Source organism: Leptodactylus fuscus, chromosome 2 (assembly GCF_031893055.1).
Source record: "Leptodactylus fuscus isolate aLepFus1 chromosome 2, aLepFus1.hap2, whole genome shotgun sequence".
Classification (NCBI taxonomy): Eukaryota; Metazoa; Chordata; class Amphibia; order Anura; family Leptodactylidae; genus Leptodactylus; species Leptodactylus fuscus.
This window is the reverse complement of record NC_134266.1, coordinates 120,686,400-120,830,578: the sequence shown is the minus strand read 5'-3', so window position 1 is coordinate 120,830,578 and position 144,179 is coordinate 120,686,400. Positions and strand designations below refer to the sequence as shown.

The following is a 144,179-nucleotide window of genomic DNA, read 5'->3' as shown; positions in this document are numbered from 1 at the left end:
AAACAGAAACCTGTATAAATGGAGACTGGGCACAGATGTGAATGAGCCCTTACAGTTCCATAGAGATTGAATAGAGTGGCAGTATACATATGTGACCACTGGTACATTTCAACAAGGGATACAGGAACTATGTTTATTGTGATCCAGTGGTTAGTACCAGATTTTTATGTTTTTTTGTGGGCTAATCCCTTTAACCACTGCACCAGCCTAACCTCAACTTTGTAATATGTCTTATTACAGAAATGTTTTCTTCTCCACGTTTTAGGCAGTTACTTTCTCCATATTAGTCTATGATGAAGGAAGGGGGATTAGAAAAGACATTCAAATAATTGCTGTTGTTACATTCTGCTATTCCTTGTTTTGTTTTTTTAATACTGCTAGGTATAAAATGAGGCAATAAATCAATTAACCACTTGGCAGGAGAATCTCAGTCCCTCCTCATTAATAAGATACTGTATATTCAAAGTTTCTTCTTTTCATCTGTACTATTCACTTCTGAAAAGTTGTTTATAACTGGAGGTATGGTTATTCTAAGTATATAACTAGTATAAATTATACTAATAACTATGATAAATAGTTCTAATAATAACTATTATAAATGTATGAAAATGTTACATCCTTTCCCCAAATGGCACTGTTTATACTACCATTGGGGTAAGTTCTGTTGTCATATTTTTTTTTCCTTTTCATGGTCTAAGTAGTTTAGTTTGCGGTACTATTCATCTTGCAACCAGAAACATTGCAAGTCAATGGTATGTGTCAAAATCTGTTACAAAACTGAAGGTTCAGTTAAAATGTCATTTGTTACACCTAAGCCTTTAAAGGGAATGTGTCACCAGAAAGAGTCCTAAGTCTTAAACCAGGTTTTCAAATTAAACTCACTCTTTAATTATAACCACCCCTTTAAGAGTTGAAGCTCAGGCAAGCTGTCAGCCCATGATCATGTACCGAAAACAATACATTTATCTACAACCAGAAAATAAAAACAGGTTAAAAAAGTGTTATGTTTCAATATCTGGTTTTAATAAATAAATAAAAATTGGCAACACATTACCTTTAAAGTGTAAGTATACTTTTATTTATGTTTTCCTAAATCAATAGGGAAGGTGAAGGCAACAAGCTTTTCAATATATTTCAATAAAGAAAAATTCCTTTGTGCTATTGTATGGATTTGACCAGTGACAAAAAGAGGTAAAAAGTGAAGAAGCAGACATTCTTTAGTAAACTATATCACAAAGTTTGCTATCTTCATTTGGACTATGGGTTTATGAAAAATGGATGTGAATAAAAGTACACACACTTTAACATTTCTAAATGAAGAAGAAATACCATGCAAAGTATAATCTCGTTTGTTTGAAAGGTTTATTGCCACATCAAGCTCAGCAATTTATCTTCTATGACCAACACAAAAAGAAATTCCTGAAAAAAATTTAGGCCAGCTCTAGCTGACGACTTTTCAGAGGGGAGAGATGGCGGTTGGTGGTGCGGTTGAAAGTGTCCACTGTTGCAGTGTACTGCCCAGCAGGAAGCGTCAGCTTTCGGCGACTGTCTACACACTTCTTGTCCAGAGTTAGAGAATTTTCCTTACACTTAATGTCAGCTTCTATACGAGCCAGATGTTTGTAAAGCGCATCCAAGGCGTCCCTAAAGGGATACAACAGGAATGTTTAATATTTTAGAAAACATAAATGAAGTGCTCAAATTTGCCTGCAAACTTACAGATATCATTTGTGGGTATATCGTCACTCAGAAAATGTGCTCATTTGCCTATTAGTAAATGTCTTTTTTTTTTTTTTTGTGTGTGTGCAATTGCTTCCAAATAAGCAATATTCATGGTATTGTCATACTGGGGTTTCTTGGTTCCACCTACCATTGTTTATCAGTGTCATAAATTTTGTTAATATTGTGCATATAGTAAATTTCTTCTATAAGTAATATAACATTACATCTAAATGAAACCAATAGACTTTAGTCAGCTCCAGATAGGGTTATCTTTAGGGCCCATTACTGTGTCAGAGGCTGAGTAGACTCACAATGTGGCAGTATTAATTTATACGCGAACATTTTTTTTTATCATTTTTTTTAATGTAGATTGTGAGCCCCATATAGGGATCACAATGTACATTTTTTTTCCTATCTGTATGTCTTTGTAGAGTGGGAGGAAATCCACACAAACACGGGGAGAACATACAAACTACTTGCAGATGCTGTTCCTGGCGGGATTCGAACCCAGGACTCCAGCGCCTCAAGGCTGCAGTACTAACCACTGAGCCACCATATTGCCCCTATACTCAAACATTTTGTTAGTGTACACACGGCAAATATTACGTTCACCCATTTACCATTGTACCTAAACAATAATTGTTATGAGAAAATGGTTCTTTATCTAGTTACAATATGGCATTGGTCAATGTCGCGCTGTAATTATGACCAATGGAAGCAAAGTTTTGCCAAGGGCTAGTCTAAACCACAACACTTCTAGAACAGATTGCTTAAAGATATACTGCTTCCTGGGTTTTAGACCATCTCTAAAAAAAAGTATGAAAGCTCCTTTTTCTATAAATAATTCACACACACCAACAAGCTTTCAGGTGACAGTGTATGTTATATGTTGAAGGGTTATTCTCATCTCAATTTTTCATGACTGAGATGGGAATGGTCCTGTCTCCACCTCCCTGATGTATTTGGGTATTATGGAGCCAAATGCAGCTTTTCTGTGTAAATCCGTAACTCTCATAAAGGTAAATAGGAGTCATGAAGATAGTATAGCACAGCAAATTATGCCATTTATGTAACTCCCAAGGTGATGAGCCCTATATCCCTGTATACATCTTGGTCCTGTTTGGCTGAAAAGGGAATAACCTTTAATATGCAAATACTCTACACATAATTATGTTTGCTTTGGTTTGAGTATGGAGTTTTTGATGTTCAGTGACTCACTGACACAACTGTTGGTGTGATGATTTGGAGAACCATCAATTATTATAGTTGGTCACCCTTAGAAGTGATACAAGGCATACTAACAGCTTAACGATATGTGCAGAACATCTTGCAATCACACATGTTGCGTCTCACGGCAAGGATCCCATTTGGCATTTTCAGCTACATATTGCTCGCCCACACACAGCAACGCTCAATTACAACACTTTATAGGCCTGCCTGGTCATATCGCCAACCTTATGAGAAAAGCTGAGACACAATCTAGGCAAACCTACTAGAGGTATAGCTGCAACATCTACAGGTCCAGCTGAAACATCTGCTCGGCACGAGCAGAGCTAGCCGTACACGCCGGCACTTCCCATTCACTTCAATGGGACTGCTCGTAGTGAAAAAAGCAGCCCATTCATTTCTATGGGGAGCGCTCATATGCCGGCTCCCATAGAAACTAATGGGAACTGCTTTATACGCCGCTGATTCTGAACGTGTTTTACGTTCAGAATAAGCTGGCGTATACTCAGTGTGAACTCACCCTTATGGGGCTTGGAAGGTGGGGAGTCAAAAATGAAAAACTCTTCCAGCAGGAAGAGGTTAATTTTTCACATACTGCTTCTTCATTTTGGCCTAGTTTTTGTTAAATAAATATCGACAAAATGTAATTTGTTTCACTTTTCATCTGTTTGTTATCATGTCCTGATACAGTACTGTAGAATTCAAAGATGGTGTTGTTTTTCTCACAATTGTATATAGGTTAATGTTTTGCTTTCATACCATGCAAAATGAAATATCATAATTTCAATTAAGTGTTGGGTTAAAAAAAAACAAAAAAAAAAACAACTTACTGTGACTGAGCTAGTTTTTGCTTTAGAGCAGCAATAGTGCCCTCTAGCTGGTGGACTTCATCTGTCAACCCATACTGCACCTACAGAATAAATAAAACATGTTACGGTATAGCACCACATATACCACTATATACGTCTTATGAGTTTAGTCTTCCAATATATTCAGGGTTCCTCAAAGTTACCATAGTGTCATATCTTACCGCATCCCTACAGAGATCTATGTTTGGTCTATAAGTGCGGGTCTCAAGTCGTGTTTGAGCAAGTTTTAAAGGCCCTCTCTTATCTCTCAGATCCTCTTCTAAACGTTTTATATCTTCCTCCAGTTCCTCGATCTCTTCTTTGGTCTATATGAAAAAATTGCATGTAGACATCATCATTTTTGACAACATTTCTGTCACAATAAATTGTTTGGTAAAAATGACTACATTATGCAAAAATCTGTGCTAGACAGAGGCATAGTTAACGGGGGAAGGGAGGGGCTGACTTTGTGGGACCCACTCTGGGGTCACTGCAAACACAAAAATGTTAACTTTGCAGTTAAAATACATGGTAGAGAGGGAAGCTGTTGGCTTATTGCTCTACCACTTGATAATCTGTAGGGCACAGGCCTGTCTGTAGTAGCCTGCGGTCTGCAGGAGCCTTGAGAACAACTAAAACGTCAGTGTCCCAGTGTCGGCAGACATGATGATGTCACTCCTTAGCCAGGACGCAGGTATCTTATGGTGATGGCACTTTGTTGGCTGCAGGCCTGATGAAGCTTGCAGCCTACAAGATACAGCAGAAGAGGCAGTGATGACAAATCCATGCATCATTGATTGAAAGCAGGTGAGTATTATTCTTATTTTTAATTCTTTTTTTTTTTTGGGGGGGGGGGAGTAGTGAGGGCCTTATTAATATTTGGGGGCAATAACAATATAACAATGATATCACTGATGCAGCAGCTCTGTATACCAATAGGTGAAGGTGATCGTTGGTCCAGTGCAGGGACAGAGATGAGTATCTAGGTAAGTGCATTTTTATTTATAATCCTGCCCTGCTGTCTGCATTAATATTGCTATCCCGAACAATCCCTTTAAGGGGGCATACAGGAGGTATGAATTAAGGAGGCATCATATGGGGGTATCATTCATTTCCAGGGGATTTTTATATCATGTATGTTATAATTGGCGTAGTAACAGGATGGGGACTTTGTATAGGCAAGGAAAATGTGGATCAGGTGTCTAGAAAAGTGAGCAGCCAAAGATGTCAAACTTTAGAGAGACAAGTGACAGCTGGAAGAAGTGGTGATGGCTGTCTAGATGGAAGAGAAGAGAAATGTGAAAGATTACATTAACTAACAGCCACAACATTTTTTCTGTACCGTATTTAGCTAAACAGTCTGCAGAGCCCTGAGCAGATCTGGTCTCTACCACTACATGGTCACTGTAAAGTGACAATATCAGTATACCTGGGTATAAGTGCATAAGTGTTACATATGTTTGCCCCCCCCCGTGCCGAACTACTATCACGCCTCTGCAGGAAGACTTACATTCTTCTCTTGCCACTTCAGTTCATTGTGAGCTTTTTCGAACTCATGGATCCTTTTCCTGAAGGCAAACTCAACAGCCATTCTCTGGGCTTCCAGCTCATTATTTGTCTGTAGTGGAGAAAAGATTTGGAGCTTTTCAGTGTGATGCTTTACAGCTTTCCACTGTAGAGGTAGATTAGCAATGTTCAATGGTCACTAACTTTTCAGACAACTTAGTTTCATTTCATAGAGCAAGTGACTTTGGACCAATATGCAATGTACTTTAGTTAAAGGGGTTGTCCGGGATAAATGTATATTTTAAACATCCCTCCCATGCTACATCCCCTCCCCCTCCAACTTTCTGAATTACATTTATTAGCAATTTTTCTTAGTTTTACTGTAATATATGTAGGTCATTTCACCTACATATATTACATGTTTTGCCATTCTCCTGATGTAGCGGGGCCTCAGTCTAATTGACCCATCCCCTAGCCCCATTATACTTAACTGTTCCTCCTGGCAACTCTGGACCTAGGACGTCATCGCCAACTGGCACCTCCTCTTTGTGTGTGTCAACCATCCATGAATGCACAATACAATGGGCGGCCGGCACATGTCACAAAGAGGAGGTGCCGGTCGGCGATGACAACTTGGGGCTGGAGATGCCAGGAAGAAAAGGTAAGTGTAATGGGGCTAAGGAGCAGGTCAGGAGCAGGTGCTATCCGGCACCTCTGTAGAATGGGCATCAGAGAATTTTGCTAGCATGCTGCTCCTAATAATATGGGCTGCACAAGTGCAATCCATATTATTCTGTGCAGGGGCCATTGTGGAGCATATTATACTCTGCAGGGGCCACTGTGGAGCATATTATTCTGTGCAGGAGTGACTACAGAGCATATTATATTGTGCGGGGACACTGCGGTTTTGGAAACTGCAGCATATCAAGCATACATACAGAAACGCTGGCAGTTTCCCTTTAGGTATAATTGAAGTAGAAACACCAATTATTATACTGCTAGCAGTATCATACAGTGTCACTTGCTAGATCCAGTCAGTACTGGATAGGAAACACCATAACATTGAACTCAAAAGATTTGGTCTTAGTGTTGCAGTCCCGTTTTTTCCCAATAAATGTAACTCAACATTTCTGTGTTGTGCTGGGGACAGGAGTCACAGCCATTTTCTATGTTCACATTTGTTTGATTTTTTCACAAAAAAGGCCAGCTGTTAAACTTCTATCTCCTAGTTCCAAGACTGCTTCACCAGTTCGGATGAAGTTTGTTGAGGAAGTCATATTTTAAAATTGCATGCTCTAGGTGCAACATGGTGGCTCAGTGGTTAGCACTGCAGCTTTGCAGTGCTGGAGTCCTGGGTTCGAATCCTGCCAGGAACAACAAGGAGTTTATATGTTCTCCCTGTGTTTGCGTGGATTTCCTCTCATTCTACAAAGACATACTGATAGGAAAAATGTACATTGTGAGCCCTATATGGGGCTCACAATCTACAAAAAAATCCTGCAACCTCTAAAAAAAAAAAAATTGCATGATCTGGATTTTACCTGTGCAATTGTCAAAGCAATGGCTTCTCTCAGCTGCGCAGAGGCTCGGAGCTCAGCTTCTGCTCTCTCTTTGTTGTAACGGCTGAATTGTTCCCATTCCTGCGGAGTAGTTGACCTGAGAAGAGACTAAGGTTCGTGACCATCTCCCCCAAACATAGAAAATGTGGGTTGGGGTTTGAGTGTCCTTAGAGTCTCGTCATTCTTGTTTGGGGCGTGCATACATATGTTACTTGTAGCACTCCTTCATCCATGCATTGCCTCCTGATTGATTTTCCCAATACTTGTAGAGTGGGTTTTACTGTTGTTTTATGTAACTTTCTTATTTAATTCAAAATCATAAATGGAATTGTATACAGATTTCAGAGCTCTTACCCATGAGGTACACGGGTTGGATCCACCTTCAGTGATATATTTGGAGAATTTTTGGTAAGTGAGAGACACGTACGGTCTATATCCAACGTTTCCATTTTGCCTCTATGATCCCAGTTTAGCTGCTGACGTGATTCCTGTAATAGACTAACAGAAGATCTAGTGAATAATGCAACACTGAAGAAGAATGTAGACTGTATACTGAAGAATTTAGGCATTGGCTGCCTATTCAATATAGAATACAAATTAAACTTAGCACGTCATCCACAAAGCTCTCCATGGTGCTGCACTTGCCTATATTTCTTCCCTCATCTGTGTCTATCACCCAACTCATGCTCTCTGTTTGGCCAATGACCAAAGACTAACCTCCTCTATTATGAGAACCTCCCACTCTGATATCCAAGATTTCTCCCGAGCTGCACCATTTCTGTGGCATGCGCTACACCTGGACAATCTGATTAACTCACAACTTCTGGAGCTTCAAAAGCATCCTAAAGACACATCTCTTCGGGTAGGCTTGTCACAATTCCTTTTTCAGTATTATTGTTCACACATATGCCATGGCTTCCATCTATAATGGATGTCACAACAACCTATACAAACAGGTTGACTGAATAGGCAAACAGACAATGTTCAAAATCCTGACAATGACAGGATACATTAAATTGTTCTCTACAATGTCCAACAATGGATCCCTATCTGACATTAACACTGGTGTGATCCTGTCGCGGCAGCCATGACAGAATGTGTTCACATGGAGCCCTGTGTGAACTAGCCCTAAGGGTTTGGTATCACAGCCGCTGTGTTCACAGTGATTGGTACTTGTAACTCTGTCCTGTTATTTGGATATATGTATTTTACACTAATGAAATTGACATATATATATATATATATATATATATATATATATATATATATATTCAATTTTTTTGTTCTATATATTCACTTTTTTTGTGCTTCTTTAACTGGTCATAAGAGTTTTCGGGGAATTATTTGAACAACGTTCTAAACTACCACAGATATAATATTTTCAAGCAATTTTATAAATTTACCAGAGTTGTTCAAAAGCCTCACTGATCTTCTGCTGCAGAGTCTTTCGAACACTTTCTATGACCTGCACCTCTTTGTGCAGCTCGTCCTCTACTGGGTCTTTTACCACGTCGATGTCTCTACGACTCTCACGAAGAGTCAGACACTCTACAGCTACATCTGATGGAACATTCTTAGCCTGCAAGGCACGTTCTGCTTCATCTTTCATCTGCAAACACAAAGATTTTATGGATCACTTTATCCCCTCTCATGAGCAAACCCCTGGTATCCAGGATTATACCCGACCAAAGTTGCAGGACAAGAGGTTCTACTTGTGATGCCAGTCTAATTACTATAGTGGGTAATAAGTATGTAATTTTCCTTTGTCATGACAAAGTTTGATAGGTCAAGCATGGACATTTCACACAAAAAAGAGGACTCATATAAAACTCACCAGAGTCAAGGCATCTATTTCAGCATCCACTTCATAAAGACACTTATCTAACACCAGTTTCCAGTTTTCCACTTCATCAATACGATCAGAAAGTCGGGTGCGGTTGTCTTCCTCATCCCATTTAGTCTAATCGGGTATAACATTGTGGTTATTCCTTATGTTCATGCAAATTTATCTGCTCTCCAGCAAAATACTTTTATGAAGTTATAAAACGTGATAATAAAGCAACAATAAATTTGTGGGGAAAACATTTGGCTTGACACACTGGTGTCAATGAGTCATCTGTGGTTTTAACTAACTTATCCATTCTATTGAATTGGCCTAGCGCCAAATGCGGACAGGTATAGTACACATAAAGGACCTGGCCAGTATTTGCGGCTCTTTAATGGGGCCCAGACGCACAGCTGCAACAACTATGCTTTGTGTCTGGGCCTATCGAAATGTTTGAGCCCATACTTTTATCCACAATGGCCTTACTGATACATTTTGTGTTACTATGTATGTAAAAATGTCTGATAAAGCTGTACAGGATATGGTTCTGTTCACACTGCCTTTTCTTCCCCTAAAAAACACACATGGGCTATAATTTGTCTTGAACCTCTGCATTAAAAATAAAATATACTCAGCTTTTCAATATTTTCCAATATACACAAGCCAAATATATATATATAAATATATATATATATATATATATATATATATATATCTTCTTCGTACATGGCATGAACTTCCAGAAACATGAGTTGTGAGGATCAGACTTTCATAGATTCTTGTTTTTTAAATGAACAGGTCGCCAACTCCCACCTGATTGTCATCCCATGGACGGAAACTGACTCGAATTTCACCTTCAAATTATCTGCTAACGCTAAAGGTTCACATGATTTTGCAACTCACAGATATGTGATTATCTATAAATAAATGAACTGCCCTAATATTTTTGATTCGTTAGATTAATTTGGTTCTCTTTATTACCGTAAGTTTTATGACTTAGGTAGGTGTGAAAAATGCATTTTCTCATAAATTTACATACAATTTATTCAAAAAAGTCTGAAAGTTTTCTCAAACTTTCAAATACCACTGTATCTGTACAAACTTAATGTAAACATATAAATTGCTCTATTTTAAGATGTACACTTTTTCAATGTTTTATGCCATGCCATAATACAACATGTTTCATAAATATTATACTTCTGAACAATATGTTTAACTCAGTGGCATAACGATCACAGTTGCAGGGGGTGCAATGGCCAGCTGGAAATGGCCACCATGATACTAGTCGAGGAAAGCCTGGTTCCGTGACCGCTATACATATTGCTAATTGAAAGGGGTTTGGCTATTTGTTGGCCCCCTTTCCAATTGATTTCAGCCCAGCGGAGGTGACAAAAAATAAAAAAAATACCTATATTAACCTCTCCTGGGCTCAGTAACCTCTCTGGGGCTCATTCAGCCGATGACGTAATTACGTCATCGTGCCCCATATGACCGCTGAGGCCCAATCACAGTCATCAGGCAGAAGAAGACTAAGGAAAATGCTGCAGGAAGCTGGACAGAGCGAGGATGCCCAGGAGATGTGAGGCAAGGTGAGTATAAGTGTTTGTTATTGTTAATCACTTCCCCAGGGCCTCTACTTATTATACTCCAAGGACTGAGGAAATCCCAGAATATAATAATAGCATGGGCTCTAGGGGCCACTGTGGAGCATATAATACTGTGTGGGGCCACTGTGGATCAAATAATACTTTGTGGGGACTACTGTGGATCATGTGTGGGGGACCAATGTGGAGCATATAATACTGTATAAGGACTACTGTGGAGCATATAATGCTGTGGGAGGGCCAATGTGGAGCATATAATACTGTGTGGGGGGCCACTATGGAGCATATAATACTGTGTGGGGGCCACCGCGGAGCATATTATACTGTCCCAGTATTGTTTACATTCCGGACACTGCTCACTCACCATATTATTGATAACTGAAGTTTTGGGTACTAAAGCTGTATCCCTTCCAAGTACCCATAACCGTCACTATCAAGAATTCGCTCAGAGGTAGTAGAAGGCCCTGGACAAAAGTTTGCATCGGGGTCCACAAGTTAGTTACACCATTGGTTTAACACTCAAGTATTTGAGCCTCTGCATATTTGTACAAATGAGCGAGTTATTGGTATATTAGTCCAGGACTGAGAAGTGACTTCCCAGTTTCACACTTAAATTGGCCATGTCTATTTGAAATGATTATTGTCATGTTAGAGATTACATAAACATGGTATACATAGCTACAGTAATCTGTTCTATTACCTATACTGGCAAAAAGATTATGGTGGACTGTTCGACTGACTGATAATCCCTTTTTAGTAAATATAAGTCAATGGGGGACATTTATTATCCCCCCAAAAAAACTGTGTAAAATACCCTTGGTTTGCAACTTTTTAAATGTCATTGCCATGTTTGACCCTAAAACAATCAAGCTGATAGATATAGCTTCCCTGCTTATAGGAAAAATAGCCATTTGTGTTACACACAAAGCTGATCTGGGGTTGAAGAGACCCAGCAGTTTTAACGCCTGGTAATCGCAGACTCTTGATGAGCAGCAATCTGTATAGCACTCACTGTAAAACTACACCTCTGTCTTTTTTCCTGGGAGTCAAGATGTCTTGGACAGCTGGAGACCCACAATTACAATGGTGCTGGCTTGAAGCCCGGGACCACATGCTGTACATTTACGAAGCATAATTTTTAAAGGCAATTAACAAATGCATGAGGATGCTTCCATTAAAATTGTAAAATAAGGAATGTTTGATCAATTTTCCGAATAAATAACAGAAACATCTGTGTTTTGTTTTTTTTAAGCTGGAGGAGCTTATGCTAGATACTGTAATTGTAATTATTTCCCTGTTCGTGTGTAAACCAAAGACTTATCCTGCTTCTAATCTGCATTCATTTGTGGTTCTCTATTTTCATAATGACAAGTTGTCTAGAAAACAAAGGTGTTTGGTAATTTGTTGTATACTTACTTTACAGACAGTGCGTGTTATTGTTACAGTGCCTATGGTGAGCTGCTATCAATGAATGCCTGTAGCCACCACTAGGGGGAGCTCACTGCATACAAATTCACATAGATCCCATTATTAACAGCTGGTTAAGCAGTGAGCACCCTATTCTGGGGGGATGAATGACATTAACCCCTTAGCGACCCTTGACGTAACTATAAATTGACTGTAAATAAATTGTCCAGGAATAGGACAAACCACAGGGGAGGAAGATGTGATATTAAAAAATAATCATACTCACCAGTCCCTGACACTACACTGTCTGTTGTTGCTGTTCGATCTTGCACTGTACTAGTGGACAGCAGTAACAGCAGACAGAAGAGCTCCAGGGAAAGGTCCATTTTTTTTGTTTAATGTTACACCTTCCCCAGCCTTCTCTGTGGTTTGTCTAATTCCTGAACTAGCCCCTTTAAAGAGGACCTTTCACCTCCTCTACCAATTCAAGTTAATTGCATCTGTTAATACACTCCGCTCCGCTGATGCAGTTAGTTTTGGTGCCTGATGTGCTATTTAAGCTCTGTAATGTCAGAAGGGCAGTGTGAGGCAGGAGGAGTGATTAAGATCTCCAATCAGAGGCAGTCATTGTCAGGGCTCAGAATCACATCCCTTGCCTTCTCCTGTCTGACACCACCCTTCTGACAGTACAGAGCCTAAATGGTATATCAGGCACCAAAACTAAATAAACTGATTGCTCAGAAATGATAGGGGCTAGAGAAAAAAATTCCAACTGTGCCAGAATCAATGGAGCAGCACCTATCAATCGATGTAAGGACCTGAACTTATTAGAGATGTTGAAAGGTCCTCATCAAATAAAGTGCAGTAAATATGGGGCATCTGTCTGTGGAGTGTAAGACTCATTGTGAATATTGCTTTGGTTCCTTCATTTATATTTATGTTCTGGTTGCCAAGCATAGCTGTAGAGTTGTGTAGAGTGTTGAAGAGCAAATGCTCCTTTTTTGCCTACGAACTTTTATGTCAGAATTTTGTGATAAGGCTGTTAAAATTCATTAGTGTTAACCCAGATTTTCCTGATTTTTACTGACCAGTCTCACGTAGCAACACAGCCTACACATATTTACTGCTGTAGTAACTGAAATGTACCTGGTTGTTGGTCTCATTTCGGAGAGCTCTGGTGTCCTGGCGAATCTGATGAGAAGCTGACTGCTGCCTCTGAGCATTAGTAGAAATGAGCAAGTTATTGGTATGCCAGTCTGGGACTGAGAAGCGGCTTCCTGGTTTCACACTTAAAGTGGCCATGTCTATTAGAAATAAGTATAGTCAGGTTAGAAATTACATAAATATGGTATACATAGCTACAGTAAACAGTTTTATTACCTGTAGTGTGACTGGCAAAAGGAGTATGGTGGTCTTAGACTGAATCCCTTTATAGTAAATATGTAAATATAAGTCAATGGGGACTTATACTTTATATGCGCGTATCACATTGAAAGCAATAGGTAAAAAAGCCTCCCATTGAGTTCAATGGGTAGCATGCATAAGACCGAACCCATTGAAGTCAATAGGATTCAGTTTTACTGCGCTCACTGACACGTGTTTACGTGTCAGAATGGACGGCGCTTTACTCCGTGAGAATGGAACCTAAGGCTATATGGGGCCTTAGCCTTAAAGGGATTCTACCATTAAAGCAACTTTTTTTTCTAATTACCACGTCGGAATAGTCTTAAGAAAGGCTATTCGTCTCCTACCTTTAGATGTGGTCTCCGTCGCGCCGTTCCTTAGAAATACCGGTACTTACCGGTATGCTAATGAGGTCTCGGCAGCAATGGGAGCGTCCTTCTTCTTCATCTGCCTCCTCCCCTATGTCTGTCGTCTTCTTTCTTCGTCATGTCTGACGCCTGCACAGTCGGCTCTGAGACCCTGTTAGAGCCGACTGCGCATGCTCAGTAAGGTCCGTACAGCGGAGGGCTGTACGGACCTTACTGAGCATGCGCAGTCAGCTCTAACAGGGCTCGCTGTCAGAGCCGACTGCACAGGCGTCAGACATATCGAAGATGAAGACGAAGATGAAGAAGAAGGACACCCCCATTGCTGCCGAGGCCTCATTAGCATACCGGTAAGTACCGGTATTTCTAAGGAACGGCGCGACGGAGACCACATCTAAAGGTAAGAGACATAGCCTTTCTTAAGGCTATTCCGACGTGGTAATTAGAAAAAAAGTTGCTTTAATGGTAGAATCCCTTTAAGCCATTGTTTTATAAGGTGGGAACATGCCAATAAATATAATATACAGCACATACATTATATAATAATATAGACTTGTTCCATAAGTTGGTATGAATGTTGGAGTTTGCTTTAGTTGATCTATAGTTCCAATAATAAAATGCAAAGCAGCGAAAACCCTTAAATCATACCTCCCAACCGTCCCGATTTACGCGGGACATTCACAATTTTAAGCTCCTGTCCCGCACGGCTTCCCCTATGTCCCGCTCTGCCCTGAGGTTTTTTACTTATTCACATGCTTTCCCCGATCACCCCCCGCCTCTTATAACAGATACAAGGTTGTAACTGGGATAAGAGCCAGGGGTTATCGGGAGAAAGCTGAAGGACTTTGTGTGACATCAGACGTTACGTGACTAGGAGGGCGTGTCTTAGTATCCCGTGCAGTGCTGGAAGAGAAGGACAGATGTGTCGTCTAAGGTACTGAGAGGGGATAGGCATGTGAGATGCAGGGTGGAGAGTGTGTCTTTGTATGTTAATACAACTCTAGATATGATTAGTATAAGATAAATTAACGCTGCTCTGCATGTGATGAGTGTAATATATCTGACTGCAGCTCTAAATGTGACTAGTGTAAGATATGTAAATGCTGCTCTGGATGTGACTAGTGTGAGATATGTAAATGCTGCTCTGGATTTGACTAATGTATGACATGTGAATCCAGCTCTAGATGAGACTAGGATAAGACATGTCAAGGGAATGCCACTATGGATATGACTAGTGCAAGGCCTGTGAATACAGCTCTGGATATGACTAGTGTAAGAAATGTATATGCTGCTTTGGATGTGACTAGTGTATGACATGTGAATCCAGCTGTGGATGTGACTAGTGTAAGACATGTATATGTTGATTTGGATGTGACTAGCAGTATAAGGTGTGTGTGTGTCAACAGTAACCTAGGGGCAGAGATGGAAGGGGAACGTTATACTGGGGTCAGAGATGAGGGGGACATGAAACTGGGGGCAGATGGAGGGGGGGCATGAAACGGGGGGGCAGATAAAGGTGGATATGAAACTGGAGGAGAGATGGAGGGGTAGAGGAAACTGGGGACAGATGGAGGAGGATATGATACTGGGGAGAAATGGAGGAGGGACATGAAACTGGGGGTAAATGAAGGGGGGCACTTAAACTGGGGACAACTGGAGGGGGCATTAAACTGTGGAGGTAGCTGGAGGGGACCTGTCTGCCTCTAGTTGCCCCCAGTTTAACGTCACCGTCCAGCTACCCCTACGGTTTAATGTCTGCTTCTAGCTGTCCGAGTTTAATCTCCCCTTCTAGTTGCCCCCAGTTAAATGTCCCACTTAAGCTGCCATTAATTTATTGCCCCCTCCAACTACCCCCACTGCTAATGTCCCCCTCCAGCTGCTCCAGTTTCATGTCCCCTCTAGTTTCCCCCAGGTTAAACTGGGGCACCAGGAGAGGGAGTTAATACTATGGGGCAGTTGGAAGGGACATTATAATGTGGGAACATATAATGTACGGGTGACTGTAGGAGGATTATACTGTGTGGGGGCACATAGAAAATGAATGAGAATGGGCGGAGTCAACATAAAAGTGGGTGGAGCTAAATTTGCCGCAGTAAAGTGCAGCAGCTACAAAGCCACCATGTGTGAATTGTAGGGAGTTATGATACCTCACTTACTGCCAGTATTATACAATGCATCCACAAGAAAATGATTGTGCCAATCCAGTGCTACACATAGGCACTGTACAATGGCATACATGTAATATGCACCTATAGATACTCTGTGTGCTGCTGCACTGTGTCATACAATGGGTCAGCAGATCTATTTTATACAAGACCCCATATAGTGATCATATTAGAGGGTGAGGGTCTGTGTCTCTCCAACCTGGATAGCACCGAGCAATAGACTGGTTGTGGAATATCCCTCCAGTCAGAAGCATAGCACATAGACTGCCCAGGAAGAACAGTGTAATAATACGGCCCTGCAGCCCTCCCTCGCCTGGCTACAGTATAAACCTACTTTTGCCGGCTTCACCGTCTTGGACCGGTTCCGTCACAGTCTCCAAGAAAAGAGAGCGCCCTTCTCCGCCAAGTCTCCAGGAGCCGTTTCCAGGGGGACGAATAGCAAGCAGTCAGCGCGCAGTATGTTAGTGTACAGGTCGCTGCCTGGTAACGGCACGTGACTCCGTCCTGCGCCGCTGGGTCCTGTAGTGACTACAGTGCAGTGACGGAGCCGGTGCGGAGGGTGAGTGTGTGAGTGAGTGAATGAGTGAATGAGTGAGTGAGTGAGTGAGTGAGTGAGTGAGTGAGTGAGAGTGTGTGTGTGTGTGTGTATATATATATATATATATATATATATATATATATATATATATGCAACCTCCATACTGTAACCTGCCACCATATATATATATATAAAAGTGAGAGGAATGTGTTCAGGTTTTCTTACATCTCCCGAATAGACACTGGCTGTTATCCTTGTTGCCAGTAGCTGTATTACCTAATGAAGATGTATATGGAGTATGTCTGTTATCACAAATAGCCTAAATATGTGGTAGCCAGGACAGATGTTCTCATTTAGATTGTGTCGCACATTTCACACTGTGCATTGTAGTGAAGCTCTACATCTAAGGCCCAATTCACATCTGCGTTTGGTATTCCGTTCAGGAGTCCACTTGGGTACATCCACCACGCCGAACAGAAATCTATATGAATTAAAAAGCGGTTACCTAAAGAAATCCGTGGAACTTATAGACTATAATGGGGTCCGTGTGGTTTCCGCACAGTTTCCTCATGATACTTGGGGAGAGAAAAGTGCTGCTTGCAGGACTTTATTCTCCACATGTTTCGTTCAGAAACCGAGTGGAAACCACATGAAACCCATTATAGTCCCCAAGTGGACTCTCCAAATGGAAACTTGAACGCAGATGTTGAGCAAGCCAATCTTCTTTCCTCCAGGCTTCTTCCTGCAGGACGGCTTTTCCCCCTATTCTGACTGACGACACGTACTATTGACCCAGCACTGCTCAGTGCAGCCAGCGCCGCAACTCTAATGAGGCGACTGCCTCAGGCGGCGCTATGACGGGGCCCCGGGGGGGGGGGGGGGGGGGGCGGCATTTTTACTGACCTAAGCCAGTCCAGGACAAGCTGTCCTGGACTGGCTTAGCGTCACCGTCACGGCAGCCCGACAAGGGAAGCGAGCGGTTGTTTGGGGCGGCCCTGTGGACGCAGCGCTGCTTTAACTCTCACCTATTAGCAGCGCTGCTCCAGCGGCCGCCCATCATGCTTAACAGACAGCAGGTCCTCTCCCTGCCTGCTCTCTGCATGCTAACGCCGCCCCCTCCTCCCCACACGCCAGGTGACGTGGCCACGTAATCAGGCCCGCACCCAACGTGCGCTCCTAAGCGGTCTCCAGTCACAAGATCGCTGCGCAGGCTGAAGAGCAGAAGCAGGTAAGCTTCTGCTGAAAAAAATACAGTGATTTTTCAAGTATTTATCTCCTAGGGGATAAATACTAGATTTATGATGATGGGGGGGTTGGGGTGCTGGGGAAGGGTTGGAGTGCTGGGGGGGGCTTTTGAATGTTTGTCTGGCCCTTCTTTGGGCTTGAGGACTGGTTTTTTCCCCACCCACTCGTAATTCTTGCACTTGGGGGTTAAAAGGAGCACCCAAGTGCAAGAATTGCAAGTGGGTGGAAAAAAAAACAGCCCTCAAGTTCCCAGCACTCCAACACAATAATGGTATCTGCTGTTTTAGCATTAACCCACAGCTTTGACTGAGGCGCCATTTTACTGGCGATCGCAGGCACCCGGAGCAAGCTTCGGGGCCTGCGTCCGTTGTTATGACAGCTGGGAGCATTGTGAAGGCTCTCCAGCCTGTCATTCTATACTTTCTATTGTAGGCTACTCTATGTAGCCTGCAATAGAAATGCCAGATTTTTGCAATGCATTGTATTAGTGATCAGACCCCTAGGGGGTCTAATAAGTACAAAAATAAAATTAAAAATATTAAAAAAATAAAAAGTATTAAAAATTCAAATCACCACCCCTGTCCCTAGAACACATATAAAAGTATGTAAATACTGTGAAACACCTACACGTTAGGTATCCCTGTGTCCTAAATCGCCCGTTCTACAAATCTATAACAATATTTTTCCACATACGGTAAACGCCGTAGCAGGAAAAAAAAAGTCAAAAGTGATCAAAGCAATAAACAGTCCCCAAAACTGTAGAACTGAAAAGTATACCCGGCCTCGCAAAAAAAAAAAAAAAAAAAAAGACGCCCTATGCATCGTACACGGAAGTATAAAAAAGTAACAGGTGTAAGAATATGGCGCTTTTCAATAGGGACTATTAGGGGCATTATTAATACTAGGGGGTATTATTAATAAGGGGCACTATTTAAAAAAGACCTTTCATCAGATGGGCACATGCGCTTTTATATACCGCTGGAAAGATGACAGTGCGCTGAATTCAAAAGATCAAGAATATATTCAAAATTATTTTGAGTCAAAAAATATCGCCATCTGGTTATATAAGGGAAAGCGCTGATAAGACAGTCTAAACAACAAATGTTTTAAAGGGAGTCTATCATTGGGTAAACTCAATTTGACCTAAACACATGTCTCAATAGCCATTAAAAAGGCTATTCTACTACTACCTTTACATTTCCAATGTAGATCTCTGCAGTTCATCCAGAGTGATGATGGGCCTCTTGGCTGCATCTCTGATCAGTCTTCTCCTTGTTTGAGATGAAAGTTTAGAGGGACGGCGAGGTCTTGGTAGATTTGCAGTGGTCTGATACTCCTTCCATTTCAATATGATTGCTTGCACAGTGCTCCTTGGGATGTTTAAAGCTTGGGAAATCTTTTTGTATCCAAATCCGGCTTTAAACGTCTCCACAACAGTATCTTGGACCTGCCTGGTGTGTTCCTTGGTCTTTATGATGCTCTCTGCACTGAAGGCTGCTTTCACATGGAGTAATGCTCCGCTCATTCTGACGCGTAAACACGTGTCAGAGTGACTGCTGTAAAACAGAATCCCATTGACTTCAATGGGTGCCGTCTTACTCACGCTACACATTGAAATCAATGGGTTAAAAAACTGCACCCCCACAAGGTATTGTCATTTGTTTAACACCATTTTTTATGGTAACATTCACTTTAAGGGAAGTATTACATAGTAGATGAGGATGGACGAGAACAATACATGTCCATCAAATAACCCAATAACCCTACTTGATTCAGAGGAAGGTAATAACGGAGGATAAAACCAATTACCACATGTCCAGGAAAAAAAAATCATTCCTTGAATTTGTACGATGAATCCACTATCACCATTTCCTGTGGCAGTGAATTCCATAGACTCACAATAAAGAATCTCCATCTATGATGCTGGTGAAATGTTCTTTTCTCTAAGTATAGAGAATGTCTCCTTGTCACTGGCATCGGCCTAGATTACTAGAAAGTTCTTTGTACTGTCCCTTCATTTATTTGTACATTATTAGGTCTCCCAATAGTCCTCCTTTCTGTAAACTAAATAACCCCAAATTTATTAATCTGTCTTTGTTCTCCAATCCTCCCATTCCCTTAATTATCTTGACCGCCCTTCTCAGCACGCTCTCTAGTTCAGCAATGATTTTTGTGTGCAGGGCCCAAAACTGCAAACCATGAGTGGCCATACTAGTGATCTGTATAGAGACTAGAGATGAGCGAACAGCGTTCAATCGAGTACATGTTCGACCAGATATCAGGCTGTTCGAGATGTTCGATTCCAGTCGCACACCAGGTGGTAAACTCACAAAAAATTTGATTCCCCTCCCACCTTCCCTGGTGCTTTTTTTACACCAATAACTGCGCAGGGGAGGCGGGACAGAAACTACGACAACGGAGGCATCGAAAAAAAAAATTGGAAAAAGTAATTGGCTGGCTAAAATCAGGTGACCTCCACTTTATACGAATAGTGGATTTAACATTCGGTTAATTTGAAACTGTGTGACTGTGAGACAGGGATAGATGCACAGGCAGGGTTAGCAAGGGATTACCTTTATTTAGGTAGGAATGTCACTCACCCAGCTCTTTGGGGCTCTATCTGGTCGGGATCCCTGTCAGCTTGCGATATGTGGGAGCCAGCGCCGCACCTCCCATGAGGCAACCGCTTCAGGCGGCACTATGCCGGGGGCCCCGGGGGAGGGCGGCATTTTTGCTGTCCTAAGCCAGTCCAGGACAGCTTAGCGTCACCGTCTCGGCATCCCGGCACGGGAAACGAGCGGTGGATTGGGGCGGCCCTGTGGACGCAGCGCTGCTCCATGGCCGCCCCTCACGCTTAGCAGAGAGCAGGACCTCTCCCTGCCTGCTCTCTGCCTGCTAACGACGCTCGCTCCACCCCGCCCCCTCCGTGGGGGGGGGGGGGGTGGCGGCGGCTTTCTGACGTCCGCCTCAGGTGGCACAAACCCTAGGTTCACCACTGGCGGGAGCTGACTTTTTCCCATAGGAATGCATTGACCAGCGTTGATTGGCCGAAAGCGTTGATTGGCCGAATGCCATACAGCGTACAGCATTCGGCCAATCAACGCTTCTACTGCCGGAGGCTCGTCTGTGAGGAGGCGGAGTCTAAGATCAGACGAGAATGGAGACTGCTGTGGACCGCTCTTAGACTCCGCCTCCACTGGCAGAACCAGCGTTGATTGGCCGAATGCTATAGCATTTGGCCAATCAACGCTAGTCAATGCATTCCTATGCCGAGATGTAGCAGTCCTTGCCACATGTGACTGCTACATCTCGGCATAGGCTACTGGATCTTCACCAGCCCCTCACTCGCTTAGGTGTGCGATATAAATAGGACTGTTGCTAAACAGGCAGTGTAAGGGTGCATTCACACTGAGTAAACGCTAGCTTATTCTGAACGTAAAACACGTTCAGAATAAGCGGCGTCTAAAGCAGCTCCATTCATCTCTATGGGAGCCGGCATACGAGCGCTCTCCATAGAAATGAATGGGCTGCTTCTTTCACTCCGAGCAATCCCATTGAAGTGAATGGGGAGTGCCGGCGTGTACGCTCCGGCATGAGCAGAGCTTGCCGTATACGCCGGCACTCCCCATTCACTTCAATGGGACTGCTCGGAGTGAAAGAAGCAGCCCATTCATTTCTATGGGGAGCGCTCGTGTGCCGGCTCCCATAGAGATGAATGGAGCTGCTTTAGACGCCGCTTTTTCTGAACGTGTTTTACGTTCAGAATAAGCTAGCGTTTACTCAGTGTGAATGCACCCTTAGTGTGTGCTTTGTTAGCGATTATTACAAATATGGCCTACCCTAATGGTAAGACAACATTAGTAATAAGCTTCCTGTCTCATGAGAGATGTGCAGACATGTTAGAGTTGGTAGGTTTATATTTCATTCAACTCCGAATAAAGTAAGAATTTTAATAGACAGCAACACAAAAGTTTCGGTTTTCTTTTTATTGCAGGAATTATTGAAAGTTACACTTCAAATTGATGCAAGCGACATTAATAACCCAGGTAACAACCAACAAAAATACAAATAAAACAACATGGAAATGAAAACACACAGATGGTTCCAGTAGGCAGACTGGCTTGTGAAGGGCTAAGAAGCTGTCAGTGGAAACCAGTGACAGTTTTGGCTCAGGACTTACTGTGAAGATGTTAGCGTGAGGTCATGATCCTTTGTATACAGCAGTTAAAAGCAATGAAATCATAAAATGAGAACTAAACTACATTCTCACCTCTAGCCTGGAAGCTGGACAGCTATAGTCAGTACCAATCTCTCAATCCTAGTTCTAAGGATGTCGGAGATAACATGACGCTACCTAGGATTCTTATAAGTAGTCTCCTGGCAGCGGAGATGTTAAAGCAGCAGCATTCTAGGACATTGTCTATACTATAGTCGATTACTTAGAGAACCAAGATGTAAAGTGTAACATGACAGCCTGATATCGAGGAGCAAAATTTACTGGTTTAACCCTTTCACTAGTGGAGGGATTAATATTTATACAAGAGATACTGTCTTATGACATTCTGTAATACTTACATGTTGTAATATGGCACAAACGCTTTTTTTAAAGGATAGAAATTTGGTCATAGCAATAATTTTTACTGTATAACATTTGCATTTCTCCCCAATAAAAATTTCTCTGCCAGTTTTCATTATGAGGGAAGCATATCTGCACAGAAAAGTGGTGATAAATAGGATTTCCATCCAAATAAAAAATATCAGTAAATTAGAAATTAGAGCAGAAGTCGAAGTTTGTTTATTATAAGAGATGGGCGAACCTCTCAGGATTTGGTTCATTGCAGGTGGCTTAGGTCCAAGATTAGTTTCAGGTTGAACAAATTTGGTACAAACTTACAGCTTAAAACATAATGTATAACATGGTTAGGGCTCCTAGGAACCTACCTAGCTTTGTAATGCATATACAACTGAAATTATGTCAAAGTGACATTATTATACTCGAAGAATATAATAGGTGGAGGCCCGGGGGAACCTAACGTTGTGTTACCCCAATAGGCCTTCCTCACAGCATCCAGTGCTCTGTATCTGCCTCCACGGTGACATCTGGCGATCTCCTGTGATGTAATGTGCCTGGGCCCCCAATGAGTCTTGTGACTGTGCAGCAGTGGTGACATGGGCGAGCCAAGCATCATGACATCATGGCCCTTGGCATTCCCATGTCACCGCTGGTGGCCCAATCACGGGCCTCAGTGGTAACCCCAGGCACATTACTAAGCATAACTTCAGTGACCTCAGGTGATTGACGTAACAAGAGACCACCAGACACGATGAGAAGGTCCAAAAGCAATAACGGAAGGTGAGTAGGAATGATTTTTTATATATATATATTTGTGCCCTCCCCTGGGCATCTATCAGTTATAAGGAATCAAAAAAAAAAAAAAAATGACATAGCTCACCCGTAAATACAGTGTTCAAACTTGCCACAGTTCAGAAAGGATTTCCTGGACCAAGAAAAAAGATGCAGTCGATTTCCAAAGGATAAAAACACCAGCATCACAAATATTCATAGAAATAAAATGTAAGCTAGGCATAAGTAAGGAGCCATGTGCTCTGAAACATGTAGGTCGTCGTGTCTGTACAGGATGGTTGTTGTGGATTTTTTTTTTAAACATGTGAATAAAGGTTACATTTTATTTATATGAATATTTGCCGAGAGACGCTGGTGTTTTTACCTTTTGTAAATCGCATCCACCAATTATACTCTGGGATCTGAAGATACAATGCAGTGGCCATATTAGTTCACCCAAGACAAATCTCCACTTGTTTGGATTTGGAAAAACTGAATAATTTGGAATATTCGGGTCAAGCCCGTCTTGGTACGAGTCAGTTCGCTCATCTCTAGTTATTTTTTATCTACAGAAATATGGGAATGTGATTTTTGTTGCTTTGGTCATTTCTGCAAGTGATATAAGGAAGTATAGACACGTTGGTCGCCACTTTTGGGTTGGCTTTTCATTACATTGCTTCTCTGATAGTTAAAGACAGCTTCCTGTTGTCACTTTTATAAATCTGTGACCAAAGCAATGTGAAATAATACAAATAAAATATAAGAAATGTAATTACCAAATTTGGTTTCTGCTCGTTCAATGGCGGATGGAAATACTTTTGCAGGTGATACAATTTTTTACCAATGATAAATCTCTGTCACCATAGACTTACTGGTTATTGGCATGTATACTTTTTATTATCCAAGTTAGTTGTAAATCTACAACATTGAAAATGTAAAAAAAAAAAAAAATCCAGAAATATTTCAGAGTTCTCCAGCTGCTTGTATCTAAGGATACTACTATCAGAGCCGCCTCCTTCCATATTAGAGATGAAATTAAAATGATCACCTTTCATTTTTATATCAGAGAAGTATTTCAGCTAGTATGGATGTTTTGTAGCATAGCCATGGAGAATTTGGCAAGGTGTACTGCGAACCTACAATTATTAAATAATAGCATATATTAAGTATTAAAACACCTTGATACACAGTATATCTCCACAGACAGACACACACACATAGACACCATGAATTCCAGAAATCACAGCGCTTCATTGGTTAACCAGAAAGAATACAAGAGGAGCTAGCAGCATATCTAATCCCGAGTCCTTGAGAACTACCGCCATACAAATCCCAGAAAACCTTTACAGAGAAAGCCAGATCCCGCTGACCCCATTATAGAAACAATAAATCCTGTTCGTGGTGTTTGTTTCCTATAAATATTTCTTTTGCATGAAATATTGTACAATTCGCATTTTTATACTGAAATATTCCACAGCTAAAGCCAAAGAAATGATTTAAAAGACCTGCCCGGCTATTGGCTTGGGTAACAGTCTGAAGAGCTAGACTTTCTAAATGACATATATTAGACCTGGAACTCCAAGCAGACATAAGGCATCGTAGTTGATCCAAGAAATACTGCAGTCTGCACTCTTAAGTCTTCCCCAATATAGAACCATGTTATAAGGCACACCGCAGCAGTGTCACTGGTCGGGATTCCATGAAAGCTACAAAAACAAGACATTGTGGGAGAAACAACTGTAGGCTTTGTGCTTCTTAGCGGTTTACTTTTTTTCCCTCCTACATGTATCATAACAAGTGGACCCACAAAAGTACTCAAATAAAAGCTTGTATGTACGGTGGCTATGTCACCCTTTAGTATTTTCACTGCTAATATTATTTCAAGGCTAATGTATAAGCAGTATAATTCCGATTGCCTCCTTGTAAAGGGTCTGGATATTAGACTGATCACATGGGGTGTAAATGAGGATCCGAGGATGTTTACCTATCAGCAGCCTACCATACCAAGATGGACACATTAACTGGTCTGTCTGCTTTGGAAAGCTCATTTTATACACTCAGGCATTACATAGAAAGCTCACTGATATGACTGGGAACTGTGTAATACTTAGTATGGACTGTGGTGGCGCTGCAGGGTAACTAAACACCACCAGGCCCCCCCCACATGATGAGAGTCCCAGCAGTGGGATACCATGTGGGCAGTTTACTAGCATTGAAAATGGTTCCCGTGTACGCACAGACATTTTCATGTGTTTACAGCCATTTTAATAGAATAGATAATGTGTCAGACGTTTCAAAGGAACATAAAAGTGCTATATGTTGTATATTACTGTACAACGATTTGGAAGTCTGACACTGAATGTGCTATCGTCTGTCATATTCCACTTCATTAATAAAACAGTGGCTTGGTCTCACATTACATCAGTTCTATCCGCCTTACTGATAGCAACACTGTTGTTGCTCAAAATATAGTCGACATATCTTCATGGCCTTCTTCTAACTATCCAGAGCAAATGACTGCTCAGTAAACTGGAATTACAACAGATTAATGAGAGTCTTTTTCAGGCAGCCCTTGCACATAGTGGTACTGCATAAACTGCATGGTGGAAATCTACCAGCACTCTCACTAATGGTGGGTTCACATCTGAGCCTCCGCTGGTCTCCGCTTTGTGGGTTTCTATCTTCTGCCGACAGGAGACGGAAACCTGGAAGTCAGTGTCTGCCCGTGAGCGTCTTCTGGTCTCTGCAGCGAAATGGGTTTGTTTTGTTTTTTTAACTGGACACAAAGTACTGCGTGTCAGACTTTGCATCTGGTTAAAAAAAATCTGGTTTCGTCGTGGAGACCAGAAGACGCTCACGGGCGCATATGGGTGGACACTTTGCAAACCCATTCAAATGACCAGGCGCAGGTGTGAACTCGCCCTAACTTGTTCCTGCACACTACCACCGTGACTATGTTCACATCTGCGCTGGGTGTCTTCCAATTGCAAATCTATCAAAACAGACATAAAAGTTACACAACGCATACTATAGTCTGTCATTTTTGACAGATCCGACAACAGGTGTCTGTCAAAAAAAGTGTCGTGTCTGTGGCATATGTCATCTGTGCATGCGCAGAGAAGAATTAAAAGGGAAAAGTGGATTGTAAAAACAGAAACAAATGGATTACCATATGCTGGCAATCTGTTTGTGTCCACCTTCCATACTTCTCAATGTGTACAAAAAAACCCAAAAAGATATGGATACTTTTGTCTGTCATGTGTCCTCATCTATTGGACAGAGTGCTCCAAAAGAGCAAATACAGTGGGGCAAAAAAGTATTTAGTTAGTCACCAATAGTGCAAGTTCTACCACTTAAAAAGATGAGAGGCCTCTGTAATTTACATCATAGGTAGACCTCAACTATGAGAGACAAAATGAGAAAACAAATCCAGAAAATCACATTGCCTGATTTTGTAAGAATTTATTTGCAAATTATGGTGGAAAAAAAGTATTTGGTCACCTACAAACAATCAAGATTTCTGGCTCTCACAGACCTGTAACTTCTTCTTTAAGAGTCTCCTCTTTCCTCCACTCATTACCTGTAGTAATGGCACCTGTTTAAACTTGTTATCAGTATAAAAAGACACCTGTGCACACCCTCAAACAGTCAGACTCCAAACTCCACTATGGTGAAGACCAAAGAGCTGTCAAAGGACACCAGAAACAGAATTGTAGCCATGCACCAGGCTGGGAAGACTGAATCTGCAATAGGCAACCAGCTTGGATTGAAGAAATCAACTGTGGGAGCAATAATTAGAAAATGGAAGACATACAAGACCACTGATAATCTCCCTCTATCTGGGGCTCCACGCAAAATCTCACCCCGTGGGGTCAAAATGATCACAAGAACGGTGAGCAAAAACCCCAGAACCACGCGGGGGGACCTAGTGAATGAACTGCAGAGAGCTGGGACCAATGTAACAAAGCCTACCATCAGTAACACACTACGCCGCCAGGGACTCAGATCCTGCAGTGCCAGACGTGTTCCACTGCTTAAGCCAGTACATGTCCGGGCCCGTCTGAAGTTTGCTAGAGAGCATTTGGATGATCCAGAATAGTATTGGGAGAATGTCCTATGGTCTGATGAAACCAAACTGGAACTGTTTGGTAGAAACACAACTTTTCGTGTTTGGAGGAAAAAGAATACTGAGTTGCATCCATCAAACACCATACCTACTGTAAAGCATGGGGGTGGAAACATCATGCTTTGGGGCTGTTTCTCTGCAAAGGGACCAGGACGACTGATCCGGGTACATGAAAGAATGAATGGGGCCATGTATCGTGAGATTTTGAGTGCAAACCTCCTTCCATCAGCAAGGGTATTGAAGATGAAACGTGGCTGGGTCTTTCAACATGACAATTATCCAAAGCACACCGCCAGGGCAACGAAGGAGTGGCTTTGTAAGAAGCATTTCAAGGTCCTGGAGTGGCCTAGCCAGTCTCCAGATCTCAACCCTATAGAAAACCTTTGGAGGGAGTTGAAAGTCCATGTTGCCAAGCGACAGCCCCAAAACATCACTGCTCTAGAGGAGATCTGCATGGAGGAATGGGTCAACATACCAACAACAGTGTGTGCCAACCTTGTGAAGACTTACAGAAAACATTTGACCTCTGTCACTGCCAACAAAGGATATATAACAAAGTATTGAGATGAAATTTTGTTACTGACCAAATACTTCTTTTCCACCATAATTTGCAAATAAATTCTTACAAAATCAGACAATGTGATTTTCTGGATTTGTTTTCTCATTTTGTCTCTCATAGTTGAGGTCTACCTATGATGTAAATTACAGACGCCTCATCTTTTTAAGTGGTGGAACTTGCACTATTGGTGATTGACTAAATACTTTTTTGCCCCACTGTACACATGGAAATGCTCCAAACGCACACCATCGGATGGTTTCAAAACACCCATTGAAATCATAGAGATTTGTTTTTGGTTTTTTTGTAGAAAGAAATATTTTAGGCTAAGGCCCCATATAGCATGCCACAGCCAAAAAAACGTTTGCATTTCCACCACAGTCTTTTCTGCAGTGTTTTCACAGAAAGTCCGCAGGGTTTTCATCTGCAGACTTTCCACTCCAATTATACCTATACAGACAACACCAGCGTTTCCACAGGTATAATCGACACAATGCGATTTACAAAAATGCTACGGTTTTTGAAATCAAAGCACTAAGGAAAAAAAATCGCAATGCATTTCCACCACGGTTTTTTCCGGAAGCTCGTGGGGTCCTGTTCACATGGCATTGGGCTATATATGAGTGCCGATCCACAGTTGTTCAAGACTCAGACTAAGAGTTTTGCTGCATATTTTTCTAATTGAAAAAAAACCCCAAACCAATAACATACATTTGTGTACCACATAATATTTTAACAAATGTCTGAAGACATCCTCCACATTGGCTGTTATGTGAACATATATAGTGTAAAAGGCTATATATGCCAAGAAAATTACATATAGGCTTAGGCTCTGTTCACATCAACATTAGTGTCAGGAGCCTTTGTTGCAAATTCTGTCAAAATTGACAGAAAAAGTTATGCTGCGCGCATCACTATTTTTCCTGCTGAAATGACTCTTCATTTGGGGAACCCCATTATAAACAGATGTGAACAGAATCTTACTAGCAAAGTCACATCAGGAACCGTCTCTGAAAACAAAACCGGCGCTGTATTAGAAGCAACAGCAGGACCAGAAGATTATTTGTCAGTAGGCCTTATTCACACGTTGGTTGGTCACGTACATGTAATTTTTTGCGCAAAAATTGTGACTTTTTTATTCCTTGTATGCCAGATGAAGTTCCCCCAATGTGTCTGTGTCCTGTCTGTAAAAAATATGAATAGGACATGTACATGAAAAATGGACACAGCTGGTTCCAGCCAAAAACAAAGTCACCTCTCTCTACAATTGGGGACTACACACAGTTTATGTGGGGGAAGCAACATTTGAAATCTACATATCATGTTATGAGTTATACCAATAGATCAATAACTTCATAAGAATAAAGTGGAGGGGAAATTGTCATGAAGAAATTACACAAAAGAAGTAGCCGAGTGAGCAGACATAGATGAAGTATAAAGTTACATCTACATGGGATGATAAGCTACAGATTTTCTGTTCTGATTTGCAGTAGGAAAATCTGCAGCACATTACAGGACCAGCAAAAACTTCCGCAGCAGCAATTGTACCGCAGGGCATATTTTCAATCTGCAGAATATCAAATGATGCTGCCTTCCTTACTGCAGATTTCAGCCTTTGCAACACATAGGCCAGTAGTATAACTAGAGGCTTAACGGCCCTGGTGCAAAAGTCCAGCTTGGGGCACCACAACAATCTGCTTCCCTATTGTGCTACCACCTCCCTGCCAGAATCCATCTTTGACTATACTCTGACCAGTTGCTCCATTTGGAATGCAAAGGTTATTTTATTCTTTTTTTGACAGTGGAAGGCTAAGAATCCTAAATCTTCTCACTCCAGTTCACCAGAGGACAGGGGTAATAAATTTCCAGTGCTTATGGGCCCCCTAAGGCTCCCGGGCCCGGGTGCGATTGCACCCTCTGCACCCACTTCAAGTTACACCCCTGACATAGGCTGAATATTCAGGCACAACTGTAGTAAAATCTGCAGCACATTAGCAGGTGTGGATTATGCTTTGTTTTCTGCTACAGCTTTACAGCACAATCTGTGCTGGAATATTTCTGGATGTATGCTAAAATGTCACCGATTTACAGACAAATAAGCAGGCCCTTGCTTAGCTGTGAACTAGAGGAATGCTCCTAGTATATTTCATATCACGTAACTAAGTGTCATGATGGCCGCACTCCAGAAAGTAAAAGCAGTAAGCAGACTTAAAAACATTTGTTTATTATTTTATTTAGTAATTTCATGGGGTCTAGTGCCCGATGTGACTCAGGAAGGCAAACAAGGGGAAAGACCATTGGTCACATAAGGGCTGTCAGTTAGCCACATCCACATCAAGGAGTGTTGCCGACCATTAGTAGAACACGACACATTATCCAGTAAAAGAAAGGACATGTAGTAATGTAGCTTCGGATACGAGAAACAGATTTATCTTATACCCGATATATTATTAGAAATGTAGGAAACACTTGTTAACATGAACATAGTGAAATACAAACAACACCATTTACAAAATGTTGCTGTTGTATTAGAACCCATCTAGTATTTAATGTAACCAAGACATATTTATTCATCCCATTAGGACGGTTTACATTCTTGTACATACTGATCATAAGGAACAGATCAATCTCATTCATGACAGAACAATGAGAGTGGAAACAGAGGAGAAAGAGTCCTGTGTATCTTAGCAGGAGGACAGCATTACATGACGTCATTCATTGGCATCAGCCAACGTACAAACAACTGACACATTATAGTCACATATCGGGAGGAAATGCCAATGATATTCTAGCAAAAAGAGGAGCCATCTTCAGAAATCCTGGTAGCAGCATTAACAGAGCTTCAAATATGCATTAACCCTATATAGTAAGGCAGCTTTCTCAAGAATAAGAAATATGAGCACCTTCCTACTGTGAGTGGATGCTCCCGAGGACAGCTGCTAGCACCATGGGTACCGTAAACATGACAAGAGTGCTGTGTTGCAAAGGTGCATGGGAGACGTTCCACTAGCAGCAGCATTTGATCCAATACTTAGTAAACACTCAATATTATTTAAGGTACAACATTCAAAGAATATATATGAAATATATGTAACCTAGACAGTGTGATACACCCATCCCACACACAACCGAGCCTTGGAGCACTGCGAGGAGTAACAACACAGGGATCAGGATCACCCCACATATAAAGCAAGAAGTGTGCACTTGACAACATCAAAAGGTTCACTCAGGTCTGCACCAGTAAGGATCATATGTAAACGCTTCTGTTGTGAGGGTAAAGTACTGGCACCCGCTCACAATCTCAGACTGTATTCTGAAGCAGCAATGAACAGTCTGACAGACTGCCGGCACTATAGTGTTTTATGAAGTATCCCTCTACGTACAGAAAAAACGTGGAGCGGTTGTCATAGCAAGCGATCCCTTCACTGGGTCTATCTGGTTGCTTGCAGTTCTTTTAATACATAGGTTCCTATATGACAGCTGCTGCTCAGGCTAGGTACCCAACCTGGAATATCCTGCTGCTAATATGGCAAATACACTAACACAGTGGTTCTTAACCTTGTTTGAGGTACCGAACCCTTTTTTAGTGATAAATCAAATATGATTTTTTTCCAAATTCAAGACATAGGTATATGTTTTTTTTACTGGTACACAAAATGAACCGTGCATATGGCCCAGGGTTCAATCGAACCCTGGTTAAGAACCACTGCTCTAACGTGTCCCATCCCTCAATTCCAAATTCTTAATCTTCCTTATTCACATTAATATTTTTTAATGTTTATTCCTGGAGAATCAATAACCTTATAAACCTATATTATGGTATTGTGTAAAAAAATAACACAACCCGGAAAAATACCTGCAAAATTGTAAGTACACAAAATATTTCTGTCTATAAATGAGGATGCAAGCACTTGCTCATTCTTCTCTACCTTTAACTTGTTAATATAAAGCACAAAATTCCATATAAACGTTCATTTTACAGTCTTCTTACATTACTACATACCCAGCAGGTCTATAGACTGTAGAGAAGCCACAGTCCTCTGCTTACTGACTCCGCTGAATGTAAATGACAAAGAGGGTTTTATTACTGCAGGCTGAAAACAAATGGCTGTCACCGGCTCCCATCAAAAATTAATAGGAGGTAGATTTCCATGCAGAATTCATCTTGTTTTACAAGGCGGAAACAGCATGAAAAATGCCCACATACACATACCATGAAATTGACAAGAACAGTGAGCAGGGTTTAGTGGGAATGTACATGGTGACGTGGACAGCTAGATGTTCTGTTCTATAACTTACACCAGAGGGGGGCAAAAATGATAGCACAAACCTGTGCCAGCCAATAGATGTTGTACATTTAATTCTAAGGTACATTTCACACCAGCGCACTTCAGATTATGATGGGATAGGTAAATGTAGGGCTTAATAGGTTCTCATCAAAGTAGAATCCTTTACTTCTGCACAAGTTACTAGTACAAGACTGTTGGAAATAATAAAAACTAGTACAATGCCATCTATCATATCCCTCTCCCCTAATAGGAATAAATCACCGACTACTAAATTGGCAGCCATTAATATGATTAGTTATTATTAGTAATAATAGATTACAACACATAGAGTTCTACATCTGTCACACTAAAGAACAAGCAGCATCATGTAAATACCCCCTGACTGGGAACTAACTATATGTGCAGTTCCATTTTACGTCTGCCAAAAGTAAAACCGGTTGAAACGTCCAGTTATTTTACCCCATAAATACATTTCTATAGCAGCCAAACAAATGAATACGAGTCATATAAAATGGTTCTTGCATACAGCTGAAGTTAGAAAAATACTTAGATTTTTAGAAACTAGTACAATAACAATATCACCAGTCCTCCAGTAAAAGCTAGCGCACCAAATCATGTACGGAAAAGAAGGGCACTTGTTAGTAACTTTAGGATTACAGCAAACTACGTTTTAATGCTGCCTAGTGCAACTGACTAAAGATACGCTTCCCTCTCTAGAAAGTGACAAAAAGCAGAGTGGTCATTCATAGCAACCAATCAGATGCCTCCATATAGTGCAGGTGGCTGCTATGGGCAAATGCTCCACTTCCTCCTAGCAATTTTTATAGATGGGGTCATGTGTGACTCCTCTGATCTCAAACATCACTAGTGAAAACATGTAAGAGTCAAGACAGTTTATGGCCATTACTTACAGGGAAATGATGCCAGTCAGCACATTCACTGTCTCCTTGCTTTGATCTTACTCCTTAAGGGCTAGTTCACATGGGGTTTTGCGTGTTTCCGGAGGGTGATATTGCGAGGCGGACGCCTGAAGAAAGGGCAGCTCCCTTCTTTCTTCTGCAAGTGGGAACAAACCGCTTGCGGAAAAAGAAAATGACCGGCTCCCATTGATTTCAATGGGAGGCGGCAGGATTTTGACGGGGATTCCGCGTCAAAATCCTGACCATTTTACCCAGTGTGAACTAGCCCTAAGGATACGTTCACACGGCGGAATTTGCATTCCGTGTGTGAATATTATGCGCGGCATTCCACTCTGGATTAGGCCTAAATGAATGGGCCTAATCGGGAGGGAGCCTTGCGACGCGGCTAAGTCAGTCATGGAATCCGCGGCTAGAAGGGTCATCTCGCCTTTTTTTTCCCGCTACTAGCCAGTGGAAGAAAGAAGCGAGCGGCTTCCATTCAAGTCAATGGGAGCTAGTTTTGGCAGCGGATTTTGAGGCGGATTCCGCGTCAAGATCCGCTGTCAAAAAACTCAGTGTGAACAGACCCTAACTGGGTATTCCCATCTGAACATTTATGGTTATATCCACAAGATAGGCCTAATAGACAGAGAATATCTTGGGAATGAGTGCCACCATACAAGTTAATTGAGACACCCTTGGGTATATGACCATCTCTCCCTTGACAGACTGTAAGAGGAGATCTGGGAACCCTACAAGCGTGGTTCCCAGAAGTATATATCCTGTGGATATAGCCATGAGTGTTCAGGTGGGTCTACCCCTTAAAACGATATTATGTATTGGTTTCTGGCCTATCTAATATCTTGAGTACATTAATAGAAATATAATATATGTAAGAAAGTTATGTAATGTCATGTGAATTCAGTCTGGTTGCTAGGGATTATTTTGCTTGGCTGAACTGGAATGGCGCAGCAAAGAAGGGAAAAATCAGCTTAGCAGTGGTTATGTCAATAACTCTAAAATAAATGGAGGATATTACCCTGTGTAATACTTCTACACCGTGAGAAGTTGTGGTCGTGATATTTGTGCTTGGCGCAATGGTGAATTCAGAAACCTGTGTCTTACTATGAACTTTAGGCATCATACACAGTAAATAAGAAGTTGCAGGTACAGCCTAAAAAAGGGGAAAAAAAAGACTACTGCAGTTATACAGCAGATATAGTACATTAGTTTTCACCAGAGAACCTCTGTAAATGTTGTAGGAAGTTTTATTCATACATAAGAATACACAAGATACTTTTGTATCGATTTTCCCTATTAATTCAACCGCAGGGTACGTCTCTTCTGAGCTTGTAAAATCCTAAGTCACTGGTATACATGAAGCCTAAGGGTACGGTTACAAGTACAATAGTTGTGCTGCACTTGTGCTTGAAGCACTGGCGAGTCCAGCTGTAACCAGACACTTAGAGGTAATTCACATGTGGAATAGGCAGCTGTTATCACACATGTACTAGCACCATAAAGGAGCCATGGTGCCAGATGTAGCGCAGTACACAGCGCCATATACTGTGTAGTGGCCGTGCCAAGCTACTGCAACTCGGCTCCAATACCGCTAAGGGGAAACTAGCTGTGGTAACCTGGCACTTACATAGGAATTAAGCTGCAGTAAACCAGCATGGCCACTACACAGCAGAATGTGAACTGTGAACTTCTAGCTTCATACACTGTTACTCCAGGCACTGTGGCTCCTGCTATCAACTGATCAGTGCGGGCACTGGACCCCCACCAATCTAATATTTATTAATGCAAGGTAAAGTCCCTGAAAACACCTTTAGGCTATCACCCCAGGTTGCTAAAATGCATTTTGGCTATTGTGGAAACACAACGGAAAAAACAGTGTTTTACAGTACCAGCAAAGCTGCAAAATAGCTGCACTTAAAAACACTAGTTTTTTCTACTGCGTATTACTACATGGTGCCTTAGGGTCAGCGCACATGGAGTCTTTTGGCACTGATTTTGACGCTGAATCTGCCTCAAAATCAGTCTCCAAAAAAAGCCTCCCAATAGAACTTTATTGGGAGGCTTTTTTTGGAGGCTGATTTTGAGGCGGATTTAGTGTAAAAATCAACGCCAAAAAACTCAGTGTGCACCGACCCTTAGGGCTAGTTCACACGTGAACTGCCCACGCGGGTTTTGACACCCTCGACACACCCTAGTCCCCTCCGCTGTCGGCTCAAATGAATGAGCCGACATAGGAGGGTGCTGCTGGGGGCGGAAGCCGCGTGGCTTCCGCCTGAAGATAGGGCAGGTCGCTTCTTTTCTCCGCTAGCGGCAGCCCGCCACTAGCAGAAAAAAGAAGCCTGGCGGTCTGCATAGACCACCATTGTAAAGGGGCGGATTTTGAAGCGAAATCCGCTGTCAAAATCCGCCCCTTTGCCCACGTGTGAACTAGCCCTTAAAGTCATTTTATTAGGGCATCTCCAAAAAAATGTACATGAATTTTATATTTTTTTTCCTTTTATTTCAACATTGTTCTTCTTTATACAGGTGCATATCAAATATGATCTAAGAAGTCCACTAGGCAAAGACCCCATGTAGCAAAACGCAGCTAAAAAAACGCTGCGAAAAAAAAAAAAAAAAAAGTGATTCAATTTCCACTATGTTTTTCTCTGCACATTTTCTTCCCTTATTAAACCCATAGGGAAAACATGAGTGTTTCCACAGGTATTAGGACATGATTGATGGGATTATCTAGAATCTCATTAACTTTGTAAGTACTGTAAAACGCTGTATTTTTTCCCCACTGTGTTTCCGCATCGTGTTGCTTTAGCCTTAATCTTAGTCAGCACATGAGAAATCAGGTGGACATGTACCTGCAAAGAGCAGGGGTTATTAGCAATATCTCATTTAGTTGTAAAAATTCTATTTTTTCCCAATATTCTAGGTTTCCAATTGGCATTTATGGCAATTTAAAAATTATCCACATTGCAAAAAATATGTACTAGTATAATAAACAGGCACGCTTTAAGACTCAGCTATCTTGTGATACTTCTATTTACGTGAACCTGCACACAATCAGATTTTCTGTGCAGATTTCAATGGAGAAATTCTGCACCATATTTCATTAGCATCAATGCCAATAAGACATTCTAGTTCTCATCAACATGATACAGATATTTTTTGCACAGAAATTGATGAATGGTATGGATTTTAAAGTCAATTTCTTAAAACAAAAAATGGTTTCAAAATCTGCATGTACTGCAAAAATCCACATTAGTTGGTGCAGATTTTCCACACAGATTTACATTCAGATCTCAGTGCAAATTTTCCTCATGTAAATCCTGATCATGTGCATGTACTGTAAAGAGAACCTGTTACTATGGCAGGCAGTCCAGTCTGCAGGCAGCATGTTATAGAGCAGAGCTGTTTTATGGGAAAAGATTCAGTATTGTCGGGTCCCACGAGGCGATAAAGTAACTGCAATGTGAATGGGATTCTGGTTAATACCATCCACACAATGCAGAAAAATATCCGCATTGGAAATGCTACGGACACGCTGGCATTTTCAGTATAGACCTAATAGAAGTAGAAAGTCCTCAGAGGAAAACTCTGTGAACTTTCAGTGAAAAGCGCTGCGGAGAAAGACCACAATGCGTTTCTGCCGTGTTTTTTCCTGCAGTGGTTTTTGGCTGCGTCCTACTACATGGGGCCTTAGTATATAATTGTGTTTTCTATGCTTTGGAGGAGTAATTGAGTCCATATTGACAGCTATCTCTGTTTGCACAGTCATAGAGCAAAGGCAGTGATTCACTGTTAGGACTGGACGCTACACTCAACTGCTCATTCTAAGCTCATCCTCTCTAGGACTGAGAAATAAATGTCAAGTTATGGCCCGTTCTCACGAAGTAACGCGGCGCTCATTCTGACACGTAAACACGTGTCAGAGTGAGCGCTTCAAAACAGAATCCCATTGACTTCAATGGGTGCCGTCTTACGCGCGCTACACATTGAAATCAATGGGTTAAAAAGCCTTCAATTGATTTCAATGTGTAGCGCGCGTAAGTCGACACCCGTTGAAGATTGTGTTTTGAAGCGCTCACTCCGACACGTGTTTACGTGTCGGAATGAGCGCCGAGTTACTTCGTGAGAACGGGCCCTCATACTGAATCTTTTCCCACAAAGCTATACACAAATTGGCTCAGCTCTACTGCTCTATAACATGAACCCTATAGACTGCACTGATTTTTCATGATGACAGTTTCCCTCTTAAGGGAATAAAACCTCATAAACTGCTCTAATGGCAGGTAAAATATGAATTCCAAATATAACATCTTTATTGCAGTGCTCATTGGCATTTCTTTGCAGTCAGGCTGCCAAGGGTCTGTTCACCGAGTCCTGGGCATGTATTAGTACATAGCACACTCACCCACTGCAGACTGAATGCTGCAAATGTCCTCTGAATACAGAGATAAAAGATAACATATTTGGAAACACCGCTTTTTCACCAATTTAGCAATTTATAGTAGCTTGTGATGTAAAACATACAGAAAGTTCCCCCTTAATCCACAACAATAAATCTATGCAAAATCTATACATTGATGACAATTTCTATACATAGGGACCACTGACCCAGTTCTCTTCTGGAAGGCAGTCCACATGACTCTGAAGGCTATCAGCCAGGTAAAAGACACACACTACAAATATCATAATAATATTTTATTCTGTTGTGATGCAAGCTGTCGTCTCACTTGCATAGGAACAGAACTGCAGCCTTGGAATATACACCTGAACAGTAACCATTATTAACATTATGAGACAAATGCATTTGTTACAACCAAAACATTGGCGAGATTTCTAACAGCAGTACATGGATTCCATAGTTACTAATGCCCATTTAAGTGCCATCTACCTAGATCAGGATACACATATAGCAGCATAGTAAAATACACATTTTTTTTTTTTTTTTTATTATAGCCTAAAAATAATATTGTGCATTACAGGTAAGTGTAAACAGCATGCCATGAGTTACCACAAAAGCCATAATACACTTCTTACAAAAATAAAGCCTCTTCTCTAGATAAGAACAATTAACTGTATCATGACTCCATGAATGGACGCGTGGTTTGTAGATACCAGCTGTACACAAAGTGCTCTACTATAGAAACCTTTCAACGATACATACAAATGTCCGCATCAATGGTGTCTTCTAAATGTATATTGCACATACTTCTTGGTTAAAGGAATAATAAAGCTGAAAGAGGCATGGTACAGATGGGTGTACCAACTCTGGAAATGAATTAGCTGATGTGTCAGAAAGGTTTACAGCCTAAGGGCCCGTGCACACAGAGTTAACGCGAGCGCATTTTAACATAATACACGTGTAAAAATAACACTCCCATTGACTTTAATGAAATTTTTTACACGTGTAAAAAAAAAAAACGCGTCAAAATACGTGTCACGTTTTTTGGCGCGTATTTTGACGCTTTTTTTACACGTGTAAAAAATTTCATTGAAGTCAATGGGAGTGTTATTTTTACACATGTATTCTATACACATATGTATAGTATGTATTATGCTAAAATGCGCTCGAGTTAACTCCGTGTGCACGGGCCCTAAGGCCGGTTGCACATGACCATGTGCTGCTGGCCTGCTGTAAATTAAAGGCAGGGGCGGCACACTGTGGACATGCATTTGTCCCCCATATGCTGTCCGTGCCCTGGTCATGCTTCCGTGGCTCCTTTCATTAAATATATTTTGCGGCCTGGACTGGTGGCCTGCACATAAGATCGTGTAATTCATAATCACGTGTACGGGCCCATAGGAATGAATGGGTCAGTGTGCTATCTGTGAAATACACTGTACATGGCCATAGTTGTCTGCAACCGGCCTAAGGCGGCGTTCACACTACCGTCGGTGTCCGACATGTAGTGTCCGCTCCTAGTGTCCGCTCCAAATCTGTTACGGACATTAGGAGTGGACACTAGCTGTGTCCGTGACACCTGTCATTCATCTCAATGGGCATCGGCTGCGTTCTTTTGCACTCCGTGCCCGTCCTTCCCTGTCCACAAGTGAAGATGTCCGACTTCTCAAGCGGACAGAAAAACCATGTCCGACTTCTCAAGTGGACAGAAAAACCCTGCAACGCACCCGATGCCCATTGAGATGAATGAAAAGTGTCACGGACACAGCTAGTGTCCGCTCCTAGTGTCAGCGACAGATTTTGAGCGGACACTAGGAGCGGACACTACCTGTCGGACACCGACGGTAGTGTGAATGCCCCCTAAGGCTCCACATGACGTCCCACAGCAAAAAAAAAAAAAAAGCACTGTGGGAAAAGCTGCGGCAGCAATGCATCACCGTTCTTCCCGCAGCACTTTACACAGAAAGGTCGCAGAGATTTCCTATGCAGACTTCCTGCTTCAAATAAATCTATAAGGAAACCACGGCGGTTTTGGAAATCGCTACATGTCTACATTTTCCTGCAAAAAAAACACACACTGTTCTTTTATACTGTATAAGCGCAGTGTAAACCCAACCTAAAGCATGGAGCTGGAGTGATAAACCTTATGAGATATGAGAACACAAGGAAGAAAAGAATATTCAAATAAGCAACTTTTGCCAAAAGAATTATCATAATGAGAAGAAAATAACTTTTTTTTTGAAGAAAAACATGGAAACTCTAATTTTACTTACTAAATTGTATTTAAGAATTCAACGAATATGTAACAATGAAATAACTGTAGGCTTTCATTCCTACAGATTTCCAACCACTATGCAATAGCACGTAAAGGGGTATTCCAACAAGCATATTTCATATCAAAGTGCTTTATTAAATATTACTTTAATCCATTGAGAAATAGGGAAGCCAAAGACAAACTGAGCACTCTGGTCCTGAATAAAGATGGACTGCAGGTTGTATCTATTGGAAACAGTCCCCAAACAGCACAGATGTATATCACCAACTGCCGCCACGAGCCTTCGGCCCTTCAGTATGTATTATAGTAGTCATGGTAGGTGACTAGATACTTGGTAGTGCTATGGTTTGTCTTATATCATGAAGCTTGCTGGTGCCTTCTAATTAAGTCTATTTGTTTCATTGCAAATATTAATAAGCTTATTCTATATATGCATTACTTATGTAGTTATGTTCATATATTGCCTAGTGATATTGCTAAACATGACGCTTAATATTGATATGTTGTAGCTACCAGGGTACAACACTTGTCCCAGCTTAGTGCTACCTTTTTGTTCAGAAAAATAACAGAAACCTTGCCTTCGTCTTATTTTTCCAACACTGATGGAAAATCTGTAAGTTTCAGAATAAGCAATGGGCCAGATTTTCACCAAACGACTCCACTACATAAAGAGTTTGTTACTTGGCACTAAGCATTGTGATATCATGATCATGTCTGGTTTTCTAAAAATTGCAAATGGACATCACCATTAAAGTTATCATATGCTATTAAAATTTAAAAACTCAAGTTCAGTTCTGCTGCACCCTCACTTGTTTTTTTACGACTGTACTTGAGATAAGGCAACAATGCAGTATTATGCTACAGTACAAAATAATGGCAAGAGCAGCTAAATTCAGCCCCGATCTTGCCAAATCCACCAAACTTTATATTGTGGCCCATATATAAAAGTAGCGCATACATATAGTCTCTGACTTCCCCCTCTTATCCCTTCTTTTGTTTTCTTCTCTCTATGTTTATGTGTTCTCGGTTCTCTGTCTGGGTTTTTATTACTGTTTTATTGTGTATTATGTTATGCTTTTTGCTTGTATGTATAATATATTTTTGGAAATTTCATAAAGATTACAGTTTAAAAAAAAAATGTAGCCCATACATAATGTCCATAGCCATTACTCTAATCAATCTAACCTGCACAAATTAGTTGTATATATATGAGGCCCCTGTATATATCAATATATCATATTGTAAGTGCATATACATGTATACATATAATACACACACGGCAAAGGCTACAATATGTAGCGGATTACTGTTCTGTAACTTCATTGTCCATTTACAATACCTTAACTTCTTACACATACTCTCAAACAAACATACAGTAAGATCAAACTTATACTCCATAACCATCTCCTTTCCAACAAGTAGACATCTTGCTACACGTAGCATAAAATCAAACCATATTAGACACACAAACCTGACTTGCCAAACCAACAAAGGGACAGATTATCTAAAATATAGGCCATTTTAGTTTGTGTAAAATTAGGCTACAGAGACTTAAACTGCACCAGATTTTCCAAAGTGTCTGATGCTGATTGAAACCATGGTGGACTTTTAGGCCGGGGCCCCGTGTTGTGAACACTGCGTATTACAATGCCTGCAAAGTGGATGGGATTCTGGCTAATGCCATTCACACATTTCAAAAATATTGCGTTTTTGTAAATCCCAGCATGTCAATTATACCTACGGAAAGGCAGTTTCCATATAGGTATAATAGGGACAGAAAGTCCACAGAGGAAAACTCTGCAGAATTACTGTGAAAAAAAGCGCAATGTGTTTCCGCTGCAGTCTTTTCTGCAGCATTTTTAGGCTGCGGCTCACTATGCCTTTGACCCAACTCTAGACTAACTTTACACTACTTATTAGTTGGCTTAGTTTAGCTTATCAAGCTACACCCCTTTTAGAAAACCCCACCCACATGCCACACAAGGCACGCGAACTGTTAGAAAGAGTCTAAAACACATAGAAAAGCATATACACCTGCTTTTTGATGGAAATTACACCAGAATGTATTTATCTGCTCCATTATGGTACATTTCAAAAACAGCCATCACATGACCATTATTCAGTGCTGTGTGAATAAGGACTGTCCATGCACTTGCACAGAGGTTCTTAAGGCCTAACAGTTACACAATATTAGTTTATCTGCCCCCTTGTGCGTATTCTCTGAATGTCCTCACATTCTCCTGAATAACATAACTGAACCATTTTTGAAATAGTTATGATGTGAAAAAAAAAAAAAAAATAATAGGTAAAATTTGAGCAACTGAAATGAGTTGACTGTAGTAGCTTCATCACATATTAGATTCTATTTTTGTGGTCCCTTTGGCTGCTATGGACAAGTATACCACACTTCATTTCCCTTAGACCTAATAGACGCAATACACTGGCCATAGACCTTTTGTTATGCCAAGTGTATAAAGGAAGCCTGAACTATAAAGGAACTCAGCCTTATTAACACTAGCTAACAGACATGGGCCTTCTTGCCCAAAGCAACCCATCCGATTCCAGTTGTTTAAAGAAAAAAAAATGGAAAAAGAAGAAGACTGCACTGGGATTAGTTGCTATGGGCAACAAGGCCCGGACCTCAGTTTTTATCCCAAACAAGCTCAACCCTTAAATGTTAATACAATGGGTATTATATGTCATGCTGGCTGCAATCCAGGCTTACACTAGGTTCATATCTGCATTCGGGTTTCCATTTGTGGGGTCCACTTGGAGACTCCACTAACGGAAACTTAATCCACTTAAAAAAGTAGGTCCGTCAGGTTTCTGCCCAAAAAATGCAGAATTTTTTTTTAAAGTGGAATGGAGAATCCCCAATGGAGATCAGGCGCAGGTGTGAACCTAGCCTTAACCATTCTTGGTGTTCTACTTGACAACTAAAACACCTAAAATACATAATTACTAGAGATGATCGAGTACTATTTGAAATGGCAGTTTCGAATAGAACACACCCATGGAATGAATGGACGCAGCCAGCACACAGGAGGTTAAGCGGCAGGACGCCGGCCCCGTCTGCATGCCGGCCGGCTCCATTCATTCCTATGGGTGCGTGCTGTTCGAAACTGCCATTTCGAATAGTACTGGCTCATCTCTAAAATTACTTAATACGTACATAAAAACAGAATCTCTAACCCCATTAGTGTTATGTAGCTTAAGAGAGTCGCTGCACCATCGCAGTGTTTATTTTTTCGATTGCTGCCCCTGTTGCAAAGATATTGTTGCTATTAGCTTCAGGAACAAATAGTGTACTGTCGAGTGGACAATGACAATGGGCAGCGGCAAACATCCACTTGACACTACACTGAAATTGGTAGCCAAAATAAACAATGCCAAAATTTCTGCTACCGAAAAAAGTTCAAAACACAGCAAAGGGTTCAACAGAGCATCAGCTCTCTAGAGCTAGAGAATTGCTGCAACAGGTCCTCTATGAAATGAGTGTGTCAGCACAAAACTGAGATATAAACTAATCACAGTACCTTGTAAGGCTGGCAGCACAGTTTACAATGATGTATTCCTTATTTAGGACCTCAGCTCCATTTTTGTAAAAATTATTTTATCCGTATGCAAAATGTGCAGAAAAGTTCATTGCTTTCTATCTATGGGCTTCACTATCTGCTGCTGCTAACTGTTGCTCAGCTCCACCCACTAACTGTATTGTGTATGAATGATGATGACACATTGCACCCGGAAGTGAAGGAAGCTGACTTCAGATAGGGGCTGTGTGTTATTATCACACATGCACAGGGTTGGACTGAGCATCAGTTAGCAGCAGCAGATAGTAAAGCCCAGTGAACGAACACCACCCTCCTAAAGCCTTTTTCTGCTCATCTGTATAGGGATAAACGGAGGTTTTTGTTACAAGAATGGAGAAGCGGTCCTAAGTAAGAAATACATCACAGGCACAGGTTATTTGTGCTGTTATATAGAACTACATTAAGATACCGAAGTGCTAACATGACATACCAACAATCCAAGCCAGACAGTTAAGTGAAAGCTTTGGCTCTGCTACACATTCATTTGTAAAAAGAAGACCTGTGCACTACAGCCCATAGCATCAATTAGATCTAGTTTTCTGATATAAAGCCATTAACGTTACGCAATTACAATGGCCTGTTCCTGACCTATTGCTAGAATATAGATTTTTTTTTGTTATCTTACATGGGCTTTTTAGAATTCTGAATAATGCACAATATAATAATGACTGGAAAGATTGAAGTATTTTACTTCACAGATCATTTATTGCAGCAACTGCCTCCAATATATTTTTAAAGAGCAAAGAACCAGTTTAGAATTTGGAGAGTAAGAGAACATTCAGTAGAGAAAAATATAAAGCTTTCTCCAGTTTATTCATTGCTCCAATTGTACATAAATACGACAAAATGTGCTAAAAAGAAGATTTAAGAGATTAAGAACACTGACAATTACAAAACTAATCCACTAGAAGAAGTAAATGACATATGTCATCTACAAAAGAGGCAAAACCGTGTGCTTCAAACCCTTCTACTCACTCAGCTCTGTTACTTTACAGCAGACTAACAGAATGTTGAATGACACAGATTTCTAGGAACCACACGGTGGCTCAGTGGTTAGCACTGCAGCCTTGCAGCGCTGGAGTCCTGGTGTTCAAATCCTGCTAAGGGCAAAAAAACATCTGCAGTGAGTTTGTATGTTCTCCCCGTGTTTGCATGGATTTCCATCCCATATTCCAAAAAAGATGGGGGGGAAAAAATGTACATTGTGAGCTCTATGTGGGGCTCATAATCTACATTAAAAAAAAAAAGACACAGATTTCTATTAAACAGAAAGCGTCCGATTTTCTTTAATAGATTCGTAGCATAAATTTGTCTGGAATGCCAACTTACATATAGATATTCTGGAATATAAAACGTTCGTGCTTTGCTTTATCATCTACACTGACTTTAAGCTACTGGCAGTATTCTTACCAGTCCTACTCAAAATCTACATTAAGAATTCTGCAGCACGTTCGCAGTAACTCCATCTACGTACAGAGCTTGCTCTAGAAATGTGCAATCTCTTCATACATACAGATGTAGCAGCGTTAACCTGCTACAGCGTCATATCACAAAAGACAACTAAACACAATCAAGAGTAACTGAAAATGGAGTTTTTCGTCTTCTGTTTAACCAATTGCAGAAATTTGTGTTTAAACCCAGGACAGCGTGCTAACCGGTGGCTGAGAATGAATGGCACAGGTAGCACACAGATGTCACCCGTGTGCAGCCACTGCACCAGCCGTGCTTCCACGATCCCTTTCATTCAATGAATAGGAGCCACGGAAGCATGATCACAAAAATGGACAGGAATAGGACCTATTTTATATACTACGACCCAGACTGTCGGCCCGCACACGTGACTGTGTAATACACAGTCATGTGTACGGGCTCCAAGAAATGAATGTCAGTGTGCTATCCAGAAAAACACAGATAGCACACGGACCATTCATATGGTCATCCGCAAGGGGCTAACTCTGCTACACCTGTATACGGTGCTGTGAAAAAGGGTTTGCCCCCTTACAGCTTTAATTTGTTTTTGCTTTTTTGTCATACTTACATTTTTCAGATTATCAAACAAATTTCCATTTCGGATAAAGATAACCTGATAGAATACAAAATGTAATTTTGCAAAGGTGCTTTTGTTTACTAAGTGAAAGCAAGCAGCCCAACCTGCCCTATGTGAAAAAGTAATTGCCCGCTACGTCTTATAACTGGCTGTGCGCGAACTGGAATTTTGGCCCATTCTTCTTTGCAGAATTATTTTCATTCAGCCATATTGGAGCGTTTTCGAGCATGACTTGCCTGTTTGAGGTCATGCCACAGCATCTCAATCAGTTTTAAGTCCAAGCTTTGACTTTGTCTTTTTCAGCTATTCAAAGATGGAGTTGCTGGTGTGATTTGGATCATTGTCCTGTTGCTGAGCCCAAGCAAACTTGAACTTAATGTCAAGAACTGATGGGTGGACATTCTCCTTTGGATTTTCTGGTAGCGAGCAAGATTCATGGTTCCATCAACAGCAAGTCATCCGGGTCCTGAAGCAGCCATGTAGCCCAAGACCATCACACTACCACCACCATGTTTGGCTGTTGACTGTTAAATCATGAACACCTTACCTGAGATAAATGAGGCCTGCAGGGCTTTAGGTGTTGTTCTAGGTTTTTTGTGACCTCCTGGATGAGACATTGATGCACTTTTGGAATCATTTTGGTAGGCCAGCTACTCCTGGGAAGGGTCATGAATGTTTCATTATTATGCAGTTACTTTTTCACATAGGGCCAGCTTGGTTTTGATAGCTTTGTCCCTTTATACAGTAAATGAAATTATTTAAAAACGTATTTTTGTCTTTGTCTGATATTCCAATTTTTTGATAATCTGAATTTCAGAGTGACAAATGTGCAAAAAGAAAAGAAATCTGTAAGGGGGGAAATATTTTTTCATAGCACTGTATATTTTTCTTTACACAGTACACTAATCATATATTTTCGAGGACAGTGGCTTACAAAGGTTTATTTACAGAGACTAGACAGTCTTAAACTGTATAATGCTTAATGATAAATCTAGAGTATCTTTAGACTTTCTAGTCTAACTTTACACCATCTATTAGTTGCCTTAGTTTCAGGAAAATAGAAAGCAACATCATTTTGGTGCACAGTGTCACATCTTAAGCCGCACTCTTTTCCCAGCAAGCCTCACCCCATTGTCAGACAAGGTGCAGACAGCATCTTCAACAATGAATGAACGTGAAGTGCCCATACACCACTTAAGAGGGCGTTCGACCACAGACAGCAGAATTGGGAATCTCTCTTTTGGCTACAATACAGGCCATTACTTGGGAGGAGACTATAACAAGTAATACAGAGGTGTTTACAAAGTTACTTTATCTTAAATTTATTAAATCTCTATGTAAACAGTAAATGGTGTTGAATGATGACTCTACATTTTAGGCACTTTTGATCATGTTCTCCCACCGTCCTTTATATCCCAGAGCAGAGCTGCAGGAGAAATGTGCAGACAGTTTCAGCATCTCCTAGCTTGTTTCAAGAGTAGCTGTGGGTAGACTTGTAGAAGCCAGATTATCAGAATTATCCTTCTAGTCTAGTAACATGAGAGAGAAACAGCAACTCACTCATAAAGCTAATTGAACGTTATTCCGTATCACTGAAGCTACACACGCAACGATACGAAAGAAACGTGAAGTGTTCCTACATCATGTCTGCCATGGCACCAACATGTAACCACTTGGTTGCAATGTTATATCTAGACAAAAGACCATCTGGGTATTGGCCACATAGGCTTATCCTTACTTTCTATGAAGTTATATTTTGCATTTTACTCATTGGTGGGCAATGTTCTAGGCAAATGACATGACAATGAAAACAAAATGAGGTTCACATCAAGTGTGAGGAGACAGGCACGAATTTAGCAATACAATAATCTGTAGTAAATAATTACCCGACATCTAAATGTACAGGGGGATAACGCTTTTACCTTTGGAATACTATATTAGTTATAAGAAGCAGGACAATTATATTAAGTATGCCAACAAGAAAATAATAGGAATACAAAAAAGAAAATTAATACAAATGCTAAAACCAACTAACTTTTTGGTGTCCAAAGAGCACATTGAATTTAGAGGAATATGAAAATAAGTATTGCTTGGGTTTAATTTTTCTGTCCATAATTTGCATTATAATCTAAAAAAATACATATATATATATATTAATAATAATTTAAGAAAATGTTATGCTGCACTTGCATACATGGTGCACAATACAGCCAGATGCTTAAGTGAAACTATTAAAGGTGTACACGCCAACTATATTTTTTACGAGCTTATAACTTTTTCAGTATGACGTCACAGATTCAGAGTAACCAGGTTGTCTGAAATATGCATTCACAATGTGTAGTTAGGTTTGCACCTACTGGTAGTAATGTAGCAAAAACCTGCGTCGTGAGGTTGTCTAACAAATTACAATATTGAAAAAAGTCTGAGAATAAAATACTCAAAGAATCAATACTCACCTCACCATCCCCTCACAGCTCCCATTCTGCTGGTCTCTGCTCCCTGGTCCCCTCTTGATATACACATGATAAAACAGCTTAGCTCCACAGTCACTGACTGAGCTAGATTTCCTGTATGTCAAGAAGGGGCCAAATAATTTAAAAAAACAACAAAAAAAAACAACAAAAAAACCACAGCTATCATTGGAAAGCCATGGAGCAGGAGCAGCAGGGCATCATTTGGGCAGTATTTTTTATTATTATTTCACTTTATTCTCAGTCATTTCTCAAAACATTTAGTCAGACAACCAACCTACAGTTTTTATCTACTTAGAAAAATGTGAAGAAAATAGCCCGCCTGTGGTTTAATTCTTTATACTGCAAAGTAACATCTGCCCATGGGAACACTCCTTAAAGGGGTTTTCCTGCCCCAAAAGGATTTTTCATGCTTATGAATTATCCACAGGATAGGTCATCACTATGTCATCTGTGGGATCTGATACCTGGACCTCATATAGATCTCTGGGTGCCAGAAGTTACAGCAGTAGACCGGGAGTGCATGCAGCTGCTCCGATACATGCAAAAGGGATGGCACTGCAGCCATGTCCACTGTATAGCGCTGGTTCTAAGGAATCTCAGCGACAACAATCCTGCTACTTGAATAAGAGCAGCAGCAAACACTACCCATCCACTGCTGTCACTTCCCGTCCCTGTAGGCTTCTTAAACATTTCATCAGATCACATACAGATGACCTTTTCTGTAAATAGGTCAACATAATGAGAAATGCTTTTAAGGCCAGACAACTCCTTCTATTCAATATTACACCGATTCTTAGATTATACTTTTCCTTCGTACAGTGAAGTAACGTGACCTTACAAAATGTAATAAACAGATCATGTTGGTCCATAAATGAAAATAACATTTTTGACTCAGACACGTAAAGCGTAAAAACCAACTCACTATCGGGAACAAATTACGTCCCATAATATTACTGGGTAGACTTCACTATTTGTACAAGATCATTTCATAGTTAAGGCTTTCGTTTGTTTTAATCCCAAAATAGCCACAGCGGCCGGCAGGGTTGTGCAGGCCTCTTTGGCATTGCTGGGCTTAAATTCACTTATGCTTATTGCACTAAAATGAGAGCAAAATAAAACGTACATCTTGTGAGACACAAAAAGATATATATATATAGATAGATTTTTTTTTTGCTAAAGCAAAACAAAAACAAACAAACAATGGTGGCAGAGAATAGGTTCTGAAATATTTAAATTAGTGTCATTACTCTAATAAATACATTGATATATCTATATATAGATATATATAGATAGATCGATAGATAGAGATATATATAGATAGATATATCTCTCTCTCTACACATACATGAGTGGGTATGTTTGTGTGTGTATAATATATATATATATATATATATATATATATTTATATATATATATATATATATATATATATATTTATATATATATATATATATATATATACACACACATATACACACACAACTCACTAAAACACTTACAATACCCACACAACCATGTATTAAGATACATGACTCTAAAGAGAGGGTTTATTCCCACATTCTTTTGAAGAGAGGCGACAGACACCATGTGCAGCATATAGGATATATAGGATATAGTTAAGAAAGATTTTAATGAATGGAAACTAGGATGGGTTTTTCAGGGATGTTTTTTTTTTGCACATGAATAAAATGCATACATAGCAAGAGACAGAGTTTGAGAAATTGGGCCATTGTATCTGAACCTTGTCCCAGAGAGGGCCACGTGGTAAACTTCCCTATCCCAATGACAATACCTGCATTGCTGCTTGGCAGGTAATGAGTGGTAATATTCTTGTTGTAATAGCTGAATTACATATCCAGTCACTTGCATGACCATAGCACTAGGTACATACAATACCCACTTGCATCTTGCTAACTATAATGTTGCAGACAGAATAAAAGGGAAGCACTAAAGAACATGACTTATGCAAATGAGGTTGACATAAAAAGGCAAAACGTGGGACCTGAAAATGAGACAGATGACGTCACAAATATAAATTCTAGTTTTTTTGCACAACATCCTTCTACTTCATATCCATTATCCACACATACGTACACGTATATGTATACACATATATGTAATCAATAATTAGACATATATATCCGTGTGATACACATAAACATACCTGGGCACACAAGAGCTTGTTTCTACATTGAAACCCCTGTGCAGCTGGAGTTTCACTAATAACTCCGATATAACTTGACGGGGTTAAGAGGTCAACAGTAAAGTAGATCAGATTTTTCGACATGTTTTCTAAAAGATATTATTATATTGAATGCATTTAAAAAGGACTACAGCAGGTTGAACAGAACTGCCGAATCACAATTATGCTGTATACCCAAGTACCGGAAAACAAAACCCAAGTGTGTACAGATATGCAAACATACTCCCATACATCCCTATGTTTTGCTTGTCTTTTTTTTTTTTTTTTCCTTTTTTTCTTGCAAAGACAGCTAGTGCTGCAGAGCAATTTGAGGTAAAGGCATAAAAGGGTTAAAATATTGGAAAGTAAAAGAAAGACAAAACGTAAGCAGTGCATCCAAGTGGAGGCTCCATTACAACGATCTAGCAGTTGGCTGGTTTCATATTGCATAATAGTGCTGTGTTCCTCAAAAATCTTCTATTCCCAGGATCAGCCCTCCCCTCAATCACTGCGCCTGGGCTTCAGTGCATGCCAGAAGAAAAGGCCTGGGAGAGACGGGAGGGCAGGAGAATGTGAACCACTCTACCGGGCCCTGAAAACCCACATGAGATCCTTCAGGTTCCTTGTTGGAAGTCAAACCTGTGCATTTTTAAGGACAAAAGTTGTTCTCACGCGAAGTACATGGTACGTAAGGTATCCTGGTGAATTTGCACAGCCTTGGCGAGGGCTTGTGGGTCCCGACCATTGCTTTGACCAGATACGTGGCTTCCTTCAGCACTAGAGAATATAAAATATAAAAATTTATTCAGGACTAAATATGCATCAAACATTGCTAAAATTAGAAGCATTTTAGAAAGAAAGGGGTGAATACAAAAGCTACTTTAAAAGACAGTATTATATAAAATTTTCACTTAAAAAAAAAAAAATTGTCCTAAGATTCATTGAAATCCAGGCAACCCAGATGAGGTAGATATCTACTGTAGCAATACAGAAGTTATTAAAAAGTTTTACCAAAATGATAAAAAACAATGGAGAGATTTTATTAAAACTGAAGTTTCTACACTGGTCTTAATCCATTCCTCTTATCAACCCCTTTGTGACAGTCTAAATATAGCATGTACTATCTTAGTATGCTGCGGCGTTTTACACATCAGGGACCTGGTGGCAGTGAGATCACTCTGATCATGGGCATTTAACCACTCATGTTGTGGTCAAATGTTGCCATGGCATCTGGGTGGTTATGTTCACTTTCTATTTCCTCCGGTGCAACTGCAGGATCCATTATGAAGGCTCCCATTACTAAGCAGCTATTGAAACTTGTCTGTAGCTGGCTATATATATTTAAACTGTATTGCACTGGCAATCAGATATCACAGGCTCAAGTCCCCTATCCAAAAATATTATTATCCCCTACGGTAGTTGTACAAAATATAGCGCAATGCGCAAAATAACATATTTTGGTCACCTAGCTTTCCCCAAAAAATAGCAATAAAAAGTGTAACTTGCTCAGCAAATAAAGAGTGCTTGTATATCTCTGTAAAAAAAAAAAAACAGTAAAAAAAAAAAAAGTTATAAGTGTCAGAACACACTGACCGCAGGAAAATCATTCATGATCAAAAAGTGACGTTATATTTGTACGAGCAGTAAAACAAGACAGAGCAATATAAATATGGTATCGCAGTGATCATAATGACCTACCAGACAAAGATAGCATTTGAATTTTAATGCACAGTGAATGCCGTAAAAATAAAATGCTAAAATTTATGACAGAATTGTGTGGGGTGGGGGGGGTTTCACACTAAACTCCAAAAAAACGTTAATAAAAGTCAATCAAAACATTGTATGTACCCAAAAATGCTTCCATATGAAAGTAAAACTTGCCAAAGAATAAGCCTTCACAAAACTATGTTGACGGAAAAATTAAAAAAAGTTTTGAATTTGGGAAGTCGGGGAAGGAAAATATATAAATAAATTAAAAAAAAGTTGCTGATCATTTACATAAAAAAAAACCTTTTAGCCTTCAAAATTTTGAGTTTTTGTAAAGAAATGAAAACATGAAAAAAACCCCATTAATTTGGTATAACCGTGATCATAAAGACCCACAGAATACAGGGGCCACACGGTGGCTCAGTGGTTAGCACTTGCAGCACTGGAGTCCTGGTGTTCAAATCCTGCCAAGGGCATAAAACCATCTGCGAGGAGTTTGTATGTTCTCCCCGTGTTTGCATGGAATTCCATCCCATATACCAAAGACATACTGATAGGGAAAAATGTACATTGTGAGCTCTATGTGGGGCTCACAATCTACATTAAAAAAAAAAAAAAAAAAAAAAAAAAAGACCCACAGAATACAGCTAACATGTAATTTTCAACACATGGTGAATGCCGTAAAAAATTAAACCTGTAAGAAAATGGCACTATTGTGTTTTTTTGGTTGGTCACTCATTCCTGTCAGCAGATCTGTGAATAATCTAATCTAATATGCTGGATTTAAGCCATTGTCAGATGATTGGAGGAAAAGCTTTACAAGTATTATCAACAAACAACAGATTTTTACCCTATCAATAGAAGCCAAGATGACAGAAATAACCAATGTGTTGCTTGAATTCATGCCAATGTCATCGAAGAAGACAAGCCTCAAGATTAGAGATGAGTGAGTGCTAATCGAAATGGCCGTTTCGAATAGCAAGCACCCATAGGAATGAATGGAAGCGGCCCTCCTGCGTGCCAGCTGCGTCTATTCATTCCTATGGGTGCGTGCTATTCCAAACAGGAGTTTCGAATAGTACTCGCTCATCTCTACTCAAGACCAACCTTGAAAAGCAGATCACTAAAATCTAACATAAAAAACAAGCCCTCACACAGCTCCGTAAATAGAAATATAAAAAGGATGTGAGTGTCAGAATATGGCGACACAAAACAACTTTTTTCAAAGTAAAATTTTTGAAAGTAGTATAACATAAGAAATAGTATAAAAATTTGGCATTGCCATAGCTGCACTGACTCACACAATAAACTTAACATGTCTTTTTACTACACCGTGAGCATCATTGAAATGACACTAAATACGAGGGCAAAACTGCATCTTTTTCCATTCCACCGAACAAATAATTTTTTTATAAAATATATAAAATATTAAGAAGCGCCATTAGTAAATACTGCCTGCTCCAGCAAGCGTTCATATGGCTATGTAAATAGAAAAGGAAAGGAAAAGAAGGAAAAATTGAAAAATCAAGAAGGGGCTAAAAGTATCCATAAGTATTCATTATTCATAGTCAAAAGCATTGATAGGTACATTGTGTATAAGGTCAGGCATCAGTCTGGGGTTTCCATGGTAACCAAACTATCGTTAAGCAAAGTCATCAGTTGACGGCAGCAACTCAGCTGTCATGGATACTATATATGTAGATGAAAGATTCTATGAGACATATGTGATGACTGAAGGTTCTGGTCATTCACCTTATTATAAACACCTTAAGATTGTATACTATCATTTACTACAGTTCCACAGCAAGTGTCAAGTGTCCAAATACAAGTGCAGCTTAGCAGACTATAGAAGCCGTTACTCATTCATCTGTCATTGTCACATTGTGTGACTCCGTGGCAATCAATAGGCCATAACACGACCCCTGCCAAGCTCAAGCATGTGGCAGGAGTCATCTTAGGGCTGGACCTTGTACAATGCAGAATGGTACATTATAAGAAAAGAAAAAACAAAGACTAGAATAGAAAAATCCAGGAGAAAGATGACGGTGCCTGACAATTTTACCTGTCATGCTCCTTGTCCACAAGATGGTACCTAGCTCTGAATGCCACCAAGTGCGCGTAATAGGCAGGTGCGGGGATGGAGACGGATCGCGTGCATCGCACATACGTGTGGCACAGCTGGTAGGTCAGCAGCTGGAGTTCATCAGCAGTGAAACAGTTATCATCCCACAAGACATGATAGTGAGAAGGCCTGCTAGTACCCTAAGAGACACAAGGCAATGGCAATTACATCCAAGATAAGCCACTCCATTTCTAGAGAGCAACAACTATAATGTGATCTGTCCAGTTATTCAAAAGCGAGTATTTCACCAATAGCAAGTGTTTGGCTTATATTTATGAAAGCTATGCTATCTAGGTTACCATTAGGACCTCAGAATGTGCGTACCAAAAAATGGAGACGTGAAGCCGCACATCAAGTTACCAATAGAAAGACCACCACCTACACTACCTACAGGGAGGATGTAGAGATGATGTTACGACAGTATCAAACCCCTACAAATTCTCACCCACTTGTGAGAATGACTTGCAGCACTCCCCCAATTTCCAGTTTCCCCACTATGTTCTTGGTTGTTTTGTTTTTTTTTGTAGTTTTTACTACACTGTTCCATGCCATTGCAATATGTTTCTATTTTGAAGAATTTTATTGTTTTAAACAAATAAAATACAACATGATAGCAATTCATAGTTTGCAAGTCTTATGTTTTCATAAGGTGCAGCCATAAGCAAGACAACCACTAGGTGGCACACCCATGCACTAAGATCTTTTGCATAATTTACAGTGTATATCAGCTATAACCTACTTGCTTATGCAATTATTACAAAAAAAAAAAATCAATGGCAAATATACACATAAGTAAAAGATATGCTACTATATGTACTGTATACAGTCATGGCCGTAAGTGTCGACACCCATGAACTTTTTCCAGAAAATGAACTTTCTCCCAGAAAATTATTGCAATTACGCATGTTTTGTTATTTCTTTTGTGCGGATTGGAACAACACAAAAACAGAGAAAAAAAAAATTATATAATTTCACACTAAACTGGATTGTAAACTTCTCGTTTATGTTAAGCACCCTGGACAAAGGAACATCAAGCTCTATGGAGATGGAATTGTAACCTTGGTTCTCAAGTCCTCAGTCAGTTCTCTTCCCCTCTTTATATTCTCCATGCTTAGTGTAGCACACATAGACACACAATGAAAAGACTGAGTCAACTTCTCTCCTCTTTATGTTTTTTCATGTGTGATTTTGATATTGCCCACACCTGTTAATTGCCACAGGTGAGTTTGCACGACCATCACATGCATAAAGCAAAGATATTTATCTACAATTGTATATGCCAATAATATATCTATCTATCTATCTATCTATCTATCTATCTATATATATATATATATATATATACTGGAGAAGAGAGAAAGCCAGCCAAATATTCTGTTGAATATTAATAAATACGTATAAGGTAAGAAGAGAAAGTCCCCAGGCACAATCAAATAGCTATACCAACAATAAAGACATGAACAAAGCAGAGGATAAGTGTAACAACCGGAAAAAGTCAATATAATTCACATGGATTTACCTGAAGTCATGATACTTGGTCACTGGACCCAAACAAATAGAAAGGACATAAATCCATGTGATTTATATTGACTTTTTCCGGTTAAATAATTATTATTGGCCATTATTTATATTTATTGTGTATATTGGAGTAGAACCCAGACTCTGATCAAGTAATCCCTTTACACTATTGACATGCCTTGCATTTTATATTACTCAGCTGGATATTCACATTCTTGACTGGATCTCCTGACATGATTGCAATAACATCCTAGTTGGTAACAACATTTGAGATATTATTATATTTGTGATATTTTATATATCACTGATGCCCATTTGATTGATCTGTCTCAGTGCCAGTGTCCTGTTTGTTTTTGGCTATTTCCATCTTGCCTTGCTACATTATTATTTTGATTTTATATTTAACTAGCTGGTACCCGCGACTTCGTCTGCGGTGACTGTAGAAGTGGGTATAGACAGGCATGGGTAAGGTTTTCGTACTGTGTATAAGGTATGGGATATGAAATGTAAGTTTGTATCTTGTTTTTGCTGTAATTCAGAGAATACGTGAGACTTTTGTGTTGAAGTTAATTTGTATTTGAGCTGCTATACGGTGTTGTGAGAAACTTTACATAGTGACTTTGGGACAGAAGTATTTGAAGTTAACCCTTTCCCGCCGATGGCATTTTTTGATTTTCGTTTTTGACTCCCCTCCTTCTAAACCCCATAACTTTTTTTATTTCTCCGCTCCCAGAGCCATGTGAGGTCTTAATTTTTCCTGGGACAAATTTTTCTTCATGATGCCACCATTATTTATTCTATATAGTGTACTGGGAAGCAGGGAAAAAATTCAGAATGGGGTGGATTTGAAGAAAAAATGCATTTCTGCGACTTTCTTACGGGCTTTGGTTTTACGGCGTTCACTGTGCAACCAAAATGACATGTCCCCTGTATTCTGTGTTTCGTTACGATTCCAGGGATACCAAATTTATATGGTTTTATTTACATTTTGACCCCTTAAAAAAAATCTAAAACTGTGTTAAAAAATTATTTTTTGAAAAGTCGCCATATTCCGACAGCCGTAACTTTTTTATACGTGCGTGTACGGGGATGTATAGGGTGTCTTTTTTTGCGGGACCGGGTGTACTTTGTAGTTCTACCATTTTCGGGAAATGTTATTGCTTTGATCACTTTTTATTCAAATTTTTATCAGAATCAAAACAGTGAAAAAATGGCGGTTTGGCACTTTTGACCATTTTTCCCGCTACGGCGTTTACCGAACAGGAAAAATATTTGTGTAGCTTTATAGAGCGGGCGATTTCGGACGTGGGGATACCTAACATGTATGTGTTTCACAGTTTTTAACTACTTTTATATGTGTTCTAGGGAAAGGGGGGTGATTTGAATTTTTAATCCTTTTTATTTATTTTTTTATATTTTTTTTACTTTTTTTAAACTTTTTTTTTTGCATTTATTAGACCGCCTAGGGGTATTGACATGGGTGGGCGGTGTCGCGGATTGTCAGAGCGGTGGGGGTCGGCAAACATGGCTGCTCCGGAGCGTTAAAGAGAGCCTCCTGGAGTATCGTTAAGGTGAGGGGCAAAGTGGTAAAGTATATGTATATGTGATTGTGTGGGGTTAGGGGCGAGGCTGCAGAGGGCAATATGAATTTTGTGGCTTGCTATGGTCCAAAGTGTGTGAGATTGCAGAGATGGTGGTGTGAGTTTGGGTTTTGTGGGGGGTCCTGGCACAAATGTATGTGTGCTATTGTGACGAAAAGTAGCCTATTGTTTAATCGGGTATATTAACTATGTTTGTGGAAAATTTCAGCCAAATCGGTGGAGCGGTTTTTCCGTGACTGAGGAACAAACATCCGAAAATGCAAACATCCAAACACACAAACCCACAAACTCACAAACTTTCACATTTATAATATTAATAGGATTAATAAATGTATACTTTTATATTATTTGATGTGTTTGTTACTTTCTTCTGACCATTTCTTTTGCCAAGTGTTCATATGATGAAAGTGTTGGGTCAGTTTGTGTACCTTGGAGAGAATACATGTAGTCAATGCATACAAAAGAAATAAACATTTGTATGACAAAACGTGTGATTGCAATAATTTTCGGGTAAAATTTCAGGTGTGCCAGCACTAACTGGCATGACTAAATATATATAGCACATAGCAAGATATGACCAAACGTAATGCTTTTGTTACAGATATCCTTCCCTACATTAAATCAATGAGAACTGAATCTATGAAGTGATAGTATGAGATGACACCTTTACTCATTCTGGAATAAACCATAAAAATTGGCAGTGTATTACACAGACAGAATTGAACTACCTGTATTCCAGCATGGCTGCAGAGGTAAAAATCAAACTCATAAGGATGTGTTATATCTGTATCCACAGTGGTACCAGCTGGAATATTTCCACTTCTTCCAACCTGATATAAAGAAAAGAGAATATATAGTAAGCACTACAACATGTCATGCTTATATACAGTTCACTGGCTTAAAACACAGACGTTCCACAGCGAACCTACCAGCAGCAAGAACCAGATGAAAACATCTGGATTTTGCAGTACAGCGACTTTCAAACGCCATTCCCAGGTAGCTGACCCCAGGTTTCAATTTTACTATTGCAAAAGTTGAAAAGCACGGACGACACGCAATGTGTTCAAAACCTGCAACGTAAGAAACTTTGCGCTGCGGTTGTTTTTCATGCAGTTTGGGGATAGAATTTCTTTCAATCCCATCCATTACCCTGCTACTGTACTTATATGCAGGTTAGCCACGGGTTATGCACTGCAGCCAACCTACTGTTACTACACAAGTTTGGAGTCAATGGGACCCATAAAAATTTAACACCTGTTTCAAAGCGGACCCATGAACGTGGTGCTAAAGTGATCAACATTATATATATATATATATATATATATATATATAAAAAAAACGGCAGCACCAATAAGAGATTTTCATGGCTCTTTTGAACCCCCTTCAGGACAGAGCTTAAATGTACCCTCATTTTTCAAAACTGACGTGTCACTTTATATGGCAATAACATTGAGACACTTTAACTTACGCAATTCATTTCATGACACGTGGCACTTTATATTAATGCTAAACAATGATTAATATTTTTGTATTTATTTATACAAAAATAAGAAAGGTGATGGAAATTTGGGAGAAAAAAAAAAATTGCAATTTTCAAACTGTAAAATGCTCTGATTTTTAGACAGCTAGTCATATCACCCAAATACATAACTAAAGATTATCTACCATATCTCTGTTTTATATTGGCATTATCTTGTAATCATTCTTCAATTTATTTTGGAAGTTACAAGACTTACAAGTGTAACAGTGATTTTCCAGATTTCTAAAAAAATTTCCCAAGCTAATGTTTATAGGGCCCACTTTATCAAGCGGTATTATCATGTGTTTAGGCCCATAAATCACCTCATTTTCAAATCTGAACCCTGCAAATAATTCAAAATAGCATTTGCATCTCCCAGTTTGTTATACAAATTCTCCTGAGCACAGAAATACCCCACACGTTGGTGTAAACTGAAGTTTGGCCACACTGCAGCACACGAAAGGAAAGGATGTTTGAAGAGCAGATTTTGCTGGAATAGTTTTTGGTTGCCATGTCTCATTTACAGAGCCCCTAAAGTACCAAAACAATGGAAACCCCCCAAAAGTGACCGCAATTTTGTGAGCATTTTGACCGAACAGCCTTTTAACAGATTTTATTAACTATGAGATGTGAAAATGAAAAATTACTAAAATGTCACTTTAACCCCTTGTGCGAATGAAAACTTTGTGGATAAAGGAGATAAAGCACCCCTCAGATTGTTAAACAATTTCTCCTGAACACGCCAATGCCCCATATGTGGTTGCAATCTGCTATATAGGTACATGGCAGGGCTCGGAATGGAAAGAGCGCTATTTGGCTTTAGGAGGGCAGATTTTGATGGAATAGGTTTCAGATGCCATGTCACATTTTCAAAGCCCATAAAGTACTAATACAAGGTTAACTCCCCAAATGTGACCCCATTTTAGAAACTACACTGCTCAAGGTATTTATCAAGGGTTATTATCATTTTGAGCCCCAGAGAGCTTCCCAAAAATTAATGTACAAAAAGAAAATTGAATTTTTTAAAGAAATATGCCATACATTCCATATTGCAGAAACGCAGCATTTTTGTTACATATTTTGCTGAGGTTTTTTTGAGCCAAGAATGGCTACAAAAGGAATGGGAAATATCTAGGAAACTTCTTATACTTCTCCCTTCTGCTTAATCCACTCCTGGCTTTGGCTCAGAAAAACAGTGTAGTGTAGGCGTCACCAGACTTAAAATTAATGCCCGGCAAGGACCACATCTTTGATTTTTCAATTAAAATCGTCACGCTGAACAAAAAAGGTTGCCTACCCCTGATGTAGAAGGCCCTTGTTGCTCATTAGCTTTACTGCACCCTGGACAACCTCATTATTATTGTGTCTATGGTAATGTGAACAGATCCTTACAATAGGGTCGAGTTGTCGTGGTGGTTCCACATGAGGGGAAAATTCCAGGTTTACCTTGTAGAGGTAAAGTGCAGAGCTTTGAAACGGCCTGAACAGATATTACATACCCTTTCAGTTCGGTCTGCACAGAACAATCTTGTATGATGCCTTTTCTGTACCACAATATAGGTGATGCCAGGCTGATAATCCTTCTCCAGACTAATGCAGGCTTCCCGAATTGCTAGCAGCTCATAATATAAGACCTGCTTAAACAGAGAAAACAATAAAATTGCAATGACTTAGACATGACAGAAGTTTTGCATGCATAAACCCCAGCCAATTGCTGAAAGGAAAGGCAGAAGCTGAGCACGGTCCCCCTTTGGCTTTGTTTGGCTCTCATCAGAATACCAAGTACTCAGATAGTCTATGGGGCAGGTTTCAGTTATTTGGCGTACAAGTCATAAATTAGTCAAATTTATTTGTACAAAATTTTTTCATTTTTTTACTGCTTTAGACCAACCATGCTACTTTCACGGAGACCGGGCATAGCATGGGGAAGTGCACTAGATTTATTGTCATTTATGCCGGTTTACTGGCAAAATGATGACTGAAACCTAAGTGAACTACAAGCTGTTGTATGTTTAAGAGTGCAGGCGACCTCTATGACCCAGTGGAGGGTGCACCCGAGTTATGAAGAGGCATCTTCTAATGTAGAGGATATGAAAGACAAACGTTGAATACACCACTATACAATCGCTCTACTCACTTTGTATTCCTATAAATAGCAGGTTTCAGCATCCGCTCATTGTTGATGAAAGTTGCTTGGTTGGAAATAGTCTACTGGCTTCGCTTAGGGCTCGTTCACATCTGCGCCCGGGACTCCGTTCTGCAGGTTTCCATTTCCTGCACAAAACAGGGCAGGAGACGGAAACCTGCAGTCATTTTTCAAACCCATTAATTTGAATGGGTTTGAAAAGTGTTTGGCCGTGTGCGCCAGTGAGTGTTTTATGCTCTTCGCAGCGAAATAGTTTTTTTTAACCGGACACAGAGTCGGACATGCAGTGTGACCGGTTTAAAAAAAAAAAAAAAAAAAAAAAAAAAAAAAAGAAAAAAGGTTTCGCCACGGAGAGCTCAAAACGCTCACCGGTGCTCATGACCGGACTCGGCATGACAGGTTTCCGTCTTCTGCCGGCAGAAGACGGAAACCTAATACGGAGTGCTGAATACTGGTGTGAACTCCAGCGTAAGGAGTAACTCAAGGCAAAATAAAGACCCAAGGCTGTGAATAGCAGTTCCTAGCATTTTCTGTGAAGATTACCAGATGCTTTTTGACAGTACCGTTTTGTGGTGTTTGTATCATGTCATACATCAAGCCAAAACCAAAAAAACACAATTTCCTCTGACCTGTCTGAATTGTCCCTCCGAGACTCCATCGCGATAAAAGATGATCCGTGTGGGTTTGAAGCGTGTAGACTTGTAGAACTGAATAAGAAGTTCTCTCACCATGGAAGCAAGGTCATGGATAATTTCCTGCCGAGGTCTCTGTACCCGTACTGTCGCACAGTATCGACTTGGGTGGGCATCCATACTGCCTACAACCTATTACAAGAGTTTAAAATCAATATCTGGATCGGTCATATGTGAATGGTCTACTGTCCTTATATTGTTTGGAAGTCAGTGGGTACTGCTCATCAGGGGTTGGATTTGTATTATTAAATTATTAAAGTTTATTCTGTCCTCTTGTTTGTATAGATTGTCATGACTCCCTAATGTTCTCTGTACACTAACTGCATTTTTCTGCAATTACGGTACCTCTTTGTATGCTGAGCTGGAATGTTTGGGCCTAAATGCTAAAGGGATATAGCTCTTAACTTAAAAAACGCTCCTCAAATATCTGCTCACAGGAAACCAACTCAATCGGGCAAAAATATCTTGGCCCTTGAAGGGTCACTAGCTTTTCCCACAGCTTATGCTCAATTTATAGAATACCCTATGCAGATCATGGTGGGTTCAGGGCAGTGGCATAACAATTGCATTTGCAGTGGGTGCGTCCACAACCGGGCTTGGAGCTGTACAGGGCAATGGTCAGGACCCCGGACCACTATAATAGTGGTCGGGGAAAGCCTGATATATCTTGCTAATGGAAAGTGGCCCGACATTTCGCCAGCCCTGTTTCTAATAGATACCAACCCAGGGGAGGTGACTAAAAATAACAAATACTTACACTCACCATTCTGATACTGCTGATGAATCCCAGCATACTCTCTGGGGCTCTTCCGGCCTATGACCAAGGTCACCCCGGGTGCACCGGCATAAACACATCATCGAGCCCCAGCAGTGACATCTGGGGCATTTGACTTTAATCATAGGACAGAAGACTCCCGAAGAAGATGCTGAAGAGAGCCGTAAGGAGCGAGGATGCCCAGGACAGGTGAGGTAAGGTGAGTATAAGTGTTTGTTATTTTTAATCTCATCCCTTGGCCTCTATTTATTATACTCTGGGGTCTGAGGAGACCCCAGAGTATAATAGTAGCACCGACTGTATAGCAGGTACTTAAGAACATATTATACTGTGTGGGGGTGACTAAGGAACATATAATACTGTGTGGAAGCCACAGTGGAGCATATTATACTGTGTGGGGGGCCCTGGTGGAGAATATTCTACTGTGTGGGGTTCCTTCATTATTCACATCACATGCCATCTGTTTTACAGCAGCCTGCTCTCTTATTACAAGCTGTAATAACATTGCATGATTATTATAAAACAGATACTGTGCAATCTAAATAGTGAAGGAGTCACAGCAAAGGCCCACAGTGTCTCCAAAGAGTTGATCAGCAGAGGACCTGGGTTGAGGAGCGCACTAATCTCTTACAACTCTTATATTGTTAGGACCCTGCTGTTTCTGAGAATACGCAGCAACCAGTAGCTTTACATTCTGGGCGCTGCACTGCTCACTCACCATATTCTTGATAACTGCAGTTGAGGGTAATATAGTTGTGGCCCTTTCAAGTATTTGAGAAACTGCTGTTGCACCCATAAGCGTCACAATCAAGAATGAGTTGTAGGTCGAGGGCCCCAGATAAAAGTTGGCATCGGAGCCTACAAGACTTTAGTTACGCCACAATTGTGGGTCAGGTAGGGTGGATTGGTGTGAAAGATGGGTGACTGTTTTGCTTGCTTTTGTTGTGTACAATACAGCAAATGGACTTGTTTAGTTATATTTTCTCATACTCTGAACTGATCTTTGTACCTTTGTTCTGTATATTGTGTGCTGATTCCCTAGCTTTTTGCACATATATAATACTGCCAATTTTTACAATTGTTTATTTAAAAAAAATCTTTAAAAAAAAATGTAAAAATCAATTTAAAAAAAATTGTTATAATCAAAGCAAAATCCTTGCAAAACACCTCATGAGTGAACTTACAGCAGCAATTGAAGGTTTTTTGCCATCTCCAGCAGGTGGATGAGTGACATCTGCTCCTAAGAAAATGACTGGTTGTTGGAACACAGACGGCCTAAGTAAAAAATATACACATATATGAAGAAATTTACAATTACTTGTAGGCAACACAACAATTACAATACTGTTAGCCTAGTCAGGAGACCTTTCAAACTGATAAAAGACCCAATTGCTCCATATCACACTATAACTAGACAGATTTAGTGCTGTCATGCATAGAGATGGAAAGCCAATTTACAGCCCTAGTAAGACTAATGGCAGCCGTATTTGTTATCACTCAACCTGGCAAAAATGGATACAAACAAAGAAAGAGTTAAAGTGTAACTAAACTTTTGGCCAACTTTAGATTTCATGACAGTATTTGTGTTGTTAATAAATTTTATAATATACTTTATTAATAGATTTTGAATCCTTTCTGTGAAATCCTACATTATTTCACTATTTCCCCTTAGGGTGCATTCACACGATGTAAAATTGAGCGTGATCTGGCACGTATACGGCATGTCAGAGTTTGAGCACTGAAAAAGATCCCATTGATTTCAATGGGAGTTACGAGAGTATACGCCACGTTATTTTGTGCCCGTGATTTTGCGGCCGCAAAATCACAGGCACAAAATAATGCGGCTATGCGCTCGTAACTCCCATTGAAATCAATGGGATCTTTTTGAGCGCTCAAACTCTGACACGCCGTATACATGCCAGATCACGCTCAATTTTACATTGTGTGAATGCACCCTTATTCTGTATTGAGAGCTGTTTCTGCTCAACAGTCAGTAACTGTGAATGGAGTATGGCTTTGGAGTACACGCTATTTATGATGTAAAGAAAATGATTATGGGGGGGGGGGGGTCAATCCAAACAGTTATATCTTGAAGCATATAAAACTTGCTTTTGATATCATATGTATATATTATTTTCAGCGATATGATTGGTTGAAAACACAGTCGGATTGGGATGTTTCTATTATATACTACTAGCCTCCGCCCACGACTTAGTCTGTGTGTTGTTGGCGTCGATGATCTACCTATATTCAACAAATTGCTGCCGTCGATGGTTTGCCTGCTCCAGCGTTTCGGCAGTTCTCAAGCTGGCCTGCTGCTGAACTTGTTCCTCATGCCGTGCCTATGATTGTGGACGCCATATAATGCACATGTTGTTGGCATCGATGATCCTCTTACTCCGGTGTTTCGGCAGCTCTGAAGCCGGCTTGCCAATGAATTTGTTCCTCACACCGTGCCTGTGATTGCTCCAGCATCTCAGCAGCTCGCTGGGATGCCATATAATGAGTTTGTTGTTGGCATGGATGATCCGCCTGCTCCGGCATTTAGGCTACTTGAAGAGCCACTTGATGCCTAGCTTTCTCAATCCCCCTGAGCTCCGCTTAAGGAGAAGTCTGTGACTTCTGGTTACCTTCATAGCTCTCATGGTTATAGAATTTCCCAGCATGTTTAAAATTGGCAAACTACCAATTTGGATTAAAGGGGCTGCCTGGAGCAGATCAGACAATATGCAAATGCATGTACCGAATGGACTGAGGGTTATCTGTGTGTTTACATACAGAGATAACAGACCAGCCTTATCAGCAATCTCCAATTAGCCGGAAGAGCCCTGCTGGCAACAGCAGTTTAATATAGTATGTGAACATAAATTCAGAACAGTCGTGAAGCTATGACATTTACTGGCATAAAAAGTAGCCTATGTTTTAATCGAGGTTACAAACTATCTATGTGCCAAACTTCATCCAAATCGGTTCAGCTGATTTTGCGTGATTGAGTAACAAACAAACAAACATCCAAACAAAACGTTCACATTTATAATATTAGTATTAGTAGGAAGGATAGGATACAGCTGCATATAAATAGACTAATCACGATTGTGCTTTCAACCAGTGATATCTCAGGAAATTATATAGATAGCACTGCAAGCGACAATGAAAGGAGAGAATCTCCTCTTTGATAAGACACCAAAAGCAAGTTTGTATGTTTTATAATGTCTGAGATATAGCTGTTTGAAGTGACTCGCTTTTCATTTTCTCTACATTTTACACAGTCCCGCACTCCAAGCCTGTACTCCATACACAGTAACATTCAGTAAGAAGCAGGAACAGCTCTCAATACAGAAGCACGGGGGGGAAAAAAAAAGAGATCTAGAAAAGAGACAAAATTTGTTAATAGAGTATATTACAAATTGTATTAAATGGGTTGTCCCATCTCAAGGATCCTATCTATACTGCTAGCTTATGTGGATTTAAGACTTTTCCTAAATTCATTGCTTCAGCAAAACTGCTTATTTTGGCTATTATCTGAGATTATTCACTTCATTGCTTACACTGCATTTCCATAACCCCCGGACACAAAGTCGGACATGCAGGATTTTGTGTCTGGTTAAAAAGGAACGGTTTCGCCGCTGAGAGACACAAAACGCTCACTGGCGATCACTTTGCAAATCCATTCACTTGAATAGGTTTGAAAACTGACTGCCGGGTTTCCGTCTCCTGTCCAGTTTCTTGGGCAGAAGACAGAAACCTGCAAAGCGGAAACCAGGCGCAGGTGTGTACCCGCCCTTATCTGAGATTTCCAAATCATTGCATTCTTGTTTTCTTTACATATAACACAGCATCACAACTTTTGGAGTAATTTAGACATCAATAAAGATGGCAATGACAAATCAAACCTATAATAAAAAAAAGCAAAAATGTGAGAATTACAGACAAATCTAGATCAATGATGCTCTTACCGTTGATGTGGTACCAAGATATTGTTAATCCCTCCCAGTTTGACGTTGATTTTTAGGCACAGATTTGAGAGAGTTTGAGGAGATGTTTTTATTACATTCTTTACTTGGACACATTGTGTAGCCATTCCTAGTAATGTGTCTCCAACTCGCTTTACCTCAGCTACAGGGAGAAATAAAGATGATTACTAAATTTAAAAGAACACTGACCCCAGAAAACAAAAAAATAAATAAAATCTCTCAGCCTATTTTTTTAATCTTCTGCCTTCCCTTGGTTCCATTTGTCTTAGGTTACAGTTACACTCTGTGTCCCAGGAGCTCAGCCATGTCCCTTGACGTCACATGACTGTCTGTAATGTAAGTGGCTGCTACAGGATGTATTTTGGTGTGCCCTGTCTGCACTAGTACAAAAGGCTTTAGAGCTCATTAAGCCCCACCCCATTGCCATTCTGTGGACAAAGATGGAGCAGTCCATCAGGAGATTACATCCTCTGTTCTCTGCAGGATTTCTATAAGACTGTATGTCATGAAGAGTATTCTGCAAATTAACAATAGTGAGGGTTCCTATATTCCTTCTTTGCTTTTGGCTTTCATTTCCTTTATTCTGACCTGTTACAATAAAGGTATATAATGTCACGCAGCACTGGAGAAATATTACAACAATTTTGAGTGAATGGACATGAGTCGAAAAATCTTATGGTGCAGCGATAATATGCCTTGTAATCTAGTTTCACAAATTTTTTTGTGCAAAAATTAATTGTGACTTTCTTTTTTTGTGTTGCCCTTGCCACTTGTCACCCAGGGGAGGATATGCATCATCATGTATGAGGTGCACAATCCTCCAAGTGAAGGAGTTAGGGGTTATAAATCTCCCCCTTATCTTTCTTGTCTCACAGTGGATCTTTATCATTTTTCTGATCGTTGGGGATCGCTGCCTATTCATTCAATGTCTATGGGGTCAAAGGAAGCAGCCAAGCGCTGTACTCGGCACTAGCAGTAAAATAAACTCTGAATTGAGCAGCAGTGCACATGCTTGACAGCTGCTAAAATATTACCCCTAATTGATCTCCCATAAATGATCCCAGTTTCAACAAAAAAGTGAAATATTTAGAAACCATACCGAAAGATGGAACAATGGGTGAACATTTTCAATATAAGTAACTGACCTTTTATATGGTGACTGCCTCTATCTGGATTAATCACTCCTCACACCTATCCAAGGTGGCTAGTACAGAATAAGGCTGGGTTCTCACAAAGCATTTTGTAAATGCACACATTTTTATTTTAAATTAAAAAAACACAAACTAAAGGGGCGTTCACACTTAAGCTTGTATCCTCCCACCAGGTCACAAAGTCGGACATGACATGCAGGACTTTGTGCCCGGCCAAAAAAACCAAACGGTTTCCCCACGGAGAGAATGCATACGGACACTGGCTGTTTGCTTTTAAAACCCATTCAAATGAACAATTAATTATATACATCATGGGGCTCAACAAGTGACCCTACAATGCTGTACCAATATGTTATTGCAAAGCTTGCAGCAGCAAAGCTGTAATCAGTGACAGATGGACTATATACACGATATACAGGGTGTATACAGCTATGGAAGCGGCTATGACGTGGTTTCCTGACCCTAGTGTGAACTACAGGAGATGCAAGGTCCTAGATCATCTCTGCATTACATGTTAAGAGGCTGTATTGCTCCTACAAATGAGTCTAGTGTTTTAAAACAATAAGAATATGAATTTTGCATGTATCTTCTCAACCTGTAGGGTTGCTCCATTGTTGTGTTTGTTTGCTTTCAAATATAAGTGATATATAATAATATTTTTATTTGCACAGAGGACTGCTTTGGTGGTTTAAAACAAAGACACCACAGAATTTTGTTTTACAGCAAGTCTGAAATTAGTTTTTATTTAAATTAATAAGTGAATAAAAAGTCTAAAAGCTGTAAAGAAAGAAAGAAAGAAAGAAATAGTGGTCCTTAAAGATTGCATACCATATACTGGTGTCTTTCCTGGCAGTATAACGATGATAAGTTGGAGCCCAGAATATGTGTTTTTAAGGTGTCTGAACATGGGCTCCACACTGTCGGCACCCTGCGCATATTTACAGAAGCATGGTTGACCCTGGATGGGCATCCCAGCATCCTTTGAGATCTTTCTCAGCTGGTCAGTGAATCCTCTGAAGGGGACAAAACAAAAGGGTCAAGTATTATTAATGAACCCTCACTAGGACTACAACTTTTATGCAATTGTCAGAATTGGTAGAGGCATAACATAGTACTGGAAATGCTTGTGATTAACACTAAACTATTATGTCTACATTGAATAGAAGAGACTCTAAAATTGTTTCATGCGAATCCTGCACCTTAACTTTTGACCAATTGTGATTTCCCTTGCAGGTCCAAGAACCTATCATTTTTCCATTCTAGGTTTCAGATGACCATCTCAAACAAAGAAGCAGCAGCTGCATGGATGACATACACAAGTACTGACCACTGTAGCGGTGAATCCTGCACTATGTTGAGGTACAACACTCACTAGAGGCTGCAGCACTGTCTGCATGTGTCTGTCTGCCTCTGTCTCCCTTCAGCAGTAGCTTCTCCTTCGTCTCCCTCTCTGTAGACTTCTACCAGCAGCATATAAATTGAGATGAAAGTCCGTCTTGTCTCTCAAGACAGATTTAGCAGTAAAATCAGTAAGTAATCACCTCAGGTAGGAAGTATCCCTTTTCAATTTGTTGAAACAGTGCCTATTTAATCATAAACCATGAACTTAGTAATGGTCAGTATTAAAACGTTTTGTTACAAACAATATATTGAAATTAAATAATGAGATGAAAAAATATATAACTTCTAATTTATTTCCATTACTTTACCGTAAACCCTATTAAAATGTACAGTTAATTTCTATCTGTTACCTCTAAGCCTAGCCCATGAAATGCCTTACTTCAAGATTTCTTCTCTGCACTGCCTCTGCGTTGCAAAGCATGCGATGGCCCACATTTTGATCTCCACACCAGTGTGAAACTGTTTTCCCCGCATGTCCCAAACCCCATGGCTTGGAGTGGCTACTGTGCGATTCTTCACAGGAAAGATGGAAAAAGGAAAATGTAAATCAGATGAAAAATGTCACAATTTTTTTTTTTTTTTACATTTACAAAAGTTTAAACAAGTGGCGAGTCATAAATATGTATCTAAAGCTCTTCATAGTTTCATAGAAACCAATTAAAATGACTGTATAGTTACATATAAAGTAATGTGCACTATATAACAACTTAGACAGGTATATCCATCTTGGACACTTATAGCACATCCACACAATATCCTTTATGCTCCACCTGTATGCAGCAGCCAGTGGTGAAGTCACCGTAGGCAAATATCAATTAGGGTCTGGGTATAGGTGTGGGAGAGATTAGACCCACATCTATGACACATTTATTAAATATCCTATGGATATGTCATAAATATCTAAGGTGGGAATACTTCTTTAACTCCCAAAAATTCATTTATTCTAACCATGAAATAGTGACCCATTAATACACAAGATAATGTTTTTTTGACTATGGTAAGTTCCAAATATCATATGGGTGAAGTACGTGAGCTAAAAACACCAATAACCTAAAAAATGGAGGGTCTAATGACTCTATAGTGTGACAAATAACCTTTGGCCACTTTCATACAGTTAGTATTTAGTCATTAATTTGCAGCAGTATTTATTAGCCGAAATAAGAAGTTAGTCCAAATCTTTCCTATACTTTTTGGCACAAAACTACAGATACAAAATAGTGATCATGTGAAAGTGGACTTAGGCTCGGCACTGTAATTTCAGTTACTGAAGGTCTGACACAACACAGAGTAGAAAGCACCAATGATCTGACTGGTCCTTTGTCTGAAGTGTTGTTTCAGACATTCAGTGACTGAAATCTTTGCCAAATGGATTTGGGCGATTTATAGTTTTAGAAATGTGTAATTTCCTGATCCCCTTCTTAGTGGATTTCACATTAAAAGGGTTTTTTCCAATCCTCAGTCCATCCCTAATGTATGGAGAATTACATATCATGTAGATCTTATCTCCAATACTCCCTGACTCCCTTTTCTCTTTATTTCTGTTCAGATCTGTTTCGCATTCTGGACCACAGATTATGTCGTGAGCAATAGAAACGCAGAGCTGTGTTATGTGTGAATAATTATAGTGCTGCCTTATACTTTGCTACAGAGAAGCCTGCAGGTAGCTGTAGAGGAATCATAGAAACTGTAGTTATTTACATGAAAATCCCACCCACTGCAAGCCCTATCAGATACAGCACAGAGATGGGAATGATAAATACCTACTTCTAAGGTATGGTGACATCACCTGGTGTTTACTCCGTTCGCATAGAAGTATTTTTCTGTATTTTGTATCAGTTCAAATGTACTATTATTTGCCTAGCCATTTTTACTACTGAGTTCAGCTGAGAGAACAGCAGGGAGTCTCCATTCAGGTCCCTGGTCTTCCTGACCTTTGGCCCACACAGGAGTGAGTCAGCCAATCAGTGGTTGAATTCTGACCCAAACAGAGGCTCTCCACTGGATCCCAGGCATAGCAGACAGGTAAATATATAGTATAAGTTATTTTAAGTCTAACTGTGTAGTAAAATATGAACTGGAACACTCTTTGAAGTGTGCAATGAGCTGGATGAGGCCAAGTTTACTTTAATTTCAAATCAATTACTCCGATCCATCATAGAATTAGAACAATGGTGGGACAACACGGTGGCTCAATGGTTAGCACTGTAGCCTTGCAGTGCTGGAGTCCTGGGTTTGAATCCCGACAGGTACAACATCTGCAATGAGTTTGTATGTTTTCCCTGTGTTTGCGTGGATTTCCTCCCATTCTACAAAAAAAAAATAAAAATTTTTTTTATATATATATATATATATATATATATATATATATATATATATATATATATATATAATGGCAGGAAAATAAATGTACATTGTGATCCTTATATGTGGCTCACAATCTACAAAAAAAAAAAAAAAAAAAAAAAGAATTAGAACAATGAACTGAAAAACTAATATGATGACAAGTGCAGATGGTATCCGGTTAAAAAAAAAAAAAAAAAACGGTTTCGCCATGGAGGGCACAAAAAGCTCACCGGCGCTCACGGCTGGACACTTTTCAAACCCATTCAAATGAATGGGTTTGAAAAATGCTGGCAGGTTTCCATCTCCTGTCCAGCTTCAGGCAGGAAACGGAAACCTGAAAAACGGAGACCCGGGCGCAGATGTGAACGAGCCCATAGAAACTATGTTACACACATGATTTTATCTTTGTTCCAAAAAGTAAACAAGCAAGCTGGAAGAAAGCTTGTTTTTTACGATGATAATGGAATCATTAATCTGTCTGCATCTCTCATTGTATTAGCTTTTCAGTCCATTGTTCCTTTCCTATGATGGATCAGAGCAATGGATGTCTTTTTAAAGTAATTGCCCAAATGAACCTACACTCACTGGCCACTTTATTAGGTACACCATGCTAGTAACGGGTTGGACCCCCTTTTGCCTTCAGAACTGCCTCAATTCTTCGTGGCATAGATTCAACAAGGTGCTGGAAGCATTCCTCAGAGATTTTGGTCCATATTGACATGATGGCATCACACAGTTGCCGCAGATTTGTCGGCTGCACATCCATGATGCGAATCTCCCGTTCCACCACATCCCAAAGATGCTCTATTGGATTGAGATCTGGTGACTGTGGAGGCCACTGGAGTACAGTGAACTCATTGTCATGTTCAAGAAACCAGTCTGAGATGATTCCAGCTTTATGACATGGCATTGCATTATCCTGCTGAAAGTAGCCATCAGATGTTGGGTACATTGTGGTCATAAAGGGATGGACATGGTCAGCAACAATACTCAGGTAGGCTTTGGCGTTGCAACGATGCTCAATTGGTACCAAGGGGCCTAAAGAGTGCCAAGAAAATATTCCCCACACCATGACACCACCACCACCAGCCTGAACCGTTGATACAAGGCAGGATGGATCCATGCTTTCATGTTGTTGACGCCAAATTCTGACCCTACCATTCGAATGTCGCAGCAGAAATCGAGACTCATCAGACCAGGCAACATTTTTCCAATCTTCAATTGTCCAATTTCGATGAGCTTGTGCAAATTGTAGCCTCAGTTTCCTGTTCTTAGCTGAAAGGAGTGGCACCCGGTGTGGTCTTCTGCTGCTGTAGCCCATCTGCCTCAAAGTTCGACGTACTGTGCGTTCAGAGATGCTCTTCTGGCTACCTTGGTTGTAACGGGTGGCTATTTGAGTCACTGTTGCCTTTCTATCAACTCGAACCAGTCTGGCCATTCTCCTCTGACCTCTGGCATCAACAACGCATTTCCGCCCACAGAACTGCCGCTCACTGGATGTTTTTTCTTTTTCGGACCATTCTCTGTAAACCCTAGAGATGGTTGTGCGTGAAAATCCCAGTAGATCAGCAGTTTCTGAAATACTCAGACCAGCCCTTCTGGCACCAACAACCATGCCACGTTCAAAGGCACTCAAATCACCTTTCTTCCCCATACTGATGCTCGGTTTGAACTGCAGGAGATTGTCTTGACCATGTCTACATGCCTAAATGCACTGAGTTGCCGCCATGTGATTGGCTGATTAGAAATTAAGTGTTAACGAGCAGTTGGACAGGTGTACCTAATAAAGTGGCTGGTGAGTGTATATCGACAGTACTGACATCTTTTCAGAGAACAGTCTCCTTAAGAAAGGCAATATGGGGAAAGTTGTAGTCTGAAACATTTCCAGGACTGTGCAGATGCCTATGACAAGCCAGCACAGTGTTGGTGAATAGAGCAGGTGGGCACAGCTGGTGAACGGTCCATTCTGAAGTCAGCAGCTAGTCATTCAGCACTCCCGATCCTTAGCTCTTATATTTACCAGCTGTGTGATATGATGTAATGTACTGATATACTGAACAGCACAAACATCAGGATAAAGCTTCACAGAACGAGGTCTTGGCTGCCTGATGTAATCATGGGACATAATAGTTGTAGCATGATAACATTACATATCCTGGTAAACGTTTTGAAGCATGGAAGAATTTGTCAAAATTTCCTTAAACGCACAACAAATTAAGGATGCATAGTGAGCAAAAACATTGAGTTGGGAAAAGAAATCTAAAATGAAATCTAAATCTGGATTGCAAAATGCCAAATACATAAAGAAATATATATACAAATATACGGACTAGATAAGGAGTCAGTAACTGATGATCACATACTCGCCCACCATACTGTAACATTGGAGCTGGAAGCACTCTCCCTGTCACATGAGCCATTTCGTCCCTTACTTTAAACTGGAATTCTTGAACAAATGGATCAGCATCATAATTTGCACTTCTAACCTGAGTGATACAGTGAAAAATAATAAAAAGTCACCAGTGTTTACAGTCATATATACACAAAACGGTTTGCCTTTTGTCATCATTTAAAGGGGTTCTCTGGCTCAGAAAGGGTTCTTCTGTCCAGGTAAGTCCTCCAATTATAAGCCAATTGTAAAGCAGTACTAATAACCTATTGTAAAGCAGTGTGTCCAATGGTGTCATTACAGGACAAATGAACAAACAATTAGCCTTGCAAGTACAGAACTGTTAAAAAAGGGATGTCTGCAGAGAATAAGCTATTTGAAATGAATAGTCTGTGACCAGTTTAAAATGGGGCAGCACTGTAGTACCAAAACCCGCCATTACAAACCAAATGGTGTGCAAGAAGTGCGGCCACCAGCATGTGTACACCAGTAGCCACACTGTCCCCGAACAGCAGATTTGCAAAGGTCTTGGCTGTAAGACCTTCACAAATATAATATTGATAAGCTATCTTACGACTAGGCCATCAATATCAGAAACTGGAAACACCTTCAATAATATTTAGTCCTGATCATAGTTTTCCCTTTTAACCATTTCCCTCTTTAAAGAAAATATATTTCCGGCAATGTTCAAACTCTAGAAAAGCTAAATTCACGAAACAATTAAAAATATAAACTCAATAACGCCAAAAAACTGTTGTGATTCACACACTATGGTCTACAATAGGCTTTATGGGGAAAAAAACGAAAAAAAAAAACCCTCAAAACACTGGCATTAGCTAAAGGCAAAGGGCAACAGACACTTCCTTGTACCGTGTGCAGGGAATTTACAAGGAAGCCAGAAGGTGGAAAGTGGAAAAGACTAAATATTTTACATCTTTATTTTCTCTGGCCGAAACAAATAACTCACCAGCCGGCTGATCTCTTCCTGCCTGTCTGGAGCAGACCTGGCTGTTGCTTTGATCATAGTGGAGGTCTGATTGTCCGTTAGCTTCTTGATGCAGCGCTGGCCAGCTACAATATTACATACCTGTCAGTAAAATAATAAATTGTATATATGTTTTATTTTTATTTTTTTTAATCGTCACCTTGCCATGTAAAAAGGGCAAATAAATACATTTAAATGTAATAATGTAAGTGCGAAAAATATAGAGGTCAGGGTTCGTTCACATGTGCGCCCCGTCCTCCGTTCTGCAGGTTTCCGTTTCCTGTCCGAAACTGGGCAGGAGATGGAAACCTGCAGGCATCTTTCAAACCCATTCATTTGAATGAGTTTGAAAAGTGTCCAGCCATGTGCGCCGGTGAGTGTCTTGTGCGCTCCGCGGCAAAACCGTTTTTTTTTTTAAACGGACACAAAGTCGGACATGCAGGACTTTGTGTCCGGTTAAAAAAAAAACGGTTTCGCCACGGAGAGCACAAAACGCTCACCGGCACTCATGGCTGGACGCGGTCTGACAGGCTTCTGTCTTCTGCCTGCAGAAGACGAAAACCTCATAACGGAGACCCGAACGCTGGTGTGAACACAGCGTCAGCTGAAGAAAATGACAGCAAAAACAAAAGATTCCTAACTGTTAATGGGCTTAAAGTTTGCACCAGTGGAAAATACCAAAAAGAGAAAATACTCACTTTGTTTTTTTAATCAGATTTTTTAAACATTTTTATTATAGGGGTATTCTCACAAACATAATCATTTTTTAATTTGTAGATAATTAAACGTTAAACATTTTTGCAAATATAGGTAATTAAACATTTTGCAGTGCTTTAAAGAGTTTCTCTAAATATCTTGTGGTCAGAGTCTGTTTTCTTGATCAGTTGCCAGTGGATACGACCATGAATGCAGGACCTTTCTAAGGTCAGAAAACTAGGAACGATGTCCTTATCATGGCCGGGATATCTCCAGATACATGTAATGTCCCTGTCTGATACATCTACAATAAGAAAATCATGACCGAGTTCCTGACAAGTCCCAGATCACAGAAAGTTCTTGCATTCATGGTCGTATCCATTAGCAACTGATCAAGACAACAGACTGTCACCATTAAGATAGTTAGAGAAAATCTTTAAAACTCTGCAGAATTTTTAACTACTTATATTTGCAAAAATGATTAACTTTTAATTATCTACAAATATAGATAGAATTATATTTATGGGAATACCCCTTTAGGTTAAGGCCGCACGTTGTGGAAACGCAGCTTTTTTTGTAACAGATTTTGCTGTGGTTTTTTTGAGCCAAATTCTGGAGTGGATTGAAAAGGAATGGAAGATCTAAAGGAAGCTCTTAGATGTTTCCCTTCTGTTAAATCCATTCCTGGCTTTGGCTAAAAAAAAAAAAAAAAAGAAAAAAAAAACCCGTAGAAGGGAGTGATGAGGTTTTTTTTTTTTTTTTTTAATAACTTTATACTGTTGCAAGCTTTGGGGAGCAGGCCTCAGGAAGAGGACGCCTGATGTCACGGGCAGGGACATCGCAGGCCGCTTAGGTCAATCAGCAGCTTCAGCGGAGCTCCGCAAGAGATCCATTCAGCAGAAGAATTGGGACATGCTAGGGGGGCAGCAGAGCAGGCGAGTGTGAATTTTTTAAAAAAAATTTCACTGCCCCCGGCTGATTTAAAAGTTAAAAGGGTCGTCCATTTTTTACTGGACAACCCTTTTTTAAAGATGATATCTAGCTTCTTAAAATTATGACCTATCCTAAAGATAGGCCATCAATTTTAGATGAACAGGGGTTCAAATGAAAGGAGCTCCGCAGATCAGGCATTTACCAGAGAGCAGTAAACAACACCAGGAGCTGCATTGTTCTGGGAACCAGTTCATCTGAATGGGTCCTGACTGTTAGAACCCCATTTATCTAAAATTGTTAATCTATAGGCTCTCTCTTTAAAAGATGAATAATCCCTTTAAATATAACTTACTTCTAGAGGCAGGTATGTGTGTTTCTGCTCCTGTCCAACTTGCAGACAGGGCAAATGAGGATACTTCAGCTGGAGATTATACTTTTCCCTAAAGTACTGAGCGACTGTTCTCTCTACGGTCTGCCCATTCTCCAGCTGTAAAGGGAAGCTAGGAGGAAAGAAAATTAATTACTGTAGTTCTACTGAATATGAAGGTAAATAGAAACTTAGACCAGATCATTTTTATAACTTAATGGGTTGTGAGACAAAGAAGCAGGCAAGCAGCTTGTCTATAGAGATGGATAGAAATGATAGCAAACTGTTCTTTGCATAGCTTGTTCCTGCCATTAAAGACTCTCCTTAACCTGCCTATGGTGTGCCACTTGTGTTTCACAGATAGTAGAACTTTTCTCCATCCCAAATGCTTATACACAAGAATAAAGCAACTGATTACTTTGTATCTGTCACATCTACAATGTAACACATCAGCAGCCTTAAAAACATGACTTCAGGTAAAGTGCATGACATACAGGGTATGAAAAACCATAGAAGGGATTAACAGGTTCCATAAAATTGATGGCCTACAATTACGATAGGTCATCATAATTAAATGGTGAGGATCTGTGACTCCCCCTCCGCACTGATCAGCAGACTGAAGAAGATTGAAGAGTGCCCCCCCCCCCTCAATATTTACCAGGTACAGCCACTAATTCACTTAAACAAATTAAAGTAATTTCAATGTTACAGAAAATACTACATATTATATATGTAGTATTTATAAAAAAAAAAATTTAAAAAAAATTCCACTCCAGATTTACCAATCATCCATAAATTCCTAAGACATTAATAACCATGATTTTTTCTCATGAGTGTGTCTATGACTTTCTCCAGAGCTGGAGAAGCTATTACAGGACTTTGTGATTGTAATGAATAGAATTTTACAGTTCACAGTGAATACTGTAAGTGTTAATCCTACTCCAGTTATAGTGGGGAAATGTTGGCTATTTGTCTATGGGATATCCAACCTTTAGGAACACAAATGCCTATCCAATACTTACGTTTGATGGCTGGCAGGCCTCCTTGTCACATTGCAAACACGGTATTTGCGTCTCATTGTTCCACAATGAGTAACTTCAACCTTCAGACCTGAACCAAGGAGGCATTTTGGTAAGTATGGTAAATGGACTTAATAAACATGCTGCAAATGAACAAACCCTATATGATGACTGTAGCCAGAGCACTTGAGATTGTGGGGCAAAACAATATTAAAATTTATTTTTCGTCATCACAATAGATAATTTGTAAATGGGACATATAGCACCATTTACAAATGTAGTGGCACACATATCAGCATTTCATACAATGCATACAGGACGTATACAGGAAGTGTTCCCAATAAAGCTAATTCATGCATGTGACCTTGAACATCAGGTTTATTTACTAGGTATTATAGGTTTATTAGCATATCTACTGTTTATGGAAATTGTAAATTAATGCTTAATATTGAATCTATACTTTATATATAAAAACAAATTAAATGATCTCATTTCTAATTAGATCCACTTACCCTTTATCTCTTTGGTGAATTTTACCCGGTGAGAATCGGTCAGAGGTCGGGGTTGTTCATCAATGTTATGAATATCTAGAACTTCACACATGAACTGAATAACTGGTTGTGCTTTGTAGAAGGCAGTGGCAGAAACTGAAGAAACATAAAAAAAACAAACTCATCAGGCAAAGCACAATGGACCTTTAACTTCAAAAACATTGGAGAAAGTTTAAACTGGAAATTACTGAGGGCTACCAAGTTTTATTTGACCACATACATACAGTTGCATGTCTTCTGGACTGAATGTGGCCATTTACTTTGTTGAGAATTGGTGCAAAAACATCTGCATCACATGTTTACACATTAAAGAGGACCTTTTACTACCTCCACCAATTTTACGATCTTTAACCACTTAACAATGAAGTGTGACACATGTAGGGTCTTGGTGAGGCGCTGTATACTGAAGCGGCTCTAGCTTAAAACACCTACAATCTTGCAGCAGCAGGTCGTCGCAGAAGAAAGAAGTGGTTTATAACTGGTTCCGGCTTCTCCTTTTCGCACTCCACTGTCACTAATGGGGGCAGCTTTCACTTGTAACTGTGGCTCCTATAGTCCCATATATATATCTTTACTAGCCTCTGCCTGCGACTTCGTCTGCATGTTGTTGGCATTGCTCCAGCATTTCGGCAGCTCTTAAGCTGTCCTGCTGCTGAACTCATTCCTTGGGCTGTGCCGGTGATTGTTCTGGCATCTCAGCAGCTCGCTGGGACGCCATATGAGTGTGTTGCTGGCATCAATGATCCCCCTCAGCTCCGCTTGAGGAGAATTCTGTTACTTCTGGCTACCTTCATAGCTCTTGTTGGTTTAGAATTTTGCAACAAATTAGATTTTCTTTTTCCCAACATGTTTAAAAGTAGCAAACTGCAAATTTGGATTAAAGGTGTTTTCCCATCCAGTGTGTCAGCACTGCCTGAAGCAGATCAGATAATATACAAATGCATGTACAGAATGGGCTGAGGGCTAGATGTGTGTTTGCACACAGAGATAAGAGACTTGGCTTTATCAGCAATCTCAGATAAGCTGCTGCACGAACAGTGTAATATGGTATGTGAACATAAATTCACAACAGTCGTGAAGCCATGTTATTTACTGGGATAAAATGTAGCCTATGTGTTAATCAAGATTACAAACTATCTATGTGCCAAATTTCATCCGTTCAGTCATTTTTGTGTCATTGAGTAACAAACAAACTTTCACATTTATAATATTAGTAGGATATAATTTTTTTTTTGTTATGATCATCAGTAAATAGTAACCGCTATGAGCATTGAAACAGCTAGCCATTCCTTGAGTGACGTGACGAGTGACGTAAATAACGTGTACTGGTTGGTTGTCTCAGGTATTTTGGCCCATGCAGTCTGTAGTGCATCCCAAATTTGCTGGAGGATGCTTGGGGAAAAATCCACAGAGCAAACACGACAATCAAAGTTGTCCCTGAAATGCTCAATTGGGTTTAAGTCTGGAGAATCAGAGGGCCAGGGAAGTACTAGGAAGTCTTGGTTGTGCTCTTCCAACCACTGTCAGACATTTCTAGTCATGTGACAGGTCAGATTGTCTTGCTAGAGGATTCCATCTGCCCCAGTGAAGATACAGTAATTATGGATGTACATGATCTGCAAGGATAATTTGTACCCAAATTGGCTGAAAGTGCCTATGACAAGGACAAGTGGGCTGAGAGAATGCCATGAAAAAATTCCCCATACCATAACAGTGCCACCACCTGCTTGTGTTCTTCCAGCAATGGTTGCACTTGTTTTCTGATGTTTCTCACATGACACATCAATGGCGTTCCATTCAATGAAGCACATCGTCCACATCATCCCTCACCTTTGCCAATCAGTGGTGTACCGCTTATGATACTGCTGTGCAAATTTATTTATTTTTTTCGGATATAACTTTGTGGTACAATGACCAACCGTCTCCTTCAGAGTTTCTTACGCAGTAAAGTTCATTGAACTGTTGTTTTAGACATATCTTTGTCTGGTAGCCCCAGGTTCATTTTCACAGTGAGCTGCTCCATCACGTACCTTTCATAACTGACATTTATCTCCTACATCAATGGCACGTGGTGCTCTGCAGCTTCCATGTCAGTTATTTGCAATGGTGTAATTTGTCTACTCACTAAACACTTCTGCCACAGTAGCATGCAAACTGTTCACAAACTACCACCCTTGGCCCAAAAGTCAATAATCATTCTTTTTTGCAACTCTGATAAGTCGCCCCTTTCACAAATGACAATAAGTGATGTGTGGTCAGACAGCCTATTGCACACTTTATATGCCCACCAAGCCAAGACACATGCCTTCCTTCATGAGCTTTGCATGCTTGCAGAACTTCTCTCTCCACATTTTTCAAGCGGATTAGGGGACAGAATCCCTAAACATAGATCGAGCACTAATGTGAATCGTCTAACCTGTACAGTAAACACTGTAAAAATTAAAAAAAAGAAACCCTCCAAAATAGCATTTTTACTCCTACAACCTCAGAAAAATGTAATAAAAAGGAATTAAAACATCATGTGTACCCCTAATCTCCAAATCTCACCTCACCTCCTGCGCGCTGGACCCAATCCAGTCACATCTCTTCTCCAAAATCACTGAAGTCATTACTCCGGCCCTAACCCATCTCTTCCACCTATCCCTAGCTAATGCATCCATCCCCTCTGCCTTCAAACATGCCACTGTCACTCCTATACTTAAGAAACCGTCCCTTGACCCGTCCTCCCCAGCCAACTATCATCCCATCTCACTGCTCCCGTACGCCTCAAAACTGCTTGAGCAACACGTCCACTCAGAACTATCCTCCTATCTCTCATCCAACCTGCTCTTTGACAGACTTCAGTCAGGCTTCAGACCCCGGCGCTCCACCTAAACTGCCCTAAAAAAAGTCACCAATGACCTTCTAACCAAGTGACATTATTCTGTCCTCCTCCTCCTTGACCTCTCTTCTGCCTTTGATACAGTTGACCACTCCCTCTTACTAGAAATTCTCTCATCCCTTGGTATCTCAGACCTGGCCCTTTCTTGGATCTCCTCATACCTCACATTCAGCGTCTCCCATTCAAACATCACCTCCTCACCACGACCTCTCTCCATAGGTGTCCCCCAAGACTCCGTCCTAGGACCCCTCCTGTTCTCCATCTACACCCTTGGCCTGGGCCAACTCATAGAATCTCATGGTTTTCAATATCATTGCTATGCCGATGACACCCAAATATACATCTCTGGACCAGACATTTTCCAGAGTTCCAGAATGTTTAGCGGCCGTAGCCTCCTTCCTCTCCTCCCGCTTTATCAAACTCAATATGGAGAAAACGGAGTTCATCATCTTCGCCCCAACCCTGTCCCAGGGGTCCGATGCCTTGGGATAACCCTGGACTCCAACCTATCCTTCAAGTCACACGTTCAAAACCTCAACACTTCCTGCCACATCCAACTCAAGAACATCCATCGAATCCGCTCCTTCCTCACCCCTGAAACTACTAAGACGCTTGTCCATGCCCTCATAATCTCCCGCCTAGATTACTTGAACACCCTTCTCCATAGACTCCCAGCTAACACCCTCACACCTGTGCGTTCTTTTGCACTCCGTGCCCTTCCTTCACTGTCCGCATGTAAAGATGTCCGACTTTTCAAGCGGACAGAAAAACCGTTTTTTCTGTCTGCTTGAAAAGTCGGACATCTTTACATGCGGACAGTGAAGGAAGGGCACGGAGTGCAAAAGAACGCACCCGATCGCCATTTAAATAAATGGCAGGTGTCACGGACACAGCTAGTGTCCGCTCCTAATGTCCGTGCGAGATTTTGAACGGACACTACCTGTCGGACACAGACGGTAGTGTGAACGCCCCCTAAGATACAAGTACAAGACAATTCTGTGAAATGTTCAGTTCTTTGCACAAAGCAAGCAGTTTGCTAATGTGCTGTGAGGAGAATTAACTCCTAACCTCTCCATTCACAGTGTGAAGATATAACAGAACCTCCCCTCCACTCACTGTTAAGATGTCTTGCTTATGAATAGTATCTAGGGACAGACCTACATTGGCAGCAGAGAGTGAACTGCAAATTAGTCAGCAGGGAAATGCCGAGTTGTAGATACTTGAGAGAGGCTTTTCAGGCAGAAAGTAGCAACATTTTTAATTAAAGTGCATTACATTTTGGTCCAGAATCCTATTATCTATTAAATGAGACTAAGTTATCTGAAAAGTTAGTGACCATTTAAGACAGGTTAAAGGGGTTCTCCCATCTCAGCCTTTCAGCCAGGCTGTATGCAGTGTCTGCTTCTCACTTCCTGTATTTCTCTCCCTCCTGCTGAACAGGACTAACAACACTTCTGCAGGTCAAGTAATCTGAAAATTTTTGTACAGAACTGACTCCATGTTATCTATGTGTTTACATAGAGAGATAACAGACTCAGCTTTATCAGCAAAGTGCAATTATCTGAACGGATTGTCCTGCTGGCACAGTGAGTAAGTCACTTGTCCTAGCTCCCAGGTCCATGGTTATAGGAACATAGTGTAAACAATGGCTGGAATAAATTCACATACCAGGCAAACAAAGCAGAATTTCTAAAGCAATATAATTAGAAAAAGGCTTCAATTTACATAAGCTACCAGTATAGATAGGATCCTTCAGCTGGGACAACCTCTTTATTAAACTTTTGGTAACTTGCAATGATGCTATTAAAAAATACAACTCACCTGATAAAAAATAAAACCAAAAAACAACAAAGTCTTCAATCAGCTATGTTAATAATAATAATAATAATAATAATAATAATAAACAACAACAGCTCAAGAAACATAATAATGAAAAAAAGGCTCTCATATTAAGATGCCAATCCACTGATTATAGCACAGCTGGACTTTCTCTGTAGCCCCCACTGTCCCTGAACAATCAGTACAGATAGTTTTGGTGCCTGATATGATAATTAGGCTCTCCACTGTCAAGTGAGTGGTCTCGGGCAACAGGTAAAGGGGTATTATTCTGAGCTGATACTATCCAATCAGGGCCATACAGTTATACAGCTGTGTATGTCGAAAATAAATGCATGCTGCCCAAAAAAGTAATATATACGTCAATCGACAACTAGTGAGGATCTTAGAGTCGCGAAATATATAGCAAAAAAATTCCGTCACACATGGATTTTTCTGAGGATAGCTGTTTCTTTATTAAAAATCAGCCAAATAACAGTAATCCTCTGTAATAACAAAAAGTCAGAATGCTATATCTTACAGAGAAGCTACTCAATAGTGACAATTCAAATGAGGGCAAAACCAAGCGTCGCAAATATCTCTTTATGGTCTACAAAAGGTTACCCTTTGTTAAAGTCTTGTATGAACCTCTCCTGCTCAAAATTGAGGTCTGTCACTTTTTAAAAATATATTCCACTTCACTACTTTTTACACTACGTGGTCAACAATCATCGGAACATATATCAATATCAGAACACAAATACTCGCTGGTAAAGATTCAGATTTAGAAATTCCCTGCAGTTCTACTGCAAGTCACAATATATTTTGCCATCATAGTCACCTGCCTCCGATGCTCCAGTGTCTCCCACCACAGTCTAGTCCTGCTGCTCTGGTGTCTTGTTTTGGCAGAAGTCCCCACCGCACGTGACTGCTGAGCCCAATCAGTGGCCTAAGTAAAGGAACCGGGATGACACTCGCAAATTTCACCTGTGATGCTCCATGTCCTTTCCTTAGGCTGCTGATTGGCCTCAGCGGTCACTTGTGCAGCAACTTCGACCAAAACAAGACACTGGAGCAGCAGGACCAGACTGCGATGGGAGAAACCAGAGCATCAAGGATAGGAGAGTTTGGGTTTTTAGCTTTTGTTCATTTTGCCCTGAGCTCATATAAAAAAAAAAACAGTTATCTTGGACAACTCCTTTAACTATTAGTAGCCATCAGTAGTCTGTCTTTAGCCTGCAATTGATTATTGAGTCTGCTTGTGTGTGACCCTGCATATTTTATAGTATGTTGGACTCTACAGCAGCCTTAAAGGGGTAGAAAAGCCATTTAGCAGTGTGTCTTATCTGTGTATGTAAATCCAGATATAACAGTGCTGTTTAGTGCAAGTAGAAACTCCAAGCAAGAATGAACAAGAACGAGCTGAAGACCAGGAAGTGGAGGGGAGAGGACGAGTTGAAATCCTGAGATGAGACTACCTTTCTGAATAAAGTCATTGGCGCTTCTTTTTTCCAATCTTTCACTACTATGTCCAAATATCGTTCAGCTGTCTCTGGTGAAGAATGGAAACATTCCTGAGACTCACTTTAGCATTAGATTGTGCAAAGTTCCACTTTTTAAATGTAAGCTTGCCAAAACAAAACATGAAAAATATCTACTACTGAAACATCTAGCAGACATAAGGGGGCGGCTGGGGTGCCCCTACACAAATTAGACTTTTGGCATATCATACCACAAAAGACATTTATCTATCAGGTATGAGCAACTCAACTTTGCAACAGACATCCAAATATAACTTTGGATCTAACTCCAGCAAAAGTTATTACATAAGTCAAAATCAGGACAAGTACAAAAGCATTTGACAGGACTATTCATACAATGGTATCTTACACTTCTTGCACATCTTCCAAAGTGATCCTAACAGCAATTGATTGATAAAATCCATAGATGCAAAGAAAGATCACCAATAAAGCTGTCACTTAATCTAGTCGTCATTATAACCCTGGATATCGGCGTCACAAGCTTTAACTGTACATAAATAGTCAAAACACTTCCATGTACAAAGGCTACTGCTGCCTAGAGCTCGCTGCTAGCAATTGCTAGGCAACTACGAAACTCCCTGCTGGGCTGAGAGCAAACTGTACAAATGTCAGGCTCTGTTCACATTTCCGGCAAGCGTCAGACTGATCATTTTTAACGGATGAAAACGGAAGCTTTCTGTACTAGCAATCTCATGATGATTCAGCAACGCTTCACATGGGCAACTGTAGACTATTCTATATGTACCTGCTGCAGCAGTGCAATTACCCATCTCTCTCTATACTGATCTAAATAACCTAAGACATTATAAGTGTATAGTTAGGAGCTCCCTGTCCATAGCTATGTGACTGAAGCCGTTTGCTCTTCAGTAGTTATTGAGGATTCAGATAAATAACTAAAAGTAATACTAGCTTAATGGGGTTGGCCACTTTCAGACCAATAGTGAGAGACAATTGTTGTTTAGCTATAATTTTCTAATATACTTTCTGTATCAATTTCTCTAGTTTTCTAGATCTCTGCTTGCTGTCATTCATTCTGCTCACATCCAGTGGATAAAAATCATTCCATGGTCATGTGATGGACAGTCCTTGGTCATGTGATGGACACAGGTGCACAGCTCTCTATGGTCACCACACAATAGTCAGACATCTGCCTCGAAACAAGCTGTGCAGCTGTGTTCATCACATGACCATGGGCCATATATCACATGACCATCACTAAGGACTGCTTGCATTCAGCAGAGATCTTGAGAACTGAAGAAGTGCTACAGAATGTATACATACTACCAATGCACGTTCTGCCTTGCTCTTGTCACATAAGGGTCCAAAATGTGAGATAGATTGCTAATCTGTGGGTAAGATACTTCTATATTATTCTAGAAAGAGAATCACAAACATAAATAGATCAGGAAAGGACTAAATTACATCTGTCCCTTTGATTTATGTCAAATCATTTACATCTCTTTCCTGCATTTTACGATCACATAATACACCCTCAATTATATAACTACTGAGTCAGTGCGGGAGGTGCCATTAATATGTGAATTGGATAGTTGACAATGTCTAAGTTATTACTTGGTATCAGATCTACTACAGGTGTTTATTATAGCATTTAGAAATTCTATTAAGTCTATGAATATAAATATCTAAAGCATGCTGCACTGACCCTACAAGTTTACCAAGTTAGTATCAGGAGACAGACTCTCTTTAATGCTTGTGTATTTGATACTTTTCCAATTTTAATGTTTTATGTAAAATGTAGGTGTTGTATAAACACCTGATGACAGAAACTAACTACTTGTGAGGATAATGCAGAGGGATGTCTGCTGTTTACATGCGTTCACTTGGGAGTAGGCAACAAAACTGGATGAACAGAGACCCAGGAATGCAGGGCTGCGTAATTGGAAGTCTTTTATCCAAGAACAGTGTCTGAAAAAAACAAAACAAAAAAACATGGCAGAGAAGTAGTGAGTCATGACCATTAGCGTGACTCGTAGACGGCTTCACAAGGTTTCCAATTACTTCTTTTACAAGATTTGGTTTAGAAACTATTATATTTGAAGAAAAACACATTTGTTACAGCGATAAACCATGATCTAGCTATATCATATTTTAGTTTATATAATCTTTCCTATAGTTATTGCAGGACTAATAATACAATCGAGGTATTCACAAAGATTACACATATAACGCAGCTTATATCAAAAGCAATGTAAAGAATATACTCACTTTGAATTCTTTTTGTTATAAAATGAATATACAAAAAGAAAAAAAAAAATAATCATTATTTGGTAATGGTGTTTATTTTGCTTTCTGCACAGTGTACTCATAAAACTCTGAGCTGTCCCTTACACTACTGGTTAAGTGAGAAACCTTGCAGGAAAAACAGATTCTCCACCTACATCTACTTCCAAATGTTTGGCACAGCAGCACTGCAAGCACATGCTCCCACAGCTGGCAATGTTCGCTGTCTCGTATCTTCTGGTTCACATAGTTGCCCATCTGCCAACATTTTAAAAACTTCTGGTGATATTTGCCATGCAAGGGTAATTTATGACACTGCAGCACAGGAATACACACATTTAGTCTAGTATTGTATTTAGTAATATGTATATTTCATAAAAGATTCTAGAATATCAGATATAAGTGGAAATTCATTTTTTATTTTAAACACTACTTATGGACACAACTTCCCTAAATTCAATTCAGGAGTAAAAAGAACAGGTCATTGCATCACCTAACTTTGATCAGATCATCCAGTATTCTGAACTATGCTGGAAATACGGATATAAAAACCAAATGGTCAGGAAATTGGAGGAATTTCTCATTGGTGGGAAAGGAATACATGTCTTCATCTTAAAAAATACTCTCACCTATGGTCAGGACTGTGGAGTCAGTAGGCCAGACCACCAAATCAGACTCCTATTTTACAACTGCCCAACTCCGAATTCTTCATAAATGACTAACAACCATGGTCAGACACAGTCTAATTCGGGAAAAAAGCCATTGATTAAATTTCTAAAAATATGTAAATATGCCCTAAACTGTGAATCTAAGGGAGAGTTCACACTACCATTACTATTGTCCGTTGCTGTCTTCTGTCACAGGATGACAACAACGGACATTAAACGGTCAAAAATGTTATCTTCCGTCATGTTTGTTTACTTTTGTAACGAAAGATAAATTCATGCATCCATCTTTTGTTACAAAAAATCAACAATCATGACAGAATATAGCTTCTGTCATGTTGTTTGTATTGGGAATGGGAACAGACACAGAATCAGTATGTGACCGTTCTCTGTGACCGTTCTCTGTCCGTTGCTGTCATCCTATGATGGAAGACAGCAGCGGACATTAGTAACGGTAGTGAAAACTCCCTCTAATTGATTATTTAATATCAGTAATCTTGATATATATATATATATATATATATATATATATATATATATATATATATATGTATGTATTTATTTTTTAATTTTAATTTCACTCATGATTCTATTTTAAAGTCTGAAACTCTTTCCTGCCTCCACAGGATATGCTAAAATTGTAATTGTTTTATTAATTGTATATATTATACGTGCACTGTTAGGTATACTTTAATTGGCCACATATAATTAGTCTGATTACCTTTTGTTTTCATAGTAGATAAACCCGCTGCCACACATTTCTGGCAGTGGCTTATTCCCTTCTTTTCTTCCAGAACACTTGTGAGCTTGGCTAAGCTATGAGGGCATATTTAATATATATTTATTTTATTTTTTTTTTTAAAAAAAAGGAGTATAATTCTTATCAGAAGGAACAGTTGTCGGCCAACAGTTACATAAATTATATGGACAGCTTAAAAGGAGTTTGTTAGTAGTATATTGGTACCTTGTAGTAGAGTTTCTACAGTTTCCAGATATGCTTCTCTTAGTCCAAGGCCCCAAGCTGCAGAGAAAAGCACTGCGAGACAAACCACGGGAGAAATGCATCATGGTTTCTGCTGCAGCGCTTTCCACAGAAAGTTCGCAGACTTTCTATTTTCATTATACCTACAGAGAAACCGCCAGACTCTCCATAGGTATAATTGACATGCAGCGATTTTCCAAAACCACAATGGTTTTAAAAATTGCAGACTTTCTGCTGCACATATTTTCCTGTAATATGTGAATGGGAGTCACTGTGGTTTTTTTGTAGGTTTATTTTTTATAGGTTTTTGCTGGAAATGGCTTTAGAGCTAATAAATGAGTTAACACTATTAGAGGGGTAAGGATTATTATTTAATTGGAGCACGAATAAACTGAAATAAGGCTGGTCAATGACAACTGTCTCTGCATATGAGATGTGACATTTGTCTCCACCTACATAATGAACAATGATCAGGCCACTAGGAAAAGATGGATGTATCCATGGATCTGAGATCATTTGGAAAACAACCAAAGAGCTGATGTTTTGTTCCATGGAATGAAAATTGTTTGGATCAAACTGTAACACAAAGAAGAGCTAAACATCTGAGACAGCCAGATCTGTATTATTGTTGCTGAAAATCCAAAAATTCGGACCAGCCTAATATCACAAATATATACTAAAAAGTAATAAAATTCTAGCTGTTCACACATGTTCTTGGCTGATGTCAAACATCAAATGTGCATCTTGAGTTTTGATTCCTAAGGAATTTTGAGAAAGCATATTACCATTTACAACTTCAGAAAAAGGCAATTTTCACCACATTATACAAAGTAACATAAATCTCAATATACAACTAGAGCCTCATTAAAGAAAACTCTCTGACCTAAAATCATTCTCGTTGGCTATAGCAACCAATCACAATACAGCTATCATTCTGAAAAAAAGGAGAACTGTGCTACAATTTGTAACTATGGGCAACAAGACAGGTTCTCCTATTAGGTCAATTTGGCAAATGAGGCCCCTGCCCACAAGCACACATTCTTATTTGTAATAAATGCTTATTACAAGAATACTCCATCCATCTACACGCTCTCTGCCTTTTCTTAGTCTTTTTTATAGCAGGCCTGCCGTTTTGCCTTGACAAAAATAAAACCCATAGAATTCCTAAACTGTACAAGCCGCCCTTTGAGAAAGCATCAACTGCAAGGCAATGCTTCCTCCATATTAGAGACACCCACACAAGCAGATTACTGAATAAATAACCTTTTCCAGTCTCAAGAAAGAGAACTTTAGTGTCTCTACGGAAACCAAATGACGGGAGCAGATATAACAACCGTACAAAAGTAATTATAACAGAGTTCATTCATCGTCTTCAATATTCTGCCCTTTGCCATGGGCATAATGGGTACAAGGAAATACAATTACTGTCATTAGCTAGACACAAGAACCCAAAGTGAGAAGGTCTACTGAACTGCAGAAGGTCAATATGATCGGAGACAAAAAGAAAGCATAAAAAGAACCATGCATTTAGGGCTTACACTACATTTATGCAGTATTTCATATACAATACATTACACACAAATCATATCTATGTGTAGCAGTAATGGGAAACTAAGATAGATCAGATCTACTCTTGTACATAGACTTGTACCTGGATGTGTGCGAGAATCATAGATGGAAATATTTCTTATATGTAGGTTGCATCTTATTGCACAAGAAGGGCATGTTCTTATTATATGGAAGTAAAGTAGCTGGTCCAACCACAGAGGTGGCAGTTATTTTGCCTTGAGTTTGTGTACATATTTGTATTATAGGAACAGTTCTCTATAGACCCAGCACTGCTCTGTGCAGCCAATACTCCAACTCTACTGCGCAGGTGCAGGAGTAGCATCAGAGAGCTGCACAGTAGAGGATCATCGGCTAGAGAGAAGAACTGGATCTACAGCAGTAAGAAAAGTATAATGGGTGTCTCGCCGGAGAAAGACTGGAAGGTGGAGGGGTAAGTATATAATGGGATCAGGAGTTGGGCTGAGTAGGTAGGGAAGGGCTAGTAGTTGTGAATGGGATAGCTAGAGAGACAGGGAGGGGTGTATGGGAGGGAGAGAGGAAGGGGGAGTGAGGTGAGAGGTAGCTAGCTTAAAAGTTACACAGCAGAAAGCCGAACCCTGTAAACAAATGCAGAAGATACCAGGAACTCCCAGGGACACCCAGAAATCACTCAAAAAACTGCTAAAAGGTATAAGGGCTAGTTCACACGGGGTTCTGCGTGAACACATTCCGTTGTGGCTTTCCACTCCTGATTAGGCCCAAATGAATGGGCCTAGTCCGGAGGATGCTGTTGCCTGAAGAAAGGGCAGCTCGCTTCTTTCTGTTCCCGCTAGTGGAAAAAAGAACGCTAGCGGTCTACATAGACCTCTATTGTGAGGGGGCAGATTTTGAGGTGGATTCCACCTCAAAATCCGCCCCCTCTTGCCCTGTGTGAGCTAGCCCTAAGGGTGCAATTATTAACCCACAAATAGAACTAACAGACCATTTAAAAAAAAAATAAATTCTTGACCAAAAAACCCCTTTAACTTGGACCAATACACACAACATTTTTTTTCCCTCCACTTTTGTTAACATTTGTTGAAGAGTAACTATTGTTTTTTTTTTTGGTTTTTTTTTTTTAATGGATAGTTCAAGTGAATATAAGCAAATTTTTAATATATGTTATCAGAAGAAAGTGCTGAAATCACCTGCCTGCAAAACTGCTCAATTCACTATGAGATCTATGAAGATTGGAGGGGGGGGGGGGGGGGGGGATGAATAAGACAAACATAGAAACAGGCACCCTGGAGCAGATGCTCTTTTATAACACCTGTATTCACCTCCATATAGCTTAGGCCCACTATAACCTGTTGAAAACAATTATAGGTTAAGGCCCCACTTAGTGGGTCGCTGGTAAAAAAAAAAAAAAAAAAAACCTGCCAGAAAAACCGCTATGGAAACACAGAGGTTTTTCCTGCAGTACTTTTCACAGAGGTGGTCTAGGGAAAGTGTGTGTGGGGGGGGGGAATTTGATTTTTTTTTTTTTTTTTTTAACCACAGGTGTCTGATCCCAAATACAACGCATTGCAACAGATTGTAAAATAATGGCACTTCTATTACAGGCTGCATAGGGCAAATGCAAATGTATGCCAGACAAATCTGGGAGCCTTCAATAGCTTCCTGGATGTCATGGCAAAGGACTACAGCCTGTGGACAGGGGACCGGTGAACAACCCCAAGGCACCTCCAGGATTGCTCATGATTGAAATCAGTGCAGGCATTATACATCGGAGACCAGCCGACTATGGCTGCCACCATATTTAAAGACCCGACATCCACTGTGCTATTACGGCGGATGTTGGGAAAGAGTTGAATACAATTTCCCAGTATATTTATAAATACTGTATATTAGTAGAGATGAGCAAATATACTCGATCGAATACCTGCGCCGCATAGCTCCCTGCGGCAGGGAACGTGAGAGGGGCAGTAAAAATTCGATGTCCCGGAAGTGTTTTTGCACCGGGAGCTATGCGGCACAGGTATTCAATCGAGTATATTCACTCATCTCTATATATTAGCAAAGTGATGAAAACAGTCTAAAAGAAATATAGTATATATTGCCCATAACGACCAATCACATTTCAGCTTTCATTTTTCAAGGAGAAATTAATTTCCCATGAGCATAACCAGATTTAAATTATTAGACAATTAAAAGTTAAATATTTTAGCAAATATAAATAACAAAATGTTGCTAAATTTTCTGTAGCCATCATAGGAGACAGTTCATGTTGATAGGTTGCCCAAGATCTTTCTATGATCTAGCACTTGTCAGACACCTGGCTATGATTTCCTTATTGTGGCCATGTCATCATTGTTTAATAGTAGAAATAATAGAAATGACCGATCTGGTTCATGAGCCAACTTTTTTACAAATTTTCTAGAAGTTTTGGGCTTGGGCAAACCTGAAATTTTTGGGGTTCTTCACCCTTCAGTCATTAATATAAACTGGGGTCACTTCAGACCCCAGAGTACGATAAGTGGAAGCTCAAGATAGGTGTGGCGAAAAAAAAAAAAGGTCACACTCACTTTCCTTCACCTCTCCTAGACTTTGATGCAAGCTTCAGGATGTTGTATGAACACTGAGGCCTGTATTTCCTAGGTTTCTGATGTCAAACGGAAGCACAGAAGAGAACTGAAGACACCAACAAGAGAACACTTGACACCCTGAATATAATAATCGTACTTCAGATTCGGATGAACACGAAACTAGTGGGTGAACCTTTGCAAATGAGTTTTGAAACCTTTGCCCATTTTTAGTAAATTATTACTAGATACCGTATATACTCGAGTATAAGCCGACCCGAATATAAGCTGAGGCCCCTAATTTTACCACAAAAAAACTGGGAAAACGTCTTGACTCGAGTATAAGCCGATGGGGGAAAATGCAGCAGTTACTGGAAAATTTCAAAAATTAAAATGGTCGGAGTTTTTGGGTGCAGTAGTTGCTGGGTCCTGGGAAATGGGAAGTTTTGGTTGTCTGTCTGCCCCTTCCATGAGCTTGAGGACTGGGATTTTTGAATATAGGGAATCTGCAGTGCTCCTATTAACCCCTTCCCGACGGAAGAGGAGCACTGCAGATACCCAATATTCAGTAACCGGGCACTTTCAGACACAGGGATACCTAATGTGTATGTGTTTCACAGTCACTTTCTACTTTTATATGTATTCTAGGAAAAGGAGTGATTTAGAACTTTTATTTTTTTATTATTATTTTTAAAGTTTCTTTTTTTTCCCACTATTTTGTGGGAGATTCTATACATTACTATTGCCCCCCCCAAAAAAAAAAAAAAAAAAAAAAAAATTATTGATTGACTCGAGTATAAGCCGAGAGGGCTTTTGCAGCACAAAAACTGTGCTGAAGAAGATCGGCTTATACTCGAGTATATACGGTATATGGATTTCCTCAAACCGATGAGGCAACCACCTGAGAAGATCCATCTCCATAGATAAGTGAATCTGGATAAAACTTTCAATCTTTCTCTCTATCTCAAGCTCCATTACTGAGATTCATTTAAGAGGAAGGAGCTAGAAGACAGCGTGAAATAACTTCAACAGAACCCACGTGAGCTATACCAGAGAACCAATTAGGGGAAAACAACAGTCTAAAGGACTTTCTGTCAAAGGCAAGATCAGATTAGCCAACATCCAACCAGTAGTGGTGAAAAAAAGTGCAAGGAGAGGAAAACACTGCTACCTTCCAAGTATGATCAATCGAGAATTCAGACAAATTCAGCCCATGAAGAAGAAAAACAGTACATGTAGAATAAAACAGAGATACAAAAATGGCACAGGAAGTCTGCCACCTTTCCGCAAAGGAGGAGATGTTCACAGTGATTTACAGTAGAATCTGAGACCTTGTTCATCCTCCTTGATTTACATGTGCCACTAATGTGGAGCTGTCCAACAAAATCCTTACATTTTTTTCCTGAATCTGAGGAGAAGCTGATTTTAAAGCTTCCCTATTGACAACAGTTCCTTGACATTGAAAGACAAACCTTTCTCCACCTGTTCCAGAGGCCTTGGAAAAACTGATCCTGGAGATGGACATCCAATCTCCCGGGTGGCCGCCATGTTAAACACCTGGCATCCACCGTACTACTAGTAAGGCGGATGTCGGGAAGGGGTTAAATTATTATTATTAAGTCTGTTTATACATAATACTGGAAATAGGAGATAAAATATACATCAAAAATATTTCTCTACTGAACTAGCGGCTGATTGTGGAGACAGAGAGAGACCCATATAACACATATAGATATATAGCTTGCATCCATTATCACTGTAAAACTTACTAAAGTGATCCATTACTTGCTCCTCTTTCAGCAGACACATTTTACTCCCTTACAATTACAGTTCTCAGAAAGAGTTCTCTGTCCCCTAGGTCACTTAGGAAAAATACTACAAAGATAAACAGTGGTATTAGTCACCTTAAGACATATTACATTTAATTTCTAAAGCCGTACCAGTAAAATGACATTTGGAACAAAACGACTATGAGCCACACCATAGCTGTTCACTGCACTTGAGCTTTATTAAAGGAACCTAATGGACCATTACCAGAGCTGACCTTCAATTAGGAAAAAGTACAGTCTTGTGATGGCCATGGGAATATTAGGATTTTACAGAACTCTGCTTAAGAGCGGTGAGGAAATGTATAGAGTGGCTACCTGTGTGATTTTCTAGGACAAAGAGGCAATGCCTTTATGCCTGTTGTGCCCATAACTTGGCTCAGGAAAAACTGAACAATATAGCAGGCAGAGACCCTACCAAAAGTACTCCAATAAAATGGCTGTACCCTAAAAATGTTTTGCTTTAGTACAAACCATTACTCAAAACAGACATGCCTTCTACAAGTTGCCACATAATTCACATTGCATTCCAAATTATTATGCAAATTACATTTCTCTCGAATTTTCCTAAATGATCGATACAAATGACAATCAGTAAAATGTTCACATCTTCGACCGTTTTCACAAATTTACAAATCAAAATCCATCAACCCATATTACTATGCACAACAGTTCTAAACAATTTATTGGTTGTAAAGAGCTGAAAATGGCCATTTGTTGAATTTGCAACATTAAGTGGTCACATTTACTGAAATCTAAATATTTCAATCAAAAACATCTTAGCAGGCCAAGTTACATGTTAACATAGGGCTCCTGCTTTGATACCAACTTCACAATTCTTGCATCAATTGAACTTGTGAGTTTTTCAATAGTTTCTACTTGAATTTCTTTGCAGTAAGTCAGAATAGCCTCCCAGGGCTGCTGTTTTGATGTGAACTACCTTCCACTCTCATAGATAATTTACTTGCGGATATTCCAAAGGTTCTCAATAGGGTTGAGGTCAGGGAAGGACAGTAGCCACATCATGAGTTTCTCTCCTTTTATCCCCATAACAGCCAATGACTTGGAGGTATTCTTTGCTGCATGACATGGATGCATTGTCATGCATGAAGATGATTTTGCTACAAAAGGCATGGTGGTTCTTTTTGTACCAATTTGTACAAATTTTGGAAAAATTGTTAGGCAAAAACTGTATGGATTTTGTAGAGGTCATTTTAACACCTTCAGGGACCATAGAGGGGCCTTTTGGCTCTCTCCCCATGATTCCATCCAAAAACATGATTCCGCCACCTCCTTGCTATTGTCGCAGCCTTTTTGGAACACGATGAGCATCAAGTAACCATATACTGCTCCATCTATCTAGACCACCAAGGTTTGCACAGCACTTATCAGTAAACAAGACTGTTTCAAAATTAGTCTTCATATATGTCTGGTCCCAGTACAATGTTTAGGGGTGGCCAAATTGGTTTATACATAACTGCAAGCCTCTGAGGGTCCTACATCTTGAGGTTTGTCTGATACCAGAGGCACCTAGAGCTTCAAATATCTGTTTGCTGTTTGTTATTCTATTTTAGCTTGCTTTTATCTGTCTGGCAGAAACCTCCCTCATTGTGCCTTTATCTGCATGAACCCCTCTGTGCTCTGAATCGGCCACAAATCTCTTCACAGTATGATAATCACACTTAAGTTTTCATTTAATATCCAATGTTTCCATACATTGTCTAAGGCATTGATTTATTTAATGCTTTTCAGCAGGAGAGAGATCCATTTACTTTCCCATTTTGCGTAAAACCTATGGCTTGCTTAATAATGTGGAACGTTAGGCTAAGGCCCCATATTGTAGAAAAACTTTTTTGTTACTGATTTTTCTGTGTTTTTTGAGCCAAACCTACTAGTGGCTACAGAAGGAATGGGAAATATCTAGGAGCCTCTTACACTTTTCCTTCTGGTAGGTTTCCTATAATTGGGCTCACCTGACAAACTAATTATCACAGGTGTTTGAGATTGATTTCAGTGGCCCAAAGACTCCCTGAGACCCAATACCAGCCATAACTTTAATTGAAAAACAATTAAATCTTTATGAAACTTAAATCCTATTTGCATAACAATTTGGTATTCTGTATAGTAGGACAGTGCATGATGTCGCGCTTCTTACCATCTATATTAAGCATCATTTTCCACATGGCAGGTCTGACAGACTGATGAAATCCAAACCAGACTTCTCTTCCCCCTCCCAGAGGGTGGTCATAGCCCTCTGGAGCAGAGAAGAAGGAACGTCCTACCGGGGTGTACCTAAAATAAAAAGACATTTTTATCAAACATTAGTAATAAAGATTGGAATATTTGCAAACTAAAATAAGTAAGAATAATTGTATATTATGGAAAACAATTGGTAAACTTTAAAGGGGTGGATAAGATTGAATAAATACGGACTAATAGTAAGAAGCCACATAAAATAATGTTAATACTCACAGGCGCCAATGCTCAGATGCCTCCTGGTCCTGCAATGATGTTATCATGATGGCTGCAGCCAACTAGTGGCCTCAGAGGTGATGTCAACATGTATGTCATGTGACAGAGGCCACTGGTTAGTTTCAGAGATCACTTTAATGATGTATGTAACATCATTGCTGCAGGACAGGTAGGACAATTCAAAAGGTAATGCTTTTCATGACTATGCGGTTTCCAGCTTTTAACCTGTTTTTAAAAAACCCAGACAACCTCTAAAGTGGTTTCCATAACAATATAGCTCAATTTTGGAATAGGAACATCATCCAATACTCGAGACCTCACAATATTAGGCAGAATGGTGAGTTTCTACAAATACGGCAAACTTTAAGAAAGATATAATATTTCTACTCAAAAACAGGCAAGTATCATTTTCTTTATTATAAAAACATTCAGACATTATAAAAATTAAAAGACACAACTTAGTTGAATCCTTCCATAAGAAAATATAACACATTGTTACTCAAAAAAGTTGACAGAGGTGTATTCAGTTCCATTTCCACCTCTCAACCTACTTCATGGATGGCAGATGCCGTAACACTACATCGACAGCATGAACAGGATTGGTGCTTATTGGCTTGTCCAGTTCCAATGGCTCTGGAAGAGACCTTCCAGTAAGTACTTCATGCAGCAGGTGCCAGCTTATCCTAGAGACAAATTTTATGGACACCTTGAAGGGACGATCCTTTCCTCCTTCTCCTGGTAATGTTACATCCAAGTCCACCTAAAAAAAAAAGAAGAAAAGAAAGCAAGAACAAAAAGGGTTGAGAACCAAAATTATCCAAAATAACCAATAACCTAACTGTATTGTATTATTACACAGTAGAAAAAAAAAATCTATTCATCCTGTTTCAAATGTAAAAATAAGTGACCGTATTAATACAGGCCACTGAATCTGCGCCGATCATCCTTTTTCAGACCCCTTTCATGGATCCTCCATTTCTGCATCAGTGTCATGGAGAAATGGGATGACATAGGTAATGAACTGAGGAAGACAGCTAGCTCCCTCTTCAAGTACTTCACCAAAACAAAGAAAGGGAGGAAGCTCTATGCATGTGTATGGATTGGAAAAGGACTTAAAGGGGTTTTCCCAACTCGCCTGTTCACCAACTTGCAAGCTTTATGCTCTGTTCACTTCCTGGTTTTCTCGGTAAATTGGTGGGCGGGGTTTCACTTGCACTGCTAGCTCTCTTCATAGCAGTACATGTTTGCAGTCAGTAATGAGGGATGGTTGTAAATAAATTAGCACAGTATCACTGGAAGATGCACAATATGAAGCTGATGTAGCAGAGCTGGATTTGATAGGTGATGAGAATCCCAAATTTATACGCTACAGGACCAAGAGTCAGCTTGCTCAGTTTTTGGTCTGTGTTTACATACAGAGGTAAGACTCCCTGTCCTAGTCCTTATCAGCCAAAATCAATTAGCCAAGCTGAAAACTGGAAGAGCAGGAGATAAACAGCTCAGAAAGAGCAGCTCACTCCGAGCACTCAGCTCCTTCTCACCTCCTGAGAGCAGGGAGCTATGTCACTTGTCCTGGGCGGAGAGATAAGATCATCCCCAGGTCCCTGGTTATGGAAAGCAGTGTACACAATGAAGTAAATAATCTCAGAAAGTGGCCAAAGCAGTTTTGCTGAAGCAATGTATTTAGGAAAAGTCTTAAATCCACATAAGCTAGCAGTATAGATAGGATCCTTGAGATGGGACAACCCCTTTAAAGTAGCACTTCAGTAATTTTTTTCTCTTTTTGACCCCACGGCTTGAAAATGAACTTGAGTACGGTAATTTTACTGAATAAATTACGGCTAGTTTTTTTATTTTTGTAAAATTACGTACATTCCTTTAGAGCACTGACCTCCTCTCTGCTCCACTGATGCACACAGTGTTTCCTGTATAACCTGCAGGAGGTCAAACTAACAATGCAAATCTATGGGAGTCAGATTGAGGATCGAATAGACTTGCATTGTATCTGACTTCTTTAAGGTCCAGAGTTACTGAACAAACTGTGCAATAAAAAGTAATATTTCTTCATACACGAGGTAATAGTTTATGTGGTTATTAAAAGTATCCAAAATGATTATAATCTAAGTGAACATCGAGCTCTGGAAACTAATAAATATATGATACTATGGGTCAATGACGACACAGGACTTACCCCAGTAGATGCTACAGGCAGTGGATTGGCGGTGTACAGGCTTCTTTTGCCATCGTACACTGGTCGACGGTCACCAAATATGGTGACTTTGAAATGCTGGACCATGGAATCAACAACCTCCCTATTAAAAAAGTAAAGTAAAAATAATATAGTGGGGACTCGCATTTGTATATAAATGTCAAGCTAAATAAGCGTAAAGATATGCAATATAAATGTACTTTAAAGCCAAGAAAACCTTTCCTGTACTCAAGCAGCTGTCATATCACAACATTTTCCTGTGCTGTAAATGAAGGCGCAGACCATAATAAAGCTTCATCTTCTCATGGAAGCACAAAGAATAAAGATAGCCAGCAACAAGTGCAGTAGGAAAGACACCATTGGAGTGGTGACCGTCTCAAACACCCTCACTGGAGTTTATGTGAGGTGCGGGTGTGGATGGGCGATCAACATAAAAACACCCGATTATCTAAATAATTACTATTCCCCCAGTTGTACCACATACTCAATATCAACAATCCAACACCACCACCACTAAAGATATTGAAGAGCTCACACTTTGGAGGAACCCTTCAATTACTCCCTCCATGTAATTTATGTTACATTACTACTATTATGTTCTCCAAATTATTATCTGAATAGGTCGTCTTATGTGCACCAAGCCTAGTATGTGGGCTTTGCTCAATGACACAAGACTGAATTTATCATACAAAACAAAATAGAAACAACTCCCCAGCAAATGTAAGGCATACTATGATTAAGATTGTATACTGAAACGCATTAGCAGTGTTCAGTCTGTTTGGTGGTTGCAGGATTTTTAATAAGAGTGAATAAAGATGGAGTTTATACCCTGGATCAAGTTTTGCTGGAAACTTTTTTCTACTTCATTTTGAAAGAAGTTGTACTCGGACTCTCTTGTGCAATGATCCAGACACATGGAACGCCTAAAAAGGAGTGTCTGCTGACATTTATTTTTCATATTCTTTATCATGCAAAACAGTTTCTTAAAAGGAAATAAACCAGAAACCTAACTGAATCCTAAGCCAATCTGTGAGAATTAGTTACATAGTTACACTAACTATACAACTATGCATTTAGCGCTAACATAGAAAGGCAGGCAGAGACCAGGACAAATCTTTATTTCCAGGGAGCCCCAAAGAAATGACACCTAGTCTTGGATTTTCATACTTTAACAACTTTCTTAGTGCCCATTTCCCTTCCTCTAATGTCGTGGAGAGGTCTGCATCTTTCCATTGTCTCATGCTCTTTACTGATGCAGTTCCCAAACCCAAGGAGACAGGACCAGAAGAATCCCCACAGCAATCCAATTACTTAATGCTGGAGGAGTCGGGCCTGGACTAATATTTTCATCATGAATATGTCATAATCCCCACAGAAACATTATTTTTATACGCTGCAGGTAATGTCTGTAACCATGTGGAGAAGCTCTTGAATCTAAAGTTGAATTATAAAGATAATATTTCTATAGGAAAAAAAAACATATATAAAAAAATATATATATATAACAAGGGAGAATGAAGTGCAATGAAAAATGAAAAATAGTATTTCTAGGTAGGCTAATATTCTGCTCACTTGGATGAGTGCTGTATAATGTTTCATTTACCTAAAGTATTTAGAAGCTGGTATTTTTGTAATATACTCTCTAAGTTAGAGAGTCTGTCACTAGAACCAGCTTATAAACCATATACCCGAAAAATTATACAGTAGACTAAAGTAATAAGAAACTATAGCTAGGGCTTTCCTAATCTCAAGAGGTCTCCACACCATCTCCCTAAGTATTTATCAGAACTAAGTGGTCCTCTGCAGTCTGAATCACTTCACGTAAGTATGACATCATTTGTAGTACTGTGACTAATAAGAACTAGCATTACAAATCTAAATCCACAAAATTTACAGCCCTCCCAACATGTTTCGCCATAGATGTGGGTATCCTTGGGATGCATATGGCTATACTAAAGCTAGAAATAAACCCACAATGCTTCATGAAGACCCCCACAATAGCACTTCCAGCTCAGATCAACACCAGTCTTCTTATAACCTGCACCTCTTTTATGACTAGCACACCTTCTACCAGGCCCTGTATCTGTAGTGACATCTATGCCAGCTCATAGTTGGCATAGATTTACAGCATCACTTAAACCACTTTTCATCTGCCTTCTCAGTCATACATACAGCACTCATTCACTTGTTCTCTGTTAGCTCTTTTAGCTATGAGCAGAGGATTTTTTTTTTTTTTTTTTTTTTTAATCCAATCCCATTCTGAGAATATTACTATGCGTAACATACCTGTTAACTCTGCGGGGACATTTGTCTGGTTTAATGTCCACCTCATAGAGGTAGACGTCAATCTTTGGGATCTCCACTTGAAAGCAGTTGGCCAGCAGTTTGATGGGCTTCCCCATGGTGCCATAGCCAGGCCGTCTGGGTACCACAAAAAAGGGCTGTGCCCCCACGGGTCCTGCAAAATAAAGGCAAAGTGGTCATCGTAAGAGAGAAAAACTAGAAAACAGGTTTGCAAATATGTTGTTAGGGCATTCTGAATTCTAACAGAGTTTATCATTCCCTCACCATTTAGGGTTCATTTAGAAATCAATGGGTTAGTGTGAAAACCCAGACAGTACACTGAACTAATACAGTTGTGTGCATGGCCCTTACTCACACATGATAAAAAAACGGCTCCTTTAGCTACGAAGGGCTCATCATATTTTCTTCCATTTCACTTGTTCCATTTATTAAAGTGGACAAACCCTTTAATAATTAACAATCAATAGACCTGTGTCCATGAAATCATCACTATGCATTAAAGCTTATATTATATTATATAATAAGTTCTCATGAAAACATGTTTTCTTACTAACAGTGGTGTTTTTAGTTTGTCGTCTTTTCAATAACTATTAATAAAAAGAAAATCGTGAAAAATTCCAGCTTTCACATTGACCACTAGTCAGATCAGACTACCATTCCGTAACTTAATTTTTGGTTTTGCTGTATAGCTTGGGACATATTGCCCACATAGAAGGCAGGCAGGTTTTTTTGTACTGCTGTATGAAACACAGTCGGCAATCCCTGATATCTAGAAGAGAGGGTTATACTCCATCACATCCTGGACAATGTGTTAATTTACAACATTTATTTATCAATTTATTTCCATTGATTTTAGCTCATATAAACACACAAACAATACAGTGCTGACAGCATGTATATTCAATATGGTGGACCCATAGAAATTAACAATAAGAATACAATGTAAATAGTAAAAATACCTGACATACATGCTTTACACCACATTTATTCAGTGTATCAGGATAGGTTCACATCTGACACCTCCAGAAATTGGCAGAGAAAATTTCTGTTTTCAGAATAAAAACAGCAGACACCCGTGGGCCCAATTATAGTCTATGGGGTCCACCAGCATCCAAGGGTAACCACAGATGTGACAGTCTGGCTCTCCATCTTTCAGTTCACATATGCCATGTACAGACGTGAACTTAGACTGAGGCACTTTCTCTACCATGCTTGTCAAGGGGGCAGGACTTAAGAAGTGTAAACGTTTTTTGTTTTTTTTTGTAAAAAAATAAGTGGTGCAAACTTTGGTAAATCTAGTGTGTAAGTAATCTGGAGTAGTTTAAGACTGTCTAGTCTAAGTTTGTCTTACTTTTAGACAGCAATAGTAAATCTCACTCATTAATTCTCTTTTACAGATTTACATCTAATCAGTGAAGCTAAAATGAAGTATTAGACATTCCTTGTAAGATTCTGAGGATACAGCTGCAAGCAAAGTCTTCAGCAGACCTAGTCACGACAGACTGATCAAGGTGACGCGATTCTCTTTCTGTTACTAATCTAAAAAACAGATCTGTCAAAGAAGGGAAAATTCTGCAGAGGGTACTGACTCAATTCTACATAGCAGATAATAGCCATTGTACAGAGGTTAGTGCAATTTTGAGAGAACTTCAGTTTAAGTTGATTTACACTTTATAGCTATTTGTCATGTCAGGTCTCCTTCAACATAAGTAATTCACATTACGTAAGGCTCTCCAGACACGACTGCAATAAAATTACTCACATAAAGTAGAATGTAAAAAAGCTTTTTACTAACCCTGTCAAACTGTGTATCTTTTTCTCAGCTTGATGGGATCAGACCTATAACTTGTAAGGGTTTCACAGTTCTTTCTCCATATTTTATAACTATTTGCTTTTTGTAAGTCACTTTTATTTTCTATATCTGTAAGTACTGAACCTTTTTGTATTAAAGCATTCACTTGAACCACTTTCTCCCGCAGGCATTTTCCGAATTTTAGTTTTTAACCCATACTAATGGGATGCTGAAAAAAAAAATAATTCTGAATGGAGAGGAATTGGAGAAAAACTGAATGTCCATGACTTTCTTACGGGCTTTGTTTTTTTATGGTTTTCACAGTGCAGACAAAATAATATGTAAGGCTAGGTTCACATCTGCACTGGAGTCTCCATAGGAAAGAGAGATAGATTCCATCAAAAACTGGTGGAGAGAAAAGTCTTTTCGGTTTCAGTATATTTTGACATACACGTTTATTTCCTTTATATGTATTCGAATACCAAAAAACTTTTGAGAAAGAAGAAAAAAAAAAAAAAAAAAAAAAAGCAAACTGGACATAATTTCATACAAAGATCCGAAAATTAGCAGGACAAAATTGTTGGCAGATTTACAAAGTTGTGGGTAAGTAACTGTTTTAAGCATGTGATGCTCATTCAAAGTCACCTGTGGCAAGTAACAGGTGTGGGCAATATAAAAATCACACCTGAATCCAGATAAAATGGAGAGAAGTTGACTCAATCTTTGCATTGTGTGTCTGTGTATGCCACAATAAGCATGGAAAACAGAAAGAGGAGAAGAGAACGGTCTGAGGACTTGAGAAATTGTGGAAAAATATCAACAGTCTCAAGGTTACAAGTCCAACTCCAGAGATCTTGGTGTACCTTTGTTCACAGTGTGCCACATGTTAAAAATGTTTACACCCCATGGCACTGCAGCTAATCTCCCCGGGCATGGTGAGTGTATGTACAGTATTTATATACATATGTGTGTGTGTATATATATATATATATATATATATATATACACACACACCGTATATATCTTAAGAAATATGTTTAACATTAAAATGTGGTTAAAAAGTAGGTCATTTTTTTTCAAACCATCATCAGTTGGATTTAAATAAATATATATATATATATATATATATATATATATATATATATATATATATATATATTCAAAATCACCCTCCTTTTACTAGATTTTAAATAAAAATAACCAAAAGCAAATACAAATTAAATTATACATTTCCACATCCAGAAACATCTAAAAATTATTTTCCCATACCATAAACGCCATAGCGGGAAAAAGACAAACCGCTGTTTTTTCACCTTTTCTCCTCCCATAGAAATTTGAATAAAAAGAGCTCAAAACATCAGACAAACCAGAAAGCACATCTGACCTTGGAAAAAAAAGTCGCTTTATGCAAAAAGTTAGTTTTGTCAGAAAACAGCGACACCAAGAATTTTTATTTTTTGCTAATTTTTGGATTTATTTAAAATGGGTTAACTTAAAACGTAACACTGCACTGACCCATAGACTACAGGTGACGTGTCATTTTGTAAAACATAGCCTGTGAGAAAGGCGCACAAATGCAGTTTTTCTCCAATTTCGCCACTTTCTGAGGGTTTTTTTTTCCAGCTTCCCAGTATGTTGTACAGAATACTGAATGGTACCATTATGAAGAACAATTTGTCCCACTCACATTAAGCCCTCATATACCTCTGTGAATGGAAAAATAAAGTTATTGGGTTTAGAAGGCAGGAAGTCAAAAACAAAAATCAAAACTTGAAAAATGCCTGTGGGGGGAAGGGGATAATAGTATATCGTAGCTCTTTTTTTTTTTTTTATTACTCTGCTGAAGAGGCCACTACCAACCTTTACTCAACCCTTCCTGGTCTTTGTTTCTAGTCCTTGCTTCTGTATACAGATCCCAGTGATGTTTGTGTCAGGTGACACTTACAGCCAATCACAGGCCACCTCTTCACAAACTATAAGTCACAGCAGTCATATGTCATTTGTGAAGAGGTCCCCACTCAGGCCTGTGATTGGCTGATGCAGTCCCATAGCACTGATAATGTTAAGCCAGGGGACCTGTACACAGAAGAGCAGGCTTTGCTGCCACTGTAAATCATGGCTGTAGGGACAGAGTCGGGACCAATATTCAGGACTGACTACCACCTTTAATTAAATGACTTCATTAGAAGTCAGAAGATCCCTTTAAGTGCACTACCACCAGATCATAGGATATACGTATTTCTAGAAGGGGTTCTTTAACCCTTTCCCTGCCACCCACGTATTTATAGGTCGGGCTAGGGTGAAATTTTAGGAGCATGTAATACATCCTTACTATTAATGCCAATTTTCCAGCATCTGTTAGGGCTATGTAGATGATCTTGCATTAAATTTAAAGGTGAGATTTTAATTTCATCATTACAGATCTGGAGTGATTCACTTGTGAAACCGCTATTCAGCATGGAGATCACAATGTAGATCTCAATTCCTGACGACGTTTTTAACAGCAAATCAGTTTGAATCTATAAGGGCTATCATGAATATTTTCAACATTAAAATGAATCATCTTTAAAAAGATAATCTTCATAACCCTAACGGATCCAGAAATATAGGGCTCTAAAGTGTCCTCCTCTCTCTGGCAGCATCTTGGAGCTGTGTGAAGGAGCAGAGCTGCAGAATGCAGAGACAATGATAAATCATGCCTGTGCATATCCTGTATGTGACAAGCCTAGGAAGGGGTACCATGGACTTTTGTCCATCTTATCACCTCTCCTATCAATCAGAGGGCATACTATACTTTGGATTTCTGATTGTCACATAGAGGGATAATGTAATACTCATCTGAGCCTAATCTGAGGGGTATTCTTATCTAATACCCCTCTGAAATTAACTAAGAAATTTATTGGTGCTGTGATCCAGATGTTTACTATCGTCCAGATTGCAGCGGCAAAAGAGTTGCATCAAACTCAAACACATACAAAGTAATCAAAGTTTATATTTGACCCTGTTGTGATCTAAAGATCTGTACCTGATCTTTATAGAGTAAAATACGCTGAATGACTCTCTAGCGATATTCGCTACACGCTCAAATAATATCAATAATGTTTATCAATGTGAGTGTATAAAACATTTCTGACAGGCAGAAAAGTTCCAGTAGTCAGGTAGCACATTTCCACACATTGAATGTCACCATATAAAATCCCATTTTTGACAGCTTTCAGATGGGTATAATAGCGGGAGTTGTTTTTTTGCACCCACAGTACAAAGAAAACATCTGGACTTCCAGTAGGTCATCAGATCTTAGAATTATGGCTCTTTAACACCAGTAATAATGATCCACAGGAACATCAAAGGTTGCGTCCATGATATGTGAGCAATAAAGGGACCATGTTTGGCCAATCTAAAACCGCCCTAGTTTTCACATTTAGTTATGTATAGAGATTATACTGTAATTACTCAGAGTTTTGTTAGTAATTTTTACAATGTTGCAATTTAGGTTTTATTTGTCCATCTCAAAACTGTGAAAATCCCCTTAGCTACCAGAGGTGCAAAATATCCGAAAACCCCTGGCAATGACAGGGTTAAAGGAGCTTTCCAGGATTATAATATTGATAACCTATGCTTGCCTATGTTATCAATATCAAATCAGTAAGGATCAAAACATTTAAAAAGGTAAACCAGATAGAGAAATATTTTTTTAAAAACGGACAGGGAGAAAATTTAAAATCCACAAAGCATTTTACTTTAGGTGTGGATTTACCGTATGTATGCAGAACAGATTTGTTAAAATTTTATCAACATCCACAAATCTAGAGGGAAAATTCACAGCATTACAGCTTCATGAGGACGTAACCTAACTTTTCAGAGGAAGATCATACAATTATTTTCTTGAGTTCTGGAGAATCTCTTAACCCCTTAACTTTTTTCATATTTTCCCTCGGTCTTCCAAAATTAATAACTTTTTTATTTTACTGTCAACACACCTATGTGAGGGCTTATTCTTTGCGTTATGAGTTGTACTTTCATTTGCCACCATTTAAGGGTACATATAATGTTTCAATTAGCTTTTATTTATGTGTTTGGGGGTCCATGTGAAATAACACACAATTATATCATAATTTTTTGCATTTTGGTTTTATGCGGTTCACTCTTCATTAAAAATGACATGGTAGTTTTGTCCGGCGGGTTATTACGATTATGGCGATAATATTTATATTCGGTTTTATTACTTTTTACCACTTTTACAAATTAACGTCACTTTTTGAAAATGAACGATTTTCCTGGGGTCACTGTATTTTGATGCCTATAATTTTTTTTACTGTACTGTTGAAGAAGATGTCAGGGCTCTTTATTTGTGAGACAAGTTGTACTTTCTATTGGTATGTTTGGCATGTTTGACTTTTTGATCACTTTTTATGTTTTTGCGGAAAGCAAAGTGACAAAAATGCACTAATTTGCAAATTGTGGTAAATATATTGTGTGGTAGCTCAGTGGTGCAGACCCAACCAGTCAGAGACAGGGACACAAATCTTCCAGCAAAAACAGTTTACCGTATATACTTGAGTATAAGCCGACCCGAATATAAGTCGAGGCCCCTAATTTTACAACAAAAAACTGGGAAAACTTCAGCAGTAGCTACTGGAAAATTTCAAAAATTTAAATTCTCTGAGTTTTTGGGTGCAGTAGTTGCTGGATGCTGGGGAAGGGGAGGGGGTGTTTTAGTTGTCTGTCTGCCCCTTCCCTGAGCTTGACGGCTGGTGTTTTTTCCCCCACTTGGAATTCAGCCTGGCTGAAATATAGGGTATCTGCAGTGCTCCTATTGACCCCTTCCCGATGGAACAGGAGCATTGCAGATACCCTATATTTAGCCTGACTATAGTCAAGCTGAATTCCAAGTGGGGGCAAAAAAAAAAAAACAGTCTCAGGGAAGGGGCAGTTAGACTACTTTTTTTTTCCCGCTACGGCATTTACCATACAGGAAAAATATTTTTAGAGATTTGTAGAGCAGGCGTTTTCGGACACAGGGATACCTAATGTGTAAGTGTTCCACAGTATTAGTTTTTAGAGATGAGCGAACACTGTTCGGATCAGCCGATCCGAACAGCACACTCCCATAGAAATGAATGGAAGCACCTGTGACGCCGGCAAAGTCAGCGTCACAGGTGCTTCCATTCATTTCTATGGGAGCGTGCTGTTCGGATCGGCTGATCCGAATAGCGTTCGCTCATCTCTATTAGTTTTATATGTGGGGTAAAGGGGGGTGAATTTTTAATACTTTTTTTTAAAAAAAATTTTTAAAGGGATTCTACCACTAAAACACTTTTTTTTCTAGTTACCACGTCGGAACAGCCTTTTAAAAGGCTATTCGTCTCTTACCTGTGGAAGTGCTCTCCGCCGCGCCGTTCGTTCAAAATACCGGTTTGTACCGGTATGCTAATTAGTTCTCTCGCAGCGATGGGGCGTCCCCATCGCAGGAGCAGCGATGGGGGCGTCCCCATTGCAGCTCGAAAACCAACCGCAGCGCCGCCTCTCTGGTCTTCGGTGTCCTCCCCTTGCTTCTTCAGCGTACTATCGGACGCCTGCGCAGTACGCTCTGTTCGGCGAAGATTGCCGAACGTACTGCGCATGCGCGAAATTGCGGTCCCAGCCATAGTGCGGGCCCCGCACTTTCGCGCATGCGCAGTACGTTCGGCAATCTTCGCCGAACAGAGAGCATACTGCGCAGGCGTCCGACAGACGCTGAAGAGGCAAGGGGAGGACACCGAAGACCAGAGAGGCGGCGCTGCGGTTGGTTTTCGAGCTGCAATGGGGACGCCCCCATCGCTGCTCCTGCGATGGGGACGCCCCCATCGCTGCGAGAGAACTAATTAGCATACCGGTACAAACCGGTATTTTGAACGAACGGCGCGGCGGAGAGCACTTCCACAGGTAAGAGACGAATAGCCTTTTTGAAGGCTGTTCCGACGTGGTAACTAGAAAAAAAAGTGTTTTAATGGTAGAATCCCTTTAACTTTTAAATTTATTTATTTACTAGCTGGTACCCGCGATTTCGTCTGCGGTGATTGTAGAAGTGGGTATATACAGGCGCGGGTAAGGTTTTCGTACTGTGTATAAGGTATGGGATATAAAATGTAACTGTGCATCTTGTTTTTGTTGTAATTCTGAGAGCACATGAGACTTTTGTGTTGAATGTAATTTGTATTTCAGCCGCTATACGGTGTTCTGAGAAACTGCACATAGTGTCTTTGGGACAGAGGGATTACAGGTTAATATACTTCGATATACGACATTGTATGAGTTGTTATTTTGCGCCAGTACATGTAAGTTTTGGGCACAGGATACTCTTGAGCAAGCAACATAAAGTCTGGCCCTGTGAATGACAGTTTAGTAACTCCATGTGCCTCTTATTAATAGCAATTAACCCCATAAAGTCCCTCACATTAACCCCTGTGTAAGAGTTACTGATAGAGATGAGCGAGTACTGTTGGGATCAGCCGATCCGAACAGCACGCTCGCATAGAAATGAATGGACGTAGCCGGCACGTGGGGGGTTAAGCGCGCCGGCTACGTCCAAGCGGAAGTACCAGGTGCATCCATTCATTTCTATGGAGCGTGCTGTTCGGATCAGCTGATCCCCACAGTACTCGCTCATCTCTAGTTACTGATATGTGAGAGACTTGGAGATAATAATTAAGTATCTTCATTACTGAGGTCTTTTATCATACCTCCCAACTTTTGAAGAACCGAAAGAGGGACAAAATGTGCGGCGCGCGTAGCGCGCTGCGGCAAATTTAGCCCCACCCACTTTTGTGTTGACTCCGCCCACTCGTTAATTTTTCATGTGCCCGCACACAGTATAATCCTCCTACATTCACCCGTAAATTATATGTCCCCCCTCTATCTCTCCCCCAGTTTCATATACACCCTTCATCTGCCCCCAGTTTCATGTCCCTCTTCCATCTCTGCCCCCAGATTCATGTCCTCTCCATCTCTGCCCCCAGATTCATGTCCTCTCCATCTCTGCCCCCAGATTCATGTCCCTCCATCTCTGCCCCCAGATTCATGTCCCTCCATCTCTGCCCCCAGATTCATGTCCCACATCTCTGCCCCCAGATTCCTGTCCCTCCATCTCTGCCCCAGATTCCTGTCCCTCCATCTCTGCCTCCAGATTCATGTCCCCCATCTCTTCCCCCAGATTCATGTCCCTCCATCTCTGCCCCCAGATTCATGTCCCCACATCTCTGCCCCCAGATTCATGTCCCACATCTCTGCCCCCAGATTCATGTCCCCCATCTCTTCCAACAAATTCATGTCCTCTCCATCTCTGCCCCCCCCGTTTCATGTCCACTCCATCTCTGCCCCCAGATTCATGTCCCCTCCATCTCTTCCCCCAGATTCATGTCCACTCCATCTCTGCCCCCAGATTCATGTCCCCTCCATCTCTGCCCCCAGATTCATGTCCACTCCATCTCTGCCCCCAGATTCATGTCCCCACATCTCTACCCCAAGATTCATGTCCCCACATCTCTGCCCCCAGATTCCTGTCCCTCCATCTCTGCCCGCAGATTCATGTCCTCTCCATCTCTGCCCCCAGTGTCATGCCATGCCATGTACATCGCGTCTACAAGCCAGGAGCCGGAGGCAGCAGCGAAGCGAGGAGCTGACACAGGTCAGCTCCTCGCTTCAGCCGCATGTGTCAGCGAGAGAGAGACGCAGCGGCGAAGCGAGCACACGAGCAGCTTCAGCCGCATGTGTCAGGAAGAGAGGCGGGCAGCGGCGAAGCGAGGAGCTGACCTGTGTCAGCTCCTTGCTTCAGCCGCATATGTGTTCAACTCAGATCTGCGTCCTCTGGACGCAGATCTGAGTTGAAATCGGGACATGCCTCCCTCCAACCGGGACCGCGGGACATGTCACCCAAATCGTGACTGTCCCGCGGAAATCGGGACGGTTGGGAGGTATGCTTTATTAGTCCCTCCATGTCTCACATATTAGTAACCTTTATATGGGGCACACAGGGGTTAATATGAGGGACATGATGGGGTTTATTCCTATTAATGTGAGGCACATGGAGTTACTAACACTAAACTAATTACCCCAAATGTCTGACATTAATGAGAATAGGAAGTAAAGGAAGGGAGCTGTGTGTTTCTTACTTTCAGTTTGCTAGCAGCTTCGGCAGGAGCTATCACTATAGCAGGCAGAGACTTGAGCGATTAAGCTCCACCCCCTGGGTTTCCTGCACCCCTCTCAAAGGGGAGTGTCCTTATGCCTCAGCTCTAGTAGAGACTTCATTTAACTCTTGCAGGTCCTGTGCTGCTGGCGTGCCAGTGAAATATGGCAGGAGTGCCACTCTTGGCATGTGTGCCAGGGGTTGCTGACCTCTGCTGTAGGGGGTAATATGAATTTTGTGGCTTGCTATGGTCCAAAGTGTGTGAGATTGCAGAGATAGTGATGCGAGTTTGGGTTTTGTGGGGGTCCTGGGAAAAACGTATGTGCGCTATTGTGACGAAAAGTAGCCTATTGCGCAATCGAGTGTAGGGACTATGTTTGTGGAAAATTTCAGCCAAATCGGGGTTCAAAGTGTGTGAGATTGCAGAGATAGTGATGTGAGTTTGGATTTTGTGGGGGTCCTGGGGAAAACGTATGTGCGCTATTGTGACGAAAAGTAGCCTATTGCGCAATCGAGTGTAGTGACTATGTTTGTGGAAAATTTCAGCCAAATCGGTGGAGCAGTTTTTGCGTGATTGACCGCCAAACATCCGAACATCCAAAGTCACAAACCCACAAACTCACAAACATTTCACATTTATAATATTAATAGGATTTATTTGCATTTATTAGACCCCCTAGGTTTCTTGAACCCCTGATCACTAATGCAATGCATTACAATGCTAATGTAATCAATACATTGCAAAAATCGTTAAAATCGTCATCGTCATTTGCATAGAGCAGCCTGCAAAAGAAAAGCACTGCAGGCTGTGGAGCCTTTACAGAAGCGCTGAGGGAAATCTCCAGCAGGAGCGCTGAGGGGCGGACCTGAAGGAGTTCCCCTTCAGGTCCGCCCTCTGCGCTCCTGCCCGCCCCAGGAGATCTCCTTCAGCGCTTCAGGTCGGCCCTTGAGAAAGCAGTCGCGCCTGCTTCCTCCTCTCTCCAGGGGCATGGTGGCGCCTGCCGCCTACCCGCAGTGGTTCCCCTCGGAGGCTTCAAGCTCCACCCTTGGATGGCATCACCGCTGTACAGCGGAGATGCCAGAGCTCATGAACTCCGGAATTACTGCTGTAAGAGTTACAACGTAGTTGCCGGTTGCCCTGGCGACTGCTCTGGAGCAGAGCGGCAGCATTATAGCTACAAACCCGGCATCCGAAGCCGGCATACATACACCTGGGCGGGTGCTGGGCCGCAGCATCGCCATGCTCCCGAGCGTGGAGATGCTGTTCATTTCAAACTGCAGAAGTACTTACGGTACTTCTACTAGCAGGCCTGGAACAAAGCCACGTAAGCCTGCGTGTGATAGAGCGGGGGGGAGCGGGGATGGATGCTGCAAGCCCGGCATCCGCCCCGGTGTATGTATGCCAGTTCCGTAGATATAATATTGGTGAATTACCGTAATGACGCAAGTATAAGCCGAGGCAGACTTTTTCAGCACAAAAACTGTGCTGAAAATCTGTTTATACTTGAGTGTATACGGTACTTAAACAGCAAAATAAATAAACCTTTACGTCAGGCACAAGATAAGCAAAATAAAATACTGTCTTAACTTCAGACAAAAAAGCAAAACAAAACCTGCTCATCTGAGCGCTAGCTAAAGAGAAAATATACATGTGGCTTACTAACAGCCACACGAGTCAACCAAAATAGTACTGTACCGTAACACCAGGTTCTCAGTGTCAAGATAGACCCATTCACTTCCTCTCCTCCCAGGATTTGCCAGGAAGTGCAGGCTCTGCAACCTTTTATGGCCCAGTAACAAGCCTATGACAAACTATACCTGGGCTGCAGTTGCCCAGCAAATTGAGTTCAAGTCCCCTCCATACCTCTCTGACCTAATCTCCCGCTACCTGCCCACATGTAACCTCAGATCCTCCAATGACCTCCTGCTCTGCTCTGCTCTCATCCGCTCCTCACACAACCGCCTCCAAGATTTCTCCCGTGCATCCCCCATACTCTGGAACTCCTTACCACGACACATAAGACTGACCCCTACAATCACAGACTTCAAGAACGCCCTGAAGATTCACCTATTCAGGAAGGCCTACAACCTCCAATAACACTATCATCACACTGCCATCTGTACAGTCTCCCCCCTCCTTCTGTCTCTCCCACCTTCCCCCATAGATTGTAAGCCCTCGTGGACAGGGCCCTCTACCCCACTGTGCCAGTCGGTCACTGTTAGTTTTATATCTGCCTGTATATTTTGTGTATTGTATGTAAACCCAAAATGTAAAGCACCATGGAATTAATGGTGCCATATAAACAAATATATATATATATATATATATATATATATATATTTATTTTTTATTATTTTTTTTACAGCATTCACTGTACCGAATAAATAACGCTATTTTTGGATAGTGAGGAATTACATGTATGTGGTAATAACTAACATGTGCTTATTTAATTTTTTTTTACATTAAATATTTTTTAAAAATATATAAAAGGTAGGTGGGATTTAACTTTTTATTGTTTATTAGTCTGTATTGTAACCTATGTATGTATTGGGTTTTTGTTTTTTTATATGTCTAACACAGGGAGTTGAAGCTGGGATCTAAGATCCCCTGAGCAATGTACTGAAAGACATTACAGAACATCCCAGAGTAATACCTATGGGAAACTACGTATGTACAAGCAGTCAGGAAGCCGTGGTACCCATGATCTTATCGCGAGGGGTCCAATGGGCGAGGGTCGATCTTGCCCACGGACATGCTAGATGCTGTGATTGTTAGTTATCATGGCATCCAGGGGGTTAATCTGTCGAGGGCAGGAAGTATTGCTGCAGAAACAGCATCTGTTCTCGCGGCATTCCAGCGCTGTACTATTATGCTACTGAGCGTTAACTATTGGCTCAGCGAGGTGTAATAATACAGAGCAGGGTCGGAAGGGGTTAATGACATCTTAAATAGTTATGTACTATAAGTTAAACTCAAAAAAAGCAATCTTGGGGACTCTGATCTGTGAGCTGCCAATTTGCAGACTAAAGGGCTGTAGGGCAGTAAGCTCTCCCTTGGGTTCCTTTCAGTTACTGGAAATTTCTGACATAACTTGCCAAAGAAATCGTCATTAGATGACTATTTTGAAAACTAAAATATCGTCAAGAAATGAGAATTAAAAAAAATAAATAATTAAGAGTTGTAGAGTCCGAGCTGTGAAATCAAGGCCAGTTTTGGGTAGAGTTGGAAAAAAAAAAGCTACCAACTTCTCCGACTTTAAACAGAGAATTAAATACATAATACAATTATAAATACTGTATAATTAATTAGATGCAGACGTTATTGCATATTTATTTTTACATGAAATCAATTATTAGCTTTATCATCAATTAGAGGATCTTTCTGCGTTTGAGAGAATCTGGAGTTGGCTGTGAGAAAATAGACGAGTTAGAAGTGATGCTTTGGCCTACTGATTCCACAGCTCTGGTACAATATTGGCAACCCAATCCATGTGGTTTTTGGTCTTTTGCAGTCTAGAGGTGATGATAATCCATTTGTCATCACAAGATTGCAATAAACTGGCTAGGGCCAGTGCCTGGTTGTTATCACTTTCTGTCTAGCAAGGATCACAAATGTTAGGGGCCATAGCGAAGTGGGGTACATGTAAAAAAGGACAGTTACGCTATTTGGTTTTTTGTTTTTTATTTATTTGCACCATTTCATGCCACTCATTTTTTAAATAAGTCAGACAACCCTTTTAATATTGGAGACCTATCCTTAGTATAGATGAATAATATCTGATTGGATGGATCTATCTACTAGCTGCCTATCCAATGGTTGTATCCAATTACTGCAGCTCACCCCAATACAAGTGAGTGGTATTGGGCTACAATATCATTCCTGTCACTACACAATGTACAGAGCTTCATCGACTTGGTCCACAGGTCATCAATATTGAATTCCCAGAAAATGACTTGTAGCTGGAGCCACATGTAGTGTAGTCTCAGCAAGTTAGCTACTAGTGGAATGGTTAGAAACTAACCTGCTGTGAAATACAGTACTAGTATATCGGATAGGATATAGATAAATCCTACCAACACACTCCTGAACATACAGCACAAGCTGTCTTGCACTGCGGGTTAACAACCCGAAGTCGGTTAATACCTTGCTATGGGTTGAATGTGACTTTAAACCTTTTCACAACTAAGGTTTCTATGAAAGGATCTTCACGTTGCACTGCCATGTATTATGAATGGTAAAACATTCCATGCACAGAACTTATATAACCACCAGGTCAGACTCAGAGGGGATGCCACATGTCTCATTCCATAAAAACCTGCTGCTGATGTTTGCCATAAGATTTCTTTGTATGGGGGCAAATTGTACACTTATAATTGACAAAGCTGCAGTGAGCTGAGTTTCCCAATGAGAGTCATATTATGACTCACCTCATTTAGCCCACTCCCGCAGAAAATAACAAGAAGCAACCACACACAATATTGCACTTTAATACTGTAAATGTTGCATCAACAAAGCTGCGTTAGCTAGGATGATAATTATACCTTCTGCAAGAAGACTATTACACTGTCACAGGGATCCTTTCACCTGCACCAAGCATGTTAGGCAGGAATTGTTAGCAAAAATCAGTATACAGGTTATGCCACTGTGCATTGGCACATCATCGTACTAGAAAACCTAGTTTTATTAGCTTACACATTATGTTTAGACAATGAAGAGTGATTTATGGGAAACCAACAGAGTCCTTGAAACAAGGGGCTACATTTCACTCACAAACACTATGGAGTTTCAGGGAAAGCGTAGTGGAAAATCTGTTGCCTCTTCCCACCCTGCTCAGCTTGATATACACAAATAGGAACAGACTTGTCATTCCACCTAAGCAAGGTAGTAAGAAGCTGCGGACTCATCTCCCACTGCCAAACTGCATTGAACTACAAGAGCAAGAGCAGCCTCCCAAAAATGGCCGCCGGCCGGCATGTGCAGTCGGCTCTACTAGTGTCTCACTGGCAGAGCCAACTGCGCAGGTGCAGTTGGTGACGCAGGAGGAAGACGACAGAGAAGGGGAGGATTTAGCCGAAGATAGAGGCGTCGCAGGATCGTGTTCTCGAGCAGCAGTGGGCCTGCCCCCATTGCTGCCAGAGAACTAATTTACATACCGGTAGAAACGGGTATTTCTAAGGAACGGCGCGGCGGAGATCACATGTAAAGGTAAGAGACGAATAGCCTTTCTAAAGGCTATTCCGATGTTTTATCCACAAAAAAAGAGGTTTTATGAATCCCTTTAAGCTGTCCTATCCACTTTTTCCCTTCACAATATGTGGATTTCCAGTCAAAAAGTGACTACTTTAGCCAGTTTGTGGCCGCAGTTGTCATGTGCCGCACTTACTCACATTATTGGCAGCAGTATTAGCCAAAAGCCTAAAAATTGTTCAGCTGGAGTAATTGAAAAAGCAATGCTCCTGTGTAGAGATTTTGCCAATGCCTGTAATGGAGCTCTTGGCATTTTTTTTTTACTCTCTGTCAATAGGTCTACATGCTCAATAGTTCAGCTCCGTGCAGGCCAACAGATGACACCTGGTGCAGTAGATGCAGTTTCATCTCATGGTACACATTAGGAGGACATGCTAAGAAGGAATAATAATAACTACAGGGAGCTCCATAGCATCACTATAAGGGCATGGGAAAAATGTCCTCTGTTGCCTGATTTAATAGATTAAAGGGCTTATTCGTCTTACCAAAAAAAAAAAAAAAAAAAGCTGCTGATATATAATAAAATAAAACAAATCAGTACTCGCCTATCCATTCAATGGTTTACAAGAGGACAGCATATGCAGGCTGTAGCCAGTCAAAGGCTGAAATGGTCAAATGCTCAGAAGTGGGAGCCAATATTATGACATGTGACTGCTGTGGCCATTGACTGGCAGCAGTGGTGACATATTGTCTGTATGTAGAGACCAAAAGCTCTTGAGTAGCCGGAAAACGCAGGGGTAAATACGGATTGGTTTTTTTTTAATGCTGTTTGCAATTTCTTCATTTTTTTTATTTTTTTGTAAACTGGATAACCCCTTTAAAGACTCACCCCCAGCTCTTTTTATTCATCTTTAGTCCTTTACTATAGAGCTAACTAATCTGTAGTAAGTCATGCAGTCACTCATTGGGAATATCGTTCACTTTATTCAGCTGCAGAACGGGTCCCCTTGCTGGTCATGTCATTGTCAGATTTCCCTACCGATTCACTCACCAATTGGAAGACCTGTTTATTTATTTTTTTATACAAGTCTATGAGAAAGTGACAACTGGGCTTTCATGGACTTACATAAGAATAGTGACTTCCAGCTGCTGCGTGAATTGGCAGATCAGCCTGTTGATCACATGACCAGCCAGGGGCCCCTTTCTGCAGCTTAATAAAGTGAATGATGAGTGACTGAACATTAGTATGCCATGCACTACAGGGCTAAAGAAGAAGAAACATTGCAGGACAGGGTCAAGCCCTTATGCCATATGAGGTTCAAAGTTTATTTCTTAGAAATTCCAGATCACCACTTTAACTAAATGAAGACTTTATATTTCAGTTTATGTTCAATTTCTTTTTGCCTATTTGTGCGACTTTTAACACAAACGAAGATGAACAAATAAGAATTTTAGAAAGAGAATAGATATCTTTTATTTTATGTTTATTGTATATTTATTTAGTTTATTTCACAATATTACTTGTATTTAAAAATCTCACATCATCTGAGTTTCTTAAAGCAGCCATACACGGGTGGAAAAACAAATATATCATATTGATGTTTTCAGTTAAGCTACATGTTCCTGTCCCTTCACACTAAGGAATTCCCTAAAGTGGGGCCCCTGATTTTCATACACCTATTTAAAGATCTAGTGTTCGCACACATCGCTGAAAAATGAGCTGATCTGTGGGGGGCTTGATGCATTTTGGGCAGACTGGAATTTCCTCTGAATGGACCCGAGCCCACATCCTATATTATTCATTGTATAGGTTTTTTCCCACCCACTACAGTACTGTTATTCATATAGGGCAACATAAACCCTTCAGCAGGAATCTGTTGTGCTCTCATTTACTGGCTACAAACACCCACAATTTAGTAGTGTCGTATCTGTATCTGTGTCACTTACTATTACAACCTATTTCATCAGATAGAAATATCTTGTATTTTAACTAAAGTTTTCCTATTAAATATAGACTGTAAGTACACAAATTTATTAGAACACTGCTCCATACAGGCAAATCATCATCGGGGAATTATTAGCCAGTGACAGGTACAGTCTGTGTGGAAATAGTCTCCTGTCCCTAGATTTCCCTTAGACAGGCACACCTGGAGAGCTTCCCTATCAGGAAATTGTCACACTAATATCTATAGTCATTTACAGTAGCATCAAAGTGGATTTTACAAAATTTCAACCAAACACTGCCTAAAAATCATATGTGTGATGTACAATACAGACTTGAGTCTGTCATCGAAACCTACACATAATCATCCAGAAAAAAAAAAAAAAACCCTAGAAGCCATTGCCTCATAAACTGAAACATTTAGGATCCAAAACATACTATGCTCTCCGATGGCCACCAACACAGTATAATGCTCCCCATGGTTCCCCCCCATACACTAATTTCACAACTGTACTCAACTCTATCTGCACCCTAAAAACACATACACATGTTGATACTGACATATGCAACCCTCTTCCTGTGCCTACATATGCCACGTCTGTCTGCTTTTTTTGTTAAAATAGCGTGGTGATAGGGCTTACCCCCAAATGCTGCCAATAATAAAAACAGGCAATTTTCAAAATCTTCTTCATATTATTAACCATTAGTCACCCTAAGAGCTAGTTCACATGTGTTAGGCTAAGTTCAGATGGGTAGCCGCAACTGAATGTTGGTGCACTGCACCAGCATCCAGTCGCACGCTCTGCTCCGGATTAGGCCCAATGAATGGGCCTAGTCGGGAGGAGGGAGTGTCTTCAGGCCGAATCGCGAGGCGAAACAGCCTGAAGAATGAGCATCTCGCTTCTTTTTCCGGTAGCTGGAACAAACTAGCTCCCAGAAAAAAAGAACTGAACGGCTCCCATTGATTTCAGTAGGAGCCGTCTTTTTGGGCAGGATTTTGAGACCGTATCTGCCTCTGTGTGAACTTACCCTTAGGGTGGTCGAGGAATTTGGTCAGGAAAAAATCCACTTCAGGAATTAGGAAGCTTTTTTTGGAGCCTTTTTTGAGGCATTTTTGTTTCAGGTTTTTTTTTTTCTCCAGCACAGTGAATGGGCATTCAAAAAAACAGTTGGCAGTTTTTGAGGCGTTTCTTGCCAAAAAAAGTGCCAAAAAACGCTAGCAGTTTTTCCGCCTACCATTGACTTGTATCGATTTACTGAGGCGGAATCCACCTGAAGAAAGGTCATGTTGCTTCTTTTTTCTGCTAGAGAAAAAAAGAATGCTAGAAGTCTGCATAGACATCTATTGTGAGGGGGCAGATTTTGAGGCATATTCCGCGTCAAAATCCGCCCCCTCTTGCCCCGTGTGAACGAGCCCTTATAGAGTTTTCCAATGACCCACTAAGCTTCCCGATTTTGTTGTTTAACACTTCTGGTAGATACAATGCATATTTTCCATGGTGGGGTAATAAAAATTCACCCACAAATTAAAAAATTTCTGCATAGAAAAATTAGCATGGTGAAGATTTTTAAGTCCACTGAATTCCCATTCTGACGTGGAATTTTTGCAGATTGTCTACCACATTCATTGCAGCAGGGGTGAAATCTGTAGCAATTCTGCATAGGATATGGTGGGTTTGTGCGGAGATCGGCCACATATGGCGGTGCCATAATACTGAACAGCTGGAGTAGCACAATTCTATGTGAGAGCATGGTTTGAGATGGATTCATATATTTCCTATTGATACAGCGCCATAACAATCCGTATTAGTGTAACCTTAAATTGTGTTACTGAAAATCTCAAACCAACAGCTAACATAACTTGTTAATATTACTAACAAAGAAAGAAAAAAAAAAAAAAACAATTCTATGCATTGAAATTTTGAAGGTAGAAAGTAGGTAACTGCAATAAATGAGTATTTGTGACACGCAGCACTCATTTCTGTAAGGTTGTGAAGCACTTGAAGCACAGTCTACCCCTCCTCCTACCCCACACACAGTACACTTTCCTATCCCTTTGAAAGGCACACTGAACTTTCCCTGATCCTGGCCTCAAATGCCTTCTGTACAGAGAAACGAATCAGTGAACCAAAATGAACCGCGTGCAGGGAAACCAATGCTTTACAGGAGCTGGACAGAGGCACCACCACTACCCTGGCAGCATCTATGGAACTATGAGGTCCCTACTGTGATGATCGGGGGTCAGACCACATTCAAAGTGACTCGCATTCAACAAGCTAGATACGGCCCCGCGAACTATGCCAGTTTACAGTCACAAACACTGAACATGTGCCAACAAAACAACAATCTACCAAAACAAACAAATGAAAACAGTCCTAATTACACTTCTGCTGTAGGCATACAGATATTCATAGAGGTAACATTTACCCTGTGCCGTTTTATTTCTCTCAAGAAAAGAATTGAATACTGACCTCAAGACAGAAGAGCGCCTAATACCTGTAAGAGACAATGACTGTATTCCACAACAGAACAAAAAATATATATTCAATGTGGAAAGGTTTATGTAATAAGAATTCTAAAGCTTTTATCCTGTAAAATGTCAGCCTTAAAGATCACCAACAGTTAACAAAAAACCCCATTACCAGTTCAGTCACCCATCTTGGTCCTCCGATGAGTAAGTACAGTGACTCATTTTTCAGCCATTCTTCTGTGAATCATATTCCTTTTGTGTAAAGATGGTTACTGAAGTTTGTGTGCAAACTTTTGACGGGAACATCGGGGGTTTTTTTCCCGCAAGATATCTCGCTGCAGCTTTAAGAAGTCAAAGTAACAAGTGAAATTGTTATTAAGAATGGAGTAAACTCTTCTGTCCACAATGATGGCATAAACAGCAATGAACTATTACAGGGGTAGGCAGCCCTGGGCACTCCAGCTGCTGTGGGACTACAACTCCGAGAAAGACTGATGCTTGGACAAAAATATTCTCAAGAGTTCAACTAAACAGTAATCACAATAGGAGACTTTCAAGGCTGCTGCAAATTCTCAGCAGATCACAAAACGATATTTAAAGCAGCCTGTATTCTGCCTATGGATCGCAAGACACTGACTGTTGTCTGCACACCGTTTACAAAAAAAGATATTAGAAGTGTTAAACCCCTGTAAAAATGCCGTTATACAGTTGCATTGTCTATATCTCTAGCTAAAATCTCAGTGAAATTAAAGGAGTTTATCCAGACCAAAATTTTATAAGGTGAAAAAAAAGTGCACCAGCCTCCTCATGTGGTCCGGTCCCACAGATCTGTTATTGACTTCCGGTGGAAGTTCCTGTCGCACATAACCGCTGAAGCCAATCAGAGGCATCAAAAAAGGAATTGGGACATCACTACTAGTGATGTCCCTGGCTCCCGTCATAACGCCGCTCATTGGCCTCAGCGATCACATGTGGTAGGTACTTCTGCCAGAAGTCAATAACAGATCAGTGGGACCGGGACCACAAAGGGAGGCTGTTGCACTAAGGACAGGTGAGTATGGTATTTTTTATTTTTTTTTATCTCCCCTGGACTAATTAATAGATAAAATTTTAGGCTGGACACTCCTTTAATTTCAGTGAGACTTTAGCTAGAGGTATAGACAATACAACTGTATAACTGTACTTCCATTTTACAAGGGGTTAACACTTCTAACATCTTCTTTGCAAACTGTGTGAAAAGTTGTTTAACAACAGTCTGTGTCTTCCGATCCATAGGCAGAATACAGGCTGCTTGAAACATAATTTCGTGATCTGCTGAGAAATTTCGGCAGTCTTAAGTCTCCTATTGTGATTACTATTTAGCTGAACTTCTCTTAAGAATATTTGAGTCCAGGGAACAGTCATTCTCACAGTTAAAGTCCCACAGCAGCTGGAGTGCCCAGGGCTGCCTACCCCTATAATAGTCCGCTATGGTTTATGCCATAACTGTGGACAGATGCGTTTACAAACTCTGATTCTTAATAACAATTTCACTTGTTACTTTGACTTCTTAAAGCTGCAGCGACATAGGAACATGGCCTCAGCAGACACATGAACGCTGAGGCCAATGAGAAGCCTCAGCGAAAAGGAACTGGGACGTCACAGCTGGCAAGAAATTCATCAGCAAGGCGGCAGCTGACCGGACCGCCCTGGGAAAACACCGGAGCATCAGGGACAGGTATGTTTTGTTTTTTCTCCCATCTCCCCCACCGTATCCGCCTCAAAATCTTGACCAAAAAGACGGCTCACATTGAAATCAATGGGAGCCGGTCAGTTCTTTTTTCCGGGATCCGTTTCTTCTGGCTCCCGGAAAAAAGCGAAATGCTCATTCTCCAGGCGGAGTTGCCTTGCGATTCGGCCTGAAGACACTTCCTCCTCCCGACTAGGCCCATTCATTGGGCCTAATCCGGAGCGGAATGCGCGACTGGATGCAGATGCAGTGCACCAGCCTTCAGTTGCAGCTACACGTTTTTTAGTCTGGAACCTGAGGTGGCCTCCGCCTCCACCCTAACATTGCACACCATGAATAAATCAATGGGTTTTGCCAGATTGAGACAGAATCTAAGTGGCTACCTGTTCTGGCCTCATAAAAGCACCTTAATAAAGCAAATAGATGGATTGTCTTAACTAGCGTGTCCACTTTACTGGGCAGAAAATAAAAATTTCCATTCACATACATGCATTGAGATTCAATGTTATTTTAAAAGGAATCAGTTACCAAAACCCAGCATATCAACCCAAACCTGCAGATTGATTCAAGCGACCCACAGCTACTGTGTCTTTCCCTTATAAATCAGCACCTCCATTGCTGAGATATCGTCATTTTAGTCAATAGGCAAATGAGCTCTTTGAAGAAAGAGGGTGTTGCTCCAAACAGATAAACCCTCAATTCCCAGGCTGCTCCAATAGCTCATTTGCATATTGACAAAAATAGCAATCTCTGGACAACTGAGGACTTGTGTGACCTAAAACTATTTGACGATAGGGCAGGGATGATATGATGACTTCTGATGACGCAGATTCTAGTGAATCCCATCCACACCTTGTGGGGGGAAAAAAAATGGACTGTGGTCATGCTGCGATTTCCAAAACCATCGCGGTTTTAGAAATCACAACATGTCAATTATACTTACGTAAAATGTCGGTGGTTCCCTTATAAGTATAATTGAAACAGAAAGTCTGCGTTGGAAACCTCTGCGGACTTTCTGTGAAAAGTGCTGCGGGGAAAAAACGCAAAACGTTGCTACTGTGGTGTTTCCCGCAGCGCTTTTTTGCTGAGGCCTACTGTGTGGGGCCTTAACCTTAAAGAGGACCTTTCACCACTTTTGGGCACATGCAGTGTTATATACTGCTGGAAAGCTGACAGTGCGCTGAGTTCAGCGCACTGTCGGCTTTCCCGATCTGTGCCCGGTGTAAAGAGCTTACGGTGCCGGTACCGTAGTGCTCTATGGTCAGAAGGGCGTTTCTGACCATTAGCCAGAGACGTCCTTCTGCCTCGCGGCGCCAATCGCGCTGTACTGTGGAGCGGGGAGGAACTCCCCCCTCCCGCTCCTCATAATGCTCGTCTATAGATGAGCTGTGTGAGCAGAGGGAGGGGGCGTTCCTCTCCGCTCCACAGTACAGCGCGATAGGCGCCGCGAGGCAGAAGGACGTCTCTGGCTAATGGTCAGAAACGCCCTTCTGACCATAGAGCACTACGGTACCGGACCGTAAGCTCTTTACACCGGGCACAGATCGGGAAAGCCGACAGTGCGCTGAACTCAGCGCACTGTCAGCTTTCCAGCAGTATATAACACTGCATGTGCCCAAAAGTGGTGAAAGGTCCTCTTTAAGCAGATTTTTATCCATTGACTTTTATGAAAGAAAATAAATGCAAAAGCACTAGAGGTAGTAATTTGCTATAGAACCAATGCTAGTGACACCTCACAGAACTATTTATGTAAAGAAAATAAAAAAAAGACATTGGTGATGTGCAATAATAGTCCTCACAAAAGATCCACACTGCTCATTCCCCTTTATGCTAAAACAAGATGTGCAGTAAAACCTACAGTAATAGCGAAGGTCACACGTTGCAGGAAAACTGATTTCGGTTGCAGATTTTGCTGTAGTTTTTCCACCACAGGGTGTTGGCGGGATTGCAATGCAAAGGTCAAAAAATGGCTCATATGTAGGGGTAAAATCCACAGCAATTTCCACCGTTTTTGTTGAGCGGGTAGGTGGAGGCGTTTCCATCTGCATCTGTGATTTCAGAATCATTTAAGTTAAAAATGTGAACTGCAGTACTGTGAAGTACCACAAAATTAAAATAAAAGGCCATTTTATTATCTGCCTCTCTTAGGCCTCATGCACATGACCGAGAGTGCAGGCCAAAAGGGTGCAGATTATTTAACAGAAGGCGGATGACATCAGAGTGTTTTCCATGATTCATTTCTATGGGTGGTTCCGTCCCGTTCCAATTGGACCTGCTTTATAACCATCAGAGCGGAGCATCAATGCTCCGCTGAGACAGCACGCTAGGTCGTATGTATGAGGCCTTAGACCTAGAGGAGTAGTCACTGTAACAAGGATCTTATACTTATTAAACAGAAACTGTCAGCAAGACAGTAATGCTGATGGAATCCACTGTCAATCACAAATATTGACAGACAGGAAGACAGATCAGGTAAAGGATGATCATGACATGGCACAGGGCAGACTAGGACACACAGACTATGACATAATCCATCCTTGAAGCCGAAGTAAAGAACCTACTCTCCCCTCTCACCTGTGGATACATCTCACTGTGTAAGAATATATAGGGTATACCACCTGAGGGCACCAGCAAAGCTTTAGTAATAATAGGTTCTGAATAGAAAGCACCCATAGTTACCAGGTGACTAAAGAACCGGTTTACCGCTCACTTTCACAGCAATACCTGCACTAAACACTCCCCCTGTCACTAATCTGCTGGTCATACTGAGGTGTAGGGCAGGGCGACCTAAATCAAAATCACAATTGACTGAATAAATTAACTCTATTACGATTAACGAATGAATATTATAGGACACACCCCTTATTTATAGGTCATATCATGCCACTGAAGTTTGGTTATTCACATATCAGCAATCCAGCTGTTATAGCAAACAGTGACATATGCTTTAGCCATTGGCAGTTTGAGACAGAATGGCATAAATACATAATAACTGAAGCAATCCACATGAGCAAGGTCACACCGACTACGTCAGTTTGGTTATTTTACAATTAATTGTCCAGCCCTACTGAGACGTCAATGCCTTGGCTTACATGACATGACATCAAGAAGAACATATACAATTCATACATCAGCTCTGTCCATTCCATCCATCTACATCTAAGTCAATGATCAATGGTGACTACAAAGTACTGAAAAACTTCTAAAAAGTCACCAGTCGCAGCTACCCCAAAATAACTCCATGCAGTATATATATATATATATATATATATATATATATATATATATATATATATATATGAACCTATGTTTCATGGTCCAGTGAAGTTTTAAATCTGACAGGTGCGTCCTGACTGGTCACACAGCTTTGATAATGGTGGTTCACTAATCTTTACAACTTTTATTAGATGAACACCAATACTTTTAACCCTTGTAGGGCCATATATGAGAATCAGACCACTGATCATAGCTTTCCTATTATTATATAGGCCCTCTCAGCTCCCGCTGATAAAGGCTATGTCATGACAGAGAGAGAGGGGTTAAAGGGAGTCTGTCTTGGAAAACTCTGTATCCAACCAGCTACAAAGCATTGTAGGTGACATCATTCATTTCCATAGACAGTCCAACAGGTTCACCATAACCTAAATAAAGCAATTTGGTACGCCAAAGCTGCATACAGGGCTCCTGGTGACACTAGCGCGTCCCCTGCACTTCAGCATCATTAGTATACTTATTAAGAAAAAGTGCTTTTTCAAGGAAATGGTGCATGTATTAGACTATCCGAAGTGATGATGGTGTTCGGTTGAGATCAGGACCCCACTGAAGTACTAAGGGCATTCTGCTGAGCTTTAAGCCTCTTTACCTGCGGTTCCGATTTCCATTCATGGAGGTCAGTGTCTGGCTGTCCTGAATTTGAGGATCCCAATGTGGGTTGACGTAAAGGAAGTGCAGAGCCTTTATCCAGTGCACGTGTTGCTGGTTTCCTGTTCTGCGGATAATACTTGGGCACTGATGCCCTGACCAAGCTTTCTTTACACCCACTTCTTCTTGGAATGGCACTGGTGTCCCAACAGACAGGCACTGGGAAACTACTTGGTGATTGGCTGCACAGTGTATCCTGGCTCGAGCTCTCTCCTTTGATTGGCTAGTTCCCACAGCCTTCACCCTGGAGTGCTCAGAGTTGTCACCCCTGTGACTTATGTTCACACCTGTAGGTCCAGATGGAAGGTGAATGGAAGGGAGCAGGAGTTGGCTGCAAGGAGGGTGTGGTGAGCAGCAGGTCTAGCAGCTGACTGGCCGTTGCCTTAGAGATGGCTGAGTCACCTCTTGGTCCTCATCTCTGTCACAGCTGGTCAGTGTGTAAAACGCTGGCCACTGATTGGCTGTCCTAAACTCACGCCCCCGGCTCTTCGCTCCTGCACTCTCTCTCCCTATTGGTAGTTTACTTTACCTGTCCTCTACTCCGAACAAGCAGTGGCAATGAAGTGGCGAGTCCAGATGAAAGGCGAGCTGTGATTGGTTGGCATCCCCCACCACCACCTGAGCGGAGTGAGAACAGCCCGCCTGTGATTGGTCGTAGGTGGCTATTGGTGGTCCACAAGTACAGAGTGATGGGAGCGCACAAGTGATTGGCCTAAGGACCAGCTCAACTTCCACGTCAGCCCTTCTTATTCTCTGCTCATTCGGTGATGGAGCAGTGGCCGCCGGCAGCGCCTGGTCCTCCAGCTTCCTTCACTAATGAGGAGGAGTTAGACGGCTCCCTCCTCTAACCCCCTCCCCTAGAGGCCGGACATAACGTCAACAAGCGCTTCACTGCCAGGAAGACTCTCCTAGCGGCTGCACAGCGCACCGCACACGTCACTTCCGGACAAAGAATGTTCCTCTCTTCAACAGCGGGGTCACGCGTATTCTGGAATACAGGGAAGAAACGAACGCACGGACGCGCATTGATGCTGGCCGCCTACGCCATGTGCGGGGCGATTGCGTGCGCGCCTATCGCGGTGGCGCGCGTGTAGTGCTTGTGCGCATGCGCGGTAAACTGCCAGAAGACTTGGCTGCTGAGTGAGGGTTGCAGGTTGATAACCGGCAATGTGTGTACAGGGTCCAGTAGTAGGAGCTCTAGTCTCATTTCTTCCGATAGTGTTGTGTAAGCAGCAGGCAGTGATGTTATCAGACTGAGGGTGCACCTTACACGTCACTACAGCTGCAGGAGAAGGTCCATAGTATGAGCACCAGCATCATCTACAGATAGATCTACAATGCTACTTGTCCTGAATTACACCTGTAATATAAACCATGTAATATAGACGGATGGTGGCGGCATCAGTCCAGCTACAGATGGAGTTTATCTAACACTGTTCTGCAGAAATAGTCACATGATCAGATGTCTGCTATGACATATATAAAGTTCTAATAGGAAATGAGCGACAATGGCGCAGCCGGGACACTGCAAAGTGTACAGAACCCACTGCTACTGACATCATACACTGTGCTCAGAACAGCAGATCACTGTAGTGAGACCCTCAAGATCTGAGATTAATGGGGTTGTCCCATCACAAGGATCCTATCTATACTGCTTGTTAATGTGAATGTAAGACTTTTCCTAAATACATTGCTTCAGCAAAACTGCTTTGTTTGTCCTCTGTCTTACTTTATTCATTCTCTGTTGACACATCCCTTGACTTATGTGGTCATAAGTCAAGTGATGTATCCGCCTGCTCTCAGGGAGGAGGGGCTAAGTGCAGAGGAATCTTCAGAGGAGATTCAAATAGGAGAACAACTTGCAATTGGCCACCTTAAATACCTTTTCTCATGATTGGATACACCTGGCTATGAAGTTCAAAGCTCACTGAGGTTACAAAACCAAGTTTGTGCTTCAGTAAGTCAGTAGTTAGGAGTATTCAAATCAATAAAATAAGGGTACCAAAATTTTTGCACCGGTCAAATTTTGGTTTAATGCATATTGCACATTTTCTGTTAGTACAATAAACCTCATTTCAATCCTGAAATATTACTGTGTCCATCAGTTATTAGATATATCAAACTGAAATGGCTGTTGCAAACACCAAAATATTTAGAACTAAAAATGATTAAGATTAATAGGGGTGCCCAAACTTTTTCATAGGACTGTATAGGCCTTATAATTCCCCTAGAGAACTGAAGTGGTCCCTAACAAATGGGGTTGGGCAATTTTCTTGTAAGCTTCATAATGCCCAAAATAAATTAAAGGGCAATTAAAAAATGATGACGATATAAAGCAGAGAAATGGCAGATAATATTAATGTTTTTGGGTGATATGACTGAAACGCAGAGCATTTCACATTTCGAAAACTGCAAACTTTTCCAAATTTATGTCAAACTTCCTATTTTTTTTTTAACCCCTTCCCGCCGATGGCATTTTTTGATTTTCGTTTTTGACTCCCCTCCTTCTAAACCCCATAACTTTTTTATTTCTCCGCTCCCAGAGCCATATGATGTCTTAATTTTTGCGGGACAAATTTTTCTTCATAATGCCACCATTAATTATTCTATATAATGTACTGGGAAGCAAGAAAAAAATTCAGAATAGGGTGGATTTGAAGAAAAAATGCATTTCTGCAACTTTCTTACGGGCTTTGGTTGTACGGCGTTCACTGTGTAGCCAAAATGACATGTCCCCTATATTCTGTGTTTCGGTACGGTTCCAGGGATACCAAATTTATATGGTTTTATTTACATTTTGACCCCTTAAAAAAAATCCAAAACTGTGTTAAAAATATTTTTTTCTAAAAGTCGCCATATTCCGACGGCCGTAACTTTTTTTATCCGTAAGTGTACGGGGATGCATAGGGCGTCTTTTTTTGCGGGGCCGGGTGTACTTTTTAATTCTACCATTTTCGGGAAATGTTATTGCTTTGATCACTTTTTATTCAAATTTTTATCAGAATCAAAACAGTGAAAAAACGGCGGTTTGGCACTTTTGACTATTTTTCCGCTACGGCGTTTACCAAACAGGAAAAATATTTTTATAGATTTGTAGAGCGGGCGATTTCGGACGCGGGGATACCTAACATGTATATGTTTCACAGTTTTTAACTACTTGTATATGTGTTCTAGGGAAAGGGGGGTGATTTGAACTTTTAATACTTTTTATATTTTTCTATATTTTTTTTAACTTTTTTTTAATTTTTTTTTTTTTTTTGCATTTATTAGACCCCCTAGGAGTGTTGAACCCCAGGGGGTCTGATCACTAATGCAATGCATTACAATGCTAATGCATTGCAAAAAATCATCCTTTCTTTTGCAGGCTGCATAGACCAGCCTGCAAAAGAGAGAATTTGCAGACAAGCCTGGGAGCCTTGTACAGGCTCCCGGCTGTCATGGCAACATGACGTCGGCCCTGGAGCATGCTCCAGGAGCCGGCGATCCCGGGCAAAATGGCGGCGGGGACCGATCGGAGGCATTAGAGCCGGTTGTCTACTGCTTAAAGCAGTAGACACCCGGCGGCTATGGCGGCCGCCCGGCCATAGTTGCAGACCCGACATGCGCCGTACTATTACGGCGCATGTCGGGAAGGGGTTAATAAGCGCATAAAATTTTGATCAATGTTTACCACTAACATGAAGAACAATGTGCCATGCAAAAACAATCTCAAAATCACATGCATAAGTTAAAACGTCTTTTATTGCCATATAGAATGACATGTCAATTTTGAAAAATGAGGCCTGGTCATTAAGGTACTTTTAGGGTGTTAAGGGAGCTGTACATACCACCAATAAGTTATGCATGAATGAGAGAGAGAGAGATCTTCCTTAATAATGTATAGGGAAATGTATAAATGTAATATTTAATATACACTATATTGTGTTTTCTGATAAGCTGCCCAATTGTCCCTACCTTCTAGCAAAAACCTTGCCGGACTACAGGAAAATTGGCCTATATGTAAGTGGTCCTTGTTCCAAAAAAGGTTGGGGTCCACTGCTCTAACACACATTGCAACAAATTTAAAGAGGACCTTTCATGACTTTGGGCACAGGCAGTTCTATATACTGCGCACTGTCATCTTTCCCGATCTGTGCCCCAGGTAAAGAGCTAGCGGTGCCGGTACCGTAGTGCTTTACAGTCAGAAGAGCGTTCCTGACAGTCTGTCAGGAACCAAAAAAGTCAATGGTACCGCACACTCTAAAATTATATGTGGTGCTAGCGAAAAAAGGTCCTTCGACCCAAATATACTAGTGAAAATAGATTTTGCTGCACACACTGTTTTGTGATCAAAGTAATATAGAGATTTATTTTACAATATAGTTAACGCCTTTTGACACAATGCAAAATATTGGCATAGAAAGACAGGCTAGATCAATTGGATATGACGTTTCGGTCCTTAGACCTTCCTCAGACGCGATCTAGTGTGGTAGCAGGATCAGTATAAGTGTCAAGGCATGCGTTCCTCCCCGCTCACACAGCACAGCGCGATAAGCGCTGCTGTGGAGAAGGACGTTCCTGGAATTTCTGTGGTTTTGCCACCTCTGCCCTTAGGTCTATGAATGGCATTCCCTTCTGAAGTCTACTGCTCACAACAAGGGTTATGGCTGTGGTTTAGGACTAGGATGTTTCCCAGAGAAAGTCAGCACAGCCTTAAAGGGCTATTCCCATCTCTAGTGTCCTATATAAGACCCGATTCACATTAGTCTTCATGGAATTTTCTTGGGGACCCCTGAACGGAAACCTATACGCATTAAATAGCAGTTACCTAAGAAACCACAAGGACCCCATAGACTATAACGAGGTCTGTGTGGTTTCTGCACGAAACAAGCAGAGAGAAAAGTACTGCTTGCATTATAGTTTATGGGGTCCATGTGGTTTCTTAGGTAACCGCTTTTTAATGCGAATAGGTTTCCATTTGGGGGGTCATCACAACAGTGATGTGGATCGGGCCTAATATGCTAGTTTATGTAAATTCAAAATTTTCCTACATACATTGCTTTAGCAATGCTGATTCATTTCTCGGCTATATGAGATTATTCCACTCAAGGTTTGCACAGCATTTCTGACCTGTAGCTGATCTTATCTTTCAGTATAGAATGGGTGACATAGCTCACTGCTCCCAGGAATTTAGGATAGGAAGGCTGAGTTCTCTGGTGACAAGCTTGTATTTCACAGCTGTTATTTTCTGCTTTTCCAGTTATCTGGTCAGCTAATTGCATTTTGCTGATAAGAACTCGGACAGGTTGTTTATTTTTAGTTTGTTATCTCTCTATGTAAAACAACAATCAGTTTATTGCAAGCTGACTCCCTGTCCTGGAGCATGTAAGGTTTTTTTCCCCTCTCCAAACCTGTGTAATGTAATATACATATACTGTGTTTATTATTTGATCTGCATTTATATAAGATTTCTAGTAATGAATGATAATAAATAATCTTTTGTGGTAAAAACATGGTCTTTATCTAGAGAGTTGATTTATAGTGTCTTGTTCATGAAACAGTCAAAGCTTGCCCACCAACTTGCTGAAGAATTCAGGACGTGAAATTAAGATGGATAGAACAGGCAAGATGATGAGCATGGGAGATGGGAAAACCCCTTTAAAGAAAAGGGTTGTGTATGTACGAATAAACATTTGATCTCCCATTCCCTACCGAGGGGTAAATAAACAGAAACAATTAATATTCATGGAACTAAGATTATATAAACTGCACAATGACCACAGAAATTTTGTCGCATCTGTGGAGACAGCCAAACTGTGTGGAGTCAGAAAACCTCTATCTTGTAAGGTTTTTTGGGGTTTTTCTCCTTTCTCATTTTACTTTTTGGGGTGTCACTTTTATTTTGTGTATTTTGTGTACTGAACCTTTTGGTTTTTTTATTAAAGCATTTACCACAGGCATTTTTTGATTTTCATTTTTAACTCTTTGCCTTCCACACCCCATGACTTTTTTATTTTCCCTTCACAGAGCTATATGAGGGCTTAATGTTTGTAGGACCAATTGTACAGTACTTTGCAATGGTACTAGTTAATATTCCATATAATGTACTGAGAAGCTGAAAAAAAATCAAAATTGGGTGTAATTCGAGAAAAATTGCATTTGGGCGACTTTCTTTATGGCTAAAGCCCAATGGGACAACCCGCAGCTATAAAGCGCTGTGGGAAAAACCATGGTAGCAACGCATAGCGGTTCTTCCCGCAGCACTTTAAACAGAAAGTTTGCAGAGATTTCTTCCATGGACTTTCTGTTACAATTATACCTATGGGGAAACTGCCAGCGTTCCATAGGTATATTTGACATGCTGAGATTTCCATTGAAGGCTCCCAGGCTTGTCATTATATCCCTTCTATTACACGCTGCCAGAGGCATTGTATAATAGAAGGTAATGTATTTTATTATTCACTGCAATATATTAATATTGCAGTGAATAGTATGAACGATCAGATCCCTAGGGGGATCTAAAAGGTCCCTAGGGGGTCTAAAAATAAAAGTAAAAGAAAAAAAGTTGTTAAAAGTAAAAAAAAAAAAAAAACAACCCACAAAAATATAAAAGTTCAAATCAACCCCCTTTCCCTAGATCACATACAAAATTAAACAAACAAAAATAAACAAAAGAGATTAAAAAAAATATCAGAAACTTCCCCAAAATAGTATCAATAAAAACACAATCTTTTCCCGCATAAAAATATTCATTACTCACCTCCATACACATAAATACACTGCTCAAAAAAATAAAGGGAACACTCAAATAACACATCCTAGATTTGAAGGAATGAAATATTCTCATTGAATGCTTTTTTCTGTACAAAGTTGAATGTGATAACAAAATCACACAAAATCATCAATGGAAATCAACTGTATTAACCAATGGAGGCCTGGATTTAGAGTCATCCCCAAAGTTATCACTGGGAAAAGTCATTTTTAACTAATCACATATTTGCACAGCCTTTAGAAATGCTACTTCACACTTACCTTTAGTATGTAGATTGCCTCAGTGGTTTCTGAATAAGTCCATTTTTATTCATATGCTAATGAGCTTCCAGCCAGCACAGGAAGTTCCCAGCAGCACTCATCTCTGCTATTATCTCCTATGTGTGTGAGGCAAACAGGAAGCTGAGTCATCATCATCAGCAGCAGCAGCCTCCCATAGAAAACAATAGGGAGAGGTGTGCACGATCTATCGTGCACCAGTCTAATTAGCATATGAATAAAAACAGACTTATTCAGAAACCACTGAGGCCATCTACATACTATAGGTAGGTGTGAAATAGACTTTCTAAGGGCTGTGCAAGGATGTGATTAGTTAAAAATGACTTTTCCTAGTGATAGAGCCCCTTTAAAGTGGAAAAACACACTACAGGCTGATCCAACATTGATGTAATGTCCTTAAAACATGTCAAAATGAGGCTCAGTAGTGTGTGTGGCCTCCATGTGCCTGTATGATGTAGGATTCTTGAACTCCAGGTGATCTAATCACTAATGCAATGCATTACAATGCTAATGCATTGCAAAACACCAGCATTTTTGTATGATAGGCTCCATAAAGCAGCAAATGAATGGGAGACAAGACTGGGAGCCTTCAATAGGCTCCCAGCTGTCATGACGATGTCACCCCATACCAGGATCTTGCTTATGGTGCTTTACATTTGAGGGTTTACATACGGTACACAAAATATACAAAACAAATACAATACTAACAGTAACCAACTGGCACATTGGGATAGAGGGCTCTGCCTGCAATTGCTTACTGTCTAAGAGGGATAGAGACAGAAGATGATAAATATTGTGTGATATATATATATATATATATATATATACTAGCTGGTTCCCGCGACTTCGTCTGCGGTGATTGTAGAAGTGGGTGAATACAAGCGCGAGGAAAGGTTTTCGTACTGTGTATAAGGTATGGGATATGAAATGTAACTGTGTATCTTGGTTTTGCTGTAATTCTGAGAACACATGAGACTTTTGTGTTGAAGTTAATTTGTATTTCAGCTGCTATACGGTGTTCTGAGAAACTGTACATAGTGTCTTCGGGACAGAGGTATTACAAGTGAATATACTTCGATATACGACATTGTATGATTTGTTATTTTCCGCCAGTACATGTAAGTTTTGGGCACAGGATACTCTTGAGCAAGCAACATAAAGTCTGTCCCTGTGCATGACAGTTTAGTAACTCCATGTGCCTCTTATTAATAGCAATTAACCCCATCATGTCCCTCACATTAACCCTTGTGTAAGAGTTACTGATATGTGAGAGACTTGGAGGTAATAATTAAGTATCTTCATTATTGAGGTCTTTTATTAGTACTGCCATATGTCTCACATATTAGTAATCTTTATATGGGGCACACAGGGGTTAATATGAGGGACATGATGGGGTTTATTCCTATTAATGTGAGGCACATGGAGTTACTAACAATAAACTAATAACCCCAAATGCCTGACATTAATGAGAATAGGAATCCTATGTACCTATATGTTTTTCAGTTTCACTTTGCCAGCAGCTTCCTCTCCTCCTCGGGGAAATTTTGCAGGATGCAGACCACTATAGCAGGCACAGACCTGAGCGATTAAGCTCCACCCCCTGGGATTCCTGCACCTCTCTCATTGGAGGGCAGTGAGAGAAGGGGAGTGTCCTTATGCCTCAGCTCTAGCAGAGCACTGAAGGAACCTCGGACTTCATTTAACTCTTGCAGGTCCTGTGCTGCTGGTGTGCCAGTAAAATATGGCAGGAGTGCCACTCTTGGTACATGTGCCAGGGGTTTGCTGACCTCTGCTGTGGAGGGTAATATGAATTTTGTGGCTTGCTATGGTCCAAAGTGTGTGAGATTGCAGAGATAGTGATGTGAGTTTGGGTTTTGTGGGGGTCCTGGGAAAAACGTATGTGCGCTATTGTGATGAAAAGTAGCCTATTGCGCAATCCAGTGTAGTAACTATGTTTGTGGAAAATTTCAGCCAAAATTGGTGGAGCGGGTTTTGCGTGAATGAGGAACAAACATCCAAACACACAAACCCACAAACATCCAAACTCACAAACTTTCACCTTTATAATATTAATAGTATATATATATATATATATATATATATATATATATATATTCAATAATATCTTGCTTACTGGTGCTGTGTATTGGGATTGACTGTGAACACTAAGACATTCCTGGAATGTGTATAGAGTTGCTTTCTTTGTTCAAGAGAGGCTAGATTCCTCGCACTCTATTTGATGTAATGTTTATGATGTATATGTCAACCAGCACACAGGCGCACAAATACCCCATATTGTGCCGCTGTTAGGACTAAGCGAAACAAGATTATCTTCATAATCCTTTGTTCTTCCTGGGCAAGACAGTTGGAAGATCAGTAATCATGGGGTGAAGATAGTGCATGTATAGCAGGTAATTCAGAGTTTAGTACTTCATAAGAAATAGAGGAATATCCACTTTCAAATAATTTATCAAACAATATAAGCCTTAAATTTACCATCAAACCAAATAAGAGTAACTAACAAAATGCCTGAAGTGCATTGTGTATAGTACATTGCAGTACCGAAAACAACTGCTACATTACAGGTAGCCATGCTGTCCTAGAGAACATGATCTACAAGGGTCCCAGGTGTCAGACCGTCACAGATCAAATATTGATGGCCTATCCTAAGGGTAAGCCATCAATATTTGAAAGTAGATACACCCTTTAAGTTCTGATGGCCGAGAAAAGACTGTTCTAAATTGAAAAATATCCCGAGACCAACTCTCTTCAGCAAGATGTGGCTATAGGATGTGAGCCAGCCTCACTATCAGAGGAGGATTGGGGTTCTCTCAGTGGGAGAAAATAATTAGATATAGGCACATGGGGTGCTTTCCTAGAGCCGGACTTCCCCATGGATGCAGGTTTTTTTCTAGTTTGTGAAGCACTGAGACTGGAGCTCAAAGGGACCTGTGACTATACAGCTCCCATGCCAGGATATGCTCCCCTCAGGGCTCGTTCACATCTGCATCGCCCTCTCCGTAGTTCAGGTTTCCGTTTCCTGCCTAAAACAGAGGCAGGATACGGAAACCTGCAGGAGTCTCTCTCACCCATTCATTTGAATGGGTGAGAGAGATGTCCGGCCGTGTGCGGCGGTGAGCGTTTTGCGCTCTCCGCCGCGAAACCGGGTTTTATAATCCGGACACAGAGTCGGACATGCAGTACTCTGTGTCTGGATAAAAAAATCCGGTTTCGCGGCGGAGAGCCTAAAACGCTCACCGCCGCGCACGGGCGGACCCGGTCTATGGTTTCCGTCTTCTGCCATGCAGAAGACGGAAACCATAGAACGGAGATATGAACGCAGGTGTGAACCCAGTGTCAGCTGTATTTATGTTTTATCTTATAGTCTTGCTGTCTCATGGCTTAGGGAGCATTCACACTACCGTCAGTGTCCGACAGGTAGTGTCCGCTCCTAGCGTCCGCTCCAAATCTGGCACGGACATTAGGAGCGGACACTAGCTGTGTCCGTGACACCTGTCATTCATTTCAATGGGCATCGGGTGCGTTCTTTTGCACTCCATGCCCGTCCTTCCCTGTCCGCAAGTGAAGATGTCCGACCCTGCATGCAGGGTTTTTCTGTCCGCTTGAGAAGTCGGACATCTTCTCTTGCGGACAGTGAAGGACGGGCACTGAGTGCAAAAGAACTCACCCGATGCCCATTGAGATGAATGACAGGTGTCACAGACACAGCTAGTGTCCGCTCCTAATGTCCGTGCCAGATTTTGAGCGGACACTAGGAGCGGACACTACCTGTCGGACACCGACGGTAGTCTGAACGCCCCCTTAGTTTATTGGGCTACATCCACATGAAATGTACAACCAGTGGGTGACCAATGCAAAGGTTGAAAGCAGTAAAAGAACTGTGGCATGTCCTACAGGAATGCAGCTACTCTAGTTTATTGGAATATAACATAAGTTTGAGATTCACCCCCCCCCCCCAAAAAAAAAAAACAAAACTGTATAAAACATGCATAGAATGCTGTCATAGTATGCCTTCTTACATTTCCTAGCTTCTGAAAACAAATTCCAGATTCATTACTACTGTATTATATTAATAAAACTATCCACAGTGCAGCATGCAGCTACACAGCACTGCAAGATGTAGGCGATAAACAAGTCCTTCAGTCGCTCCCTATTCTGGCATCTGTTCCCGTCTTTTGAAAAGGAAAACAAAAAGCACAAGAATAAAAGCCGAAGTCTGAAAAAAGCCATGTGCCAGGGGCTTCTATATCCGGGAGTTCTCTAAGTAGCAGCTGTTTATTGCAAAATGATTCTGCTTATGTCCAGTCTTTTCTCCATCCTCCAGCATAAAAAAGATAGACCGTGGGCACATAATCTGTAGGGGTGACAGGGATGAGGGCCTCATTTACAAGCTAAGCCAAATCACAGACAAAAAAAAAAAAAAAAAAGTCCATGTCTCCACTGAGTATGTGGACGACCAGTGGGACATAACGTTCTTTCTGGGTAAACCACAGCTGCTTGTGGTTTGGGAAAAACATCCAATAAAACAAATTAAAGCAGGAGCCTTGTAGCGGAAAACTTGGCTTCCTATCTACTTGCAGAAATAAACGTAGCATTGGTGACTGGATACATGTGACAAATCTACAGGAATGTATTAAATAAAATATCTGAAAAACACTTCACCAGTCTTGCCCATGGGCTATGTCTTGTTTTTCAGCTAAATTCTATTGAAGGGAATTAGAAGCAATACCAGGCACAACCTATGGCAACAGTGCTGCGGTTTCTGGGTTAGGGGGAAAAATAAAAAAATTCTGATTCCTGCCAACTAGTGGAACAGATGTTTGATAATGTACCATATTCTATCAAACGCTTAAAAGGATAAACATTTACCCACAATGTAGTAGAAGTTAAACATAAATGCCCCGCAATTCCTTTGGATTATTCCTGCACCTGCTTTTGTTTTACATACTTTTCTCCTTCAGTGTCACGAAACATCTGTGCATTTTCTTTATACAGTTATCCAGGCAATTCTAAGCAGGTAGTCAGAAGTCCTCTCGTAGGGGTCATTCCACCGGATTTAGAAAAATGTGAGCACAAGTAAACCCCTGGTTTACACTAGCGTATGTATTCTGTCCGGTTAAGGCCCCTTCACACTGAGTATACGCTCGCTGATTCTGAACATGTAACAGGTTCCATATCAGCGGCGTTAAAACAGATCCATTGCTTTCTATGGGCTGCTTTTTTCTCTATAGCTTTCAATGTGATACGTGTGAAAAAAGCAGCCCATTCATTTCTATGGTGAGCGCACGTATGCCGGCTCCCATAGAAAGAAATGGGATCTGTTTTAACGCCGCTGATACGGAACTTGTTACACGTTCAGAATCAGCGAGCGTATACTCCGTGTGAAGGGGCCCTTAGAGTCCACATGGAGTTCCCCCAGACAGAATACAATCGCAATTTCAAGAATTGTGCTGTAAACGCACACGGACACCATAGACTATAATGGGGTCCGTGTGCTTGCCACACACTGCCCGAACGAATCATTCCTGAGCAATTGCTGCTGTTAGTAGAGAGTCTACTAGCATATTGAGTGCACAAACTGTCATGGGATTGGTCACTGGCTATCCTCCGCCCAGAAACACCCACCTGACAGAGCCTAATTATTATGGGGGTGTCCCCACCGCTACCAGAGAAGTGTCTCCAAGCGATCACCTCCTTCTTCGTCCGAAACGTCATCTTCAATGTCTTCTTCCGGCGCAGGCTCGTAACTTCTAGGTCTAGGGCAGAGCAGACTGCACAGGCGCACAGGTCACGGGAAAATGGCCGCTTGCACAGTTATTGTTAGCAGCCAGGTTCCTGCGGCTTGTGCAGTCTGCTCTGCTAGAAGTTATGAACCTGCGCTGGAAGAAGACATTGAAGATGACGCGGTGGACGAAGAAGGATGCGGCGCTTGGAGACGCTTCTCTGGCAGCAGTAGGGACGCCCCAATTGCTTTTTGAGCGCTGGGGACCGCTCCCATCACTGCGAAAGAACTCATTTGCATACTGGTAAAAACCGGCATTTCTAAGGAACGGCGCAGCGGAGACCACATCTAAAGGTAAGAGACGAATAGCCTTTCTAAAGGCTATTCCGACGTCTTATCCACAAAAAAGGGTTTTAATGGTAGAATCCCTTTAACAGTGGGGGTTGTTGGAGGAGGACAATTTTGGCAGCTGAAGTGGGACATTAAACCGTAGTGGTAGCTGTAGGGTGACATTAAACTGGGGGTAACTAAAGGCAGACAGGTCCCCTCTAGCTACCTTCACAGTTTAATGTCCCCCTGTTTAAGTGCCCCCCCTCCATCTCTGCCCCGTTTCATCTCCCCCCTCCATCTGTCCCCTGTTTCATGTCCTCCCCCTCCATCTCTGCCTCCAGTATAATGTTCCCCTTCTATCTCTGCCCCTAGGTTACTGTTGATTCTCAATTGCTCCACACCACACACACACACTCTCTACCCTGCATCTCACATCCCCCTCCCCTCTCAGTACCTTACACCACATCTCTCCATCTCTTCCAGCACTGCACGTGGCTTTAAAGACACGCCTACCTAGTCACACGACATGTGATGTCTGATGTGACACAGGTTCTAAAGTAGTACAAGCTTTCCCCTGCTCTTATCGCAGATACAACATTTTATGTTATAAGATCGGGGGAAATTTGTTAATAAGTAAAACACCTCAGGGACATGTGGTAAGCTGCACGGGACAGGAGTATAAAAGCGGGAAAGTCCCACTAAATGTGGGACACTTGGGAGCTATTTTATGGGTATCCGCGCAGTGTGAAAACCAGAATGGTGTGGGGACTGAAGAGGGAGAGGATCATTTTTGTAGGTTAGAATGCCAATTGTGAGGAGTTTTCATTAAACATTTTTATCCAGCTACATAGAAATGTAAGTAATCTTCAGAGCTTCTATTAATCCTATAGCATACCTTGCACTCTGGCCAGAGGGTGGTTAGGCCAGGACATCTGGGAACAGGTTTCCTGCCTTCAGAAACTTGTATTGTTAGGTATTTATACGCTTCATAGGCTTCCCCTTGCCTAAGGGTGCATTCACATGGAGTTTTGTGGTGCTGATTTTACCACAATAACTCGAGTAAAGAATCAGCGCTGAAAAAAAAAAAAAAAAAAAGACTCCTATTGACTTCAATGGGTTTGATTTTACACATGTAAAATGGAACCCATTGAAGTCAATGGGAGTCTCTATTTTCAGCACTGATGCTTTACTCGAGTAAGGGTCCATTCACATGGAGTGAAATGGCGCTAAATTTGGTGCTGAATTTCAGCGCTGAAAAAAAAAAAAAAAGCCTCCCATTGACTTCACTGAAGTTCTGCTAGCAGAAAAAGGAACCCATTGAAGTCTAATAGGAGGCTTTTTTTTTCAGCTCTGAAATTCAGCACCAAATTCAGTGCAGTTTTCCACTGTGTGGATGCACTCTTATTGTGGCAAAATCTGCACCACAAAACTGTGTGGATGCGCCCTAAAGGTTAAATCCAAGATTTTGCCAACTCAGCCTCCAGTGGCAGCCACTGCTCCTTCCCTCTCACACAAGTGCTTGGTGTGAGCCCCAGCAGATCTCATTGTCCCCCAGCTAACAGGGCTGTTGTGTTTAGCCCCCATCTGCAAATGGTATACATGGAGAGAGCCCCAGAACGTAACTCCAGTCACCCATGTAGAGGTAGAGTCAAGCACGGCTGCTGCTGCCCAACCTCCTGCCCCTAGGCAGCCTACCTTCTGGAAAGTTCAGGTCCACATAGTGAACTTCCTCTGCACACAGCGCCCAATGCAGAAAATGGGTAATGGCAATGTCACGGTTTTGTAAGCCTCTCCTGGACCTAACCCAGTATGGACATTACTCTCACTTGAGGAGTTTCATTGCCATACATCTTCTGACTTCTGTGATGCCTCTTCATTTGACTCTTTGCAAGGACAAGACCTCTATCGTAGACCAGCATATGTCTCTGTGTACTTCAATGTGTATTTTGGAACTTATTTTTTTGTTTAAAAAAAAAATGGTAATGCTTGCGCTACATGTACTGAATGTAGACTATTCTAAACTCATTCAAATTCTGTTTTAAGACTGGCATTTTATACACCAATCTCTAGCTGAGGTGTGCTACGGTAGTGTTTCAGTAAGAAACCTAGGAGGACAGATTATTACGTGAATTTCAAGATATTTTATATTAATGCAAAAGGACTTAACTCACTGAACCCTATAAAATATGGTCAAAGTTGGACATCTACATTAGAGTTGTAAGTCTGGACATACCACACGTGCACACACAGCTTGATAAGTCGCACAGACGTTCTGGCTGGGGGAGATAGAAATTAGTTGTTGCAAAGCAATATGCACGACTCCTTCTCCCATCCCACCCCTTCTCCATGGTTAGAAAATAAAAATACAATGAGATAGCAATTCAGTATACGCTTTAATGCAGACTGTGCTTATAAACAATAGGCAATTTATTTACAAGTAACAGGGTTTGTATTTCATCCACAGACTGTACTTATTTCATTGCTCCTACTCAAATACTAACTTCCACCCCAATACCTTTGTAATGTGAACCGATCATGTTATTTTATTTAATCCATTACTTTTTAAAGAAAAACTGTGCTGCTGATGTAATCCCAGACTTGTCGCTACCGCTGACATATATTATACTGTTATCCAAAATAAAGAAACTTCTTTCAGGAGAGTTAGAAGGTAGCCTGTATGCATATGACATGTCCATACACTGCTGATATCTGGAGGTATAAAAGGTCTCTCACATTATTATAGAACTGAAGTGAGAATTACATGAAAGATATGTTATTGCTCTCAAACACACGGATCAATGCTCTGCACCACACACAAGGTTAAAAACACTCCCAGATCAAAACAACCATTTATGCTCATTTTGGCTCATTTTTATTATTATTGTGCAGAACTGAAAAAAACAAAACAAAAAACAAAACACTTGTCTGGCCCAGGTATTGTTTTTGCCTTTGACAAGCTAAATTACAAAAACATTTCCTACTAAGCCTAGGGGGTAACATAGACCTTGTTAGATGTAGCCCTAATAGCATCACAGCTCTGGCAACCCGCTGACCAAGAGAACATACTATTGACACGTCATATGAAATGAGGGTCACGGTGCTCAGACACCCACTTGTCACCAATTGAAAGTGTCAGAAGCACTTATGTGGGCTTACCAATCACTGCCGAAGGAGCACAGTGCTCGGGTGAATGACTGGTGAGGGTCTCTGTCAAACGTTTTGATGGGGGTTTGAATACATAGTTTTTGGAAAGTTTACTTTCACTTGAATGAAGATGGGCAAGTTATGGTCAGGTGGAGATAAATGTTATTCCTTGTTGGTTAGTATGTTCCTAACGCCCCCTAGTGGTGGCTTTAGGCGATCAGAAACATATGCATTTCTAATAAAACTTTGTGGTCCAATATGTAGTGATTTTTCTTGCAATGCCACTATTGTTTTGGTCATACAACATGGCATATACATTCTTCAGTCAGCTGGTTTACTGCTATATTCAGATAACTGATTCAATGTAATATTGGTTTCTGTCTTTTAGATTTTTTTTTTTCTTTTTAAACCAAAAGTCTAGATCGCTCTCGAGGAAAAGGGAAATATAGTCCCAAAGCAATCGCTGATCTATTTTTGTCACTGCCTTTGGTTAGGAAGCAACTGTGCACAATAGGAAATTTGCACATATCTAATAGTGGAAAAAGGCCCATGTTGCCAAGTGTAAATTACACAAATATTCACAGTAAACAGTGAAACAATGAAAAGTCAACATTTAGTGCAACACTATTAACATTGTCATGCTGGTCATTATTGCTTAAGGTGCTGTCAGGTCACTTGCAATTTATGGGTGTACTAATGGGTGGGGGGAGAAAAAAAAATAAGATTCTCCGCCAGACAAGTAAAATGAGGAAACTATTCCCGCAGACCAGCGAATTTCCCATTGTATATCCATTTCTAAAACAGTAGTGTATATGACATGGTGCAATTCTAGTTCTGTAATAGGAAAGAGAAGTTCAATGGTCAGTGAATTTGCTCACCTCTACAACTGAGAGCCCAAAACTCCTAAATACCATGCCTGTCCATAGGCTGGATATGGTGTTGCTGCTCAGTGGAATGCCACCGAGCTGTAATACCAGTCACAGAGAGTGTCAGTGGTCAAAAGTGCCACGACTTCTGGGGAGACAGAATTCCCCCCCCCCCCTCCAATCTTTGACAATCCCTTTAATGATTCTGCACATTTGATAGTAGTCATTCTATGACAACTCAGTCTGACAGCTCTTTATTTTCCTATTATTGAACAAAAAGTAAACTCTGAGACCATTTTCACAGCCAAGTTATAACGTGTTACCATCTAAGGCCCAGTTCACATCTGTGTTCGGGCCATTCCGTTTGATTATCCGCACAAAGTATGCAGAGAGAAGAGTCCTGCAAGTAGCACTTTTCTCTCCGCATTTTTAGTGTGGAAATCACATGGACCACATTATAGTCTATGGAGTCCGTGGGTTTCCTTTGGTAACCACTTTTTTTAGCGGATAGGTTTCCATTCGGGGGGGTCCCCAAGTGGACTCTCCGAATGAAACCCAAACACAGATGTGAACTGGGCCTTAAACATATTAAAGACATCATTTTTGCCCATTCATTTTATAATATCAAAAAGTAAAATGTAATGCTTTACAATGAAAGTCAATGTTCTTCATTATTAGGACTAAAATCCTGTGCCTACTGCATAAGGATGTGTTTAAACATAGAAGTCCAAATGCAATATGTTCCAAAGCTCCCCCTAATGGTGGCTTCAGGCAATTACAAGTTTATAGTAACTTGATGGCTGTGTGACACGAAACAGGGGGAATGGAGCTGTGGAAACCAATAATAAAATACCCCCTAACACTGTATATTCTGAAATTATTTTGCACAGGATTTTAGATTTAAAAAAAAGTACAGAAATCCTTACTGATCCTCACAGCCCATTCCAGTTTACAGCAAGTCCCCATTACTAAGGCAGCAAATCCAGAGCACAGTGAGAACATGCATTGGAATGTCTCAATATAACTGAAAAAGGACGACAACCCCTGCGGTACTACATGCAGACGTCTATCAGCACTATGCAGCATTATGGCCGCTGCTTTACTAGTGTTCAATAGTGCAGGGAATGGGCATCTACTATCTCTTCATTTATTACACAGATATACTTATTATACAATCTTAAACCATAGCAAAATATAAACATCCAGGTTTAACAAAAGTAACATCTATTTGTTCTATCAATGCTTCGTCTTGGGACTAGACCATGAACATGCATTCAAGAATTCATTGCTATTCATTTACAGTA

At 40.6% G+C, this 144,179-nt stretch overlaps 2 protein-coding genes across 2 annotated transcripts; both read right to left on the bottom strand.

Annotated features, from left to right (window-relative positions):
- Positions 1 to 1,423: 1,423 nt before the first annotated feature.
- On the bottom strand, positions 1,424 to 13,000 carry TEKT2 (tektin 2). The gene is made up of 9 exons (XM_075262740.1): positions 12,845 to 13,000; positions 8,697 to 8,822; positions 8,266 to 8,471; positions 7,217 to 7,360; positions 6,845 to 6,959; positions 5,308 to 5,415; positions 3,980 to 4,123; positions 3,780 to 3,859; positions 1,424 to 1,644 (listed from the first exon to the last, which is right to left on the bottom strand). The coding sequence occupies exons 1-9, from the start codon at positions 12,998 to 13,000 to the stop codon at positions 1,431 to 1,433; spliced, it is 1,293 nt and encodes a 430-aa protein (XP_075118841.1). The 3' UTR covers positions 1,424 to 1,430.
- Positions 13,001 to 49,026: 36,026 nt separating this feature from the next.
- Positions 49,027 to 126,813, bottom strand: LOC142195019 (protein argonaute-3). Its single transcript, XM_075264514.1, has 19 exons — positions 125,705 to 126,813; positions 100,537 to 100,708; positions 98,233 to 98,353; positions 96,593 to 96,801; positions 95,725 to 95,861; positions 77,471 to 77,605; positions 76,962 to 77,049; positions 75,925 to 76,072; positions 73,926 to 74,045; positions 72,933 to 73,055; positions 68,606 to 68,739; positions 67,654 to 67,838; positions 65,657 to 65,816; positions 62,885 to 62,975; positions 60,863 to 61,057; positions 59,587 to 59,721; positions 57,297 to 57,398; positions 53,390 to 53,589; positions 49,027 to 50,397 (listed from the first exon to the last, which is right to left on the bottom strand). The coding sequence occupies exons 1-19, from the start codon at positions 125,721 to 125,723 to the stop codon at positions 50,289 to 50,291; spliced, it is 2,583 nt and encodes an 860-aa protein (XP_075120615.1). The 5' UTR covers positions 125,724 to 126,813; the 3' UTR covers positions 49,027 to 50,288.
- Positions 126,814 to 144,179: the final 17,366 nt, after the last annotated feature.

Coding starts and splice junctions, on each gene's coding strand:
- TEKT2 (XM_075262740.1), bottom strand. CDS start 13,000: ATGGCCACTTTAAGTGTGAAACCAGGAAGCCGCTTCTCAGTCCCAGAC. Junction 8,472..8,696: donor AAATAGATGCCTTGACTCTG/GTGAGTTTTATA, acceptor TTGTGTTTGCAG/ATGAAAGATGAAGCAGAACG. Junction 7,361..8,265: donor GAGGCTTTTGAACAACTCTG/GTAAATTTATAA, acceptor ATCTTCTGTTAG/TCTATTACAGGAATCACGTC.
- LOC142195019 (XM_075264514.1), bottom strand. Junction 96,802..98,232: donor TGCCTGTAGCATCTACTGGG/GTAAGTCCTGTG, acceptor TTTTTTTTTTAG/GTGGACTTGGATGTAACATT. Junction 76,073..76,961: donor AGGCCTGCCAGCCATCAAAC/GTAAGTATTGGA, acceptor CTTTCCTCCTAG/CTTCCCTTTACAGCTGGAGA.